We start from the raw sequence: 144,179 nt of genomic DNA, 5'->3' as shown, positions 1-144,179 counted from the left end.
CTACAGAGAAGCTAGACAGGGACTCTTCATCAGAAACTGTAGTGATAAGACAAGAAGTAATGGGAACAAATTGAAAGAGAAGTAATTTAGGCTGGCGTACAGTTTTGGTCACCGCAGTATAAAATATTAAGCTATTAGAGTGTCCAAAGGAGGGCAATGAAGATGGTGAAGGACCTTGAGGGGAAGCTGTGTGAGGAGTGACTGAGGTCCCTTTGTTCAACCTGGAGAAGGGGAGACTGAGGGGAGACCTCATTGCAGTTACAACTTCCTCATGAGGGGAAGAGGAGGGGCAGGCACTGATCTCTTCTCTGTGGTGACCAGTGACAGAACCCGAGGGAATGGCCTGACGTTGTGTCAACTGAGGTTTAGGTTGGATATTAGAAAAAGGTTCTTCATCCAAAGGGTGGTTGGGCACTGGAACTCCAGGAAGTGGTCACAGCACCAAGGCTGACAGAGTTCAAGAAGCATGTGGACAATATTCTCAGGCACATGGTGTGACTCTTGTGGGTGGTCCTGTGCAGGGCTAAGGGTTGGATTCCATGATCCTTGTGGGTCCCTTCCAACTCAGCATATTCTGTGATTCTGGATATTAGGAAGAAGCTCTTTACCAGCAGCATGGTGACATACTAGAACAGGTTGCCCAGGGAGGTTGTGGATGCCCCAACCCTGGCAGCATTCAAAGCCAAGTTGGATAAGGCCTTGAACAACCTGGTCTAGTGGGAGGTGTCCTTCCCCAGAGCAGAGTGGGTTAGGACTAGATGATTTTTAAGATCCTTTCCAACCCCTAACATTCTATGATTCTATGATTGAATTAACAATAATTATTTTATTTTAATAATACAAAAAAGGATAAAGATTCAGAGGATTTTCTTCTTTCTGCAGCTCATTAAAATATAGATGTGCTCTACTTTAAGATGAAAGTCTAGTAACTCACAGTGCACTCTCTGCTCATATAAAGCCATCTGTTGCAAAAATTTTTAAATTTTCTCAATTTGAGGTGGTACCTTGTTGTTTATCATATCAGCTCCTCTAAATGTAAATATTAAAAGAGAACAGATGGGTTTTGTAAGATGTACAAATTATGGATATTATTTTTCCTAGGGATTAGTAATCTCTTCATTCTTTGTAATATTTGTCACAGTAATTTTTACTCAGAGAGGAGGAGGTAAATGCAGTGTAAAAGTTGGTTTATAAATGCTCCCACACAGATGTGGACATTCACCTGTTCTGCCACAAGCATAGGATCGAAGACAAGTATGTTACTATATATTCATATTTTTATATCCGGCAGCTGTTACAACTTTTCTAATCTTCCCAAATTATCTATGGCATTACACAAAAATCATCATCCTAATTTGCAAATGCTCTTCCAGAATTTGCAGTGTTGCTGAATGCAGAAGGGCCAGGAAGTCAAATGGATCAGACTGGATTGTTCCATTATGCTAAATTTCACATTTTATTGCTGCTGGGTAGACTGGTTATAGGACTGTGCATTGGTTACTATATTATGTATTTCTAAATTCATCTTGTCACCTAAATGACTCAGTTAGACTTTCCCTAATGAAAGGTCTTGTAGTGAGTTTCTCTGGCTGGGTTTTAGTAGTGGGGGGAGGGCTACAGGAGTGGCTTCTGTTAGAAGCTGCCAGAAGCTCCCCCTGTCCCGTGGAGCCAATGCCACCCAGCTCCAGGACGTGCTTCCTGCCACTGGCCAAGGCCAAGTCAATCAGGAGTAATAGTAATGTTTCTGTGATAACATATTTAAGAACAGAAGGTTGTGGCACAGAAGGAATTCCAACCAGGGAAGAGCAGAGTGAGAACATGGGAACAACAACGCAGACACCAAGGTCAGTGCAAAAGGAGGGGCAGGAGGTGCTCCAGGTGCTGGAGCTGTGGCCCCTGCAGCCCGTGGTGCAGACCTTGGTGGAGCAGCTGTGCCCCTGCAGCCCATGGAGGACCATCGGGGTGCAGAGACCCACCTGCAGCCCATGGAGGAGCCCTTGCTGGAGCAGGTGGATGCATGAAGGAGGCTGTGACCCCGTGGGAGGCCCAAGACGGAACAGGGTCCTGCTGGAGACCTGCAGCCCGTGGAGACAGAAGCCCAAGCTGGAGCAGGCTTTTCCTGGGTAGGACTTGTGCCCTGTGGAAGACTCACACTGGCTCATTCGTGAAGGACTGCACCCCATGGAGGAGTGACCCATGGGACAGCAGTTTGGGAAAAATTATTGCCTAAGGATGGAGTCATGCCGGAAAGGTCCATCAAGGACTGTCTCCCATGGGAGGGACCCCATGGGACCAGGGGAAGGACTCCTCACCCTGAGCGGTGACAGAAACAACTGGCTGTAACACCAATTCCCCTTCCCCCTGCACCACCGGGGGAGGGGGGGGGGAAGGAGGGAGAACATGGAAGGAAGAAGGGGGGGCAGGGAAGGTGTTTTTAAGATTATTTTATTTCTCACTCTTTGGTTCTTATCCTTACTTAAATAAATTTAAATAATATCCCCACTTTGAGTCTGTTTTGCCTGTGAAGGTAATCAGTAAGTGACCTCTCCCACTGTTAACTCGTGAATCCTTAGCTGTTTTTTTCTCTCTCCTCTGTCCAGTTGCGGAGGGGAGAGTGAGAGACTGGCTTTAGTGGGTACCTTGGCATCTGGCCAAGGTGTTGTGGTTTGATTTAGGCCTTCCCTGGCAACCAAGTCAAAACCAAGGAAATACCTATATCCCGGTATTCCATCCTATTCTTTACATAAGCAGACATATAAATAAGAAGGAGAGAGGAGGTTGAGTCCTTCTTCTCTTCTGGCAGACTTGGAGAAAGCAGTCTGCCCGCAGCTCCTCCAGCTGTAGGGGTGTCGGCCTGTGGCTTGTTGAGAGGCTGCTGCCTTCTTCCCGAGTTCGAGGGGAGCGATATGGTGATTGTGGGCTGAGACTTTTCTGCTTTCTCAAGGAAAGTATTGAGATTTCGTTTGCTAGTTCTTATTGACTGTGTATATCTGGTTTTGGGGTTTTTTCTTCTTTTTTTCTTTTTGGGGGTGTTTGGGATTCTCTTTTTATATGTATATAGTATTGTAACTGTATATAAATGTAATACATTTAAATATATATATATATGTTGCTTTGGTTTTGTCATTTCGGGGTTTTTTTGGTATCTTTTCCCTTCCAATTCTCTCTGCTGTGTTCATAAGAAAAAGAGAGGGGGAAGGGCTTTTGCTGTGGTGTCGGGGACTTGGCAGGGAGCCAGGTCCAAACTGCCACACAAGTTCAACCCACTACAGGTCTTAAGAACTGTGGAACAGTTCTGGTTTTCCAATTCAGTAGGTTTGATAATAGCTCAAAACAGGACCTTAGATTCTAGACCCACTGAGCTTCTTACTCACTTATATACTAGTTGGAGATGGTATTGTATTACTACATAATATATAGTAAAAATATGTATTCTTATTTTAACCTGAGGTATTGTGACTGAGAAGTTCTCCTTAGCGACCAGTAAGAAGCATACTGATACACAGTGCCTACATTCTTTCACAAATGCCAGCAGGATCGCTAATATGACTGTCTCTTTGTATTCTGTCTCTCACAAAACAGTGGGCTACACAGAGGAGTCGTTCAAAATATACTGGTATAAGAACAGTGGCTGACAGCAAGGGAGGATGCCCCCCCATCTTTCTCCCAAGGGCTGCAGGTGGGATGGAGCCAAAAGAGAAACATTGATCTGTTGGCTTCTCATGCAGGGGAAAAGCAGAAAATGAGGCAATAAACAGGTCTGAGTCTTATTCCATTTGTATGTGTCCTTTTATGATAAGTGGATTGTTTATGTTGAGAAGAAGAAATCTTACAATGTTGAGGAAAGTTTAACAATTTTATGAAGGTATAGAAATTTGGGGCAGCTAACTGTGTCTGACTGCGTATTGACTCTGCCCTCCATTAAATCAGTGATTTGCCACAGTGAGCTCAAAATGTTTAAAAAAAACAACTAGGTGAGTAAAAAACCCTGTGTACTTGTTGCACTCCTGTTCACAATACAGAAATCACTGTGGAGTTACTTGTTAGCAAAGGTGTGGGGTGCTGGGAGGGCCTGTGACCGCTAAGTGTGCTGGGCCTGCATGGCACCTAAAGCTGCAGAGAAGCTCTGCCTTGGGTGAAACCTTTCTGCTCCTCAGGGTAAACACAAAACACATGGGACTTGACAGTCTCAAATTAGAAAGAAGGTGATACTGGAGAAGATGGGGAACAGTCAGGTGCCCTAACAGTTGTCATACCAAGGAGCTAGAGAAAACTGTGAATAGTTGCCTAAACTATGGAGAAAGGTCAGTCACGTACTTACTCATTCTCTTTCTTCATTTCAATAAAGGATTATTCTTCAATACAATGATACCTTTGTGATTAAAAGAAGAAAATTAATTCACTAAGCATCAAGCAGCTCAGGTTTATTCTTGTGTACTTTTTGATGAGAGCTTGAGCTGGCCCTTCTTAATGATCCCAAAAATTTAAATTCAGCTAACATGACCATCAACACAGGAGGTTTGCTATGACAGTAGAGCAAAACCTTAAGAGATGAGGGTGAGGGTTTGCATTTTGCCTGTTCAACTCAACTAAATTAACCGGTAAACCAAGAAAATAAACTCTCTAATCAGAGTTTGTTTCTCTCAAGTCCAGGCACATCCACTGTGTCACTGTAAGAAATTTGCCTAAACTTGCCATCATGGATGCTTAACACAGGAGGCTTCCAGAGAAATAAACACATCCATTTTCCAGCTGTTTTATGGTCCTTAACAGCAAGGCTTAGAAGATGGCCAATAATTTTCATACAAATATAACCTGAAAAATAGCACAATTAAGAAGAGGTTTTTTACCACTCCATATTGTAAGGCTGCATATGTACTGCATGGGCACACCACAATTGAGAGTAATTCTACTTTCAGGTGTTGTAGTCTTTCATGAAGGCTCACAGACTTTATAAAGTAATCTCTCAAGAGATGAGGGCTCACAGTATAGGGCTGTGCTAAGGTTCTTCCAAAAATAAATTATCAATAGAGAGCTACCCTACTGAGTGAGAATATTGCAAGGAAACAGCATGTTATGGAAAACCACATCATGATTTTTGTACCTAAGCAACAACAAAAAGAAAGGAAAGATTGTTAAAACTGCAAGATGTGCAGCAAGACTGTCATCAGAGCAGGAACTGGTAAGTAAAACTGAAAAATATTAAATTGCCTTTCTTCAGATACAGAGTTAAAGGGTCTGAAGTACTTCCTTTGCATACTCTCTGAAGGCATTAGGAGTGACACAAAGAATGCTAGATCAGGAGCCTGCAGCAAAACCAGGGCTTAGCTCAGCCATTCAGGGAATTTATGTTCTCTCTGCTAAGATAAATTAGAATAACAAATATTGGGAGAGACTAGACAGGGAGTTCACCTTGTTAAGTGGTTACCATTTGTGCTCCAAATAGAAATATAAACTAACAAGATTATGTCCAATTTACAAACAGGTAATTCTTTACTTGAAAGAAATAATGATGCATTCCTGTCTTCATGTGCACCTTTAAGTCTGTACTCATGTAAGAGTCAGACTTTTTAAGCCAAAGCTTCCATTGTTTAATTTATTATTTATATTAGTTTTAGCATTAATGTTTCATAGCCATTGCCCATCTGTGAGATAAAAGAGAAGCACAAGTTTTAAAGTCAGAGAACCAAATATATAAAACTGTATTTTCAAATTAAAAAATTGTTACATAAAAGAAGTAATACAGGCAAAGTTCATGTTCTCTGCATATAAACATCATTAATAATTTGAAAACTAAGATAACAAATCCAAAAGGTCAAGTCTTCCAAGTGATCTGGCTGACCTTGGAATCAATCTGTGGGCCTCTCAGTGCTCTTATGCAGTGTTCCCTGAGCCTTAGTGGTATTACAACTTTTAAGCCTCGCAGCTCTCATCCTTCTCATTTCTTTCATGAATCATAGAAAGAACTCTGTCGAGATACCCTGGATATATCTACGGCTTCCTTTGCCCATGATGTAAAACCGTAAAAATCTCACACAACTACTGTTATGCAGCAGGTACTTATTCAAATTTATAGTATTTAATTTTTCACAACAAGAATTAGACCATAGCAAATAGAATTAAACTGTAGCAAATACTTTCTGTAATGCAACTTTCTGAACATCAAGACATTTTCACAATGAACAAAGTAGCCACAGAGCACACCAGAGCAGCAAATGTCTGAGGCTGGTTGCTGATGCTGGTGTAGCTCCTCACTCTCGGGTGAGCAGGTCTAGAAGAGATAGCTGCCGCAGCTGGCGGGAGGCAGAGGGCCAGCTGAGGCAGCATCCCAGATGCCAGAATGTCTCATTATGGTCCTGTACAGACATGCTTATTCAGTATCACAACAGATAATTTTCTATTTGCTTTAAATTTTATTATTGATATAGGACTCCAAATTCCCCTTTGCTGTTTTGTTGAGACAATCTTTTGACTTTGCATCTTCTAAATCTAGCTACTAAACTGACTGAGGTGATAAAGTATCATTTTCATTTTTAAACAGTAGAACTATGAATGTGTATTATTTGTACACAATCTCTCAAAAATGAACCCTGCTTTTCAACTAAATCTCTACTAATACTTTCTTAGAACACTCTGCAATGCCAGCTAATGAGAAAAGTAGTGTTATCTGTAAACATGCATGTATCGGACAACTAAATATGACAAAACATTTATGGGTTTAGGCATTGTCTTTAAACACAAAAATCAAAATAAAAACCTTTCAAAAACATGAGTATGTGAATGGATTATTTATTTCTCCTAACATGCAAACTCCTAATGTAAGAGAAGGAGATTTGTCATGAATGATGTGTGCTGTGTTTTGAGGATTTGAGTTCAACTTCTCAGAGCAATATCTCATTTTACTATTAACTGTAAAAGCTTTTATTTTCATTTGGCTTCTAATGGGCTCTGTTTTTACTATTTACAAGCTCTCCTGAAAGAAGCTTACTTTGAAGTAGGACTAACAACTCTACATTTGCTTCAATGACCCATTTTATTTCCTGGGACATTTCTAATTTTACCTCCCCCTCCCAATGACTGTCTTTTTACTTGGAGATATTTAACTCTAACTCAAGATATTTTACCAAAATATGTAGGATTCACCTGATTGGGTATAGATGCCCATCTCTTACTAATAGTTTAAAAAAAAATAGACAATTATAGGACATAATTCATCTCATTCTAATATAGATGCCCAAACTAATGGTGTAAACTTCACTTCCCAGATTACCTTTTTCATTGATAACTGACCATAAAGGGAGTAGGGGATCACTGGTTCATCTACAATTTAGACCACCTGTCCAAATTAAATTTGTAAGATTTCTTACAAATCCAAGTTCTTTGAAGTATTTTGAATGGTGAATGTCAGCAATTAATATGTACTAAATGTATCTGAATAACAATTATTTAGAATTAGAATATACAATACGATGATACCTCAACATTCAGATTATTCTTTCATCTTCAAAACAATATTATTTTATTTTTCACATTTCTTTTTTTTTAACCAGTTCTGAAGCAAAAAAGTAACCTGAAAAAAATTATAGAACAAAATAAATCATATAGCAAATAATAAAAACTTCCTCTGCAAAGAAATATCTGATTGAGTACCCTACATAAATACACATAGGTAGATCTAGATCCAAACGGAGAGCATAAAAAATAAATCTTCTTCTAAATCTTTTCATTCCTCTTGGTGTATTTTTTAAAGGCTTCTGTATTAAGGACATATTTATATTTATTTAAGGTGCCTTAACTGTAAATAATTATTTTTCTCCTCTCTTAATCCTAAATTACAAAAACATGATTTTCACCTAATTTTAAAGTTAACAGATTAATGAGTAGATATTTTAAAAAATCATTGACAGGCTAGAAGCAGTTCTGTGAGTTTTATTGGTTTTGGTTTGTTTTGGTTTGTTTCTAAATCTTTCAACATCTTCAGATATCTTTCCTTAATACATTTCTGTGGCAGAAATAAATAGCAGAAGTAAAATTTGTTTGACATTATGTCAGCTGTCTTTCCACTGAGCTGGTGAGAGAAGACCTAAATTTTCTTTATAACATCTGATAATGCTTGTAAAAGGAGTTATCCCAATCTTTAGATAAGAACACCCTTCAGAAGACCGAAGTACCGATATATCTTGACAGTTAATTGGCTAGCAGCAAAGTAAATGAATGAGTTTGTAGGATGAAATGTGCTTCTCAGCAGAAGGCTCACCTAAGACCAACATTGTCTTTAGATCCCAGGTAAACTTTAGTTTTCGTGCTTATGTGAAATTTAATTATGTACAGTAAAACTCTCAGAAATTAAAAAGTCACTAGAAACTTCAAAAATAAAATCTTCAAAGTTTAAACTGAAAATATGACTCTTAGAAATGAGAGTCATAAACCACTAGGATAGCTTATCAGCAAAAGTGATACATTTTCTATTTCCTGGAATCCTTATGGCCTTGTTTTAACAAAGCACTTGGACTTTCATATTAATAAATTCCACTGTTACAAGTATAGTCACAAACATTTGCGTCCAGGAAGAGGGTTTTTGTGAACTATCCAGTCAAGAATGTAAAACTCTTTTTGTAACGTGCTCGAGGGAGAGCTGCAAAATGCAAGCATGACATTAACCATAACTCTTAATGGAATTGAAGCCCTTTCCTTTGAGCAGTGTCTGGTATAGAAGTGCCAGTGTGTCTCCTGAAATAGGTATAGCAGTGCCTGGCCATCCCATACATTCAAATTGGACTGTGCATATAGCAAATGTAGGCAAACATTTGAGCTACAAGGTGCAAGTAGACATAGAATCAATGAAGAGTGGTATGGTGTGGAATCTCCTTTATGATTTAATTGGATGGATAGAAAGCAAAGCAGTTTGTAGCAAAGCAGAAGTACCATGACTGCATGGTACTTCATTTGTCCCTGTAACTCAGCGTAACCTTTAATAAAATAGAAGCCAGAAATTAACCTTTTTTGGTTTTTTCTAATACGAACCACTACAGAGGCATGGATCTCTATTACGATTCTAAAACTTTATGAGCATGACCATACTTTGTAGTGAAAGTCATTCTTTAGAAAAATAGCATTTTATCATTCTCCAGGTAATTCTGCCGGCAAGCAATCATGGGGGGTCACAAACAGTCAGGATTTTTTGTTAATAATTAGAAAGTAGAAATCGTTTGTCCAAAATTATAGAGATTCAAGGATCAACATAAAATGCAACTCTTTCCTGAATCTCTGTAGAGATACAGTTCTCTACATTCCAGTTGAATCAGTTAAGAAAATGTTAAATCAACATGCAAACTCTGTTCTCCTTTTAGAAATGACAGAATTGCAATTTAAAGCAGGGAGCTATGCTATCTGCAAGTTCTATCAGTACGCTGTTTCTGGAGACAACAACTACTCCTCTCCTGTTTATCCTACTGAATTCTGAATGCCTGTCTAAATCCTTCCCCCTGGGTCTCTTAAAAGTGTCGTACCATAATAAATGCTCTTTTGGATAAATAAACATTGACAGCACAAAAGCCGATAGAGAAATTCATTTGCCTTTACCATCAGGAAGTCTGTGCATAAAATTTTCCGTTATGTGTGAGTTTTACAGTCCCTCAAAGAAGCAAACTTGTGTTCATCTAACAGGCAATTGTGTATCAGGAGTCATAATTCTCAAACTTTTCATTTCCCATAAACAGAAATGGAGTGAGGACCTTAGTTCTGAGTAGTTGAACAGCTCCCTGACCAAAGCATCCACAGTTTTGTCATTCTACTGCTGCTCCACTAAGATGAAGAAAAGCTGTGGCTATATTTGCATTCATAAATAGGTACACCTGATAGAAATCTACACCATACTGCTTTTCTGAGTTAAGAAATTTGGTCACTGCTTAGGGAGCCTATTGGACTTTGAAATGTAGAGTTGGTTTTTCCTGATGTGACATACATCTTCTGCCTGGCTTTAGAGAATTCTCCTGAGCTGTCATTCCAGATTACTAGCTCTGCCAGTAGCAAATCCACTTTAAGCTCCTCTGTCCAGACCCTATTCCATTCCACCTCTTCTCTATCAGAACTTACTTCCATCTCAGTCATGCCAATTCAGCTGTTTATATAACTGTGTTTTACAAAAGTCTTGTGAAAATATGTTTTGCTTTTTCCATGTTGAAAGCTTCAGTTTCAAAATTTGGACAGTTGCACAAACCTGGTTCAGAGACTGGTCACCTGAATAGGGACAACTGGTGCAAGTTTCTGATGGGAGACTGCAACAATGCACAAGAGAAAATACAAGGAGAAAGGGGGAGCTGATCTGCTGCCTGTCAAGTATTAGAGAGCAACTATGGACATATTCTTTTCTCTGGCTCTAAATACCCATCATAAAAGAGAGGTAGCAATGAACCTAACATATTAAAGATTCAATAAGATTGACATATTAGAGTAATTATGCACCCAGTTTACATTCATGAACATACTGAGTTTTAGAACCTGCTTACAACTCACCTTTGCACTGGTACTTGTTCAGGAGCCACCTTTTGGAAAACAGTGCTAAAGTTACATTCTGACATAGTTTTGCATGTGCCATGTATATCCTACGGAATAGGATATACATGTTCCTGAGATCCTTTTTAGATAATGGAGAGTGAAATGTGCTTCTGTGAAAAAAAACCCACCTATGTCATTTCAGGCACCTGAGGTAGACAGAGATGATCATCCTACTGGATGTCTTTAGAGCCACATATCTGAAAGTTGGGCACTTAAATCAGAGAGATTAGATCCCATTTCGGGATATTACACAAATTATGACTATGCAGAACTCTTTTTGTAATGAGAAGATTATGTATTTTAAAATTTTTCATGTTATTACTATGCACTTCACATCCTTGCCATTTCTCACCGTTTTCAGCATATCCTCAGGAGCACAGCAATGCCTATTAGCCTCTAAACCTTCTCAGCAGAAATATTTTTCAGTATTGGTAGTTTCCTTTAAACCGTATTGAAATAGATTGATGCACCTGTACATTAGCAAGGCTGTTTGTTTGGGGTTTTTTTTCTAATATTTGGATTAATGTGTTTTACTTAACAGATATTAGAAATCGTGTAAAAGCTACAAGCTCAGAGCTTGACTTAACAGGGAGTTCAAAGAGTTAAAAGATTAAAATTAATCAAAAAAATAAGTCTCCCACCCGAAATATCCCAGCATTGTTGAACAACTGTTTAGGAGCCAGGTGTTTATCGCACTGGGAGTCTCTCTGCTGCTCCTAGTGCAAGTGCATACCTCTTTTCTCCTTTCAGCCCCCCCATGGTGGAATCTCATGCACACGGAAGAGTAGTATGTCATCGAAGTCAAAAACCCGAGGGGCACCCCTGCAGTTGCAGATGTCACTACCTGTCTGAACAGTCTGCTGGATAGACACTGCTGGAGGCTGAAGCCCCTCTCTTTAGAAGCAGAGCAGGTACACCGCTGGCACCAGCCACACAAGCCTTTACATCAGTGGCTCAGGTCTGAGTTGGATTTCAACCAGTGATCTAAGTCACTGAACCTCTGAAAGGAAGTGCCTTTTATTTACTGTTCCTGACAATAGGTCACGTATAATACATGGTGTTAGGCCTTTCCTTGCAGCTGCTGAACTTCACACTTTGGTGTCTATCTGTAAAAAGACATCTAGTACTTGTTGCCAAAAGCTTCTTTATAACAAAAAAGACAAAGAGGATCATTGTGGAAGACATCCTACCCATTATTAGAAGAATATGTCAAGGGTATGGTATCCTCACAGTCTACTCAGCTCTTTCAGTCCAGCTGATATAATCTACCACTTCAGGCAGCGGTAGTGAAATGAGAGAAATCTACCCCACTGCTTCCCGGTCAAACATAGAGAAGCAGAGAGTCAACTGTCACATGACATAAGTTTTCTGTAATCTGAAGGAAACCAATAGATCTGTGAACAGTATACTGGCCCTTCCAAGGAGCAGCTGGGAAAACACTGTGCCTAATGGCTACATCCTCATTTGCCAAAGGGAAAATGAGCATTGTATTTCTTCCTTGGGAAGCATTATGTTGTTCATTATTTTGCTATTAGAGACAAAGTGCAAAAAAGTTGATTTGCAGCACAGAGATGGAGTACCAGTAAAAAATGCTGATCATCTGAAAAATAATATATCACATTAAATGAGCTGACCAGTGCATACAAATTTTTATGTAATTTTCCACCAGCTAGCAGGCAAAATTATCTCAATTACATAAAAATGCACAATTTTGCAATGTCTGGCTTACTGAACAAAATGACACCACTGCAAAGGCTGTTCAAATTATTAGACTTCGTAAGCATAACAAAATAAAATACCAATTCAATGAAAGGCTATTCTAAACTGTAGCTACAAGAAGCAGAGGGAGAGGGGAAAAACAATGAATCTTCCTCCTTTCTATTTTTTAAACCACTGGAATATATTATCATCTGATCAGCCCAATTTTTGTAAGCAGTAGATAAATGTCTGGGTAAAGTACTATTCTTTGTAGCAGCAAGAATATTTTTTCCCCCTATAAACTTTATTACTATTATTTGTCACATTTTGAACTACGCAGTTATTTATACTGGGAAGGGACTAACCAAGCAATCATCTGACAGGCAAATTCAGATAATACACTCTAACAAATAAAAATGGTGACCACCTGCCAACCTCCAATATCATTTTCTCAGCAGAGGAGCAATTCACAAGTAATTCAATCAGGTATTCAATAGAAAATTATTCCTGTTTTACAGACTGCCATCACTAACAGTGGGGCCTGATTTTGCTGCTTAACCACTTTGGCACACAACCAAGGACCGTGCAGTATTGGATTTTCTCCCGTGCCGTTTCAGTAACAGCAATGTGAAAAGAATGACACAGTATGTAAAAATATGGATAGAGGCCTTTGCATGTTACCATAATACAATCTGCACTTCCATAATAATTTTCAAAAGATTCTTACGTGAGAAAACATTCACAAAAATTAATAGTAGATCCACAGCACACAAGGAGCATGGTGGCGATGTATTTCAGCCGTGACAGGTGCAGCTGCTCTGTGCTTTACAGAGATGTCCAAGAGCACACAGAGTGTGGCAGACATGTTGCCTTTTATAGGAGCATAGCCTGACTGAGTCCTTTCAGGAGCAATCCTGAGGATAGAAAATAAACCTTATCTCCCAAAAATGTAGCCCCAGATCTTCCTTGCTGTAAGGGTAAATGGGCTGCTCAAAGGGCTGCTCCCAGTGTGGGATAATGCTCTGTCACCCTTCTTCCCAAGCAGCCCACGGTTAGGCTGTGGTGGTTCCCATGGTGTTGGTGCATTGCTAGCCTTTCTCCTGTCTGTGGTTTCTTTTTCACATACACGCTGCTTTGCTAACAATTTTCACTCTCTCATTTCTCTACAGCATACATCATAGATGACCTCTTTCTGTTAACTCCTTAAGAAGCCTCTTCTCTTTTCCTTTTTAGAGCAAATATTCTAAATACTTGGAGTATTGTGTGATTTTTGATGTGCTGCCTTTTTCATGGAAATGCCCCCAAGCAAATCTAAGGAACAGTAGCAGATGCCTCCAATCCTTTCCTGATTCCTCCCATCATCCCCTTTTCTCCAGTCTGTGGCCGACAGAAGTCTCTTCTGCTTGCTTCCTCTGCCTAATGAAACTCTCTGACTCACAAATTGGTAGAAGAATAACGTCCCAGCACATATCCTCTGTAATATACGGTGCATCACACAAACCAAATGAGACTTACTCCTTCAGTCTCACAAAAACACAAGACTGCAAAGTAGACCATTTCAGTTACAACTGGAAGCCCCAAAAGGTCCTATGAACATCTGCTCTGTTTAGCACATGCTATAAAGCAACTCCATCTCCTTAGGGTAAAAAAAATGGGAAGTGAAGTTTCACCAGTTTAAATTGTATAGGATGTGCTCACTGATGAATATTTTTAAATATACAACAACTTTCAAGCCCTATTACAGATCAAAATACAGTCCACCTAGCCTAGGAGGCTCTGGACAGGGTCTGCATTATTTAAAGTATTTATACACAGGATCAAATTTTTTTTCCTAATTATAGCAAGAAGCATGGAACTTGATTTTCTCTCATATCCCTGCTTTAGCTTGTTTGAATCCCAATTCAACTACCTCGTGAACGGTCAGTATGTTATTCTCATTAGTATTATGCTGTAGTATCAATGGTTTTGTCCTCTAAGGTACTCTTCACTATGACAACAAGAACCTCATTCCAAATGTTCTTACCTGGTTTTAAGTTCTAGAAAATTTTGAGATAATAGAAGTAATTTTGATCTGAAATGTTCTAGTAGGATTTCACTGTCAGAGGAATGTACTGTCAGAAAGAATCACCCACTGGAAACAATCAGAGAGCAGTCTCTGTCTAATCATGGTCTGTCATTTTTTAAATTCCAAAGCCTACAGATGAATGATACTGACCTCCAGACATTAGCTGCGAAAAGAGGAGTTCAAGAAAACCACCCCAAAGAGATTAGCCTTTCATAGTAACAGACAACAAGAATTCTACTTAACAACTTGTCATTCAGTGAATATATGACATGGCAAATTCATGTGCTATAATAGTACATAGGAAACATATGTAAATCCAGAATAAAAATAATAAAAGGAATAAAGAAATTAGGTTTGGAAAATAGAGAGTAAAAACTTTGAAGAAAGTCTAGTTGCAAAACTACCTTTTGAGACAGGTATTTAATCTAATTGTTTTACATTTTAGGAAAGGTCTTGACTTCTGCAGACTGAAAAAAGTGTGAAGGTCAGGGGCAGATAAATGCAGTTGAGGCACCAATAATGTAAAATACTTTAAGAAAATTGTGCAGGATTTGGCCCCTCTATCTTAATCTGATAGTGGTAAAGTATTTTCTATGGGGAAGAAAAACCCTTATACGTCTTGCATATCTGATCATAAAACTTCTCAGTCCTAAAAGCCTGAGCTAGTCCAGTAGTTTCACATATGTACTCTAATGCCTAAACTAATTAGGGCTATATAATAGGTCTGAAAAGACAACTCTTGAAAGATGTTCTGAGGTAAGAACCATTAAAAAACTTTAGGAACACAGTTAATAAAGAACTGTATTCTATTTTCGATTCTTTTCAGAGATGAAGGATTTTAATTTGCAAATAGCAAATCTATATCAAGCCACCTTAAGCCAGTTCCATGCTGATCTCTAAGGCTGACAGAGTGAGAGGCTGATATCTCACCTGCAGTTCAGGAAATGTGAGGAGAGATTTCAATTCAAACCTCTGCAGGAACAGAGAAGCCTTGTTTGGAAGTTTCTTTCTTGGTGGTCCATACATAAAAGAAAACTCCTTAAAAGAGAAAAAGAGAACAGATTTTGATTTCTCATTGCAGAAGGGGTTCTTTTCGTTGGCTTTACATTGCAGAATGAAGGCTCCATGCAAGCTAACATCTACAAATAAAAAGTAAAGACTTTTCATTCCGTAAAACATCCCTCTCATTAAAATTTACAGCTTGCACATTTTTTTCCAGTACCACTGCTATATTGAGACTGTCTGCTTTGCTCCTACAGAAAACAATCCTTTTGCCTTATATCTATGATGGAGCTTTTTACATTAGAAGTCTTTATTTTATCAGGCAGCACAGAGAGAATTGTTATGGATTCATGGGGGAGGGAGAAGAAACTGATGGTAAATGCATTAAAGCTGATCATCATACACATATAGAGATAGCCTAATTACTCAAAAAATGATGGTTTCCTGCCAGAAACAGAAAATAGTCAGTAATAGGAGCAGAAGAAAAATGCAAAACACACTACAAATCCCAGAGAAGATTTACAGAAGTGGAAATAAACTCCTACAGATTTTACATTACATTGGGGCAAATTTTAAAGCTTTAACATTGTAAAGAGAAGCTTGCAGGAAAAGAAATAAAAAAGCATTCAAATTGCTTTGTGCATGTTGAGATATGCTTCTGATGAAAGCACACTCTCTAATAGACTGTGGAGGGAGATGTGGTAACAGGTCCCTATGTGTTTCTGGAAGAAAAGAGCTCTCGTTTTGTATTTGTAGAATGTTGCTGTGGTGATGTTCCATCAGGTGCCTGGTCCTGTGTGATTTTGAGTACTTCCTAACTTTACAAAGTTTCAATATGTTGAGATGGTTGAAAAACAAAAAACTACTCTGGAAAAATGAACTGAAAAAACTGTCCTCCCTTCAAGAGTTGAAATGAAGCTTTTTTTTGATATTTCAAAATTTTAGCAAGACCATTAACCAAATCATTCTATGACTTGATGATTCTATGATTATCAAATATCTTTTCAAAATCCATAACAAAATGGATTTCTATAGTTAATCCAAATTCATTTGAGGATGAAGAGTTAACTGAACAGTTCACATTTTCAGTATTAAATAGTTACTATTTAAAATAAAATTAATAAATACTGATAAAATTTTCAGACATTTAAAATCAAGACTATTTAAAAACTGTCCATTTCAGAAACAACCATCCAGCCTTAGGTTTCCGAAAAGTAAAAAAGTGGTTTTGCTTGAATCAACCTTCTAGGAAACACTCTGCCCATAATTCCCATTGCAGAACAATTTATGTATTCAAAGTGCTAGTGTGATTAACTTCTAAATAAAATCTACAGTCAATAACCTTCTATTTCTTCCATTGTTAAGTGTTCATCTGATCAAATCTTGAAGTACATTCTGAAGTGGTAGAGTGCTGAGTCCTTTAAAATATACTTATGATCTTATTTTTTTTGGCCCAGAAAATCCAGTCTGTTACATCTTTTTCATATGATTCACCCAACCCGACATCAGATACCATGCAGTTCAGAGGTGCTGATGTTCTCAGGTTTGGAGCCTCATCTTCCTAGCCCTTCCTCAACTCCAGCCATTTAGGACCTGCAGTACTTCTGAAGGTATCACCGTTTTTTTGTTGTTTGTAACTGGAAACATGACGAGGATGAGGTCATCATTTACGTATCTCTGTGTTGTGTCAGGAGTTAGGAGAGATGAATCTTCATCTGAAGTCACACTGCCGAGAAACAGAGAATTTTCAAACAGAAAATTTCAAAAACTGAATTTGGTTCAGCTTTTAGTAAATCTGAGTCTATATGTTGGATTGAAAGTGGAACCTTGAAGACATTAAAAATTAAAGGAAACTACTGTTGATTTCAGGGTTATCTGAATTCCTGCAAGTCTCTTTTCATTCGTAGTTTTCTTTCCTATGTTTAACAATGCTCTTTTTTTTCCTGTAAAGTTTGTCAGAGCTAGATTGGTACATCACAGACTATATTTATGTGCAACAAGTCCAGCTTTACACTTAGTAAGACAAAAAACAACATGGAATATGGGGACATCTAAGTTCTTATTTTTAAAATGTACCAACATACCATAAGAACAGCTAGAATTTAATTTGCTGTTTGCTTGCTGCTGTCTGAGAATGCCTGATTCCTATCAGTTCCCTGATGAGTCTGATGAATGTTATCACATACTGTATCTGTAAGTTGCCAGAAATCTTGTTTTTCTTTATGCTACAGGTAATCCCTGTGTCTTTTTTTGTCATATCATTGGGTAACATCCTTTCCCTGAGTAACCAAGAATACTGAACCTGTCCTGTGCATCTCTCAGTGGGACCTGGATAACAACCTTTTTTTCCACATTCTTCTCTGTAGGATACCTGCTTTGAGAGAAGAAATATTATTAAGGGTTCTAAAAGTAAGCCTTTTATAAATCTCAAGTTTGTAAAAACCTCATAGGATTTGTATAAGAGGATAGTCTTTTTTTTTTTTTTTGCAGTAACTTTCAATTAAAAAACACATCAAACCACTGGAATAGCTGGTGAGTTATTATAACAGAGGGTCTATAAATAAATCATATAGTTCTGTGTTTGTATTATACTGTACTACAGGGTCTATCCAGAGCAATCATTACTCAATGAGAGAATTGCTATTTCAGTTTTTTACTATCCACTGAAGGGTACTTTTGAGAGTATTCATTGACAATACATTGCCAAAAACACTACTTGGCAGCTAGTAACAGAGTGATTGTGATTCTAAAAAAGTCCAGAAACTTTCTGAGGGAGTTAATCATACTATATTAGTGAATTCTTCATTGCAGCAATTTTCTACCTGATAATACCACTAATTACTTTCTCTGGTATAGAGTGAATTGCTATTGAATAATATACTCAACATTTCCCTCTGCATCAAATGAATATTGGCTACCACTGCTATATTTAAATAAGATATTTTAAAAAGGTGATAATTTTACTTTAAGAAAAAGACCTCTCACATGATGAGGCTTCATTCTTGCAGTAAAAGTATATATCAAGAGACTGTCCAACAACAAAATTTCAGATTATAAATGTTAATAATACTTTACATTTGTATAGTATTATGTACAGCTGGCCTGAGAGTGTTACAGGTACTACTGAATAATCCTCATTCATATTAGTAGTCCTGTTCCACAGGTAAATAAAATGAGATACAGTGCTGTCAAATCACTGTGCCTGATTTTATCAAGCTAAGTGCTCACATTTATCCTCCTAAATTAGTGAACTTGATTATCAAAGAAGCTGAGGGAATTTACTCCTCATTGAATTCCTTGCTCTAATATGTTAGTTATATTTAAACATCCAGACTTTAAAATGTTTCCCTAATTGGCTTAAAATGCAGAAAAACTTTATGTCAGAGCTATAACTAACCATATTCTGGCTCCTGAGATTGTTTTCTACACACCAAGAAAAAACATCTCTATTCTATTACATTTTTTCCCAATTTCCAAAAGCCAATGTTAAAATTCAAGTTTTCTTTGGATACATCTTCAATTTTCCCATCTATTTAATTGATTTAATTACACAGCTTTGCAAATCAACACAGAACCATATTTGGCACTAGTAATGAATAGAAGTTTAAACACTGGCTTTGATGTAACCATGCTTTTGCTTCCCACTAACTGGTCATTGATTGCAGAAAATCATTATTCTTTTATATCTCAAGATCTTAAATATTATTCATCCATACAAAAGTATATTATTATTATTTCTATAGTACTATTACACATCCACAGCAAGCAATGTTTTCGATCATCAGTAGTAATGTTTTAACTTTCAATTTCAGTCAATGAACTTGACAGAAACTTTCCGAGCCTTCGGTACCTTGATTTTTTGGTCGTGACTACACTGAGGAATGAATCCATACGCTAAGATGGTGATGGTATGTGGTTTGTCCATGTGCACTGGAGTACCCCAGCACAGCTGGTGCTTTGGGAATGGCTCTGCATTGGGGTCACATGGTAATCCTGTGGCAAGGCTGGCTGGCAACCAAGCTTAGACTTCTCTGTACCTACTCCACAGTGCAGTTGTGTCTTTATTCTCTTGGGTGTATAAAGGCTGAACGGTTCCCAGATCTACAATATGAAGAGCTGTTTGGGCAAGGACCTGTCTTTCTGCAGCTGTGCTGGCAAGCTTCAGTCAATTTTAGTTCTGTCAGTTAACAAAAACCTTCCAGAAGAGCATCTAGAAAGCCAAAAAATTCCTTTCTGTCTCACTCATTTCTTGAAAGGAAATTCCATCAATGTTCTCCCCACCATTTTATTTTTTCATCGACATTTGGGAAAAAAACAAACTTTAATGATGTAGCTTTTTTCACCAAAATTCTACTACTTTCCTTCTAGCTCTGCTAGTGAATGGATGGATTTTTTACATCTCTAGTTACTGTATGTCAGTGAAGGGGGAAATTCTAGCCCAAAATATTTCAGCTGGCCTGGAAGATTCTGGAAATCCGGATAATTTACTCCTGCCCTGAGCACCAATGTTAAAATGAAATGCATGCAAAATTCAATTAGATTTGAAGGGCTCAGCTAGCCATCATTTTAGAACAGTATCAAAGGCATTGGGATCAGCATATCGCATTTCTTTTGACAGCTTATGGAAAAGCAACCAATGAGAGAGTACAAAATGTCATCCTGGCACACCTCATGTGTCAGTGTGCAACAGGGACCCCAGGAAACCTCTTCTATGGAGTTGTTGAAGAGGAACAAAGGATTTTGCAGAAATATTGCGATCCAAAATTGAAAACTCACGTTCCTTTTTCAGAGGAAAGTTAAGAGCAACTACAATTAAAATTATACAGGTTTTTCTGGGAAATGTTTAAATGTTTCACAATCCTGGAAATAAAGCAGAATCCTGACCTGGAAAAAGTTTCAGAGAGGGTTTATGTGGTACAGATGCAAACAAAATGTATGGTATGTAGAACACAGCTAGGTGCAAAATCAAGCCAATTTCCTAAGGATTACTGAAGGAAATAGCAGGGGGATAAGAGATTAGGGATCTGACTGTAACACTTGAGAATGGAGTGGCTGCAGCAATAAAGCAGTTCTTAGTTGAACAAAACAGTAGCTTCTGACTGACTCAGATTTCTAAACAGAAACACAAAAATTCACAGAGAAAAGGGAAAGAAAATCAATCACCAAGGAAATTGGAGCATTCATCAAATCAATTTTTGTTGTAAATGTGAAAATTTCTTGTCAGAAAAAAGGTGTTGTTATGAAAGTTTGATTTGTACCATATATATTCATATTAATTTTTTTTTCCACTTTCTATTTTAGATGGCCTGTAATGACAGCCATTGTGTTGGACTCCGTTGAAAAGATGGGCCAAGTTGAAACGGAAGTCATAGAATCATAGAATATGCTGAGTTGGAAGGGACCCACCAGAATCATCTAGTCCAGCTACTGGCCCTGCTCAGGACACCCCAAAAATCACACCATGAGAACACTGTCCAAATACTTCTTGAATTCTGTCAGGCTTGGTGCTGTGACCACTCCTCTGGCAAGCCCATTCCAGTGCCCAGCCACGCTCTGCATGAAAAACCTGATATCCAGTGTAAGCTTCTCAACTCAGCTTCATGCCCTTTCTTCAAGTCCTGTCACTGGTCACCATAGAGAAGAGATCAGCACCTGCCCCTCCTCTTCTTCTCACGAGGGAGTTGTAGACTGCAGTGAGGTCTCCCCTCAGTCTCCCTTTCTCCAGGATGAGCAGGCCAAGTGACTTCAGCCACTCTTCATATGGCTTCCCCTCAAGGCCCTTCACCATCTTCATTGCCCTCCTTTGGACAGTTTCTAAGAGCTTAATATCTTTCTTATATTGTGGTGCCCAAAACTGCCACAATATACGAGATGAGGCCGCCCCAGAGCAGAGCAGAGCGGGACAATCCCCTCCCTTGACTTGCTGGTGATGCTTTGCCTGTTGCCCCCCAGGACACGGTTGGCCCTCCTGGCTACCAGGGTACTGCTGACTCACATTCCACTTGCCATTAACCAAGACCCCCAGGCCCCTTTCTGTGATACTGCTTTCCAGCCTCTCATTTCCCAGTCTATACATACAACCAGGGTTGCCCCATCCCAGGCACCATTATCCTTGAGATTTCTGGCTGCTGTTCATTCAGAACATGTTATTGTTCAGGACTTTAAAAACTGGAGCTATTTCCCAAACTATGGGCTGCATACATGGCTGATCAGAAATCACGCTAATTGAAGAGGTTTTATTACCTCTTTTCTTGGTGGAGCTTTCAGAAATTGTGTGTACTAGGAACAGTCCAGGAACCTTCAGAAAAGACAGTGAATTCAATTTGGAGCCAGAAAAGAATCTACTATGTCATACTTAAATGGAGAAAAACTTTTGCGGATAAACTTTTAGCTGAGAAAGGGCCTGGGTCATATGGGAAAGAAGGTATATCCCACTGTGTATTGGAAAATGAAAGCTTGCATATATCTTCTGAGCATAAAATAGGTTTTACTTACCTCCATTTAGCCTTTTTTTCTTTCTAGACAGTGAAATCTTCAGATCACACGTACTGGCAAATTACTGAACACCAAAGGAGCATCAGTAACTATAACTAGTAACAAAATATACTATTATCGGCAGCTGATGCATAATCCAAGGGGCATCTGGGGACAGAAGGCCAAATCAAGAATTCATTTAGTTAACTAGTCCATTGTTAAAATTCACCTGTGTGTTGGACTTTGCAAACGCCTGCTTGACCTTATCATTCTCTCAACGAATCTAAAATATGCAAATCCTTCAAATCTAGATTTATTCACAATCTAACAAGACAGAAAAACTTGGATCATGTAGAAGCTTAAAAATACCTTTAAGTAATTTTATTTCCAATAATGTGACCTTAACCACCTTATGTAATTAGTCATTCACTCCTGGTAAAGGTCATCATTAGCAATTCACCAGTCTGTTTACTGTGGCTGACAATACGCTACACTCATGTATTCTTGTATTTCCCTTGGTTATTACTAGACATCAGTAGAATAGACGGCAGAACTGGGCCTCTGTCATAATTCCTTAGAAAATGTTTTCTGACTGGTTGTCCCTTAGCACAAACAGGATCTCACAACTCACATACCCTAAGCCCTCAGGACCAATGCTAGCATCACCCAAACACAGACATTTAAGGGATATGCACTGCAATGCCTAAATTTCTGAAAGAAACAGAGCATTAATCTAGTTCTTAAATGATGTGACTGGATCAGGATACTATGAATAAAACTCATACAATTAGAAGCAATGAATCAACCCAACATATAAAGGGGTTTCTGAAAGAACAGGTTTAAATTGAAGGATGATAGAAAAGTATAGTGTTTGTCCCTGTCTTGTATGTGATGTTCATGTTGGAATTCTAGTCAATATTCATTTTATTCTCTAAGAAGAAACATTGGAACTCAGTCATTTTTAGTTCTGTCCAAGTTATCCTTTTCTACAATGACTATAATTCATGTATTTTAACAATATTTATATTACATCATCAGCTAAATATTCCATTTCTTTTATTAGTGTTTGTTACTGTCAAACTATATGAGAAACCCATTTTGAGAAAAGCATGTGTACTTTTAGGAAGTTAAAATGGTACTGTCAGCACAGTCAAACTTCTTGGTCTGAGTAGTTACATACTGAAATATTTTCATAAAATTGTATCAAGCAAGCATTTGAAAGACTGTAGTAGACACAGTGCTCCAAAAGTGTCCAAAAGTGAAATGTCAAATCTACAAAGGCCACTGGGGAAGATCTCTGTTACATATTCTCAGCCAGATATCTTTTTCTAGAGCCTTTACTTGGAAGTATCACTGCAACTCTTCAGTGTAGTAAATTTTAATCAGATTTATGAAAAAAATGTAACCTGAAGTCTGCTTACCATGAAAATGATGTCCCTTCTACTGATCTTTTTTGTAACCAGAGATAAAATTCCCTGTGCAAATTTGCCTGTGGTGCTGACGAAAAGATTTGCTGTTTGACTCATTTGTTAGGGACTCCATGTTTAACTGTATAATTCTATTACATTAGCACAGAGATTACCCATGTGACAAAGCTCTAACTAGTCACTAAACATTTGAAGTGATGTAGACCAGCTTTTGCTACTAATTCATAATGCAGTAATTACAGATGCAGAGAAAAAGATGACACTATTAAATATAGGATGTGTGTACCCTTAGTTTTCACTGAGATGTATTAATATATCAGCTTCAGGCAAACTGCCTTATTTGCTGCTGCAAACCAACCAATATCTGAAGAACTGCACAAAACCGGATATACCTTAGCCTCATATCTTTTAATTTTGTGACATTGAAAACATTTTAATAATAATAATAATATTTAATAAATATGAAAACATATTTAATAATAAGGAGCTTTTAAATTTTATTTTGTATGAAGAGGTCTTAATTCTGCAGCGAGCAATTTACAGTGAAGGACCTACAAAGTAGATTTTCAAGCTACAAAGTATGCCCACTATATGGCATTCTGCCTGAGTCCAGAATAACCCTGGGATGCTGGATGAAGTGCAGGCATAGCTATGCAGAGGCAGTACCTTCGGACACCTTGCTTGAAGAAATTGAATCTTCATTCAAATATTGAGATTGAATTGAATGATATTTTCTTCTGGTGCAAGTAGACTGCTTTTACCACCCTAAAATACCATTTACTATACCAGAACATTACAAGCTTAAAAAATATCTCCCCTCCACGCTATGGTTTCCAACAGCTGCTGTAAGGAAAATCTTCCCCATTGAGCCAATCCTAAAATGTAATAGTTTTATAGTTTTAGGGGCAGATTATTTCATCTTGCTGTCTGTATGAGAAGATTGTATCATTCCACTTTCCAGTTTCTGAACTAAGCAACCTCTGGTAATATTGGAGAGTACATCTTTTTAAAAACAGACAGGCTTGATGCAAATTCTCCTGGTAATGAAGAACCAATCATAACTTCTCTGTTTTAAAGTCATTTGAGTGGTACCTTCATACATAGACAAATGGGACCTTTTCATAGTTTGAATTAGCCTACCTTCAGCTTCCAACCACTGATGCTTATTACAATGACTTTTTTAATTAAGCACATCTCTACTGTCTAATATTTTAAGGCATCTACCTACTGTCCATTTAAGTCCAAAAGAATCAAGTCATCTTATAACACGCAGGTAAGAACTATGTTCTCTCTTGTCTGCCCTTTCTATGCCCCGTTGAGCTCTGGCTGCAGCCTTACTGAGCTACATATGTTGGCTTCTGTCCCTTTTATGTATATCACATGAACTGTAGAAGGCCAAGCAAATGAAAAATGGAGGGCAAAAGTTTAGTGAAGCCTTATCAACAATTAAGGAAGTATGGACATTGAAAAGAAACCCTAGAAGTTCCTTCTAGCTACGGGTCTTGGACTTCATTATACTTCTTTCAAGTACAATGAAGTTGAGGTACACAGGGTTCTCTGTCTCAAATGTCTCAATTTTCTCTTTAATGAAATTTGAAGAGTAATAATGGAAGCAGAAATGCTTTGTGGCTTTCATCAGAATAGCTTTTTTTAGCAGAATTATCTCCATAAATCCACTCTAAAATCTAATCACATAACCAGACAAAGAAAAGCATCAGATTTAGTTTGAAGCAAAAACATTATAAATAAATAAGTAAATAAAAATTAAAAAAAAAATAAAATAAAATGGTTAGCCTATACCTCTTCAAACTATCTAGAGACATTTTCATTTAGAAGCAAGTATTACTTTATATTTAAAAGCAAGTATTACATTATATTTAGTATCTTTTGAGAACCACAACTACAGAAAAGTCAGGGTGTTAAGTGAACAGCCTTGTTATTGTGGATTCAAGAATGATATAGCATGCAATTATTGAAGTCACCAGTAGCAACTGCATAATTCATTTGCTGAAGGTATTATACTATTAAACTGTACTACCTTCTCTTTTTCTAAAAGAAATCCTCCTGTATTTAAATTTGTCAATCTCAGTGTCAGCTAAAAGTGAATTTATTTTGGAAAATATGACTACCCTTCTCTATAAAATCATTATATCTTTCATTAATTTTTAATGTTATTTCACTGATATAAAAATAATTCTTGTGTACCTAGGTTAGGTGACAATGTCAGTTCATGTATTTCACTAATGAACTTTTACATTAAGAGTCAGAGCTAAATTATTTTGTCTAATTAAAAGAAAAGTTAATTCCTTGACATCCACAGGCAACATTTATCGGTTCTTCATCTTCCTGACAATAACAGGCTGTGCCAGAAATGCTAGGAGAAAGTATGTTTCTTCCAGTAAAATGACAGGATCAGGACTCAAGAGACTTGGCCCTGCTGCAGACTATCTGTATGACCTTTGGCAAGTCACTTGATAGATATATGCTTTACAGCTATATCTGTAATCAGAAAATAATATCTGCCAGGTGTGGTACAGATGTATTCCTCTCATATTTAGGGGTCTAGAAGTAGCTCAGAATGTTGAATCCTTCAAAAAACAATTAATGTGAGAGTATGACCAGAATATGAAAGAAATAAAATAGTTCTGAATTAAAGAAACACTATTAATCTACTGAAAAGACAATATATAAAAATTGCTATTAAAACTAGAATCCATTACATTATATTCTGTAATATTAAGAAAAGAAAATTATAACTACTAACAATTTCAGCAAAAAGCCTCTCCAGGACAAATTAGAGATATGAGTATTGTTCACAGCTCTGTTTTCCTCCAGGCCCCATGTTTAATTACTTGCAATCCTTTTTAAGTCTCCTTTCCTACAGAAAACACTACAGTGAAGAGTCATGCCTGAGAATGTGTTTCTCTCCATTCATCCTATAGGGTAAATTATTCCTAGTGCTTGATTTTAGCTGCAAAGCAATACCTGAAGGGGAAAGGCAGAAAAAGAGGAAGCAGTGTTGTCAAGGAGGAAGCTTAACTGTTAAAGTGGTATTCCCAAGAGAAATTTGGTCTCTTGGCAATCCTGGAGCACTGATGATCATACCAGCATCTGATTTGGCTGACATATATCTGAGGGATTCACTTAGCACCACAAAAACCTTGTACAGAGTTGTCATTCTCTTAAACGTATTTATATTCACTCCTAACATGGTAGAAAAGAGATAGGAAAATCATCTTTATCCCCTGTGTAATATAACTGCAACTAAGTTACACTCTGGAACTATGTCTTTTACAGAGCTCAGATAGGTTTAGGATGCCTACTGAAAAGAGCTTGCAGTCTGTGACCAGTTTGCTCTACATTCAATGCGCAGAATTGGTAGAAACCGCACTAATGGAAAAGTCAGATGAATCATCTGGGATGGATCACCTGGCAACAAAAGACTGTTTTAAGTACAGTGGTGGAGTGGAATTGAATGCACTAAAGACGGTACAGTATACAAGGAGAAAAGGAGAGAGAAAATACAGAGTGGAGAACAACAGCCACAAAGATCTATGCCATGTTGCAAACAAAGAAAAAATAATCATCAATGCACTATAACCCCAATACATTAATGACTCAACCATAAATAGCTGACACTAATAATAATTACAGTGACTGCTGTTGCTATTTCACATTGATGTTCTGTCATTTCAGGATACCTACATCGACTCTATTCAAGTGTTAGAACAAACACTTCAGGCTCTCAGAAAAGACAGCACTGCAAAAGTCTGAAGAGAGTGCAACATCTTGTTTCATAGGGAGAAAGAGATAAAAAAGAGTTCTTGCTTTCGTCACCTTTTCTTAACCAAGTTTTCTTCCTTTCTTCCCTGCCCACCCTGCATTCTGCCCACCTGCCAGGTCTCTCATGTCCTCTTCTTTTGGTCTCACTTTTACTCATCTTGTAGAAAAGTAAGGCAAAGGAATAGTAAAGACAGTAAGCATGTACTTGATAGACAGCTAAGAGAAGATGGAATTCCTTCACAACCGAGAGGAGGTAAACTAAGGAGAAAAACAGAGTGAAAACTCTTCTTTGGAGGTGGTGAATGATGTCTGATAAACCTATGCTAGTAACCATGCACTGTTTACTCATAAAATTCATTTGTATATAAGTACCTGAAGAGGAAAAGATGTTAATTAAAGATCTAAATTTCACGGTTATGCATGGAAATTCTTTTTAAGCTGCAATATCAAATGCTATTTGAATGACTGCAGTATCTTTTTGTTGTTGGTTGGGACCAAAACCAACAGGTTTTGGTTTTGTCTGTCTGGGACATTCTCACAGTAAAAATGTTTAGATCACAACCCTCAACCCCCTTCTTGCTGACACAGACTGTGCTCAGTTATGGAAATATTCACTCTATTAATATTGGCTTAGTCTGAAATCCTGCATGTAGTCACCAAAACTCAATAAAGTTAATTCAAAAGAGATGAGAAAAGGTGAATTAAAATTACATGTGTAATGTAGAACACATTTTTCATTAATTAAAAAAAAAAAACCTAACAAACAAAACAAAACAAAAAACCAAACAACACAAACAAACAAAAAAACCCCCACCAAAACCAAACAAAACACAAAACTTCTTCAGCCTAACAGGGAAAAACTGTGTAACAATAACTTCACCTAGTGGGATGGAAATACTTTAGCATGAACTCTGAAGTGTAAGGATTGTACATATAATTTTTTTAATGTCATAGTAATGCTTAGTGCTTTTTTTAACTCAGATACTACATTGATAACAGCATAGAACAAAAAATACAAATTATTTTGGTTTGGAGAAGACCACAGAGAATGGTTCTGCAGGTGCCCCATCCCAATCAATATTGAGTAAGCAGTAGCTACACAGGTGGAGCTACACAGCATGAACCAATAGTAAGTTATAATTGAACTACTGAGTTCAATCTATCAGTCAATCCATAATTGTGTTACTCCTGTGCCATCAATCAGCATATTACCTTCAGTGAGGTGCTTTTGTTCTTCAGTGAACACATCTCCATGAAAAAGAGGGATGTTAGAAGGTTTATTCATCACTCCAGGTACAGTAGAGCAATAATATTGTAACAGTTTTATAGGTATACTGGTATCACCTTTTTTTCTATTATAGGGTCTTCAAAGAAAGTCTATAATAGCAGGTCTATAATAGTATGCTTTTGCCATTATTGATATACCAGTGAATTTTTATGACCTTTCCTTGACTCTGTTTTGGAATGGGACATCTACAATCCCATTCTCTGCGGCCTCTGGTTCCCTCTCCCTCTCAAAGAGAAGAAGAAAAGAGTGTTGTGCTAATCAATTTGTCTATGTAGACAAGATGAAAAAACCCTCAGGGTTCAGAAAAAGAGGCCATGCTCTGTGGCACTAAGCCAGAGGATAATTGACATTCAACAAATAGTAGTGCCTTTGAGAGACCATGGCAAGCAACTGAGGATATGATGTTTAAATTTGTTTGCATAGCTTTTGCACTGTAAAATAGGTCAACACTGACAGATGCAGACACACCTGAACTTACAGTCTCTTGCCAAACCCAGAAAGGCACATCTAGAAGTGAACTAGCAAGTCTGTGATTGCTGTACCAACCAAACTTTCTATGCTGGGCCTCAGCCAGGTGAAAGGTTTATGTATATTGAATTTTTTATTAATCACAGCATGTCCTGAACATGTGAAAGTCATCTTGATCCTCATATCCCAATATCATCAAAAGGGAAGGACCAAGACCTGAATATCCACAACATATCTACTATAAATTACAGGAGATTAATAGACATTTTAATATAGAAGTGGCCTTCTGAGTCGAGTTCATAGACAGGATCTCTGCAAAATATTTTATCTGCTCTCCTGATGCACAAAAATATATCAGTTATAATTCTCCACAAAATTTGTTTGCCCTGTTCTTAGAAAGTCCTTTAATAGCTACTCCATAACCTTTTCTTAGGCAGAAAAAACATCCAGTTCATAACCTGTTTCTCTTTCTTCCTTATGATCCAGTATATCCTTCTCAATATGAGAAGAAAATAATCCTGTATGCAAAATTTCAAGTCTCTTTAAAAGAATACCACTTGCTTGTACATCTTCAACTTTTGGTTGAACTTGGGCCTATCAGGTACGGAAGAACCTCTGTATTTTGATTGTCTCTGGCACTTCCTCTCCTGTATATGCAAACAGGTATTGATGCAATGTTCATGTACTTTCCATTACATGACAAGAAGCTGTGACATCATGTGAAGAAGACTGTCAGCATTTTGATCTCATGATAGATGTTCATTTACCTGTTCACTGTGTGGCAGCAGCATAAATTCTTTAACTATATCCAAAGAAGTGTCAGGTTTAGCTAAACCTTAGGGATGGCTTCCCTGATTTGAAGCAGCAGCAGCATCCTGTGAAAAGCTGCTAGTCCAGCTGGAGCTTACTGTGCCCCTGTCGTGGCAATCAATATTTTTTTCTGTCACTAAAAAATACATCAATAATGGATAATATTCAGAGTAGAGGGCATGAGGGAGAAAAAGAAGGACTGTGGATCTGATGGCTCTCTGCAGTCCTGCAAGTTCTAATCCACAACCACCTTTGCCTCTTGTCCTTCCTCTCTACAAGATTGCCATTTTGGAAACAAATCCGTCTTGGACATACTGTCCTGAGATGGTATATTTTGTTTCCACAGCAAACTTCCTTTACCGTGCAAGTAAATTCTTATAGCTATGTATCATATGAAATGAGATTTCTTCTGTAAATATCTTTATGTATATATAATGGAATCTGTTGGGGTTTAGTCTCTGGAATGTTTTCTTCTGCTGCTTTGGTAAAGGATAATCAAGAAAGCCTGTCTGATCTTCTCCACGGTAGGAGAAAATATGTGCCGGTTTTGTTGTATCCTCACTTGCATTTATTCTTTCCATAATAATTAGCCCTCACTTCTTTAATCTCTCTTCATATGGAAACTCCCATCAAAGCCTTCCACAGACAACTGGATTTGGTTTTAGAAAAGAAAACTTGTGTTAAACCAATTGAGAACCTATTTGAGGAAAATGGAACAAACGTATCAAGATAAAAGGGGGCAGCATAAAAAATTAAAGTAAGCTTTCTTTTCTTTGCATACTGGAAATACCTCAGGCTAAGAGCTTATTGAACAGGGCACATACATTATTATCTCCTTCTCAAGGGACTTGCTACCAAAGGCTTTTTGTCCTCACTATTAGTTATGTTGGCAGGTGTTCCTCGCAGCTCAGAACTTGGCCATTTGGATACCATGATTTAAGTTATATCAGAATCTCAGTCTCCTGACAGGTGCAATTTGATGTCATTCTGTGCTACACAAAAATATATTTCTTAAATGCAACACATTGGGCTGCTACTTTTTTCCTGGCATAGAGAAGAACTTTAGTGAACACTACCATTTGATCTCAGCACATGGCTTGGAGCTCAACTGATTGATTGTTCATCTTATTCTTCTGAACCTGTCTGTGCTATTATATGACTTTGGTTTAATAACACTAATAAATCCATGCTTTTAATTTTAGCAAGATCACCATTGATCTTACAAAGTCAGATTTTGCATTCCCTGGAACCTGAGTGCTCGGATGAAAAGAAAGTCCTGTTCTGCATACGGAAGCTGATCAGAACACAGACATTGGGCTAGATAGTGTCACATGGAATTTTTGTAAGCACTAACTGGAGCTTTTTCGTTTCACAATATATTTTCCATGAGAATTTCAAATAGCATGTGTTATGACCTTTTGGCCAGGCATGAAAAATGACCAGGATCAACTCCCTGTGCTCCCACCAACTGGAACCTCCCCCAGGAGCCTGGGAAAATATATCCTGTCATTGAACAGGGAAAAGAGCAGGACTTTCCTACCTGAGGTAAAAGGAGCTGAAGAGTCATAGTTTTGGGAAGTGCGGAAGAATGAGAGGACCACATTAAGGCAATTTGGAAAATCGAAATAGTTGAAAGGAACATTGGCACTCCTGAGCTTTGTTCATTATCAGCCTGTCCTCTTCCTACAGCTGTCAGTATATTGGCAGAGTGCCCTTCTCCTTTCTGGGCTATTCACCACTCACAGTTTGTTGCCCAGCCTCAGAGAAATTCGACTGTTTGGCAAGTCATCTGCTGTTGTTTCAAAGTGATGTATAGTTTCCTGGGACTATATTACCAATATGATTTGAAGCCTTGCTGAGCGAAGAGCACCAGACATCCTGTCCAAGGCTGATGTTTTGAGGACCTCAGCCTGAACAGCTGTTGTTTTTGCCCCTTACTCTTGGTTACTGTTCTGAGCCATATGGAGGCATGCTTCCTGTCCTCTCTTGACTCTTCTGGCTACATTTCACAAGAAACTCTGCAGCAAGTCAGCTTTTATTTAGGATTCCCGCCTCAGAGACTTGGTAGATCTCTTATCCTAAAAATCCTGTACATGGCTTTCTTGTCCATCCATCGTGAACCAGGAATACAAATGTGTTCACCTCCACTTTATGGCAAATTCTTCTTTTCCAAGCCATCATGGCCCAAAGTGTTAAGTCATATGCATGCAGATGATGTATGATGCTACAGGGATCTCTGTGTGTGTGCCAATGCGTGCTGGCAGCACACCCCTTCCCTGAGAGGGACGTCTGTCTATCTATAGTTCTCAGAACCTATAGATTGCCCCTCTCTCTGTTTTCCAACAGATGCCAATAATTGGATCTTGCCTTTAGGCTTACACCTGTGGCTCAAACATTTCCAAATTACGTGAACAGGCCACAAACACAGGAAAAATATGAGTGCATTTTAACACAGCCATCCTCTGTGCCTGTGCGTGTATGTCGTGTTTTCAATATGGTAAATGTGTAACGGAAGAAAAAATCCACTTTTAGTTTTTCTTCTTTTAGATATAATTTTAGAGTATTTTCCTGAAAGACAGTCAAGCTAATTTTGAAACAGTCACAGTATTTCATGAAAACAAGCATCTGAGTGGCTTTTTGATGGAAACTAGTATTTTGAAGTCAGAGATTTTCTCACGAGTTAGGACACAATACTACAAAGGGTTGACTGGCTGGAAAATGAGATTTGCCAAATCAATTATTTCATTGATTTATCTACATGGGTAGCTCACCTCCTGCAGAAGCCAGGAAAAGCACTTCCTCAAAGGGTAATACACCAAACGAATCAGCCGTTAGCTATTTGTCTTCTTTTTTTTGACATGTTATCTATCAGAGATAAATATACATATTTCTTACACAACCTCATCAGATGTTAGTCTTTTTCCAGAGGCAAAACGCTGGATGTTTTGCTTTCCCGAAAAAAGAACTTTTTTAGATACCTAACTTGTAGAAATCTGAAAATAGTTTTGAATGGACCTGGGAAAGAAACAGGTCTAAAATTACAGTCTTCCAAAAATTTATGCTGTTTTGCACATTAGGGCAGACTTGTGCCTACATGTCAAATGGAATAAATCTGTTCTTGTATGAGCCTAACATGACCTAAGTAGGATTTGGGTACAGTGTTGACTGCACACTTCTCTCTGCTTGAGAGAAGTGCAGGATGTAGGAACTAAGTAAATCCATGGGCATATCCTCCCTTACTCAGTAGTCATCAGAGTTTAATCTCCTGAGGAGCTAGTGAAGATTGTTCCTGTTCAGTGAAGAAAAGCAGAATAACAGAGAAACTGTGCATTAGAAGAATGTCTTTGGGGGATGCTTGTTACTCTCTTGGGATGATGCACCACTCATGACTCAACTCTGACCTAAGGGTTTGCTGTACCCTAAATGTATGTCAGCAATTAAGAGATATAAAAGAGGTATCCTAGATCATTTGTCTTTTGAAAAAAAGAAATCAAACCCAAGCAAACAGAAAACCCACAGTGATAGTAGGTAAAGTATTCCACTGAAAAAAACTGAGTAAAAACATGGGGGATAAAAGCTAGAAATGGGCAAGGCTGTGAGAGACATTTTCTCTTTGTAAGGTTCCATGTACTATTTTATTCTTTCTTTAGTGATTCGTAGTCCTTTATCACAGCTTGTTAGATTTATGTACTGTTGAGCATGATATTGAAAATTATTCATACTTTTGTGGCTGATTGGATTACTCCTATCTCATAATAAAGTCTATCTTAAGCACAGAGCAGACTATTCAGAAATCTGCAGTTCATAATCTTTTTCCAAGAATTATAAATTCCACATCTGCCATAGAAGCTTACTTCCTATCTTTGATACTTTGAGTGCATTATAATTGGTCTATCAGGGTTTATTTCTCAGTTTACTTCTGCCAAATTCTTACAAAGTTTGTCTCCATGCAGTATTGTATACTAACCATGGCCCTTCACTATTTACAAGTTAGGAGTGACCCTGCTTGGAGTTCAAGTAGGTATTCAAGACAAACACAATAGAGAAATATAGAATTAAGGAATTCTCATAAAGTAATTTACGTTGGAAGAGATCTCCAGAGGCCCTCTAGTCCAACCCCAACCTCAGAGTAGACCAGGTTGCTCAGGACTGTGTCCTGTCCAGTCCAGAACACCTTCATGAATGGAGACTCTACAAACCATCTAGGTAACTTCTTCAAGTATTCAATCACTTTTATGGTTAAAAAACCCATTTGAATATTGAATAGTGTTTCAACTCTTGCCTTTTACCTCTTATCATGCTGCTGTGTACTTTGTAGCATAAGGCCCTGTCTCCTCTGTATCCTCCAGTCCTTCAGGTGTCCCTTCTATTTCTCATCTACAGGCTGATCAAACTCTGAACAAACAAGTCTCAGCCTGTCCTTGTATGATGTGTGCTTTATTGGCCTTGGCTTGAGGTCCTCCACTGGTCTCACTTCAATATGTCAATGGCTTTCTTGGACGTACTCATGACAGAGGAAACACTTTTTTCCAAATAGGGTGGAATTTCTGCTTTCATCTAGAGATGTGGGAGAGGCAACATCAGAAAGAAAGACCTCAGTGTTTACAGCCCTGGTAGAAGTCTTCCTGAGGGAAGTATTCAAGTGTTCAGATTTCAAGATCTATAATTTTATTTACCCTAAGCAGGCAATAACATTGTTGGGGTTTTTTTGCCTTTTTTTGGGGGGGCGGTCTTTTTTTTTTTCCTAATCCAGTCTATCTCCTTTGTCAGAATTTCATTAGTTGATTTCTCAACCATGGAAGAACCAAAGATATAGGCCTCTAAAAGGACCAAATAGTATTCACACACAAATCAATTTCTGTCATAACAAAACAAGAAACAAACTAAACAAAAGAAGTCTTTTATTTAACAGCATGAGAAATAGAGAGAAACAGACAAAATAACATATGCCTCATTTTCCACATTTCTCTAAACATTATATGGATTTAGGGGTGCTTAGGATCTTTGAGATCCCCTGAAACATTTATGATCCTTACCAAATGCTAAGAGTGTCTTATGTGTCATAGAATTTCTCTTTCTCTGTTCTAATGTTAGTCTCATTTTAACCTAAGTATTCTATACACACCCTCTACTCTGCACTTGCACAGTGTTTAAATTTTCCTTAGCAACATCTCACTCACTTTCTTCCAGCTCATGAAATTTCTAATCCACAGACTCTAGTCCTTCATAGAGTATTTTCCAAGTTCATTTTCAGAAAGTCAAACAGAATTTTAAGGCATATAATATTCATCAACCTACACATAGAAGGGCCTCCTCATGCCAGGGTTGGTCCCTGGACATAAGCACTATTAATCAAGTTTGTCTCCCTTTCCCTTACCCTTTTCCTTTCCCTTTACTCAGAGCTCAAAAAAATATTTTATAAATTTGATTTTATAGGGGAAAACAAACAAACAAACACCACCATCTCAAACAAAAACAAACAAATAAACAAACCAAAAACAAACAAGAATTTTTGGTATCATGTTTTTTCTAAATAAAGTGTTATTTTCTGAGCAGACTGGAATCCACTTACCCACACTTGAGATGCAGGTAAAGCTCTTGTTCTAAGAGGGGATACTGAGCAGGATCATCTAAATGTGGCAGGAAGAAAAGAGACAGAAAATAGAATTTACTACCATTCAGAATAAGAAGGCACAGAATCAGATATTTTCTGCCGTAGAAGTGCTGTACCTTAAGCTTACATCCTGCCTATAACAGAAAGTTTCTTGTAAACTGTTATGCAATTCTACTTCAACTTTATCTGAGTCATTCTTAACTTTCACCAGCATTACTATCACTTCACTAACATGTCAAGTTGATATAATTGACCATTATCAGTCCTTGCTATTCAGACAATCTTGAAAATCTGGATGTCTTCCTGTGACCAAGCATTGATCCACATCAGAGTTATAACTGCTTGTGCTTGAGCTAATTGTCTCTAGGGTAAGGAAAGAGAAATATTCTCCTTCTACAAGATCACAATACCATCCTCCATTTAATAGTTAGTTAAAACCTACCATTAAATCTACAATACTAGTAAAATTGTTGACAAAAGTAGAACACACTCAAACTGGTAAGTTCTACTTTTTACATTAATCACAAAAGTTTCATTGCTTTGGGCTTTCTGATATTTGTTGTTGTGTGTGCCTGTTATCCCATTTTTGTTTTACTCTAGCTGTTTAAAGGATGTCTTTACGACACACAAACGCAGCATCTAGCGGAATGTCTCCTGGCTGGGAACTACAAGAAACTACTACAAAGCACTTCATAAAGGCATCACTAACAATGGTAACAACAATCAGAACAAAATAAATGACAACAACAAGTTACTATTTTACAATAGCATTTAGTAATATTAATGGCCATGTTACTGTTGTAATTATTGCCACTACTACCTGTCTGTACTTTGAACAGTTTTTCTCAGATTTCTGGAAGTGAGCAGGGACTTGGAGGCTCAGAGCTGTGCTTTACCTGAATGCCCTCTTCTTCCAGTAAAAACTGAGGATGGGATAGGCAATACAAAAGATCTATTACCGCTGAAAACTCTCAACACTTACTTCCAGGTCAACAAAGTCACTGAAATTACAACCTAACACTTTTTAGATCCCTACCTGAGATATTTTGTGCATTATTTATGATTGGCTGTTGCAACTAAGACTAGCTTCATAAGGGAGAGGGTGAAAATATAGCTAAGGCTACCCATAAGATGCCTTGCAAGTGACTAGAAACTCACCCACAAATTAGGAAGAATTACCCCATAAAAGGGAAAGAACTAAAAAGAAGGAGAGCTGCTTAAGTTCATCTGCAGAAAATGTCATAAAGAAGAGAGGATGTGCAATATTCTTAATTCCAGAAAAGATGGATATGCTTCCCTCTGCTTGAGATCTGCAGGTAGAAACTAACCTACTATTTTTTTTCTTCTAAAATAATAGTGATACTGCTTTTATCTTCAACACATATTCAGTTGTTGTAATACTGTGCAGTGTGAACAGACCAGGTTAAATTGTCCAATCTACAATAACAATTTAAACCTGTGCATGTACAAATGTACAAAGCCCTGGCCTCTATGGGAAGGCCTCTTGCTTTTGCTTAATTCATCCTTGGTGAAGTGCTTCTAAAATGCAAAATAATTACATTTTGGTGGGAACAGCATAGATGAGAACAACCTTCTAGCCTGTATTATGACACTACTTTGGCAGATTCAAGTTCAAACCAGCATCGTAACCTTCACTTAAAATTTTTCAGAAAACTGAACACTCTAAAGTCAGAATTATTTAAATCTATCTTTTCTACAATGCTGCAGTGCATCATCAGTTTCTTGTCACTGTTTTGGGAGGGCCAGGGTCTTTGACCGGAATTTCCAATGAGGTATTCTAAGAAATGTCTCACTTGTGCATTACGTAAGTTTTTCTGATGCACCAGGGTGAGATAGACCTTCAGATGCCCAACAGTGTTCCAGTTTGTTTAGTGATCTACTAAAAGCTACTGAAATCTAAGCACTGGGACCAAGACTCACAGAGGTTTTTAAGTTCCTGAATCTGAAGCAGTGACCATTTCTATTATTTTCAGTTAATTAAAGGCTGGCAGGATAAATCCCTTTGGGGATCAGCTTTCTAGCAGCTACAGACTTTTACAGGCTTAGGCATTGGTTGAGTAAAGTCTTATAAATGCTACTGGCACCTAAATCTCAGAAACCCTTAGGCGTTTGAAGTAAAGAGCTTAATTCAGTCTTGTCAATCTAGCTCCTTCTGTCTATCTTTAAACTCATTTCATCCTGTCAGAACTGAAGTTTCTTCAAGGATAGATTTACCTTTGTGCACAGCCTATATTTACTGGTAATAGTTGTTTGGTGTTTGAGGACATACAGCTGTTACTGAGAATTTTACTGTTCATGTTAACTAAGATTCTTTGAGTGATACACTTTGAAAGATATATTTGGGTTATTAACTATTGTATTATCATAATTCTTTGTTAATATGATTTTATTATTAGACAAATATGACTTTATTGTTTGGTTAAATTATAAATCCAGATAGTGAAAGAACGTTTAGATATAATAAATTTAGTCTTCTGCAAGATAGTTTTTTTAGAACTTTGTGAAATTTCGTTTAAAAAATAAGCACTATACACTGTCATCCAGGTACATGCTGAATGAATTAAGAAGTAGCTTGCTGATGTAATTCAAAAAGTATTTGTGAGTGAACAATCATGGTTAAATAGCGACATTATAGTGGAGGTACAAATGAATTGATATGTGGAACTAACATTTTCACCTGTACACAGTTGTTAAACCACAATTCACAATGTTTGTGGCTGACATACAAACTGCAGATTGGCAAACTATGAGGACAAATTAATTGTACAGAGGAATCACAGCTTCTCAGCAAGCCAACACCCCCCATGTTAAAGGTGAATGCAAAGTACGTACTAAGGAATGAGGAATTCTGGCCATACATACAAGCATAAGACATTGTCACCTGGAAGATAAGACTTCCGAAATACTTTGAGTTACTACAAATTAGTACCTGAACATGAACCTCCACGCAACACAGTGGCAGAAAAAGTTCCTGTTTGAACTGGGATTTGAGAAATTATTTTATCACTATATGACGCATTGCTGAGACTAACTATATATATTGTTCCATTACCACTGTTGAGATTGACTTCATAAAATATAAGCATGGTTCTTTTGTATTCCTTCTGATAAAAAAATATACTGGGAAATCTGAAAGCATACAGCAAAGAGCTGTTGCAATTATTCAATAGCCTAAGGAAAGGCCTTACCAAGAGACTTAGAGGAATCTGTGTAGTTTATAAAAAAAAAGATTGAAAGGTGACTTAATTATAGTTTATAACTATCTTCCTGGGGAGAAAATATTGGCTTTTAATGGATTCTTTAATCTACTGGAGAAAGACATAATAAATCCCCTTAATATTTATGGCAATCACTTCACCCACCAGTGAAACAGAGTTATTTCTGAATAAGATTATGGAAGTTAGCAGTGTTCAAGAGCAATAAAGAATAATTAAGGGCAGAAATAAAGCAGAATGTTATGGGCAATTAAAACTACAGGAGTAATCTTGGTAGGGAGGATATAATTTTTCCGAATGGATTTTCTCAGAACACAAGGCCACAAATTCCTATTCTTTATAAAGTCACTTTAAAAAATATCACAGCTTCTTTAATGACCGCAGTGGTCAGAACTTCCACTTTCTGCACCACTCAAACACTCAAAATATGCTCTTGCAAGTGAGGTGCATTAAGTGTCACGATGACAAAATAGCAGAATCTTTTTCTCACTGGGTTTCCCTCAAGCTGTGCTCAGCTCCCAAGGCACCCCTATTCTGTTCACACAACAGCGTAGTCATATCAGTAATGACTTCTCATGACTGTGACAGGTTTTGCACAGAGGAAACTATTCCCAGTGGTACATTGCTTCTCATTGTGTATGAACACTATGTCATCATATGCTCTTGGGGTGTGAAAAAAATATGACTAGCTGCTCATATCTGTCATTTGCTGGAACAAAGACTAAGCTGACAACTGATATAGCGGCTCGTGTTAATTTGACAATGTTCACTTGAGACTGAGACCAGAGTATTTATCTGTTATCTAAGCCAAATCCTGTCATACAGATGAACAGGTAGGGCATTCATTGTTTTTGTGTCACTTTGTCCCCTAAGCATTGCAAGGGCAAAAGAGCAGGAACTGTTTTATATCCACTTTCTCCCTCAAGCAGTGTTCAGAGTTTGTCTCCAATTGCCTGGGAAACAGAGACTTTGGTTTTTTAATAAATATAATTTGTGACAAATTTAGAAAGTGACAAAAAAATCTTGATGTCTATGCACAGTGATTGCTATCATCAAATTAAAGCACTGTCCTGGGGAGAAGGGAATGTGGAGTAAACAGCTATATAGGCAAAGTCATGAAAGGCAGCAAGCAGAGAAGTAGAGTTTATGAGGAGACAGAATAAAAAAGGAGGCTTGGACATTGTCCAAGAAGATTGATGTGAAAGTGAGGCCCCCATATGCTGAGCTTCCAATTCTAGGAAAAGGATGGTACTACAAACTAATTAATTCTAATCTTCTCCTACAGAGAAAAAAGTTTGACTATGGGATTTCTGGGAAGAGAAGTGTTTTTCATTTTTCTTCAATGTGTACATGATGACCTTATGCTAAGATTTCTCTAAATCATACAAACACGTAAAATCTTTCCATTTTTACTCTGAGTAAAGCAAACCTTTGGTATCTGCAACACTATCTTTTCAAAGTCTTAGTATGAAATTAATAAAATAAAACAATAAGTACCTTGTGAACGTGCCATTTACGTTGTAATTTTTTGAATGCTGAAAGTTCTATCATTTTTTAGGTTTTGTTGTTGTTTTTTCCCCTGCAGTTCTGATGACTAGAACTTGTTTGGAAAATGCACTTTAAGAAAATCTGAGAGTTTGCAGACAGCAAGACTCCTGAGATTGAGGCTTTTGAAAATTCTCAACAGTTACGAAACAGAATAGAATCACAAGTCTTGCCAGTACAGAACGAATAAAGTGAGAAAATAATCTTCCTGCTTGTGTTCCAGATACCTAGGATACATGCAAGCTTTTGCTTGTAGGCTCTGTAGTTACAATCAGAAATTTTACTGACACATTTGAAATAACACATTTCAGGTTTGTTCATCTGAAGATGGATCAAGGATTTTCTCAACAAAGGAGCCTTGACTTGGGAACTCACTTTGGGCAAGAAATAAGCATTAACATTGTATGAGAAAAGCATCTCAGTAAAACTTGATATTCAGAGGAAAAAAGCTATGGTGATGTCGAGAAAAGTCTTTTCTGATCTGTCCAGCTTTCTTTGACTTTCTTTTATTCAAAATTCTTTCTGGTTTTGGCAAAAAAATTTTTGGACTTCTTATTTAATTCAGTTTGTTTATTATCTGCTTGTTGTTAGCATACCCAGATTTCAGCAAACAGTGTTGTATGTTACCAGCCTGTTATGTTTATATACTATCTCTTCTACTCCTTATCAAGAACTAGTCACAACAACAAGCAGTGGTTTTTGGTTTTAAGAAATTTTATGGAATAGTTATGAAGCGTCGTGTCCTAAAGTGCTTATACACGTGGATTTGCATAAATTGATGCAAATTTTGTTTGTTTACCTTGACGTGAGGAAAATGTGCATTCAGATTCTATAAACAGTCTTATTTATAGTTGAGAGGCTCTGAAAATACTGAAACATTTCTTTAGCAGAAACCTTGGTTTACGATGAGCCTTCTCTTCACTGGCTGTTTCATAGTTTTGTGCAATACATCCTTGGTTGTACAATTTGAGTAGTTTGTGGCAGGGTCTTATAAACCTCTGAATGAGACATTCCTGAATGGAGGCCATAAAGACAGCACTGCAAAGCCAAATCAGTGTCATTTTATTGCTTGTTATTGCTTCCTTACCATGCACCTTCTTTCTTGATCATTGCATTCCAGTAGTTTAAGATAAATTATGTCTATCTTGAAGTAATGGAAAACACCATGATTTTTTATTGCTCAGAGCAAACCATTCCCAAGATGGTTAATACTACTCTTTCACTGTGCTGGTCAACTCAAAGAGGAGTCTCTCAAGGATCAACAGGACTCTTCTTCACTATCTTGCAAGGGCCCATTTGGTTTCTAACTGCATCTGACTATTCTTAGGAAAAGCAATCTCTAATTACAAGAATCAGAAGGGGATTATGCCAGATGGTGGCCTGTGCCTCAAGAATGAAATAAAGAGAAACAGCTTGCCTTATCACTTTCAAATTTTTAGATTAGTTTTATCATCCCTCTACTTTGAAAGCCTTGCTTACCATTGTATTTAAATGTACACAGGGTATAGAGTAGTAGGAGACAAATAGTTCTCTAAAATTACCCAAATGCTCTTGTATAATTAAAATCTCATATTTTTAAAGAGTGATGTCATTTTGACAGTGGTAATGAAGCAGATAACAAGGAAGAAAAGTTGAAATGAGAAGCTGATGCTAGTGGGAAAGGAAGTTGGGTGACAGGAGGAAACACTGGGACATAGTGAGAACACCAGGATTGGTGAGCAATGAAGTGGGACTGATGTGAGGTGCTCCAGTAGAGTGTGGAACAGGCCAGGATCAAGGAACTAGGGACAGAAGGGAGTCAACAGCAACTGAAGAGCTAAATTACCAGTATATCCGGTAAATGTCTCTGAGTGCTGAAACTCACTGGTAGAACAGTCTAAGGCATCAGACCACCTGACATATTTCATTAAAGTACTTTTCAGACTGATTGTTGTCTAGGGAGTTGTTAATATGGGACTCTTCTGTAGGCAATTTAATAAAAGTCTGATGTTTAGTAAATTTCTGACTGAAATCAATGAAGGAATCATTGAATCAGAACGGGCTAAGGTTGTCACATATAGATACTAAAAAAAAGGAGTAGCACTTAACTTCTACAAATGCTTACATTTACCTCTAGGTGGGTAAGGCAAATATGACACACTGTGGAGTCACAGCTGTACTCACTGTCATGCCAAAACTACAAATTTCCTGGGGAAACTACTTCAATTTAAAAATTCTCCTGAGATTCTTCCAGTATATATCGAAGAGAACTGCTAGCCATTTTTTTTCTGAGTTTTCTGATACAAGTTCTCTGCACTGTGTATGAAACTTCTCCTGCTGCACTTCCTATTATACATTTAATACCCTGCAGAATATGGCTAGATTGCCTTGAAATAATAGATTCTTAGGTTCATAGTTTTCCACCCTTTGTGAGAGTCTGTCTCTTTTTTTTGTCAAAATACTTTGAAATCATTCTCCAGGTAAACAAGGTTAAATGCAAATAGAAGTTGGTACTTGCAGCATGCAAAGTAAACAGTAGAGTTACAAATATTTCTTAAATACTAATGTGAAAATTAAAAAATAAATGTACTTAATTTGTACTAGTATTAAATAGAAAAGACTACTGGGCTTTTTTTTCAATCATTGTTGCCTTCCCTGACACCTGCCTGTGAGGTGTTACTCTTCAAGCTATGCTCATCACAGAACATTACAGTGCCAAATTATTGAAATCAAAAAAAAAAAAAAATATCAAAAATCAAAAACAAAAACACACATTCCTTCCAAACAAACCTGGGAAGTTTTTTCTTAAAAAAAAAAAAAAAGCTCAGGAAATTCTACACACAATCATACCCTTAAATTGTGGTTGGAGGCATAATCACTCTGAAACTCATAACTGCTGTAATTAAGGTTGAATAAGAAAGAAAGCTATATAGTGCTAGGAAGAGATTTTATTTCTTTGTCAGAATTCCTGCATGATAAGCAAATCACAACAGCCATAGCTGTCAAAGGACATCAGTAAATATTTGATTTCATCTTCCTTAAATTTGGTTCTCTTAAGTGTCTGTAGTTAATAGAGAGAGATAGGCATTTTTAGAGGGTGACTCTGGAAGTTCTTGTCACTCCTAACCACAACAGACTAAATTAGACTGAATATCTGACTTCTAAACCTTTACCTTTGCCCTCTCAAAGACTGAAATTCATCTTACCTAGCCTCAGTCTACAAGTAAGGCAGGTTTTCTCTGCCAGTGCAGAGAGGTACCTACAGAAGTCAGTTCATTCCGTTCTAAAGGTCTTTTCTAACAGATGGAGGAAATGGTTCTCTTGAGCTGCCTGTCACTCCTTTAGCTGGAGAAAGAACCAGCAGTTAGTTCAGGTTAGATGACTTAATGTTAAATAGCAAAATTCAATTTCATTTCAAATCATGTTTGCTTTTTCAGCTTTGGATTTGGATCCTGTTTTGCAGCAGTTTTGAGTACTAATAGCTGCATATTCAGTCAGCAGGACGCACAGCATGGTCTGAGCAGGAAAAAGGCCATAGCACGTTCAAAACTCATGTAAAATGAGAGAAGAAACAACACAAAGTGAATCTGCTAAAATTAGTGGATAATCATTAGGATCAATACCGCCATGCTTCAGTTCAGTACTTATAAATTGGAATAATGGCAGTCTTTCACTATGAAGATATTTTGTGAAAATTAAGAAACTGATGTCTGAACAGTCTAATAACATGTGTGCCACACAGTGACTCCTGACCAAATGAATAACTATTGCTAGAGCAAGAATTCAGTATTATGTAGCAAACAAGCCCTGAGACAAATACAAAATATGAAACAGTCATTCGCTGAGGGTATTGAGCACACCAGATGTTATAGCTCTCTTTTGGGCAAAAAACTAAGCATTGTAACTCTTAAAAGAGTTCACTTTAAGGCAAATCTTCTACCTAAATTTGGATTTTCTTAGTATTTCTTTCTTCATTTAGTAATCTTAGTAAAACTTAAATAATGCTTTATTGTGTATTCTATTACAATTTTTTGCACAAAGATGTGCAAAAAGGATAATGGAGGTGATCCTACCCTTCTACTGAGCCCTAGTGAGGCCATATCTGAAGTACTGTGTCCAGTCCTGGGCTCCCCAGCACAAGAGAGAGGAACTCCTAGAGCAAGTCCAGTGGAGGCCAACAAAGATGATTAAGGGATTGGAGCATCTCTCTTATGAGGAAAGACTGAGGGAGCTGGGCCTGTTCAGCCTCAAGAAGAGAAAACTCAGAGGGGACCTCATCAATGTATAAAAGTATCTGAAGGGTAGGTGCCAAAAGGGTGGAGCCAGGCTCTTCTTGGTGGTGCCAAGCCATAGGACAAGAGGCAATGGGTAGAAACCAGAAGACAGGAAGTTCCACCTGAACATGAGTAAGAGCTTTTGCTGTGAGGGTGACTGAGCACTGGAATAGGTTACCCAGAGGGATTGTGGCGTCTCTCTCACTGGAGATATTCAAAAGCTGTCTGGATACAATCCGGACTTACGTGCTCAAAGGAACACTGTTTGAACAAGGAGGGGTGGAGTAGATGACCTCCAGGGATCCCTTCCAATCTTAACCATTCTGTGATTCTGTGAAAAAGCACATATATATATAAATGCCTATATATATATTTATATATAATTTTTATATTAATATTTTTTATATGTACATATGAATATAAATGTGTATACATATCCATTTGTATTTGCATTTGAAACTGTGCTGAGGTTTGGAAGATTAGCTTAAGTCAGTTGGGATGATTACTGTACAGCTGGAAGGTGACATGGTAAAAGTGAGTGATAAATCATGTCTGGCATTAGCTTTTTCTTCCTGGTAGGTAGAATATCTAAATGAAAATACAGTGTAACCATTATTCAAACTATAGAAAAATTTGCAAACATGCATGATTAAAAATAAGCACAGAACTGACTGCTGTATAAACATTTCAGAAAAGTAACTACAATTCAAGGCCATTTTAGACCTGTAGTACCTGTAGAATTGGGTATTTCTGTTGTTAATTGTTCATGTAGTTTATATCTGTATAGACATTTATATTGTTCTTTCTGCTGTGGTGCCTAAGTATGTACTAAATAAACCACACACAAAGATCCATTTAGTAAAAAGTCGTGGAGAAAAAGAAGCTTCAATGTGTAATATTCACCTAAATGGCAATATTATCTTCAAAAGACAGTTTGTTTTGGAAAACAGTTGCAGAGAAGATAGACATATTCCTGTTTTGGAACTATTTATGACTTCACAACACCTTGTCAAATGGCTAGTTAAAGTCAACTTGTGTTTCTCCCGTGAGGAAAACAGGCTCTTTCCTTTACACCTGTATGAAAGTCTGATATAGGCAAAATAACTGCCTGCATTGGAAAAGAGCAACCAGAAAGTGTACAGCATATATATATCTATATATATAGATAGATATAAATGCACACTAACCAAGTCTAAGTCAATACTCGGATTAACCCTCCCAGCTTCATGAAGGTCTTGTTAAGGGACAACATGTGAATTAAAGCTATTATATCTATTGTAACTGGCTATTATTCCCTGAATAAGGAAGAAAGATGACGTTATGAGATTCCAACAACTAATTTTACTTCCTCTCCAGTCAAATATATTTAAATGACAAAAAAAGTAAGAAATAAAGAAAATAACAGTTGATGTCAGAATATAAACTCATGAAAATTACCATCACCCCACAGTAGTCAAGGGTGTGATATCAACTTATGAAAGTTGAAGAACCAGCCCAGACTGTTCATGTTGTAAAACAGTCAGTGCATCCAACTGTTGTGGTTTAAGCCCAGCCAGCAACACAGCACCACGCATCCAGTCACTCCCTCCCCCACCAGTGGCTTTTTGGGGAGAACTGAAAGGGTAAAAGTGAGAAAACTCATGGATTGGGATAAAGACACTTTATTTAATAAGTAAATCAAAAGTTGCATACACATACAAAGTAAACCAAGGAATTAATTCACTGCTTCTTATGGGTGGGAAGGTTTTCAGCCATCTCCAGGAGAGCAGAGTTTCATCATGTGTTCTGGTGACTTGGGAAGACAAACTCCCTCACTCCAAATGACAGAATCACAGAATATGCCAAGGTGGAAAAAACAGACAAGGCTCATCAAGTCAAACTCCTGAACCTGGACAGAACCATCTCCAAGAGTCACACCATGTGCCTAAAAGTAAAATCCAAATGCTTCTTGAACTCTGTCACCTTGGTACTGTGACCACTTCCCTGGGGAGCCTGTTACAGTGCCCAACCACCCTCTAGGTGAAGAACCTTTTTCTAATACCCAACCTAAACCTCCACTGACACAACTTCAGGCCATTCCCTTGGATTCTGTCACTGGTCACCACAGAGAAGAGATTAGCGTCTGCCCCTCCTCTTCCCCTCAAGAGGAAGTTGTAGACTGCAATGAGGTCTCTCTCCCCTCAGTCTCCTCCAGGATGAACAGACCAAGTGACCTCAGCCACTCCTCATACAGCTTCCCCTCAAGGCCCTTCACCATCTTTATTGCCGTCCTTTGGACAATCTCTAACAGTTTACTATCTTTCTTATATTGTGGTGCCCAAAACCACACACAATATTGAAGGTGAGGTGCCCCAGCGCAGAGCAGAGAGGGACAATCGCCTCCCTCAACCAGTTGGTGATGCTCCCCAGGACATGGTTGCCCCTTCCCTTCCTCCTTTTTTCACCCTCTTTATATACTGAGCATGATGTCCTGTGATATGGAATGTCCCTTAGTCAGTTTGGGTCACCTGTCCTGGCTGTGTTCCCTCCCAACTTCTTGTTCACCCTGTCGTTGGTAGGATGGTACAAGAAGCAAAAAAGGCCTTGGCTCTGTGTAAGAACTGCTTAGCAATTAAAAAAAAATCTCTATATTATCAACATCATTTTCAGTACAAATCTGAAACATAGTCCCATATCAGTTACTTTGAAGCAAATTAACTCTATTCCAGCAAAAGAAAAAGTTTACTCCATTATGGTTTCAGTGCTCTAGTTTCCGGTGCACTCTCACCTTTAAAACATGAGAAACTCAACTGGAGAAAAAATAAAAATTATACTGGTGCAAATGCAGTGGAACACAACAAACAAACCATAAAGTTCCAGTAATTTGACCATACTCTAATTGAAATCAGTTAAAAATAGTTCCAGTGACTTCAGTGCTGCAGAATCAAGCCCTAACCTCTGAGAAGCCAAAGATTTTACTATCTCTGAATGCTGAATGCCTCATTTGGGTTCTATAGAAATATGTGATTAAAATCTAATTTTGTCACAAGATGTACTCAGACTGAAGCTGAGCAAATAATTGATCATGAATAATTTATCCAAGGAAGTTTATCTCTTTTCTTTGCCCCTGAACATTCATGAATAGATCATTATTTCTTCAAATTCACTTTTGTAGTTTTGTTGATTTTGAATCAACTGGGTGCAGGTTTTTTTCACATTTATTACTTGATCTTCACTCTTTCAGCTCTGTTAATTATTTATGATTAGTCAGAAATCTCGTGATGTATCCCTCTAATAGCACTTCTGGCACAGATACTCCTTTAAAACTAAATTTCATTACAAAAAGAGAAAACTGTGCGTAAGAACTTCACAATTTTCTTTCTATTTCTTACTTCAAAATGCAAATATAAAAGGGCACAAACATGAGCAAAGCAAAGTTGTTTTCTTCTGTTCAACTGATTAGTCAGAGACTTTCCCTGTCACTGTCCAACAGAGAGTTTTGGAGATTGTGTTGAAGCAGAGGATTACATGAAACTAAGTTGCCTGTCCCTCTGTATGTCATATAGGTGCAATCTTGCAATATTAAATGCTGTCTTTTCTCTCTCTAAAACTTTGTGAGTGATCACTTCTGTTTACACAGATATATTGGTGTTCACTTTTCAAATTGCATAGATCAACTATTTATTCATTATAACTATTTCCTTGTTGTTAATAATGTTGAATTTGTGTTTGAGACATATTTATTATTTTCTTATTCTCTTTTAAATATCGCTGTAATTTTCATCTGTGCATATTATACAAAAGTAAAATAATATAAATTGGAAAGAAAATTCATAATTAGAAGCTGAAAAATATGGGTTTAATTGTTCAAAATAAAATGACTATGTAAAAAAAAGGTGCAACATTTCTTCCTTAACATCTTGGAACCCACACAGGGGAAACTGTTTGGTGAACACAAAGAAGTTCCTGATGAATATTTAATTGACAAAAAGTAAACCAGTACTGGTAAAGGGAAAACTTTGTAAATAAGAAAAAGTTCCTAAAATAGTATAATTTGTACTGTCCGAAAATATACAAAAGTCAACCAAAGATGAGAATGAGTCATTATGCATTTACAAACTACTCTAAAAACATCCAGAATTGGTCAAGAAAATCTGGCACAGTAACTCTTCAGAAACTGTGAATTTTGAAAAAAAATATTATATTTTACAAATAGTTATTAAATTAAAAACAGTAGGGGTAGTGTGGCAAAATTGTCATATTAGACATTTAATTTTAAAAAATGTTGTCTTCCTGAAGTTCAGCATGAAAGTGTGACAGTGAAGCTAAGAATATATTCTCACATGAAATTAGATAACGTGAATCTAAAGAAGTACTGCAGTTATCATTCTTAAACCCCTATTTGAAAAACAAGTTTATTTTTATTAAAAGTCAATCCACTATTAAAGCAGACACAAAATGCAAAGAAATTGACAAAAGTTCTAATTTTTTAAATAAATAATATTTAATTTAATTTTAAAATTATTCTCCAAGAAAAATTACAAAGAAGGAGCGGAAAGGTTAGAACAGGTCTTGGAAACTATTCAAAGCAACATATTAAATAGAAAAACAGTTAATTAAAAGTAATTTATCTGACTTTTTTAAATCAGGCCCTGAAAGGAACACCAAGACAGCCTCGGTATGCTAGCTGTAAACATCATCTTAACTGTGATCAAAAGTACAAGCTGAAGCATTATACTATACTTTTAGTAAAACAAATGGATCATCAAAAGTTACAGGTTTGTAGACAGGATGTGTTACTTCTGCTGTTCTAATATGATCCTACTACTGCACTGAAAAATGATCCTCCCATGGTAATAAAGGAGGAGCTAAACTCATCGTAATTTGAAAGGGATACATTTACACGATTGAAAAAGATTTAGAAAGAAGAAATAAAACAGTGGTATTTAAAAATACTTCATTTAAGATATGTGGGGGGGAGTAATTTCTCATAGAAATTTATCATTCAAGTGGTGAAGAAACACTGCTATTATAAACATGGAATGCTTATTTTGTTCTCATTTGTAACTGAATTAATAAGTGACATATTTTGCTGGGAATTGTTTGGTGATATTGTTTTTAATACAAATGCTAATTTATCCATTTGGATTCTTTCTGGAGGAAGGTATAAAGAAATATTTAATGAGGGGATATGTCTCAAAATGTAACTGTGTGAAACACAGTGTTAGAAAGACACAGATATCCCCCAAAATAACAGTCAATTAGTAATATCACTTAGATATCAAGTTGTCCTTATTGTTTTGTTGTCTCTAATTTGAACCCATATTTCAGTATCCAGTGGGGATGCCCAATGATCACGCTAAAATCCTCTTTCTCCAGGCCAGAGAACATGTATTCATTTGTGTTTAGTTTAAGCATCAAGAAAAAAGAGCATTCGAAAAAAATTCTGGATGAGCTTATTTATCTTGTGTGTAACTAACAATCAAAGCTCACATTCATTTTAGGAGATGGACTTAACTGTTTATCTAAAGAATGAGGAGGATACTGGAAAAATTGTTTCCCAGTAGCTAGGAGTCCTGAGGGTGCAAAGCAAGAACAAACAAATAGATCCAAAATTTTGGGTCTTACGTAATTCTTCATGTTGTCCTTCATGCACTTTTTCTGGGAAGACTGGGAAAATATTCTGGCATGATGTTATCCTTACGTGTTTTGCCAGGTGTGATTGCTCTAATGTAGCTGGTTAAAAAAATGGACATGTAAACATTTGATGATAGAGTCTGTAGTGTTCAGTAACATCAGATGCTGAACTGATGACATTGGCAACATGTGTTCTGAGACCCTGCTCATCTAAATGCAGAGAGATTAATAAGAAAAATATTTGGTTCTGATGAGAGAAGAGACCTGGGTTCAGAACTCTACCCTGCCAGCCTTCACAAATACCCATAGAAATGTCAGTGTCCTGACTGGTAACATATCTTTTTTTTACTTTTATCTCAGTCTGTTATGAAAATAACCTTCAAAAGTTGCTAAAAAAATTAATGTTTCTCTTTAAATATATGCTAGATTATCCTCAGACATACACATGCCACATACAGTGTTATACTCGCTTGATGACTCACAAGGAGATGATTTCTAATGTGCACCCATTAAATGCAATAGTGATTTTTGTATAGTCTAAAAATTCCTTGATGCTTTATCTTTCTCAGTGCTTGAAACAAATTGGGAACTAGACATTTTTCACTATAGATGTCTATTAAGGAAGGGCATTATCTCTGATACAATTTAAACCAAAATGATGGTGGAGGGGACCAACAACAAACAAATCTACCACAACCAAACCCACATCAGAGCAAGCTGTATAGCTAACCTGTCTGCTTTTGCCAGAGTCTTATCAGGAAGCCTTCACATTAACCACTAAGCTGCAAAATTGTGGGGGCAACAACTTGCAAGAAAACAACAGTAGCAAACACCATAGGGAGCAGCAATTGCTTCATCCAGCGCTGACATCTGAGGAGCAAGGCTGCCTGTTGGTCTTTGTGCCCTCCCAAGTTCTGGCAAGTCTCAGAAGGTACGCCAGCTAAAAGATATTACAAATGAATGAAGTTCTGCTCCTGTTTCCCATAACTTCAATATAAGACAGGAAAGCCATCTTCACTCTGCTATTAGCCTCCACTCTAGTCTAGACTCTATTTTTAACCATTTCAATCTGAGCAGTTTCACTGACTGAACTAATTAAAACCTGTAAGATGAAAGGGTCTTTTGGCAGTTTCCAATCTCTAAAACTCTCAGACACCCTGGTGACAAATGTATTTTTAGAATATGTTACAGAAATATAAAAACCTGAGACATGTTATGTGGTTAAAGTAAATCCGTAAAAATTAACTTCCAGAATTAATCCTTGTGGCCCAGTGGTATTAAGGAGAATACAAATATAGCCTAGTATCTTCTAAAATATTTTAAAAACATACAGTAATGTTGGAGAAATAATAAAAATACATCTCTATACATCTTGATGCATATCCTGTTGTCTGTAATAAAGTCAGGTAATAAAATCTAAGAAGAATAAAGGCAATTTAATTATTTCGGTAGGTCAGTGAGCAGTTAACATTGGTATCCTGACATAAAATTAGATTTAACACAGATGGGATAGGTTAAACATTTGAATATATGTATGACCAAGACCATAAATAACTGTCAGAGGCTTACAATAGATATAATTCTCAAAAGAACCTTTGTAAAACAGGAATGTGAGTCCCATTGAAAATCTCATTTAATTTCAAAGTGTGCTCTCAAGATTTATATTCCATTAAGTATTTACCATATGTGCTTCTCTGAATCAGATGGCTAGAATCCCTATTGAATTACCAATGGGAAATGAACACATTTGTTAACCTGTAAATGTCTCTTGTTGACTTGGAAGTCACGCGTCTTGTGATGTATGGTTTGGAGGCTGCTAGTGGAATGGACATCGATCCATAACATCAAAATGAAGAAGAAAAAAATAACTTTTCTGTCAGTACCTTTGTCATTTCTGCTGTCAGCTGTTTCAGGATTGTCAAGAGAAAAAGAAAAATAAGGTCATTTCCCTAGACTGTAATGCAGAAAGAGAGGTAACTTTTAGTGATTAGAACTGGCAAACAACTTCAAACAGAGCCATTTCCACAGGAGAGTACCATGTAAGTGACTGGAAAGCTCATGGGATTTAATCAGCTTCACTCAAATTTAATAACAAATCAAATTCATGAAATCAGTTTCACGTTTTGTCTCTCATATGATATTGTCTGTATTGTATTCATTGTACATTATATTTAACAATATTCTTTTTTGAAACACCATGAAATAGATTTTCAACATTGTAGGAAAATATTTCAGGGGCATAAAATCCGATTTCAAAATCAAAGTGGTCAGAATTTCCATTCCCCAAAAAAGTGGGCTTTTTACCTGCTTGCAAACAGTCTTGAATTCTGAAATGCCAGAGTACCTCCTCAAATTGAAAATTCTACTTTCTGAACATCTCTAAATTTTAATTTCTCTATAGCATTATTATGGTCTTAATTGTGCTCAGCACACTTTTCCAAATAAGCAATCATGAAACTTGAATGATGCATACAGGCAGCCTATTCAGAGCATACAGAAACACGCAGATTATGATGGCCACATCATGGAACAGCATCAGGGAGGTCTACGCCGAAGGCTAAAGAGTGTGATTTCAAAGTCATAGCATTTTCCCTTTGTACTTTTACCACAATACCTATCATAAATTATGCTTTCTGTGTCACAATGTCTGGATCTTGCCTAATACAAAATCTTTTAACAGAAAAGAATGGGAATTTAAGAGAAGTTTTTATTATATCTGCATATGTCCTATTTGTTCTACCCTCAGAAATGCCTTAGAAATAACAAATTAGAGGATTTTCATGGTCTGAGACTAAATTTACATACCTGTCTAAGCTAATCTATTTATGAAACAGTACCATAAATCCTCACCTAAATTCACTGAGCTTTGATTCGACAATTTATTTCCCTCCACCTGCTTTCTACAGTTCCAAAACTCTTAGGCTGACCTTTTTCTTTTGATTTAAAAACATCTCTTTCCTTCTGTTACTCCAATATTAGCAAGGGGATGTCTTGGGAGCTACCTAGGATATGTTTTTCTCATTGGCCAAGCATGGATCTAAAGTGATGATGGCAGTGCTGAGGGGGGCCTAGCCACAGCTCCAGCACCTGATATTCCTAAACATAGGGTCAGGTTCTTCTGCTAGTATTTTGAATATACTGGACACAGGTGGAATCTTGTTACAGTTCAGTAGTAGATGACCAAAGACTGGCACTTTAACTGAGATGAGTGGGACACCCTTCTGCTGTAAGTTCACAGAAGGTCCAGCAGCATCAGCGGTCTCAGGTAAGCTTCAGATTGCTTTGGTGCTGAGAGTTAGCAGAGGCACATTCCTGGGCTGCAATTCTCAATCCTGAAAAGTTCTTTTCCAGTTACAGAGGAATTCTTTAAGTCACCATCACTTCTGCCCCAAGCAATGGAAAAAAACCCACAAAGCCACTCTGGGGTAAGGTGAAAATTCAGCACAAGCTGCTTCCTTCCCATGTTGAACAGAAGCTCAGATGTTGTAGATAGCCTTGTATGGCTATCAGGTGCCCACCAAGCCTCTCTATCACTCTTCTCAGCAGGATGAGGGAGGAGAAAACAAGATGGGGAGGGGAGGGGAAGCTTGTGAGTGACTCACGAGAAAGGCAGTTTAATAAAAAACAGCAAATGAAAACAAAAGTATTTATTCTCTACTACCCAATAGGAGACGATGTTCAGACACTTCCTGGGAAGTAGGGCCTCACTATGCATAGCCATTTCTTCAGAAGACAAATACCTTAATAACAAATGTCCTCTTCCCTTCTCCTTTCTCTTAGCTTTTATTGCTGAGCAAACATCATATGGTATGGAATAACCCCTTGGTAGCTTGGATCAGCTGTCTTGACTATGCCTCCTCCCAGTTTCTTGCCCATCCACAGCCTACTGGCCTTTTGAAGGGAGATGAATTTGGAGAGACAACCTTGATGCTGTGGGAGCATTGTTCTTCACAGTGTGTTATCAACAACTTTCTGGCTACAAGTATGGTAGTGTGTTCTGGCACAGCACTATGAAAGCTGGTATGGGGAAAATTAACTCCATCCAAGACAGACACGGTACAGCAGGAATAAATATCTGCATGTGCCATTAGTCACTTTGCCTATTCAAATTTGACCTAGTTGGCTTTCTTTAAAGACTGTGAATCCTGTATCTGTACCAGTGGAAACACTGGTGAGCAAGAAATTTGCTAAGACTGTATGCAGAGCTACAAGAGATCCTTGTTTTCCTCTGGGGCACAATTATTCACTTCTATTACCACAGCTAATGTTAACACTGTTAGTAACTTTACCGGGCCTATTAGCAGCACCTCTCAAGCTTTTCTGCTTTAGTTCATGATTGGTAGGGTAGCAACAGATGAGCCCAGAGCATCTTGAGTATTGTGACAAGAAGGAACCTTATTCCAGGCTGTAAGAGCCTACAAGATGGCACAGTAACTGACTAAAGCATGGTCCCCCAGCCCTTTCCCTGCTCGCTGCTCTCCATGCAACGGGCTAAGGTTGAGAAGGTCCAGGGCACCTTACTGTGAAATCAGGTCAGGGAGTATGGAGAGGACATGACTTTACACTGCATAAAGATATGGAATTCTCTCTTATGAGTGCACCACACAGACAAAAAGGAACTTTGCCCAATGGGAAAAAAAGGTTGCATAGGTACATGACTAACTTACCTGTTCACTAAAGGAGTTGTCATCCTTGAATACAGCTACAGCTCTGACATGGGCCCAGCAGTTTGCCATGCAACACCTGTGCTCCATTCCTTTTCTAAGACAGCATCTTTCACCACCATTAAACTCACTTTAGAATATCATATAAAATGAGTTCTCTGAGCTGCAGAATAGAACCTTATGTACCAATACTAAGTTTCATTAGTCACTATAATCTGATTTCCATTTCTTGCAAGAAGTCAGACCGTGACAAATTGTTTGAACCAACACATCTACCATGAGATACAGTATGCATTGTTAGCAATATTCACAGAAGAGGAAAATAGAAAAATAATATATTTTACTGAGACTTCTGTTTTCCATGATATTTGTAATGGAAGAGAAGCACATTTTTCAATAATTGTCTGTGAATACCATAAAAGATCATACGTTTGTATTTCCCTTCATTAGAATATTTTACAGTTTTTCTTTACAACTACTGTACGAGGTAGTTGTAATTCTAGTTGCTAGCTAATCTATGCTTGAGTGCATTATAGACAACCCAATCTCCTCCCAAACCTCACTCAGAGACAGATTATTATTTCAGGAGAATTCCTGATTTATTTAGTATGGTAATTACATATTTAATCTGGTTTATGAATGTCTGTACATTCTGTAGATAGATGTTTTTGCACCATGGTCATAAAATCTAGGGGGGTCTATGATTAAATATTAACCATTTATAAAATGCACCATATGCTCTTCCTGGAGTACAGGGAGGGTTAGGCTGCATTTGGCCCGTACCTGAATTTATTAAATAAATAAGGATCATTTTCACCTTTAGTATATATTCTGATGTAAGCACATGTCTGGGGCCAACAATCAGGGAGAAGGGGCCTGTAGGAGGAAATATGGTCTCACAGAGAATAAAGAAAGAAGTAGCTAGTCATGGTGAATAATGTAAGAATATAATAATTGACTTCTAGAACATATGAAAGGTCACAGAACCAAAATATTCTGAGTTGGAAGGGACCCATAAGGATTATCGAGTCCAGCTCTTGAGGGAATGGCCCATACAGGGATCAAACACACAACCTTGGTATTATTAGCACCAGGCTCTAACCAACTGAGCTAATCACAGGGTCAAGGTACCTTTACTACACATTCTGTCTTAGTGGATAAATTAGTGGAATTATTTGATTGGAAAGCAAAAGATTCAGAGAGATGGGTTCACAAGAATGAATCATCACAAGGTGATGAGACACCTACCTCAAGTGTAAGTACACAAATGGGAAGGAAGAACTGAAGTACCACATATAGTCACAAAACTGTGATGCTGCAGGAATAACCAAGATGTGAATGGGACAGCTCTCAGAGGAGAAGGAGAGTATCCCTCTATGTAAAGCAGCAGCTCAGACGTGGGGATGGGCAATAGGCTGGGCAAGAGTTTGCGGGTGAGAATCAGAGAAGAGTTTGGTGTAAATGCCATCATTGTGGGACTGTGCTGCAAACTGCACGATGTAGTGAGAAATCAGTTGAGAAAGAGGACAACACTTCTAATTTAAAAAAAAAAAAAAACAAACCTTTAAACAACTCAAGAAAGTCTCTAGGTCATGTTCCTTAATAGGGGACTTTAACCTCACTGACACGTGCTAAAGGACGAAACAGATGTATACAAGCAATACAGGTAACCTCTGGAGACTGTCAAGGCTAGCTCCTTGATTCAGGCACTGGATAGACCACCTAGAGTTCTACACAGCTGGATTTCTTATTCAGAAATGAGGAAAAAGTGACTGAAAATATGAATCTCAGTGGCAGACTTGTCTGTAGTGACCTCAAATAATGAAACTGAAGATTCTAAGGGGGAGTGAGGAAGGCAAGTACAAGAGAAAAGAGACTGGCTTTCAGGAGAGTTGACTTTGGATTATTGAAGAGCTGGTCAGTGGGATCCCATTGGAGGCAGCTTGGAAGCACAAAGGTGCTCAGGAATGCTGCCACATCTATGAGGAAAACCTTCTTCAGGTGCAAGACTGAATGGGGTGATACTCAGGAAATTTACCTTAGCCATCATTGATGCCTCCCAGGCCTCTGTGCTTATCAGAAGGGTTTAATAAGTTCAAGGGAAAAAATTGTTATGCTAGAGCAAGTTCAGCTAGGAGGTTCAGCAAGATGGTGGGAGCCAGAGAACTTGCCCTGTGAGAAGATGCTGAGAGAGCCAGGCATTTTCAGTTTGGAGAAGAGATGGAAGAGATGACTTTGAAGGAACTCGACTGCAGCCCCCAATGCTGACAGGGCGGATGTTGACGAGACGAACAGAAATTCTTCACGTTGGTGCATGGTGGAAGGATGAGAGACCAAGGTCACAAATTAAAACAAGAGAGGTTCAGATCAAGTATGAGGAAAAACCTTTTCACCATAAGGGCAGCCCAGTAATAGAGCAAGTTGAGCAGACAGATTATGCTGACTCTACCCTTGGAGGTTTTTCGAAGCACTGAGAAAACCGGTTTGATCCCATAGCTTGCCCTGATTTGAGGAGTGTGAGAGACTCCTGAGGTCCCTTTTGCAGTGAGTGAATCTGTGATTCTATTCACTAGGGATACATGATTTGTTCTCTATGCTTTATTAATAATTTCTAGCTTGCTTATTTGTCTGGTATAGAACACTATGTTGTTGTGATATGTTTTCATAGAATTATCCATAACAATGATTTCTCCTCTGAGTGGTAATATCTAATTTAGAAGCTATCACTGTGTATACATACTCGGGCTTGTTTTTCTGCAGGTGCATTATTTTGCATTCATCAACGCTGGATTTCATCACCCAGACATTCAGTATCGTGAGACTCTTCCTTAACTCTCTTCAGCTGGCTTTGAATTTTAACACCCAGAAAAATGTTAAGGTATCAGAAACTTGTCACCTCATTGTGTGACTTCTTTTCCAATAAAATGAGTAAACTGAATGGCAGAGGTCCCAACTTACTACACCATTTTTTTTCACTGGTAGCTGTCAAGAGTGGCTGCTCCTTTAATCTCCTTTTAACAGGCTCTCTCGAAAGTCTAGCTTCTCTTTGTGAAGCTTGAATTCTTCCAGAAGTTCTAGGAGTATTTTTGCTCCTAGAAAACGGTTATATTTGCAGACATGGTTGTCACTGTCACAGTGGCTCTCAGGAAGGAACTCACAAAGCCAGTTTGTTTAACAGAACTTGTTCAACAGAACTTACTTTTTCCCTTGCATCAGTTTTCCTCCTCCACCATTTACCAATCAATTTTTTCCCTACTGTTAGGATGTTCTCGAGTGTACATTTCCCATCAATTTTTGGATTCTCTTTATTCCCATACCATTTTAACCCCATCTTATTTTTAGACTTTCTAGTATTTATCTAGACATCTTGTATTCTTCTCTTTCCCTATCTTTGTGTGTCCTCTTTACAAAGGCATTTGTCTATTGAGACTGCACTTTGACTATATTTTACCTGAATTTTATTCACAGCTGCCACATCTGTGGCAGGTGAAATGTATGAAGTTATTACAAACCATAGGATTCTGCAAACATGTTTCCAAGTGCAGCTGGGGGTATCACACTTCTTGAAACATAACCCAGCTCCTTCCTTCCTCTACTCCCTGAAAGTGTCTCTGCATTACTAATTCCTTGGGCTTGTCTTACCTGTGTAAATGACTTCACAGTGCAAAAATAAAATATAAATGACACTAACACAAAAAGATTTGTCAAAGATTTTTTAAATTCTAGGGTTATGGAAGACCTCTAGGCAATGGGCCACACTGGGGCTTTTAGACAATTGATCTCCATTTCTGGACTGGAATTGCACAAATTGGAAATTGTCTCATCTGTTAAAATATGTCATTATATTGCCTGATTTTCTATCTCAAGATTACACTAAAATCTTTCTATATATAAAATCACTTTATGTTGTCATTCTCATACTTGGTGAAGTCAAACACTGCAAGTCAAACCAGATTGTTCTGTTTTGCTCTAGGGAAAAGAAGGTATAAGAGAGAAAATGACCCCTAGAGCAAGACAGGAACTATCTTCATCTTCATCAGTGAGGGATCTAATTGACCTTTAGGAGGAGCAAAATTAGGTTATTCTCTACTGAGGAAAAAAATAAACTTTCATTCTATCACAATCCAAACACCCAGCTTGAATCTGCAGCAGATTTTGAATTTTTGTCCCTATGTGGAATTAAATAGAATTCATAAAATAAATCTTTAGGGTGGAAGCCATCATTTTGTAATCTTATTTGGGAATACTCACTTGATTCAAGCTCAGTCTTTTAGGACAAAAAATGACAGTGAAACAGGCAACTCAGTGCTTAATAAAACACCCTTTCCCCAGACTGATACTTCCTTCAGCTGTATTAAAGACAAATTATCTAAAAGATAGTGATAGTGTCTCAGAACACAGAATATTTTACATATTATAAAATCAGGCTAAAACGACATATCAGAAGCATTGCTATTACGTGCAAAAATCCCATGTAACTAAATGAAACAGGGAAAATAATCTTGTTATATTGACTCTCCTGAAAGCTCAAGTTTTTTTCATGAAAATATATTGAAAACTATTCAGGAAAATTTTCAATTTAGAAGAGTTTGCACACAGTAGTTCATAAAATGTACCTGAAGACAAATAAGAAGCCCAACTCTGGAGTCAAAAAGATTTTTTTTTTTTTTAGGAAGAATAATAATAGTTATTATGACAGCGTAATATCTCAAATTAGATTTACGTTTCCAATTTTGATCAGCAATTGTTCCTTTTAAAAAGAAGTACAAAAAAAAAACCAGAAATAAAAATGTAATGAGCAATTTACAGAATATATGCATTTGATGGGAGGATTTGAAATATACATAACAGAAGATAACCTCTCTTTAATAACTAGCATGTAAAAGTCCTCAATTGCTTTCTCAAAAATTACCTATAGAGAAGAAAACTTTTATGTAGGAATTGGTTACAAAAATTTTCTTTCTAAAATCTGTGTGGAAAGAATGTGTTTCCAAATCTTTAGTTATAAAGGACACAAGTTGCCTTCTTATGGTGTGATTGGTAGAAACATACAGATTTGTATGTTTCAGTAACACTGAAGTCCTCAGCTGCTCCTTACAGATCTTGCTTTCCAGCCCTGTCACCAGATTTGTTGCCGTCCTCTGGACACATTCAAAAACCTTCACATCCTTCTAAAAGGCTGGGGCCCAGAACTGTGTACAGTTTGCAAGATACAGCCCCACTAACACTGATTACGGTGGGATAACCATCTCTTTTGACCAGCTGTTTATCCTGTATTTGATGCACCTCAGGGTGGGGTTTGTCCTCTTGGCTGCCAGGGCACACTGCTCAGACTAACTGCTCAGATTTCCACTGAAACCTTTTCATTAGTCTTTTCAGCACTTGGATGCATTCCTTTAGAACTGGCCTGTGCTATAGCTCTCCTGGTAAGAGCTGATGCAAAGGAGGCTCAGGGGGGACCTTACCACTCTCTACAACTACCTGAAAGGAGGTTGTAGTGGGGTTGGGGGGTCAACCTCTTCTCCCAGGCAACCAGCAACAGGACAAGAGGACATTGCCTCAAGTTACACCAAAGGAGGTTCAGGCTGGACATCAGGAAGAAATTATCCACCAAAAGGGTTATCAAGCGCTGGAACAAGCTGCCTAGAGAAGTGGTGAAGTCACCATTCCTGGAAGTGTTCAAGAAACAACTGGATGTAGCACTTGGTATAGTTGCTATGGTGGTGTTTGGTCAAAGTTGGACTCAATGATCTTGGAGGACTCATTTCCAACCTTAATGTTTCTATGATTCTATAGCAATACAGCCGTAGAAAAGGCAGCATTTTTACTATTATCAGGAATCGGTTAAGAGATGATGCTGCTTACTGACAAATATCTAAGTTTTTTTTAACATAGATCCTTTGGTGTCACCCCTGCACTTCTACAGATTCAATACTGAAAGTCTGCCTGATAACATTAAATTATGCAAAATTATATAAATGTTCTCTTAATTTCACTGTAAATGAAGCAGAGACATATCTTATCTTGTCTGCCAGCATAAGTGTTCTTTGAATGTCTTACTTGAAGGGCCACCAATAAACAAGAAGCTAAGATACTTTTAAGTATGCGTTGTGATCCAACCAAAATACCTCTGGGCTGTTTTCCCTGATATTTTGGAGCTTCTAGCAAATGATCAAAGAAACAGCCTATTGGCATAAGAGGCTGTGACTGATAAACATACTGTGAAGTGTGCCAACCTTACAAATCAAAAAATGGTTTGCTTCAAAGAATCAGTAAATAAAATGAACATTTCTAAATGTGCTTAGTGTGGATAAAAATGTTGCTTTTTGTCTCCTCATATTTAGTTCTATTAGGCATATTGAATCATATGTAATAAAAAACATTGCATTGGACAGAGAAAACAAGCATGTGAAAATAAATATAAAATAGCATTTTTGAAAGATCAAGGTTTCAAAAATTTGAGGAAATAACAGTGTGACCTGGTTAAAAAGGAGTGATACCTTAGAATTCTTGAGATTTGTAGCATACGGATTTTTAATATAGCTGTAGAGTTTTAATATAGCTGTATAGTTTCTAACACTTGAGAATAGTTAACTGAAACTCCTTTCTCACACTTCATATCAACTTCCCTAAATTCTTCCAGTTTTGTTTAACATTCTCTTCAAGGAAAATACCTTAGAGAGTACATATTGTTTGGGACATGTACCTAGGGAGATATCATTGTAGACAAAGCAACCTAGAAGGCCCAGAGACCTTGGAGAAGCTCCAAAGAAGGGACAGGACATGAGGATGATGAAGATGAGGAAGAAAGAGGTCCTGAGACCTCCGACTCAATTCCAGGAGGGTGTGCCAAGGGGGGAACCTGTGGGACGTTTTGGAGGGTGGATAATTTTCTGGTTGGACACATCTATTAGATAGGATTACTAATTAGAGCTATAAAATTGTGAAAGCCCAATGTTGTATTGTACACTATAGTACACTCTTTGTGTGTAGTGTGCCTTAAATCACTTTAATTAAAGACTGCTCTCTACTTTATCTCTATTAATATTGTCCAGAAAGTTCTTTTCTTCCATTTTAGGCAACAGGAGAACAAACAACAACATTCATCCCATCAGGGTCTTAGAATATTTATTTATTTTGTTTTCCACATAAGTAATCTCTTAAAACAATGTAAGAAGATAACACAAGAGGCGTGTTCCAAAGAAACTGACATCCTGTTATGTAAAAACAACCTTCAAGCCCTTAACAGATTTAACAACAACCTTTTGTATGATAACAGGTTGTCATAATGACTTCTCTCTCAGAGTTAGATTCTCTGAGTTCTCCTAACCTATGGTGTTATTCTGGGTGGCAACCACTATTCACACTAAGCAATAGTCATCCTGAAATTACTACTTTGTTCTCTTTTTTTTTGTCTTCTATTGCTTAATCATATCAAAAGCAATCCAGAATGTTCAGAGGAGACAAGTCATTTGCTGTGTAGTAATTCCTGAGAGTCAACTCAGAGATCTGTTTTATTTGGTGTCTTGGCTGAAATGACCAACACTGCACTGACATGAACTTCTGCACAGCTATACAAACAGCCTCAAGTCACTTCTACAGTCTGTTTAAGACTCAAGGTTCCCCCTCTACATACCATTTATGGGCAACAAAAAAACAAAAATGTACTGTCCAAAAATAGTGCTTGACAACTACAAGTAATTTAACCAGATTTCCCTTCAGATCACCTGGTTGTTTACCAAGGTGAGTATTCTATGGATGCATTTTAATATCACTAGAATAAAACTGATGGATTGGGTGAACAGCAAGCCAAAATTTTACTTTGTTCATTATTACAAAATATTTCTGAATTTTTTTTGTTAAAATTTGCATTTGGGTGGTGACCATGTCTTTGCTGTGACAGTCTCCTTCACGTAAAGTTTTCTTTTACACAATTTTCATTTTTGCTTATTTGCCTTCTGTTTCTTTTCCCCTTTCCTAAACTGCTCAAAACCCTTCCTTTAACTTGTGGCATTTACTTGCTGTGTCTTTGAAGCATGTTCTTCGTAGCAAGTGAGCTTTGTGCTTTGGGTACCTGTAAAAAGTGAGCTGGGCTTTCAAGGTCAAAACAGGAGTGCAATGTGTTAAGAAGCTGCTAGGTTTTCCATTCCCAAATTGTACAGTGAGCTGCTGACAACACTAGTTACCAAGGATTTTCTATTTGGTCCATAACTACATGGAGTTTGACTGTCTATCCTGTTATGAGGGAGTTTAGTCTACTGTGAGATAGTGGATGGAGCACTTCATCCTGTTCCTTGACCTCCTGATACCACTCCGGGCGCCCAGAACCTGTCTACAGGAGAAAACAAACAGATTGTGTCTCATCCCCACAACTTAGAAGTTGTCTCTATGCTCCCAAACTTGTATGTTGGATCACCAGCACTTCAGTAATCTTTACAAGCCTTGCTTCAGGTACTGTCAAAATGGACTATCCACTTCCTGTGTGGGTCTGAAAATGTGGCTCAACACCACACAGACACTGGAAAGGGGAAGGTGAACGGGGTTGGAGCTTTTGTTCACTTCTAAACAACCTGTCTCTTAAATCTATTTCAAGCTGTGGATATATCTGTATTTTTGTAATTTGGCCGTCAAATAGACCCAGCTAAATGCCCTGAAGGTACAGTAGCAGTAGTTTAAAATTACGTCTTATTTGGACTTCTACCACTACAAGATTTCTGCATTGAAAGTTTTTATATTCTCCTCTACCTGTGTAAGAGAAATTAATGAATTATGCGCTTACAGTGGTTTTCAAACATTAAAAAGTACTGAATATTCCCAAAGACTTACAAGGAAGAACAGTAATTTATATTAAGTAAAGTCCAATTTTATTTGTTGAAGTTATGAAGTTCTGACCTAGCTCTGAATGATCAAAATAAAAATAACTTACTTAAGAGTAAATTAAGAGGTATATCCATATCAACAACTTGTGTAAACAGCTCATCTAATGGAACGGAATTGAATGTGTAATGCAAAATCATTTACAAAGACTGCAAGGGATTAAGGGAAATCACAACTATCAAGAAAACTGGGAGTTTATACCAAGAGCCAGTTCAATTCCTCTAGGAAAAGCTTTATTTCTGTAAACAAAAGGAACTTAAAATGCATCAAATTTAGGTTTTGGGTATCATTTTTATGCACTGAAAATTAACCATTTGGTAATTTTAATTCATCATCTGACGTAGCAAATCCAAACAACACAGTAATAGCCTTTCTATTATGGGCTTCGCTTCTAATCACCAAGATTTATCTGATAAGCCCCAGTCTTAGTTTACTGGAGACGAAATATTTAGAAGTGAAATAGCTTAGCTAAACTGATTTAATACAAGACTGAGGGCAGAGGATTATAAGAATATAATTTACCATGATATGCACAAACCCCAGAAAGGCATAGCACTGTCATGAACATTTGTGAAGGTATATGGGTTTTGATAGCACTGGAAGCACAGGCAATGAGTGACTCAAGGGTGAAGTACATTCTAGTAACTTCAGAAAATTATGGAGTAGTTTTAGAGAACTAGCAATGATTTTCAATATATCTCTCAAAGACAAAGGGAATTTCAATTCTCAAACTCTGTAGATAAATTTTTGTAGCTAATCATTCTTATTTAGAAAACCTTCAGGTTTTTATTAGCTACATGTTTAGCATGGACTGAAAAACAGAATTGAGTATGAGGTTTTTACTCTTTTCTCTTAGAAAAGAATAATTCTTACCTGTTTCTAAAGAATAGAAAAAATATCAGAAGATATTAAACTTGTTATGATTCATATTTCTTCTAATGCAAATCACACACGCAGGCTCCAAATTCCAGGTTTAATCAAGAAGCTGTATTATAAAATATTCACTGAAGGGTGTTAGGGGCAGCCACCACCTCCAGCAGCCCTGACCCAGGACTCCCTCCTGTCCAACTCTCTCAGCACCTGGGGTCTCTGCTTGGGCTGATGGACACAGCTACCCTTTTCCTCCTTGCAGGTCCATCCAGTAGGAAAGCTGAGCATGTGTCCCAGAAAAACACACACAGAAACACACACAGAGGACCCAGACACAGCTAGCTACACAGAGAGGGTGCTGCCTTCAGCCGTACCTACATGTAGGACTGATGTAAGAGGTAAGCACAGAAAGCTCTGTCTTCTACTCCTCTTGGACTGGCAGAGACAGGAGGTCACTCATGTAGGCACACACGGGACACTCTCCTGCACCACGAGTCACCAACTCACTACCTAGTCCAATACAGTGCTTGATGCAGACACACAGAGATACTCATCCCATGGGCACCCCACATACGCAGCTCTTCCCAAACACCCTCCACCCACCTGATACTCTGATCCAGACCTGCTCACCAGTGAGTTCAGCTTGGAGTTTATTAGTGAATGATACATGCACACCTCACACACCACAAGAATTGGGGCAGATAGGGACACTCACTGCCCCTCACAGCTGGGACCAAGCACATCACCTGTGACATACTCCAGCCACCATCGCAGTGCCACTGACTCATTGCAGTCATGCTAGTCCCTCCCAGTAGCTGGTGTTTGTATGTCCATCTTTTCTTTATCATCTGATTTGCCAAGGTCCTTGAAATATGACCATAAAGGATCTACATTATTAGGACAAGTATTGCAGAATCATAGGATGGTTGACACTGGAAGGGATCTCTGGAGGTCATCTAGTCCAATCTCCCATCAAGAATTAGTTACTCAGGAGCATGTCCAGATGGCTTTTGAATACCTCCAAGGACATAGATATTCAAGTAGTATGTAGATACTCAAGTAACCTGTATCTTGTCCATAAAACAATGGGCATGGACAGGAAGGAACACTCACATAAATGTCTTAAACTAGGTGATTTCTTTAAACTTCCTATTTGGTCAAGTGAAAGACATGGTACGTAACCCAGGTGCCCAGAATAGATCAAATTTCCAGGAAGGGTGCAAAACATTCAGTGGAACCTGACCACTTATTCACTGAGTTCCGTTCATCTTCTGTGCCATCTGAATCTTCCCCTTTGTCCTCAGGGCAAGTGGCACAGCACAGCTCATGCTTACGAAGCTAAATCCTTCTCTCCATTCTCCTTGCAAAGCTGGTTATGACTGTATTGCTTATTGGCCTACATTGTCTCCAAGCTGTGCTCTTCTGATTGGTTGGCCCAGGCCAAAACTGGCAGGGAGCATGTTAACAAGCAAACAGCATGGATGATCACATACCTGTCCTCAAACCATGTCTCACGCTGTTTAATTTCCTTTTATCAAGCATAGTCATAGAAACCGTTCCTCATTCCATGCTTCTAGACTTAGTCATTTTGTATGTCATTTGTGCCTATAATTAGGTCACAGATTCACTCATTTTGCAAACTACTGTAGCCCATAAAGATTTTGCAGCTCTCAGTTGTTCTGCCAGAGGTCACTCTTCTCACAGCTCTTCCGTGGGAAGGATCACACAAACCCTCCCTCATACCTTTTGGGCAAAGTCATTAAGGTTAGCTTAATCTGTCAATGAAAACAGTTCAAGCTAAACTGACTAACTTTGCCAAAAGCAGGTTAAGGAGAATTCACATGATCCTTTAAGCAGGAAGGGCATAAGGCCAGGCTTACTAGAGATGAGCCTAGGAGTGGCAGGCCTGTGACGGGGGCAAAACTGTTAGTCCAGCTGAAATGCATCCATATCAATGCACGCAGTATGGACAGCAAGCAGGAGGAGTTGGAAGCCGTTGTATAGCAGGAAAGTTATGATGTAGTCACTGTCAAGGAGACATGGTGGGATGACTCTCACAACTGGAGTGCTGCAGTGGATGGTTATAAGCTCTTTAGAAGAAGCAGGTGAAGCAGGGGAAGTGGTGGGATAGCACTGTACATTAGGGAGTGCTTTGATTGTCTTGAAATGGACAATGATGAATATGACAAGATTGAGTGTCTGTGGGTAAAGATCAGGGGGAAGGTTAGAAGGACAGACGTCATGGTGGGAGTGTGTTATAGATGAACCAGGATAAACAGGCAGATGAGGCATTCTACAAGCAGCTGGCAGAAGTCTCACAGTTGACAGCCCTTGTACTCGTGGGTGACTTCAACTTGTCAGATGTCTGCTGGAAATACAACACAACACAGTCTAGGTGTGTGGAAAGCAACTTCCTAACACAACTGGTAAATGAGTATACTAGAGGAGTCTACTAGACCTGTTGTTTGTGAGCAAAGAAGGACTGGTTGGTGATGTGGTGCTTGGGGCATAGTGATCATGAAATGTTATAGTTTTCTATACTGGGTGAAGTAAGGAGGGGCACCAACAAAACCTCTACCCTGGTCTTCTGGACAGGGTATTCAGACTATTGGAATTTGGCCTATTCAGGACACTGATTCAGACAGCCCCTCGGGAAGCAGCTCTTTAAACAAAGTCACCCAGGAAGGCTGGACTTAGTTTAAGAACAAAATCTTGAAGGTGCAGGAGCAGGCTGTCCCTATGTTCTGAAAGCCGAGCCAGTAGGGTAGACAACCAGCCTGGATGGGTAGGGGATTTTGCAGGAACTCAGGGGGAAAAAAGAGGGTTTATCACCTTTGGAAAAAGGAGGAACTGTTTAAGGATGTTGTTAGGTCATGCAGAAAGGAAATTAGAAAGACAAAAGCTCAATTAGAATTGGTTTTTTATAAATATATCAATAGCAAAAGAAGGGACAAGGAAAAGCTCCATTCTTCATTGGACAGGAAGGGTAATATAGTCACCAAAGATAATGAAAAGGCTGAGATACTTAACACCTTCTTTGCCTCAGTCTTCAACAGTATGACTGGTTATCCTCAGGACAGGTGGCCTCCTGAGCTGGTAAACAGCAAATGGGAGCAGAATGGACTTCCTGGAGTGCATGGAGTGACCTGCTGAGCCACTTAGATGTTCACAGGTCTGTGAGAATGGATGGGATTCATCCTACGGTAATGAGAGAGCTGGCAGAAGAGCTGGCCAAGTCACTATCCATCATTTATCATCAGTCCTGGCTCCCTGAGGAAGGTCCCAGATGACTGGAAGAGAGTGCCCATCCACAAGAAGAACCAAAAGGAGGATTCAGGGAACTACAGGTCTGTCAGCCTGACCTCAGAACCTGGCAAATTTATGGAGTACATCATCTCAGGTGTGATCATATGGCACATGTGGAACAACCAATGGATCAGACCCAGCCAGCACAGGTTAGGAAGGGCAGATCCTGTCTGACCAACCTGATCTCCTTTTATGATCAGGTGACCCGTCTGGTGGATGAGGGGAAGGCTGTGGATGTAGTCTAGCTGGACTTCAGCAAAGCCTTTGACACCGTCTCCCACAGCACACTCCTGAAAAAGCTGGCAGCCCATGGCTTGGACAGGGGCACTCTGTGCTGGGTTAGGAACCGTCTGGATGACCGGGCCCAGAGAGTGGTGGTGAACGGTGCTGCATCCAGTTGGTGGCCGGTCACTAGTGGTGTCCCCCAGGGATCAGTGTTGGGTCCAGTACTGTTTAATATCTTTACTGATGATCTGGAGAAGGGGATTGAGTCTAACATAAGCAAATTTCTGAACAACACCGAGTCAGAGTGTCAATCTACAGGAGGGTAGGAAGCTTCTGCAGAGGGATCTGGACAGGCTGCATAGATAGGCTGAGGCCAGTGGCATAAGGTTCAACAAGAACGAGTGCTGGGTCATACACGTTGACCACAATAATCCCATACAGTGCTACAGGCTTGGGGCAGAGTGGTTGGAAAGCAGTTCAGTGGAAAAGGACCTGGGGGTGCTGGTCGACAGCTGGCTGAACATGAGCCAGCAGTGTGCCCAGGTGGCCAAGAAGGCCAATGGCATCCTGGTCTGTATCAGGAATAGTGTGGTCAGTAAGACTAGGGAAGTGATTATACTTCTGTACTTGGCATTGATGAAGCCACAGCTAGAGTACTGTGCCCGGTTCTGGGCCCCTCAATTCAGAACAACATTGAGATGCTGGAGCAGGTCCAGCGAGAGGCAACAAAGCTGGTGACCTTATCGCTCTCTGTGATTACCTGAAAGGAGGTTGTAGAAAGATGGGGTTTCACCTCTTCTTCCAGGCAACTAGGGACAGGACAAGAAGACATAGTCTTAATCTGTGCTAGCGGAGGTTTAGGTTTGACATTAGGGAGAAATTCTTCACTGAAAGGGTGATTAGATATTGGAATGGGCTGCTCAGGGAGGTGATGGAATCACCATCCCGAGAGATGTTTAAGGAAAGACTGGACATGGCACTAATTAGACTGCCATGGTCTAATTGACAAAGTGATGTTTCATCAAAAGTTGCACTCTATGATCTCAGAGGTCTTTTCCAACCTAATTGATTCTTTGATTCTGTGATCCTTCCTGCTGGCAGGGCTTAGGTGGTCACAGTCTGCCGTAGCCAGCAACAGACCACTAGCAGAGAGGAAACATATGGAGTAGTAAAACCTCCACATGGTCTTGGGAGGTGAGTTTTGGTGATCAGGCAATGAAATGCAAATAAATTAAACCTCATGTGCAGCTGCTTGCCTAATAATCATACAATAATTGGGCCTTTTTCTGAGAAAGCAGCAACAAGCTAATACAAGCCAGAGGTAATTATCTGGTGATTGAAAAGTTCACACTGATGGGTGAACCAATTACAGACTAATGTACATTTAAAGATCTTGTGACACAAGTCCATCAGTGATTTGTTTTAAACAGAGGTTGATGCCATTGTAAATCTTCTGAGCCCCATGCAGCTAAAAGCTTTGCAATAAACAGAGCTCCGCAGTCCTGTAGCTGTCATGTGAATAAGAGCTGCTCTTTTAGGAAAGAAGTCCTTGCCGCTGGAAAGAAGCTTCAAGAATACATGTGTGCTGTGGCTGACAGCAGCTGGTAGCACTAAGCCCTTCTCCTCCTGGTCTCACTGTTGCAATCACAGATAATATTACACACTGATGCCAGTGGTGCTTATCTGGAAATGACCTACAATGGACCTCAGGGGCACTGACACAGAGGAGGAGGTAGATAGCCCCAAATAAGAAAACCTACATCTTCAACAAAGTAAGGGGAAAACGGTTATGTTCTACCCTCTATAAGGAAAAAGGAAAGGAAAGGGGGAAGGTGAAGAGAAAGGGGAAAGGGAAGTAGAAGAAGATGAGGAAAGAGATATTGTCAGCAAGGGTTCGCTCAGGACTCTTTGTTTTACCCATAATGTTACACTGTGATTCTGATTTAAGAAGCCACATCCACCTTCTCTCTCCTGTGCTTTAGCCCCAAATCTATTTAGTTGTACAGCTCTTAATGGGTTTGTGGTTTTAAGCAGCTGAAATTGCCTGGTGTTATAATAGTCATGTCCCACATAACATGTTTCGTCTTCCTCCACCCACTGAATTTGTTGTTTATTTATTTACCTGAGGGAGTCCAGGGAGAATATTTGGAAAGGAGCCAGCAAACCCTTGTGTCAGCACTATGATTAGGGGCTATGAATTGCTGACAAAGGAGAAGCAAGTGGCTTAAATTAGAAAAGGGTTGGAAAAACTGCTGCCTGTGACAAAGCAACAGTGATCAGAAAGATGGTATTTCCTGCTATTCAGATATAAGGCAAACTTAACTACTTTGTATTGACAGCATGTAGTTTAAAGACATTGGTTGAGCCTGAATGCACACATCTGTAAAGACCATGTTTCAAGTTTACCTTAGCTGTTTTAGAAAAACACCAGAAAAGTGCCATTAAAGATGACCCTTAAAAGATCAAGGGACTCTCAGCTTCATGCCTTTGCTTCACCTGGTGTAGGAATAATATTCTCATTCAAAATTCAAACAGTAGGTGTATCACTTATTTCTTCTTTCATATCGTGGTATTCATTGGTATCAAGACTGGTTTTAAATGTTTTTAGTTTGAAGGAGTAAAGAACGACAACATATGTAGTCCTAGGATGTGACATGCTCTTTCAACTACATAAAGAGACAGACTGACTCACAAATATTGCTGGGCAGGTTGTTCCCAATGCCAATATTTGTCCACAGTGGGAGAGGTATCATGTCTGTGACAGAGTTCATGGTCACTTTCAGAAGAAAGAGATTAGTATAAAAAACAGCTTTGGAAAAAAAACATTTCATTGTCAAAAACACCTATATGCTGCTGCCAAGACACTTTACGTCCTAAAGTAATACTCCTGAAAGTGACTTATCTTAACAGATCCCACTTTCACTTTCTTCTGATGCGCACATCATGGTGTGTCCTGCTGATTACTAAGCTGCATAGGGCTATATTTGGATTACTGTGTCTTTTTTAGAACACTGATCTTTCTGTTGCCAGCATCATTAGTACAAATTACAGGACAGTTTTTCTTATCCACTGAGACCCACTAAGGGAATTATATGAGCAAATGAGATCAAAGTTAAAGTTTAAATACAATAAAATACTAATAACACTTCTTGAATAACATTTCTTATGCTGAGAATATGGTAAAGAAAATATACACTCACTCTATTAGAAGTATAATTTTATAATTAATCTTATTAATATTATGCAAAACTCAATTCATTTTATAATGCCCTCTCATTTCCATTAGAAACAGACTTTCAAAACTTGAGTGCTGTAATTAAGGTAAATGTGTTTTTAAGGTAAGTAATCCGCTTTTGTTTATGCCTGCTAGCTACATATTGACTGTTCTCATTTGAATTAGCACACAGGCACTGTATTTTAATTAAGTAAATAGCATTACCAATTAGCAAACCTTTATACCTCACATATTCAGCCTCAGTATTTGAAGTTCTCCAGGAATGTTTTTATCATTCAAGTTAGTTTTGCATACTTTTCATGTGCAACAACAATCAGTGACTTATGTGCAAGTCAACTGAAATACTTATTTACTTTTGCTATTAAAAAAAGAACAAACCATTTACTGAAATCAGGAAATATTCAAAGATCCTACAAGTTATACACTGAAAGGTAGTTGAATTCTATACTTGTTAAATAGTTTGTGATACATATGAAAGTGATTTCTTACTTAGATCCTACTACAAGAAAACATTTCAGTAAGAAGTTTGGGCCCCAGCCCTCTTAACCATAAGGAAACAAAACTGTCATATGTCAGCAGAGATCTGCCTAAGTAAGAATCCTCAAGTGATGAAAGACTTCTCTTAATTATCTATAATGTACTGTGAGTTTGCTGCACTGTTTCCTGAAAACCCGAGGTTTAAATCAGACTCATCTGGGAACGATTTTAAAAATGGTAGCACTCACTTGTCACAATTAAGTTTAACTTTAGCATGTCTGGGATACCCTGGTGGCTGTGGCCTTTTAGAATTTCCCACAGACATTAAATAGGCAGGAGTGCTCCAAAGTGTTCAGAAATGTTCAGGAATGATCAGATGAGCCCATGTTTTCATTCTATGTTTGATTTTCCATACTTCCAACAGGAAAAGTAAAGACGCAAGTAAAAATGCAGAGACTTGAAATAATTCTTTGTTTTCTATTACCATTTTGAAGTTAGACATTTTTCCAGCTCATATGTTTGAAATTAAACTCCTGATAGACACAGCTCATTTATCTATCTATTGAAATTTGGCTTGTATTTATTTATATTTAGGAATGAGAAAGTGGATGTAATCTGCCCTACAATTTCACAATGTTTCCTTTTTGTTTTTTTACAGTAATGTGCAAAGAGCACAGAAGGATTAAGTTATTGAGCAAAGTAGATTGTACTTTCAGTCTTTCAACAGTAAATAAAGGAAATAAAATATTCTCCTTTTATACAGAGACATTGTAGCATGTAGCATGTAGCAGAGATACATTGTAGCATTTCCTATCTGTTTCACTTTTTTCCCACCAATATGACACATGGTCAAATAAGAGACTTATAAACATTTTTAGTATAACAACACAGAATTACAGATTTTGTAACACATTCTTCTTCTCTCTCTAAGGCCGACCCTGCAGCAGTAATCTTCAACTAATGAGATGTGACTTATATTCCTAGCTGCTTATTTTCAATGACTAACAAACCGTCACACATAGATTAAGGTATTATCTGAGACTGCAAAACCTCAGTTCTACGGCTTGGTGAGCAACATATGGAAATGAGTTTTTCACTTCTTACTTTTGAATTAATTCTTCTGTTGTTTGTATGTACACAGATGCTTCTTCAAAAGCTGATAAAAGTGAGTTCATTCAGCACAATGCCAAATATGGTACTCTGATATATAATTTTAAAATTTAGATTATTGTTGAATAATGAAATATTCCCATATATCTGGTGACTGCAGCTTCTTACTACCAAAATTATCATGACCCCAGATTTTCCAAAGCAAAATAAACACCTGACAATAAACTAGGATGAGTGATTGTAAGGAGTTTGAGAAACACTGCTTAAATATACCATCTGAGGTAGAAATCCACAAAACCGAGTGAATATGTGCCTGTGTACATGCAGATAATCACCCCCAAAAATATAGCACAAAGTTGTTATAGGTACCATCTTCTATATTAATCATGACCATAGAACACAATGAGAAATTGATTGGTGGGTCCATTTAATCTAGAAAAATGGACATACTTAAGCTAGTGAGGTCTCCTTCCACATAATTTGCATTTGATTGTTATTTTAGCCTTTTTCAATTTGAAAATGTAAATAAGTATCCATGACAAGTTTGAACCACCTGAATCTAATAGCTGTCATCATTCATTTCAAACACCATCCTGTCCAATAAAAAATATATCCAAAATATACAGTATTTCACATATCAAACAACGGGATTTGTACAAAATTCAATGTTTCAGTGACCTAAATGCAGAGGTAAAAGGATCACCTTCACAACATGAAAAGCCAAGAGAGCAAAGTCCTGGCAAAAAGAGCTAATTTTAAATCCCAGTATCTGTCATGAAGGACATGAGGACAGGAACTTCTGGCCCCACTATCCTCTCAGTAATGAGAATATTAGCTGATATTAACTGTTCAGCACATCATGATGACAGAGAGTAGCACTTGGATCTTAGGCAGGTTGAGCTTTATAGTCAACTTCCATCTAGAAACATATTGGCAGTCACTGGAGATCAATGTTGCAAAACCACAAAATACTACCTACACGGGCAACTGTATTTTCTTGACAGTCTTCTTTCCATTTTAGCCTATAGACCCACACAGGGTATACAAAGAAATTTTATCTCACGGTCACGGAGATATAGATCACTGTGGCAAAGGGTACCTTGCAGTAAAAAGGTTATACTCTACTTGTCAGTCATAGCTATTATTAACTGTGTATCAGACAAATGCAGGTGCTGTTGTGATACACCTTGGATATACCTGCATGGGGATCCCCAGACTGGCTCTGAATGAGTTATGTTCAGAACTGAAAGCAATGCATCTGGACTAATCATTCTTCTCTCTTAGGGCTATTCACAGCCATATTCATTGGGCAGTCAAGACAACTCTGATGCAGGTGTATTGTTTCCATGAGCTATATTGAAGTGCAGATGAACTAGTTCACTTAGAGCTAGATTTATTGCAGGTAAAGTGTTGTGTTGGATGGAGAAAGAGAGACATTTATTACAAAAAATAGCTGTTTGAATAACCCAGTAATGCTGACCTAACCCATCTGGATGTGCCCAATCAAACCAAATAATGACTTTTAAATTACCTGAACCAGAGTGGCAAAACATTCCATACAGCTCGAAAAGCTTTCAAAGAGTAATGATCAATTTATTGTGCTAAATTTTAGACAATTTAATAATAACAAAGAGCCCCACTTACGGTGTACAAGAGATGGGCTTGTTCTCCTGACCTGTTCCCATATCCTGACAAAACCAAAAGCATATAATTACTGTACCTTTGCATAAGGCATAAGGGTAGACTAGTTGTTTAAGCAAGAACAAGAAGAAAGAATGATTTTTTTCTGTAGGCTTTTTTTTGTGAACCTCCTGGTTCACATACGACTTTTAGAAAGTAAATACATGCCTTCAACTGTGGAAGCTGGCTAAGGTCTGAATTATTTCAGTTAAAGGAGTTTTATGCATTTAAGCATATAACATGCATTCATTTATGTATTTGCCAGCCTGTCTGTATGTTTATGCACATGTTGGCTGTGCGGAATCTTAACATTAAAGAAAGCTGGATCTGTTACGTGAAAAAGACATCACGCTCCCAAAGTATCACTTGCTACCTGAATATCACTTGCAGTATGGGCATACTAAGGGCAAAGAGCCTCATCTACTTGTCAAAATAGCCATAACACACTCTTCACATTAAGCAGAATAATCTACTGTCAGTTAAAATAAGTTAGTGAATCATTTTCTTTCCTTGCCATGAATATAACCACTTGGAAAAATTATTCCATGGCAGATCAATAGCTTGCAATGTTTTTTTGATAATGTTTCCCTCCCTGGAATAAGAAACACAGCCCTTTGATTTTGCTTGAATCCTTTGAGTAAGGGAATTCAGCCTGGTGAACAGGTCCTGTTTTGCTTTTGTTTAATATTATACTCAGCATGTCCATTAAGCAAGAAACAGGCATAGTTTGCATTCATGAGAAATACATGAAAAGTAAGTTGACATTCTTTTAAATATACACAGAGTAATTTGATTCTTCTATTGGTAATGTAACTTTCCTTTCAGTTGTATTTTTCGTATCATAAAGATAAACTGAAATAATGTTTTATCTTCCGTACTTTCTCCTTTGACTGCAAGTACAGACTATACATAGCATTTTTAATAAAATGCTACTATTCTATATGGAAAATTTATGACTTTTTCATACTTTAGGATGCTTAGGAATTGGACTATTGATTTTAAAAATACTATTTTTCTTGTGCTAATAATTTTTAAAAAATGCAATAAATAAATAATGTCCAACTCTTCAGCTACTTTAATTTGAAACATAAACAGCACAATCTCTTCCCATCTTTTAAAACGGAACAGAGGCTGATACTTTATTTTCCTCTTTCTAAACACATTAATGGAGAAATACAGATGTAGATAAATAATAAACTAAGCAATGAATTCCATTATAGAGTTTCTGCGCCTCACAAATCAGATCTTGAGTTCTGTGCTGCAAACATGTATGACTACAAGAGACCTAAGTGCAACTGGGAAGACTACTCACAAGTTTTCACATCTTAGAGTGTTTTAAGACTGAATCCTATAGACTACAGTAAAGCATTATCATCTGGGCTTAAAAGTCAGAGTTACTGTCATTCTAGCACACTATCTTTGTGATATATAAATAATCGTGATTCGTGAAACAAATGGGTGATTACATCAAAATAAAACAAATGGATTGTAAAAGTTAATTGCATCCCCATAAAGAAATAAAACAGACCCTCACAAGGTCAAGAGGCCTAAACCCTCCTTACTATCCTAAGAATGAAATATAGTAGAACTTTAAATCTTTAGGTGCCTGTTCGTCCAAGAATACATGAATTATGACTGGTTGTAGAGATAACCCTTTTAGCTTTAGCTGTAAGAAAACCCATATATTATATACTTAGCAAAAACCTGTAGAATGAATATGTATATGATATAATTAATATGTATGAAGTAGCTAAGATAAATACTAAATGTACCCTGTAGTAAGGGTGTGCAGATTTGGGAAACTGGTCCCATTTCTGTCACCCAGCCAGCTGCTTGCTTTTACCATATAATAAACTATTATTCAAAAACTTATAGAAACTCGAGACTTTGTTTATCACATCTTGTACCTCCTATGATTAGCTTTATAGACTTTTGAGGAGATAAAGCTGCTGTTCCACTACAAAGAAAAGTTTCAGAGACACCAGGTGGAATTATTCCAGTTCTAATTAACCTATCTAAATACTAATTTACGTGGGGGGAGTTGTATTTAATCATTCAGGTTTGCAAATTATGGCTGTGAATGAGATCCAGAGAGCCCATTTAGGTGCTCAGAAGAGTGAGCTACGTATTTGCAGAAAGTCTGTTCAGAAGCCAGACATCTCCATCTGTAGGCCAGCCAGTCTTTCAGCTCTATATTATTCATCACCTATGTTTGAATCACAGACATTCCCCTATGCACAGGCTTTCAAAGAAGAAACAGTGTAGATATGCTATACTAATATAGTGGTATCTAAACACTACATGCTTCCCTAAATAATCCACTCTCTGTGCATTTTCAAGCCTCCCTAAACACACACCAAAAGCAATAAGCTCAGCAGTAGACAGTGCCTTACTAGCTAGTGTTCTGGTATTACAGTATTTTTCAGGGTAGGGGAGATCTGTATTCCATTCCGTGTTTCACATTAAGTAGATTCTGGTCACCAGAAAACAACCATGGGCATTAGAACACACCAGTAGGAACCTTCTTTCCTACCTCCATGACAGAGTGACATAGTTTTCTTGTTTTTCTGCGACAACAGTCCCCACAGCATCAATGTGGTGTTGCCCCCCCCCCCCAAGCAATGGTTAGGTAGCTCTTCTGGGAACTGGAAGCTAACATATGTAGGAGTGTTTGGCAATTTTCTGGATAAATGCTCTAACCACTGATACTTTAGCGAGAAAGAGCTTGCTCCCTCAAAGGGCAGGGTCTCTACAGCTTAAACAGATCTATTCAGCTAACAATAGAAAATAGATTTTCTACTCCGAGGAACAGGCCAACTGAAAGATGGGGATAAGTAACACCACTAGTTTCCGTGTCCTTCATGTTCCCTGATAGATTAACATTTTCCAGCCTAGTGCAAGACCGTAGAGGAGACATCTGACCAGTGCCATTTGGAGCACTGAGTTGCTGCAGCATGGAACACACTTGGATTATGCCTCCTGCACTATTCTGCTGGGGCCAGTTGACCACACAGGAGGCTCCCAAGGACAACTCTCTCTTGCTAAATGTCTACATTTCTCATATAGATATCATTATAGCAAGGCTAAACACACCTAAAGTAACAACTGATTTGTTGCCTTTTGTGATCTTTGCTCTCCCCTTCACTATTTTTATTTATCTGTTCTTGCTCTTGATATTTTATTAAACTACAGATTTGCAGCAAATAATTATTATATTTTCAATAACAGGATTCAGTCTTGTAGTATGAGTCTTGGAGAGACAGCATTAAAAATTAATATTTCTGGTTATATGTAGGAAGGTCCATCTGCTTCACCTGACCTTTGAAAAGTGGCTTGAGGTATAGGCTGGTGCATGAGCCACTAGCATTTCTGCATGTTACAGCTTGGAGGAAAGACAGGCTGATCTTGGTCGTAATTTTAAATACTTAGCAAGACACTTACAGTCCATATGTTAGACCTTTTATCTCATTGTGAACCTAAAGAAAAAGTAAAATAAATATTCTTCTTTTTTAATAATATTGCATCACCATAGCAGATCAGATGAACAGTCTATCAAGACTAATATTTTACCTCTATCCATGACGTAAACTTTTGAAAAAATACACACGTGTATATATACGTGCATGTGTTTGGTGGTGTGAGTGTATTTATGTTAGTGAAAACTTAGTCTAAACAAGTTACATCTATCCAACTGTGTTTAATACTCTGCACTTATCTAAGGCTTGCTATCAGTTTTATAGGATTGCAAATCCAGCTGAAGAAGGTAACTGTGTAAAGTAGTAGAATAATCTGAACTTGTTCTATTTTTGTGGGTTTTTTTTTACTTAGCTTAGCACTGTATAGCTGTATAAGATCAATAAAACCCATATTAATGGAGGAAAATCTGGGTAACAAATAGACTTTTCAAAGTAATTGGAAGTCACCTTTCTCATGGGCTCCAATTTAGGCTTAATGGTATTTGGTATCTTTAACAATTATGGGTAATAAAACTACTGCTAATAAAATCTGGTGATGATAAAAAATCATTGACTAGACCATAACAATAAGTCACTTATATGAATCTAAGATGATAATGTATATTTTCATATAAATGTATATTTGCATACATAGGAAGTAAAATTATTATGGCAATTGTGTTATACACAGCTATTTCTCAAAAAAAAATGGCTTTGTTAAGAGAGGATGCATAGAACATACCCTCTCAGCATGACATGTTGACAACAAAAGCTGCACATTCAAAACATGACTAAATGCAGGCTATTTGAACAGGAGTTTGGATCTGGAATAAATCCGAAGAAGAACACTAACAAGTACTAAAAATGAGTCCATGGATTATTCTATTCAGCTCTGACAGTCACACTTCAAAAAAAGAGTGTTGAAAAATGGGATGACCTTCAGCAAAGAACAAGACAGATTTTAAGTTCCTCGCTCCTTCAAGGCAGTGAATCTGCTCTCACACTTGTACCTGCACAGGCTTGCTATGTTAGGGGAGGTACCACCCACAAACATCTCTCTAGTCTTAAAATGAGCCAGATACTTTTCAAATCTAGCTCTGATATTTTATTCTATAACTTCCTGTGGTTATGAATTCCGTACACTGAGAATAGATATGTCCATAAATAACCTTAATAACCACTGTTGAAAATTAGGTGTTTAGGGAGTTTTCAAAATACAATTCTTTTACATGACATATGGTAGGAGCTGTTTTGTGTACAGGGAATTCTGATAAACTTTAAAACTTGCAACAGAAAGTTTTACAAACTATAATAGTCACAGTGCATATACCTAGCTTCTTCTAAAATGCAATGAGCAAAAGTATCTGTCTCCTGTATGAAGAGGTCATTAGATATTTTTTTATGTGGTATCTGATAACAGTATCACAGATACCAATTTGCAATATGTTATAATACTAGTATGGGTAGATCCACACAATTATAAACATATAAGAAGTTACTGTACACAAAAATTAGACAGTTTTCAAGTTATAATAATTTGCCCTTAATTAAAAAAAATGTGCTGATAAAAGCAAATATTGGGAGTATAGCAATTATATTTAAATGAAAATAGTTGTCTAGTTAAAGAAAATGTTGACAACTCATCAAATGTAACTTTAACTACTAAATAGGAATTTTACAAGATATGAGCAGTAAAGGATGCAAAAGTAAAACATAACATGATGAAGGAATAAAGTTCAGCCACAATATCATTTTCTTAGGCCAATAAGCTCTATTAATTTACATGGTAGATACTGTGCAATTTTTACTACTTAATACATTCAATGAGTCCATACCACTAAAAAGGTAATTTCTAGAAGCTTCAAATACAGAACAGCATAGGGGGAAAAAAAGTGGCACTTCTGCCTCAGGGAAGACACAACACACTATAAACTACGAGATATAGAACACATAAAATAAAATTATTAAAAATATTCAAATTTTATTTCACACAAAAGCAAAACTCATTACTTCCTTATGTACCTTCAGGACCTTGAGAGAAGATAAACAACTCTCTAAGTTTTGGCAATCTACTTCATACATTCTAGAGTCAGTCATCAGAAAGTCTTCAGATAATCTCTTTAAAACTAATTCAGCAATGCAAAAACTTTGTTGCAGAGCAACCCTTGCTGTGCCAGTGGTGTCGTGCTGTGCAGCAGTGTCAGTCCTTGCATGTCATCTGCCCAAGTCCTCAGCTGCCCACACAATGCTGAATCTACAATCTCTTAAGCTGGACAGTTAAAAGGTAGCAACACTGACAATAATGTTCCAAAACTAGGGGTCCTGAGTTTGGACCTTTCTGATATTGGCATAAGGAAACATATTCTTCAGCCAATAAATTTAAACAGAAAGGCAGATGTGAAGTATTTACAGAATTTACATGGAGCTCTGTAACACCATACTTTCACTGGTTTTATTTATGCAAAAGTACTTGTCACCAGCTTTCTTGAAGACCAATCTAATTCAAGATTACAGGACTTGATAGTTTAGGACAGGTAAACTATGCATTTCATTTCTTTTTCTCTGTGTCCTGAATAGCGGTTCTCAGTGCTGCTAAGTAAAAAAAGGCATCTTTGGAGAAAGAATAAATATAAAAGATTGTTGTGAAGAGGACAGCTGAATATCTAGAATTGCTACTAACAAGTAGGTTACAAAAATATTGTTTAAAGTAATTTCATTTCATTCAGAAATGAGAGAAAACTCAGAAAACACAGGGCATTTTGATCTGTTCAACACTTGTCATGGAGGAAATGACAGCAGTACCATGTGAGTTAAATGTGCTTATTATCAGAATCATATTTATTTCCTTTGTGTGGGTTTTTTTTCCTTTCTCACTTAGGAAGCATCTAAAAGAACCAAAACTGTTCAAGCTAATACCAGAACACCTGTTTGTTCATAGAAATGCTCACAGACTTCTACCAATTGCAGAGAAGCAGCCACAACTTTGTGAGTATAAAACTTAGCCATGAGTACAAACCCTTCACCATCAGGCTCACTGTTCTCAGCAGAGTTTCTCAATCACACAGCTATGATCAGTTAGAACAAGTTGTCCCATATTCCCATCTCCTGTGGTTTGCAGCACTTCAGGGTGTGATTCTGCCCTTACGGATGGGATGTACTGTGCCCCATACGTATCATGGTGTTTGCATTTGAAAAAAGAACAGAATAGAATATAGTAGAATAGAATATTTCAGTTGGAAGGGACCTATAAAAAACATCTAGTCCAAAGTCCCAATGTCTACTACATTTACCAAATCTGAATATGCTTAGAGCATCTATAAAGCATAATTTATTAATATACTATAAAAGGTAGTATAAAATATGTACACTCATTCAGAAATACACATCAGATGTCCTTTTAATGCATATATATTTCTCTGAAGGGTAATTCACAAGTTCTGGTCCTGTTTTAGCCTTTATTTGCAAACACCATTAATACTCTCACAGGAGGCTTACTATTTTCCTAAAAGCCAATCAAGTCATCTAAGCAGCTTGATCTTGACTACTTTGAAAACTAAGCATCTCTGTGCCTCCACAGTATTTCAAAAAGAAACAAAAAATTTCAGTTTCTGCAACATATAATCCATGGTACGACCTTTAGAAAATACTAGAATATAGATCTGGAATGAGTCAAAAGCCTACACTGATCTCTGTTTTACTCTTACCTACTCAACATCTGAAGTAAGTTCACCACTAATTTCAGACTCTTCAGGACATATGAGCCTTTAATTACCTGTTGTGGCAGAGTTCACCACTGCCCCTACTTAAGCCATAAACACTAGTGGTGGTTGTGATGAAGTAACTGCATCCCACTTACTCTGGAATTTGGGTGACAGATGACAACAGGGTAACCAATGACTGTATGCAACAGTGACCCAGATGTCTTGCTAGTAAGCAAATACAACTATAAGTCAAGTAACTTTGAAATCTTAGCTAAGTGCTCTAAAGGATTGATCATGAGTATATGATCCTACCATCATATGTATATAATACTATAAACCATTGACAAAGTCTGGGACTAGGAGTGGATCCAGCTGCACTTAAACTCCTCTCTGAGATGGGGTTTAGGACAAAAGGGTCCTTTCTAAACCTCTTGACTCTACAGGAGGCTCTCCTTGGCAGTTTCGTTTGACCCTGTCCTCTATGCAGGAAATTATCAAGTGTATTTGCCATCAAATCTTGTCAAACTGCTGTCACATTTACTATCAAACTTTGTTATATCAACAAAATATATTGTTGCTTCTCTCTTACAAGTGAAGTGCCTGGCTCCATCCATGACATCTGTATTAAAGGGGAAGGTTCTTATGTTTAATTATCAGCAAAAGGTTATAAAGCACATGTGTTACAGACAAAGTGCTATACAACAACTTTTTGTACTGCTAAACACTGTCGTGTATTTCTTCAGCTTGTGTCACACGTAGCAACGATATTGGCTTTTACCTCAAATTTAGTGACTACTGTTTTTTGGATTTATTATACTAATTCACTTCAATGAAAGCATCAATGAGCTAATAATTGATTAGTGACTGGTATTAGTCCTTCGTTCTTATTCTGGAATGATTTACTATATTCAAAAGGGAAGTAGATTGATTCATTGAAATGATTACATTTAGTATCTTGCACCAAATGTCTCAGAGAATAATGAATCACAACTAAGGACGGGTATCTTCATTTTGTCTGTGATAATTTGAAAGTCGCTGAGATTGTTTTTGGTTTGGAATTGAGTGCTATGAAGTTTTTCTTTTATGTGTTCCTTGATTTCATCTGTGGGAACAGATAGGATGATGGAAAGTAAAATTTATAATGAAAAATAGGGTGAAATCGGAGCAGAGACTAGGCAGAATGAAAAATAAGCTATAAGAGTCTCTGTACGGAAGCAGAGAAATGAGAGAATGAAAAAAAATAGCAGTAGAGATGTCAACTTAAAGCCTGCAAACAAGAAGGAAAGGAATACTGATATCCAACTGAGTTATACCAAAGACTTTCTAGGAGGAGTAGCTCATTCTCACAAAAAGTTGTAGTTCATGTAGTTCATGTGGTTGCTGCATCCTATTGACATTTACTACAGAACTAAGCCTTTGAAAGTTAAGGTCCCAATCTTCTGACACAGGTTACTGCCAAGCTTTGATCAAAACATTTCATTTTTCTATCTCTTAATTCTTCATTTATGAATAAGAATTAAAACATTTTTCCGGCTTAGTGATGTTGTTAATTTCATATATTACTGCTATAGTGTTGACCATTTTGGGAGATCTTTGGAATGCCTGTTGCTATGTTTTACAAACAGTGTCTTTCAGGAGTTACAATACATTCTCTGCAAGGCCCTGAAAAATGAAACATAAAATTTATAATAGATGGACAGTTTCAGTTTTCCAAATCAACAGTCATCCCTTTGATAAGAAAATGATGACTGATAAATGTATTTGGCTAGGTAGACACAAATTATTGATATGCAACTATGAATAAAATAGTTATGTCTAATATCATTAAGAACATCTCCACAGAAAAATTTAAAAGCCTTGGGACACTTTCATGTTTGATTTCAGACAGAGGAATTCTTATTATTGTTGATATCCAACACTTTTATTGTTTTGTATACCATTACTACGTGATACACGTATAGTGTTCTTATGATTTTGTTGTTTTCTATTGGGGTTAATTATGCATTTCATCCATGAATTTGAAAAAAACTAAGCGTAAATTTAACTTCAAACAGGTGAGCAGTTTCACAAGCTTCCCAAGATCAATGTTTATAATTGAGCCAGGAATATCACCCAGATTTTGTTTACATTTCCCTCCAAATCCAAGGTTTATCCTTCGTAACAGTAAGTACAGACTTTAGAATCTTACACAAGATTTACAGGTATTTCACAAACATCCTAAATAACAATGTAAAGTGAAATACAGAGACCTATTTTTAAAAAAGCCATAGAAGTGATCCTGCAGACTTAAGAATACTGCCTGAGGAGAAAAATTCAGCTACAATATTCTAATAAAAGCAAGTACAAGATGGAAAGCAAATTATATCTGGATAAAAACAGTTACTTGGAGAAGAAGAAATTCTGCAAGCATGTTAAATAATAACAAAGGATTCAAAGGAACCTATTTATAAAATAGGAGGATTGCATTATAACAAAGATTTTGCTGACTTTACATTGGAATATGCTTTGATGATTCAGAAATTACTCTTTCTTTGCCACTTTATCCACCCTATTCTGACCCATATAAAAGGTCATTCAGTAAAAAAAGAGCCAAATTAAAGATGATGATGTGAGCGAGGACTGCAGAAATAATATCTATGAGTAGAAATAATGGACAAAAAGGTCAAAGGAAACCTTACACTGTGGCAGGTCTGCAGAATTATTTGCTATCCTTAATCATACACCTATTAACTTCAAAATGGTGTCTGAAGGAGCCAAGCAGTGTCAACCACAGTAATTCCTGCTTAATGGACTTAGTAAAAGTCAACAAATAGGATTCTGCTTGTAGTTGTGAAAAAAGTAAGTTGCCTGGAGGAAAATTAAAGTAACTCGACTTTCCAATACCTTCTGAACTGTAGCATGCTACTAACAATTTACTAGCACACAGAATTAGTTGCACATCTGTTCCAACTACAATTCCAAAATATTTCTTCAATTAGCCTATAAACCCTGCATACAACTAAGCTTATTTGTAATCTTTATACATATTCTTGAGAAAGTCCTGAAAATGTAAATTCTGAGCAAAAATTAGATATTTTTCTTACATTTACCCCAGTGATGGAGACCAAGATCTACAATAGCACCTGCATCACCAATAGGGGCTGTCTACTCTTACCAGTCTGCAGTCCTCTCCTCTCAGGATTCCTTGCAGGGGGCTCACGTGCATGTTTGAATTTTAAACATGTGAGCTTAGGAAGCTAAAAGAAGACAGAGTATGGTACTTTGACATTCACATGTCATTGCCAGGATAGTCAATGTGTATTGCTGCTTGCTTAATTTTGTTCTGACGACATGTTTTCATTTTGAGATATACTTCTAAGGGGTGATGGGAGGCTGTTTGAGAAGGAAGGAGCGCAGCTCCATTTCACCATTGAGTGGCTTTGCTGCACAGATAGCAAGATCTAATCCTCTTCTTTAACTACTGGAATTACAGGTGCATCTTTACCAGAGTTACTCCTACAAAACCACTGAAGAGTCTTTTGGCCTGAGCAACCAGCTGACCTGAAAGCTCAGAATAGAATAGAATAGATTAGATTTTCACTTGGAAGAGACCTAAAATTATCATAGAGTCCAAGACCCTGACCACTTCAGGGCTGACCGAACTGCAGGATTATTTCCAAGCAGAGAAGCATTGCTTACTCACTCTACATACCTACCTCTTTTCCTCTATGCCTTATGTCCTGGACAGTGTAGAGTAAGCACTGTCATGAGTTTCCTTGTTCTAGGTTCCTGGCCCGACCCTGTTCCTCCCAGGGATTGGGGTACAGGAGATTACCTACTGCTAACCCGGGGTGAGTTCAGGTTTCACCAGTAGATGGTAGTGATACTGGATCATTAACCTTTTCAAAATAGCATTATTGTTTCAGGCAAAGTTTTGAGATCATTAAATCAGATGTCTGAAAAAATCGTATGCAGACTTCCTAATAGTATGTAAATAATTAGTGTGCAAAGAAAGATATGAGAACTGGAGAGGAATCTTGTAGGATATAGAAAGAAGTATAAGGATGAGAGGGAGAATAACAGAAAGATGTAATAGGAAATCAAAAAGGAAAAACATTAGAAAGTCAAGAAAGGAATGTGACTGACTCAAAAATTACTAGAGACTCTAAGAATGCTCAGTTTTGGCTGTTCAAACTTTAAGTGTCTAAATGACCTTGGCTTCATGGGAAAGTGTTTACTTATTCTTGAAAACTGCTTTTAAGTTACCTCTGGTTAAATAAAAAATATAAGGCAGGTAAAATCTCTTGTACCTTTTGAGCTATTCAACCATAAAGTCTTCTCTAAAAGAAGGATCGACCGCATACAGCAAATAATAAGGAAATAGAAAATTATTAGGTATTAAAATATGGAAAAAGTAGAACATAGACAGTTCAACAGGTTTTTAAAAGTTGTCTATTTACCTGGATACAAAACAAAGGTGTGAAAGAAGATCAGTAAACCATTTTTTATAATAAGGAAATTATGTTTTCATTTTACCATAGTTTGCTCTTAGCATCTACAGAACAGCAACTATTCCGTACCATTCTTAAACTACCAGCAACCTAAGTGCTAATCTACCATTTCCAAACAGGGATAACAGACTACATGCAGATCTGTACTTTTGAGCTTATATGGAGTATTAGTTACTTGTAAACAGCAAGTGAATATTTCTATTGATCATCCTTTTAATTTCATTGGCCTTGATTTTTTGTTTTCCAAGACACACATAAGGTGAGCCCAGATGTATTTTCCCTGTGAAGCAGATTGTAGCACTGGTAAGTAATCCTGTCCTTTGGCAGCCAATAACAGCACTTGCTCCTGTATCTAAATGCTCCTATTAGTAGCCAAAGTCAATATTTAGGACACAGACTGGTGATTGGCTTATTCACAGTTCTTTTTCAGGCCTTCCAATCAGCTTTAGAGACACAGGAGCAGTGCAACTAAAAAATCAAATGAATGGAGAAAAAAGGGGGGTGTTCTTATAACAACATTTGCTAGCTGCCTCTTCAGATAAGGAAAGGCACAGCACAATGTGTGTGCTGGCCAACCTCCAAATCACACCATGAATCCCTGGACTAGATCCCAGAATTTGAATTTGATCAGGGGATGCCTGGAAAGGACATGTTGCTGGCCTTCCATGAAGAGCAACTATTCTGTTTTGGGCAAGAGGAGATAATGCTCAACCTGAGGAAATGTGCAGGTGGTGGCTCTGGAAAGGATTTACAGCTTACAGTAGTGAAACATCAATGGATCTTCTTCCTCATCTGTCAGCTCCAGCTTACGCTACAGTATTTCAAAATACATATACAAGGCAATTTGCTTTCCTTGCACAAATCTAGCAAGCCGCAACATGCCGAGGATGAATGTTGGCATGTCTTCACTGCACTTAGGCATCATCTACAAACAAAACTTCAATGTGCCAGTATGCCACTGCTTGTCAATCTGAGAAAGCCACCAATACTTTTGAGCTGCATTAAAGCTCCATCCACTTCTTAAGAAGCCAAATAAACTGAAATGAGATAAAAATTAAGTATTCAGGGATAAAAAAAAAATTTAGCTGGATTTGGTGCTATGTAGTTGTAATAGAGCAGTTAGGGGAAGAGCAAAGCTTCTTAGCATCCGTTGCAGAAATGGAACAGCCAATTAAAATTCCAGCTGCAGAGGGAGAAAAATGTTCAATCTGGTGTAATAGCAATAATCAGGCACAGAGAACTTTACAGGAAACCTATTACTTTTTGGTCCCAAATAAGCTGATGTTCTTAAAGGTAAACTACAGTTGGTATGACTGAGCAATCAGCACTCATATTTGAAATTATAGTCCTCATGTTCTCCTATGTCACTACCTAGCCTAGAGAAAGTTCCTGTGCTGATAACTCTGTGCCAAATGCCACAGGGTTCTCACATTAGAATTACTTGTAATGCTTTTGAATACCTCTGTCAAAAGAAAAACAGAAGAGGATCACTATAAAGCTAAAAAGAATGTTCTACTTTCAACTCAGAAATAAAACAACTCAGTTAAGGCAGAGATGTAAGGATTCTCAGTGTCCATCACTGATGTGATCTTTCAGCTGGAATTAATCTCCTCATTCTCACTGTTACCCACCTTCTCCTCAATACTTCCTTCACTCTGTATTGCAACAGCTGACATAGCTGTCAGGCTCACCTAAACTGTTGGACCAAGATTCAACTCCAGCCCTTCCCCGACTTTATAAAACAGGACAGGGCAGGCAGTAACTTCCCCTTTCCCCATCTCCCAGACTAACTATATTTTCCTTATAAAGAAAATAACATCATTTAACCAGAGATTTGTCACAATGGACCACATCGGCAGGCCTGGATTTTCAGAGAAGACAAACTACAAGAGAGGATTAGCATTCAACTTGGTAGTATTTCAGTCACTGAACCTCCATGAAAGAATTTGTAATACACCTCACAATTTTCATCTCAATCCATCATATCAACATTACCTATTTCAATGGTGATCCTTATCAAGGAATGAAAAAAAATACAGTGTCAGAAAATGGCATGGGACAGTTTATTGCCTTTTCAGGATTAAAGGCCTTTTCAGGATTTAGTATCTGTGCATTATAGAGTACCTCCTCCCTTTTCTGTCAGCAGTCAACAGTATTAAAAGATTTGTCTCCATTATGCTATGCTAAGAATCATGTGTATAAATTGGGACCACACTTTGGCCTACTTTTTTAATATCTTTAAAACCTGAGACTGATCATTGTTGACAAAACCTATTCTAGAATCACACAACAGATAGAGGAACAAGAGAAGTTCATTGTTGCTAGTGAGTATTTCTCACCTTTAGGAATGCATGAGATATTTCAGACTCTGTGAATTATGTCACACTAGTCATCTAGTTAACTACCATAGATGTTGTGGTAAATTTACACTGCTGATGTTTCTGGACTCAAGGGAGAATTTTGCTTTCAGGGGTCTGTGCTTTTGCATACAATATATAAAGCACCCTGTCAACCTTTGCTAAAGAGACCATACCATCATCATTTTGCTGTTCTTTCTTTCCACATCACTTTCCACATCACCTTGTAAGACTGGTGACGCAGCATTCCCTCCAAAATTCCCCAGCACCACTAACCATGTTGGTTCTGTTAATGGATTTATTTTTCCACTGATGTAGACTATGATTTCTATATTTACAGTCCCATAAGAACCCACCATGGTAAAATCCTAAATGATGATCTTGTCTGACAATCTTTCAGCTGTTTAAAGAGCCTTCTTTCCAGCATTTTTATTTTTTTCTCTTCCACCATTCTAATAATAATATTGCTTTCTGCTTCTTTTACTCAGCTAAAAAATCTTAATGGTTTTTTGCATCTCTTTTTATTTTCTTTCTTTCTCTGAGGGCTTCAGAGGTCTTGATGACCTAAATAAACTTTATAGGATTCATTTAAAATAAAAAATTAAGTTGATTCTATTTCACACACTGTTACATTGAGGATTAAGAAATTTAAAAGTCCACACAGTAAATCTACATGCAAAAACATGTACGTAACACTTACCCATGGATTTAACAAAGATATCAGGCTTAAACAATTTGAACATAGATGGAGAGAAGCTCATTGGCAAGGTTCATAACAAAACAGCAGGTCTCTTTCTACTAACTTTAGAGTTAGGAAGCATACCAAAACCAACACAAACAGCCTCTTCCTGTTCAGGTTTGACAGGCAGATGTTGTTATTGCCTCTTTCCAGTTTAAGCTAATGAAATGTTGTCACAATAGACAACTAGTCCACAGTAAAGAGCTTCTTAGATGTGGAGATCATGACTGGATCTTAAAATAAAACTAAACTACATTTACAGATATTTTATTTCCTTTCATAGCTGACTTTCCACCAAAAATTCAACATGAGATATTAAGAAAGAAATTAAAGAAAAATTCAATATGATAGGACTTCAAGAAGAGACTGAATTTAACCCAAAGCCAGGCAATTCCTACCACAGGAAAATGGAGATGTAAACGGGTTGGAGAAGAGACTTAGCATTTCTATTCACAGCAGCATGAGAAAAGGAGCAGTGGCTGCTGTGGGAAAGATTCTCCCTTCCCTAAATCTCCTGGAGTCACCTTGATCCCACCCTGTGTGCACATGACCTCCAAAAGGAAACAAACACATTGTCTACTACCGCCGAGTTACAGATCAGGACAAGAAGATTTCACCTTCATACAGGCTAAGGACTAGATCCCTCCAAAGACTCTGGCATATTCAAGTCAGACAGGGTTGAAATGCCTCTACCGTGTACCTTCTTAGTAGGGCTACAGAGCTTCTGGCTGAGGTTTGGCTGTTAGTTGGGTGTCTCAGAGAGCTGGTAGGTGGAAAATTCCTGTCATCTTGTGAAAGACTTCACACATATAGCCCTGTATGTGTCTGGTTCCTAAAGGAGAATCTAAAAGTTGTTTGCACACAACTTCCAGTTGTCCAGACAATTTCCATCTAAATGGAAATTTAAGTGTCCCAACTACCATATATATGTCCAAATTTAAGTATATGAACCAAGTATCTTCATCCATTTATGAACCAGACTCAGAATCCTTTCTCCAAAGCAAGTAACTCCAGCTATACTTCCATAGACAAGGTGAAGTCTTCTTTTGCTTTTATTTCCAGTCATGTGATAAAGATGTCTCTGTTCATCCTACATCGAAAAGTTTAGATTTTAGATCACTTATGCAAGAACTGAGACAAATAAGGTCCAGATCCTTGTCTTGGGATGTTTTGAAAGCCAGCTTTTCCACATATCTTAGGAGAATACAACAGCAAACAACTTATTGTGTAGCATGGGTAAAGGCATTCTTCAGAACATTTTCAGCAAGTATGTGTGGATTTTCACGTGCTTCTCAATTATATTGCAACTAAGAATGAAGACAAGTGAGGAGGCTGGAGGATGGCTAAACCCCGTTCCAGCTTGAGCATGATTTAGTCTAAGATCTCTAAAATTTTTCTTTAAATGAGAAGGAAGAAGAGTCAAAACCACTATATCCGAGTCTCAGAAACAGAACTAGATGAGCTGAGGATGTAAACTGAGTTGTAAATTAATCAGTTTCCAGGGGCCACATGGTGCCAAGTTGGGTCAGTCAGTTGGTGAGTGTTTTTTGTACGTAAATCACTCTCTTTCTCTATGCTTTTGCTATTAATATTGTTGCTGTTATTCTTTGTTTTTTATCTCTTTGCTGTTTCCAGTAAATTGTTCTTATTTCAACTCAGGATCTTTGCCTTTCATCTCTCTCTCACTGGAGGAGGTGGGGAGAGAAGCAACTTTTTTTTTCATTTTAGTGGGAACACTAATATAATTTCTAAACCACAACACAGTTTTATAAAACAAATGTTTCTGTGCTATTAATAACTTGCTCATAAGCCTGTTAGAAGAAATGTAGGACTCCAGGCATAGATCAAGCATAGAGAATATGCCAAAAAGGTTAATATTTTTAAGATATTAGAGAGATAATATCAAGGATTAACTGATTAACTCCATTCTATTTGTACTACTTCCAGAATTTCAGATAAGTAAAAACATTAACTAAAAGCAATACCAGAATTTTTCAGTCTTTGTATAAAATTATCATAGCACTGTTTAAGATTACTTAGATCACTAACAATATAAAGACAACAAAAGTAGACGTCTCTTAATCAGTGCTATTAGGGGAATTACAGCTTCCACAAACAAAGGAATTGTAGACATACTCATCATGCTTTCTTATTCAATTTTCAAAACTGTTATAAGCCATTTCTGTGCAAAAACCACCTATGTATCTGTGGGAAAATGGAAGCTGAAGTCACATTTGGGATACACAGTTTAGCAGAGATACATTCTCTCCCCCGCATAGATTTTCCACTCTTGCATTTGGCTCTTTCCCATATCAGAAACACACCAAAGAATCCATTTATTTTGCCTTTGAGAAGGACAGTAGAATAGAATATGACCAAAAAGTATATCTGGAGTATTAAACAAAGAAGACATGCAAAAAATGACTGAAACCTTTTATCTTTTAGAAAATTACGTTGAATGGGTAAAAATAATACACTAATGAAAAGGAAAATGTGGGGTAAATATTCAACAGTCACTTTACTTTGTTCATTCATTACCAATTTAGCAGAGTTGACAACATTTTTTCATGTAATCAGATTTTGATTTGTATTGAAACTGAAAATCAATTTGCTTTCTGATGGACATTAGTTTCAGTAGAGCAAATGCAAAAGCTTCACACTTTTCACTGATGCCTGAATTAGGCCAAATTAAAGGACCTGATATGCTTGATTGAGTGGTTAGATTCCACTTGTCAATATTACTAAAACAAGCCATATTGAAAATCACAAATTAGTAACACTGAAAGAACACAGGGAAAATTGCTGAAAGATATTTGGAATAATGGTATTTTGTAATGGTGTGGCAATAGGTATAGCAAATCACAAGAATTGCATGCAATTATACTTCATTTATGTATAGAGCTTTGACCCAAGTTTCTATTAATATCAAAAGGAACACTGGAGGAAAAGTCAAGGTAAAAATAACCCAGTTTCCATATCAAAGTGTTCATATTTGACTAATCAGAACTTCTGCAAATAAACAGCAGCTTCAAATAACTAATCTCCTGACCAAAACTGAAATGCCAGCATAGCATCAGCTAGACCCTAAAACTGGACAACACAGTGAGTGAGGTGGCAACAGCTCTTTTTAGTCCTGTTATTTAATAATTTCTCTCACAAGGAAGTTTTTGGAAATTTACAGTTTCAGAGCTTAAATTATCTCCGCTGAGATTTTTTACTTATTTTATATTTCTGCTAGATCTGTGTGATTTTTCTAAGTATAAGGCCTAGGAAAAATTTTGGGTGGAGTGAGTGCTGCCTTGGACACTTTCTAGTATTTTTATGATCTAGTATTCATTATTAATGTGATTTGCATAAAATTATTTGAATGTAAGCACTATTGATTGCAACTATTTCATACACGAAGTAGGAACGTTCATCATTTGGTTGCTGATTTTGAAGTATTTCTCCAAAATTTTTCCTGTTAATTTGGGAGGCTTTTTTTTCTTTTTCTTTCTTTTCTTTTTCTTTCTTTTTCTTTTTCTTTTTCTTCGTCTTCTTCTTTTTCTTTTTAACTTCTCCATTTTTTCAGAAGCTTTTCATGGCATCCCAAAGTAATAGTAGCAGACCATGGAGGAGTATTTAGTAAGCAAATTATTGTTTCTTTTTTTGAGGATCCATTTCAGCAAACTCTGGAAAGAAACCCAGAATAAAGTGATTGCTATGGTATTAAGATCTATAATAGTCCTATCTGGAAAAAAAAGTTTGACTTAAATTATTCATAATCATATAGAATCAAGGGTTGGAAGGGACCTTAAAAGATCATCTAGTTCCAGCCCCCAGGCATGGCTCAACAAGCTAAACAACCTCTGTTTTCTCAGCTGTTCCTCACAAGACTTGTGCTCCAGATCCTTCCTCACCTCTTTTACCTTTCTCTGGACATGCTCCAGCACCTCAATGTCTTTCTTGTAGTGAAGGGACCAGGACTGGACACAGCATTCAAGGTGTGGCCTCATCGGTGAGGAGTACAGTAATCACTGCCCTGGTCCTGCTGGCCACACTATTTTTGATGCAGGCCAGGATGCCACTGGCCTTCTTGGCCATACTCCTGGCTCAGGTTCAGTCAGCTGTCAACTAGCACATCTGGATGCTTCACTTATGATTTTTGTTTGTGACCTGACACCAGTCTACACATCCTGTGTGAATTCTTTTTAGTTCACAAAATGCAGAGCAGGGCAAAATATTGTTTCATACAGAAATATTTTCTGACAATAAAAACAGTTCCTCTACTAATCCTCAACTTCTTCTTCCATCCTTGGTCCAAACAGTGTTCCATCTGAAACTCTAGATATAAAGATAAGTTTGGGATGCTTGTTTTGGTCTTGTCACCTGAAATATTTTGGTAGAGAAATTCCTAGTGTTAAAATAGATTTTTTTTTTTTAATTTTACATTGAAAATTCATTAAAGATGTTCGATTCAAGAAAGGCCAAAAATGACTCCTCCAATGATTAGATAATGTTTTTACGACTCAGACCCCAAAATTAAACACCTTGAAAAGCCTCTCAATGGTAGTCTGCTTTTGTTTTGCATTCATTACCATTGTTTAAAGAATTAGTGACCAATCACATACACCATACAGTTTTATTCATCCATTTCAAGAGACATTAATTTAGGTTTGAATGTATACAGAGAACTCCTGCTAGAAATGGTCAATGGTATGGAGAGTTTTTGTCTGGAAAGAACACTTCAGAAAAAAATTGGCTCATTTAATTCAGGAAAAAAAATATAAATCATCAGTCTGTAAAATCATCAGGGTGATAGATGAGAGGGAGAGAGAAGAGCTAATTTAAGCTAAAAAAGATGGCAACAGAACAAATTTGTATGACCTAGTCATAAATAAATTTTCTCTGGATTTTACTCAAAATAATGAAAATTGGGAGTTATCTTCCACCTGGATGTTAGAATGAGAAACAGTTGGTTTCAGCTATCTGCCCTGTAACAGGGAGAATTCAGTTTTATAGATCTAAATGTCTTTAATTGTTTCTTTAAGGGTTACTGTTCTTTTCCTAGTAAGGTTGCTTAGCAAAGAATCTAATAAACCCCACAGATCTCTGTAGATCATATCCCTCGCCCTTTATGCCCTGTTCATTAAGAACCAATCAGTATTCAGTAAGTCAGAGTTCCTTCTTCATCAGATATTAGCTAAACTGCCCTCAGGAAAGCTAGTGAAAATACCCCTCAAAAATATCAGTTTGTGGTGTTTTGGTGGGTTTTTTTTTACTTTCTGTCTCCATTCCTCAGAACACATTGTGGAGGGGTTTGACATATAATCAGAGACCCCTAGTGTGTGATCTGCTTGCCAGATAACTCATTTAAACCAGTTCTCTTGATCAGGCGCCAGTTTTTTCTTTCTCCTGTTTGAAGAAATCTTCTGTTCCTGGCTGCATAGGCACACCTCTGTGAATACTAAACTGTCAGGAAGGCAGAAGAACAGAGGAGACTTAGGGAGGCACACCTTAAAGCTGAGAAGACTGCCTTTTATTAAGATAAACAACATCAATTGTGTTATAGAGAATCCAGAAGTCGTTGATAGGTAGATCTTCTGAATTGCCACTAAATGCACTCAGCAGCGCACTTGAGGATTAGGCATTAAACCTGGGAAACAGGCCTTGAAGAAAAAAAAACAACCAAGCTTTGACCATCAAAGCATATTTGCTTATTTTAAAAAGTACCATAATTCACTAACTGGATTTGCTGTCCTGCAATTTTCACCACTCGAGCAGTCCAATCAATACTGAAATACAAAAAAAATCAGTTCATTCTAGGGAGTTTTTCTAGGTAATTTTTCCTCGGCATACCCAAGTTCTTTCTGTTAAATTCTAATCATTTCTTAACACTTTGGGAGCAGAGTATTTAATTGTTTTCTTGTGCAGGTAGATCCTAAGGTCTACCTCCATTGTGCATTAATGTCAGATCAATTTTATTGAAATAGAAATAAGTAGAAGTATCTGAATTACATTATTGTCATAGTTCAGGGTAAACTGTATGTTTTGGTCCATCCCAACATCTCTGTGGACATCCCTTTCAAGCAACAAGCCTGTATGATGCACAATTACATTCCAGTGTACTGTCTCTGGCTAAGATGAGTTAAATTTCCTCATATTACCCCATATGGTGCTGTGCTTTGCTTTTTTAGCTAAAATAGTATTGATAACACACCAGTGTTTTGGCTTCTGCTGAGCAGTGCTTGCACTGCATCAAGGCTTTCCCTTCCCTCCAAAAGCTGGGAGTAGGCAAAAGGTTGAAAGAACACAGCTGGGACAGCTGACCCAAACTGACCAACATATGACATTGTGCTCAGCAATAAAATCTGAGGGCAAGGAGGCAAATGTGGGTACATTTGTGGTTGAGCTGCTTGTCTTCCCAAACAACCACTGGTATGGAGGCCCAGAGAATGGTTGACATCTATCTGCCAATGAGATGTAATGGATATTAAACTGCCTTTATCTTATCTCATGAGCTTTTCCATCTTACTTTTTACCCCTATTCTATTGGAGAGGAAAAAAGAGCAACAGGCTAGGGGTCTGGTAGACAGCCAAGGTAAACACACTACACATGATTGACTCTGTTTTCATTGTAACCCACAGTTTACAATGACAGAATTATGTAGGTTGGAAGCACCCTTAGCAATTTCATCCTTGCTTAAAGCAGGTTCCCTTATAGCTGGCTACTCATGGACTGCTCCAATGGAGTTTTGAATATCTTGAAGGAGGAAGATCCCTCAACCTCTCTGGAAACTTATTGCAGTGTTTGATCACACTCGTGGTGAGGTTTTTTTCCTGATTTTGAACCAGAATTTACCATCATCCGGCTCTTGTCCATTACCTGTCATTCTTCTAGGAATCCAGCTCTTTTTTCCCTGATTTCCTTCTGTTAGAAAGTTGAGGACAGCATTAAGATCCCTCCAGAGCCATCTCTTTCCAGTCTCAACAAGCCCAGCTTCCTCAGCCTCTCCTCACAGGGTGAGTGTTCTAGCCCCCGACCAATCTGGCTCCATTTGTTGATGCTTTTCTCATACTCAACTAACACCCAAGTTACAATACTTCAAGGGAGACTGCACTTTCTCAGTAAGTCTGACTATGTTCAGGTACCTGCAGTTTTTATGACTCAGATACAGATCATACATAGATACATAACAGCCTTCTTAAAATGGAAGTGTTAAGCTGTTTTAACAAAGGGACAGTATTTCCTGACAGAGCAGCTGGCATGCTCATCTGTCTTAAAATCTTTTGATCTCCTGATGATAATGAAGCTAGTTGTAACTTCTTCTGGTCCCACAAGGTCTTGTGTCTCAGCTGGTTGTTCCAAGATAATTACTCTCCATGGAGCAAGTGCTCATTTTTAGACCTGCAGGAGAGTTCTTTTGATCTCCTTCATGGCAGGAACTTTTCTGTCCTGCTTCAGAATAGTTTCTCAGCTCAGTGTTTTCATAGGCAGTGGTATCCAATTCTCTCTTGTTTCCTGCACTCTGACTTAGCTTGGATCATTCTTTTTGTCTTTAAAAAAAGAAGAACCTCCTGATCTACCAAACAAGTGCAATCTTGAGAAAATGTATCAATAATCAGCTGAATATACTGAGCATTTTAAATACATAACTTGAGTCAACTTCTTGCTAACCATGAGCAAGCACAAGGATAGAACAAATGCTTTAAGAAATTTCTCAAATCTCCTTCTGGGTTATAAACTAGGATTAAATATTAGCATTTACTTTTATCTGAATTCCCGCAATATCATGCTCCTGGAGCAGAAGACAGTAAGTTAGCCGATTGGTATTAGGTCTTTCATACATGGGAAACATTTCCTAAGCAGCTGAGCACAACTGTAAAGGTGCTCTCTCTCTGTCAGTCTACCTTCCCCAAGAATGCCGGAAGGTAGCTGGGAGCCCTCTCGAGATCCAAAGTTGCAGAAAGCAAATCACAAAACCTCCCAGTTCTGTCTTTTAATGTGAAAGCTCAAAACCTTCCAATAATCTGACCTGAACACTCAGAAATTATTACAGTACTGCTTCAAACAAGGTTTACAATCACTTGTTCTCATGGGAAATTTCAACTTATCAAATATATTCTGGAAATATAGCACAGCAGAGAGACAACAGTCCAGGAGGTTCCTGAAGTGTGTGGAAGAGCTCTTCCTGACACAACTAGTGAGCGTGTCAGCCAAGAGAGGTGCCCCACTGGAGGTGATGTTAATGAACAGAGAAGGACTGGTGGGTGATATGATGGTTGGAGGCCTCTTGGGCAAAGTAATCACAAAATGATGAAGCCTTTGGTTCTTGGAGAAGTAAGGAGGATGGTCAGCAGAGCCACCTCGGATTTGTGGAGGGCAGACTTTGGTCTGTTGAGAAAACTCTTTGGCAGAGTCCCCTGGGAGGCAGACCTGAAGGGCAAAGTAGTCTAAAAAGGTCGGATATTCTTCAACAGGAAACCTTAAAGACCAGGAGCAGGTCATCTCTGTGAGCCTAAAGATGAGCTGGCAGGGAAGACCAGCCTGGCTGAATGGAGAGCTTTGGCTGGAACTCAGGACAAAAAGGACCTTTATGTTTATGACCTTTGGGAAGAAGGGGAAGGCAACTCAGAAGGGCTCCGAGGATGTTGTGAGGTTGTGCAGGGATAAAATTAGAAGGGCCAAAGTCCAGCTGGAGCTTAATCTGGCCACTGCCAGACAATAGAGAACAACAAAAAATGTTTTTATGAATCCAGAGAGGAAAAGGCAAGTTGCATCAAGGGAGTTTTAGACAGGATATTCCAAAAATTCTTCACAGAAAGGATTGTCAGGGAAGTAGCCAAGTCACCATCCCTGGAGGTATTTAAAAGACATATAGAGGTGGCACTCGGGGACTTGGTTTAATGGTGGACTTGGCAGTAGTGGGTTAACAGTTGAACTCAATGATCTTGAAGGTCTTTTCCACCTTAAACAATTCCATGTTTCTATATCAAGAATCAAAATGAATTAAGGAAAAAAAACCTCAAATAATAAAAAAATCAAATACTAGATCAAACAAGAATTTTCTTCTGATGTTGCTCAATAGGCAGAACTGCTACTTTTATTTAAAAGTTAATGCTTCTTCTGAAAATGACCTATCTCTACAAACACAAAAAATACCAATAACTAAGTACTAAATAGCAAATAGTGAATAACAAATAATGAATATGTTAAAAAAAACAACAATCAAACAAAGAAAAACAACTTTCCTGAGGCTTGAGGACTATTTAAAGAAAAAGCATCATTCACAGGGTTTCAGAGGTGGTGGTGGTGGTGTTGGAACTGTGTTCAGCAAAAGAGTGTCTTCACAGACAGGCTTAAAGCTTCTGGCCTCAAATTAAATAAACACTATTCTATTCAAAAAGAGGTGTTAAAAGTGGCCCTCTGAAATGAATGGAAATTATAGTTCTTATCAGGTCAATAAAATGGATTGATTTATTAAGCCAAAGGCACAAGACATTGTGACAGTGTTTTAAGCACTAACACCATTCCTCCTTGCTGAGGTAAGATGGCTATCACGCAGGAGTGTTTTGAGCAGAATATAAAAATTCAGAAATGAGATATTTTTATTTCAGGAAAGCAATGCAATACAGGCACTGTGGTCTGACCAGCAATGACTGTGTATTCAGAGAGATCTGGATGATATCTTTGATAAGTTAAATATGTTCAATTTCTCTCTGAAGAGCTGAGATTCAAACAGTCTGAAATGACAGACAAGATATCTGCATTTCAGAAAGTTTAGCCTGTGGGAGGACAGGAAATAACAGAAACAATGGCATAATCTTACCTGATCTTTTTGTGGACTTCTCTGAAAATTAACGTCTATGTGGATACCATGAAAACACACACAGTTGAACTCTGCAGATTTAGAAAACAAGCTCAGGAAGGATTCTGAGATGACAATTGACTGTAGAACTTAGTAAGAAGTCTTTTCAATGAAGCAGCTTTTAGTTGTGTTTCTCTGCTCATCAAAGATGCTGATTAAGTTTTATCTTTGCTATACAGTGAAGATAAATCAGAGACACTGTATTAGCTGTAGCACTACAAGAACATTCCAACTGATATGGTTTTCCTGCCGCTTGGATCTACTGTGAACTGTAGCTTTCAGTATATCTGTAATATTAAGCAAACTGAGGCTGCATATCTAATTCTGTGTTCAGTTTTGGGACCCTCACTTCAAGAAAGACATTGAAGTGCTGGAGCATGTCCAGAGAAGGGCAACAAAGCTGGGGAAGGGTTTGGAGGTCATGTCTTATGATAAGCAGCTGATAGAGCTGGGGTTGTTTAGCCTGGAGAAGAGGAGGCTCAGAGGGGATCTCACCACTCTCTACAACTACCTGAAAAGAGGTTGTAGCCAGGTGGAGATCAGCCTCCTCTCCCATGCATCCTGTGGCAGAACAAGAGGAAATGGCCTCAGGCTGTACCAGCAGAGGTTCAGGTTGGACATCAGGAAGAATTTCTTCACTGAAAAGGCGCAATTGGAACAGTCTGCCCGGGGAAGTGGTGGAGTTACTATGCCTGTGTCATAGTTTGAAATTGGCTCCCCTGAGAGGCTGGGGGGGCTCAGAGGTGATTGGGTGCCAGGGCAGTGTTCCCTGGAGAGGCAATCACTGTCCATGTTGTTTGCTTCTGCTCAAAATCATATATCACAGCACCAGAAGCTGGTGGCAGTTCAGTCTTGGTTGTTTTGCTGTTGGTGTCTGCTGCGTGTAGGTGTTGAAGGCCAGGGGGTGGCTGCGGCTCCCCTAACTCTGTCTAGGCCAGAGTTAGCATTGGAATGAGTGCATGTTTGTGAGGGATGCAACTCACAAACAACTGGTAAGTGGGAGAGAGAGATGCAGGCCCTGCGACCAGGCCCTCTTCTTCTTCCCCCCAACCTTTGCAGCCAAGCTGCAGAGGAGGCCTGTTTTTTCCCTCTCGCTGTTTAGTGAGAGTGGGTGCGAGGCTCAGCATTGGAGCAGAGCCAGGTGGACGGGTCAGAGGAGGCTCGATTGCTAGGGAGAAAATATCAGGCAAAAATTGGAGACAGACTCCAGAGAGAGAGAGAGAGAGAGAGAGAGAGAGAGAGAGAGAGAGAGAGAGAGAGAGAGAGAGAGAGAGAGAGAGAGAGAGAGAGAGAGAGAGAGAGAGAGAGAGAGAGAGAGAGAGAGAGAGGGGCCCGGAGGATGTTTCTGCCATGATCTAAAATGCAGAACAACCGAAAACCTGAGGAGAAATCAACATTCCAGGACACGGACGCTTGATGAGCTGAACTACACTGCAGCAGCCTACGAACCAAGGTATGAGAGAGAGAAATCACATAGCAGCAGAGGAGCAAGGACTTAAAGCTTTCTTCTTGGACTTCGTGAGGAGAGAGACTGCAACAAGCAACTGGAACTTGGTGAGGAGGGAGTGTTCAGGAGCCCAGAACACTCCCACGGCAAAGACTGTGTTACGTATCAGCCTTGAAAAGCTGCTCCTGGACTAAAGTAGTTAAAAGGAGGGGCTTGAAAGGACTGACAGACAGAAACGTAATATATATATAGCTGCCTTTAGTTTGGACAGTATATTTATTTGTGTAAATAAATGTATATACTTCCCCCTTCCCCTACAGAAGCCTCTGGTCTGAAAGTTTCTCTCAGGTGTTAGGATAAATTGTGCGAAGGGATGGGGGGAAGCCTGAAAATTGGATTTTGGATTCCTGATGTGGCTCAAACTGCCACAGCCTGGAAGTGTTCAAGTAGCAACCAGATGTGGGACTTAGTGCTATTGTTTCATTGACATGGTGGTGTGCAGTCAAAGGTTGGATTCAATGACCACAGAGGTCTCTTCCAACCTAATTGATTCTACGATCCTATGAAACTTCAGAGGAGATTGTGTCTTACTTACCTAAGGACAGGTTGTTTGCAAAATCACATGGAATAATAGAGATATTACATCATGAAGACTATTTTGTTTTCAACAAGTGTCTCCTGTCTGTTTCCTCCATGAGTAAAAACAAACAAAAAACACCCTAATATATCTCAAGATCACATTTCAAGAGCATTACATCACAGGTTATCTTCTAAGCAACAACTATGAGAAGCAGTGATTTTTGAGAGGTGAGCATTTCATTAACTGTCAGAAAGAGAAATCACATCAATACCAACCTGTCTTAATGGCCTGACATACCCTGACAATTTTCACAGAACTCCAGAGACTGATGCTGCTTTTCTCCTAGAGTTGCTCCATTCAAGTTGGCAACAATGCATCAAGAAAGCTGTGCAGATAATCTCTGATGATCAGGTGAGTAAGCAATGTGGATGAGGAAAACATTAGTGCAGGAAAACCTTGCAGACCAGGCTGCATTTTCCTGTCTGAGTTCCAGTAAGGATGGAGAACGATCTTCTACAGGGTTGCTTGGTTTACAGGACTATACAAAAAGACTTACTCCTTTGAGTGGTGACTCAATAATGATCCAGTGCTTTCTATGGCAACAGTGCATAATATGGCGGGGTTTGTGCTGCGGGACCCTCAGAACCTTATTTTCCCGTGTCCCTTCTCAAACAAAAATGTTTGAGAATCTTTCATAAAAGTCTTCTGTCCTAACAACAGCTGTTGAGCAGAATAACCTCAGAACACGCATCAGAAGTGGTGTTTTCATCAAAACAACTGCAATTCCCTGCTACTTGTATAAGTTTATTACTCCATTATTGATATTGGCCAAGATTCAGGCCCATTTGTACCATTTTGCAAAATGTGCTACAAAGTGGATTTGCTACTGCAATAAAGTGGATCTGTCACCCCAATTATGCAAAGCAAGTGGTTGAGTGCAAAACTACATCAAAAACTGAATTAGGATTTTTCACCCATTTATACAAGTCATGCCAACACAAAATACATGTTTATTTTGTAGTAGAGGTACTATATTACCACTACTACAGGAAATTAGATGCTTGAGTCTGTATCAGAATTCAGGTACCATAATACAAAAGCCATTTTTTTTATTTTGGCCAATACCTGAGTTGCTGTGAACAATGTCACACAGAATGAGACATGACTTATCAAAGCCATATCTAAACATAAGCCGAAAAAAATCTTCTTGCCCTACAAATTTTATCAAAGGGACAGACTATAATCCCCTTTTTCATATTGGATAACAATATGTTCCATGAGTATTCCTCAATGATATCAGTAGAATTCCTTGGAATTTCATAAGTATTAGTTGTGATGGTATTAAAATCTCTCTTTACATAAACCTCTCAGTCAAGTTCTCATCTGCACCACAGACACCAACATTTTGGTGAAGTCAGCTGGTAAGTTGAGGTTTGAGTTCATTCTCAGTGCAAAAATTAAACCAGAGAAAATTTCAGAATCCTTTGGTCTTGTTGGATGTTGGAGGTACTGAATAAGGATGTTGCAGAATATCCATCATTAAAGATATCTAAGCATATGTTTGACAAATCTTTTGGAAATAGGGAAAGATGTTTTATCTGTCCTTGGGACAGACTGATGGACAAGATAAATTCTTGAGATCACTTCTAGCCCCAGTGTTTATGATTTCAGACATGTGACAGAGGGCCATACCTCTATGCCATTCAAATCACTAAAATCAAAATCAAAACCTCAGGTTTCATCCTGAATGACTAGCATGAAGAGAAATGTGACATTTTGTTTTACAATTGTAGGACTGGTTTTGCTGTATACTTTCTGAAGAGAAAGAATAATTTCTTATCTTCACTGGAGTATAATTTATGAAACTCAGTATTTTTTTATACATTCTAGACATATTTTCAGGGGCTTTTTCATAGAACTTCAATAATCTTCCTGTCAAAAATTAGATTTGAATAGTTTTATCTTTCAATATCCATATCAGCTGGAGCCATACCAAGAAGAATGCCATCTAAATGCCTTTTTCCTATGCATAGGAATTACATGGAAAATAAAAGAGAATGAAATAGTTAGCAACATGCAGAGCCTCTGAGGTTCTTAAATATGGGAAGAGCCACTTCAAAATAGCATTTTTTTTTTTTATTACTTGTAGGTGTATATGTCATAAATCTGAATTAAACACCTAAAACCTCCATAAAGCAGATAAGGTGGTACAGGCATGGTTTTACAGCATGTACATTCTGAGTGGAAAAGCCTCAGCTTCTGGAATGAGTGTATCTGAAATGCTGGCTACCAAGGCTATTTCCAGCTCTGGGATTCTCTGACCGGGAACACACGATGGATTTAAGACTGTACACTGGCTGCTGGAGGATTCATACATTTGTAAACGATGATTTGCCCAGCTATACAGGATGTACCTAACAATACTTGAATAGTGGTAGATTATTTGTCAGGAACTGGTACATGTGTTAACTGACATATTAATTACATTTTATGTAAGCTGTGTTCCAAATCACATCTTTTTCTCCCTGCTTTTGTTATAGTGCTAACCCTGAGTCCAACAGTGTCTACATATTTACCTGGAATGCTCCATTTCCCAAGAGGGAATCCACAGCCAAGGTTATAATTCTATGAGGGTGATAGAGGACAGCCCTGGGTACTGGTTTGCATTGCTGGAGCTTTTTATTCATGTGGTTTTAAAATATCCCTTGACATTGTCTTTCAGCAGATAAAAGATGCTTTTACTGGGACAGGATGGAACTCTTTCATTCATTTCACAAATGCAAAATAAATTAAATAGTAAAAGATTGAACTTCTCCACCCTCACAGGTTTTCTTACCAGTGGGCAGCGCTACCCTCTTAACTGTGCTTTTAAAGAAATGCAGCTACATTGCACATTTACTGCTGAATTGAATATGGTCAGTGTTCGTAAGGTTTCTTCTGAGTATTTTTGGTCCCCAGGCAATGAAATGTCTTCTTTTTGAATGGTGAAGGAGCCTAAATGTTAAACAGATGGTAGGACACTGTTGAGCTGAGATGGTTTTGTCACTGCACCACTTGAAGCCCTGGGGTACTTCACCATTTTAATGCTTAGGCATTTGTCTGGGCATAGTTGCTCTGTGGATACAAGTTTTGGACTCATTCCTAAATTCCATCAAAGTTGCACTCTATTTCCCCAAGTACATTTTTCAGATCTGGTCACTTCCCAAGTAAATATGAAATATGAAATACAAAATAAATATAAAAATACTGGGAATGGGAAACCCACTCTGAAAATAAAATAAGGTAATTAAAATGCATCATAAATGTCAGTGAATAGCTAGCTTACTATATTTTAAAATTGAATTTGTACATGACATTGTCAAGCCAAAGATTTTACCAGTCACACATGTCCACTATTATTACAGGCTCATCTATATCCCTGAGTATTTCTGTCTTCCTGGATTTCTGGAACACAGAGTATTAAAACAGAAATGTTCAAAAAGTAGGGCATTTTATTAAAGTTTTGTAAAAATCCTAAACTTTTAGTTCTTGCTTTTTTGATTATGTCCACATGACCCATATAATAAGTTGCAATAAGGCTGATCTTGCATGTTGAGGAAAAATATTGCATACTTCCGAATGTAGTACTTTAGGAATCACCTCTTGAAAGATGTTATTCTCTAGATAAAAAAGAAAATAAGGTTAACTAAAAGTGGAACAGTCATCCAGGCTTATTTTATTAGGCGTTATGCTCAGCTTTGGAAAAAAACCCAATGTTGCAGTTAATAAATAAGCATTTATTTGGTTTGTGGTTTCTACACATTTATAGTAGTACATAGTTCCTTTTCTAAATTAACTTTGCTACAAGGAAGGGACAAAACTGGAAAACAAGACAACTCATAAGCAAACATCCAAATGACCACTTAGATTGAGTAAAATTTGAGGCATGATCAAGCAACAGCAAAGGTCATAAACATTCATGATATTTTAGTGATTGTTAAATCTGGCCACTGGCATAAACCTCTCAATCATCAGTGTAAAACTCCTACTGTGTGCTTCAATATCAGCTCCAGTGCCACAATCTCTGTTTGCAACACTTGGATTTAGCAGTAGTGACAGCTGTAGTCATCTGATCTGACAGACAATATTAAACACAGACGTCCTTTGCATACGGAATTAAATATGTGGAGGAAATACACTACGATACAAACCAAAGACCATTTAATTTGATGTACATGCTTCTTGAAGAAATGCTTTGCTTTATATAGAGATATGGAAACATGGTATACTGAGAGAGACTGCTGAGTGACAACACAGGCAAGTAGTCTTCCAAGTGTTTTCCGTAAAACTAATGCTCACCTGTATGGAAGTCCCTGGGCTACATCATCCCTCCACCATCAAGTCTTTAGGGCAGAAGGATAGAAAGATCTATGAGTTTAGCTTGCATCACCTCAAAAAGTCCCTATTTAAAGTCCTGCAGCTTAGACACTTAAGCCAGAAAGGTTTGAAGTCATAGAGGTTCTAAAAATTTTTAATTCCTTCATTTTTTTGAGTGAAGAGAAAATTGAAGTATCCAAGACAGCTAATAAATCTGGGTTATAATTTTATTGTTTCTTTATCCAGGAACCAATTTTAAATGAAAAAGAAGAAGGAAAAGAACCAAGATAGGTTTTAAAGGTCCTTATATTCTTTCAAGCTATGACTCTTTGTTCCTAAAATATATTTCTACCCTACTATCTTTCTACCGAGTGGGTAAAAGCGGACTATTTTTTAAAAAAAGTAAAAGAATATTTATGCATTTTTCTAGACTTAATTAGGAGGCAAAAGGATACCAAGTAATTTATTTGGCTGTTCAAAGGACAATCAAATAGGGAATTCCAAATAGTCATACCAACAATACAGGACTTTGACAGCCCAAAATCATTCATGTCAAAAATATGAGTAACACAACAAAAAAATCATATTACATCAATATGTGAACAGGACAAGAGCAGTTTTGACAAATATATTATTCATAGCAAACCTTTAATTTAGATCCTGTCTTGAAGTGCCACATTAGCTGTCAGTCAGTTCTGCAACCATATTGGATGTCACATCAAGACTTCTGTGTTTATTTGGCTGAAAAACTTCTTTTTTCTTTTGATTGTTTTCATGCCAAGAAGAACAGAAAATGGCATTACCTGGTAACACAGTAAAATATTCAGAAATAATTTCAAATACAGACAAAAAAGTCTGCTCTTTTCATCAGTAATTTCATGTTTGGATTACAGGACAGATTATTCTCTCATTTATTTCAGAGTATATCCATGATTCTCCTTTCCTACCTTAAAACATTGAAGAAAACGTAAACTCACATTATAATCTGAGTAGGGTCAGAACTCCCTTTTGTTGAAACAGGCTTTCTGAAACACTTGATTGCAGTGTGATACTTACCAGACTATAATTAACAGGGAAGAACATCCTACATAGCACTTTCTAAATGCAGTTTGCTTAGGTAAGAGCATTAATGACAGTATCAGCAGCAAAAGTTCCTGGCTCTGTGCTAGGCTGGGTACATGCACAGAAGGAGTAGCTTGAAAATTACTAGTGGGATGCATACCACAACTTGAGAACTCTGGCCCAGACCCATCTCTATATTTGGATGACACCAGTGTAAGAGTCACCTTGGTTATGTCATGAGATAGTGCAAAGACTGTGTTTGTGACACCTTGTACCTGACTGGGCATACCATGCATACCCTTTTCAAGAGCAAAGCAAAATGTGCTAGCTTAAAACATCTCTGCTGAACTGAATAACTGCATCATTCTGCACCAGGTGTGCACCCCCACGGTTATGGAGCTGGAAAAGGGAAAGCTTGTATTAGTAAGTGTAATATTTGTGGCATAAATATGCAAATATACGCTACTATGGGGAAAAATTAATAGACGTGATAATGATTATCATCTTCTTAGTTGCTCATATTGCTTAAAAAAATCTTGAGTGGGATTGTTATTGCATTTTAATTGCTATTTGCAAGTTTTATTGATTTTATTCTGACATACATAGAAGACAAAGTTGATATACTGTAACTGCTAACATTTAAAATGGAAAATAATGCTTGTTAGCTGCAAACTGGTGTATATTACAGCACATCAGGAGATTTCTTTGTTCTTTATTTCTTGTCTTAGACATACTCAAAAGTCATTCATTGCTTTCTAAATTTGCGAGCTTATTGCAAACTAGTCCAAGGTTATATAACTCTCCAAACATAATAGTTCTGTGTACAATATTAGCTAACAAGTAACTACAACTACTACCTGCTTCCAGTTCATAATATGCTTAGGAAATTCATACATTTGAAGTTGTCAGTTTAGGTCAAATTATTTGAGAAAAGTTAATTTGATAAAATGCTTGACTTAAAAGAGTGCCAAAAGACAGTGATTGAGATACAAATAATTGCATAAGATGTCCTGCCCTTAAAAATGAACCATTAAAAATTTAATATTTTAAAATTTAATTTAAAATTTAAAATTTTAAAATTTACAATTCCTAGGGCAATCTTTCTCAAAATATGGAGTGGAGAAAACACTATATTGACAACATTTTGGAAAAGTACTGAAAGCTGAACTCTGGGAGCACGTGTCAGGTGGCAAAGGAGTTACATGGTTTGCATCTATTTTTAACCAAATTCCTGCTTTGAAGTCAGTAACTGTATAGCCATCTTGGATACCAAAGGCAGCCTTTTCTATTATATAATCATGCTTATTATTCCTTACTTTTCATTGAAGCAGCTCTGCCTTTAAAGATGACTTTCTTCACAATTTTGGATCATGTTGTTTTGGGATTTTTTCCTTGAGTTTTAAAAGTATTAGGACACTACTCTTCTAACTAGTGCATTACAAAGAAAAACTAATCAATAACCAGCTAGGAAGTAAGAAATTAAGGGTCAAATAAAGAAAGATCTTCAAAATGAGGAGAAAAAAAGAGAAAATGGAGCCTGGTAACTTGAACTCCTGATTTTCTGTAGACACTAAGAGATCACTGGAGCAGGAAATTAAGAAATGAGTTATTAAAATTATTACTGTAACATTTCAGCAAAAGATACAGTACTGATTTTAGCCCAGAATACATGGTTGAGAAGAAGTAGAAGATGCCATGACTCTAAGTGATTTAAGAGTCCTTTCAACTTTTGGAGGTTTTAAGGGATCAACTGTCGTTGCAGCAGAACAAGTAGTGCCAGGGAATAATCCACAACAGAGGATTGCCTGTTGGCTCAGAGGCCAACAGGCACCAGATCTCCCCAGGAGTTCCACAGCTATGTACAACTACCTGTATTGTATGTCTCCCTTTATAGCTCAAAGCAAGCCCTTGTATGGGCCCTTTGCCATTCTTCCACTAGCTAATTTCACCAGGATTTTAAAGCATGTTACATTTATTTGTACTCTGTACCAAGGTAAATGGGACTGGACCAATAGGCTAAGAAGCAACCTTAGCATTTTTACCATAAAGTGTTTGTGTGTATGACAGCATCATGCCATGAGGTATCATTTCCCCAGAAGGCAACTTGAGAAGGAGGGAAAGCCAATGAGAATATTAAATTTAAGAACATGTACTCATAATCTTTTTCATTCTTCTATGACATGGTGAGTTGTATTGAGTCTTTTGAAATTATGTAAGTTAATTTTAGAAAGTATGTTTTCTGCACCACAAAAACTCTCTTAGCTAGTGTTTTTTATTGTCCCAAAACATCAACTTTGCTTCAGCAGTTTATCAGCTCCTGCCACGTCAGAAATATTATTTGTTGTACTATAACTCCATGTTTTTTTCAGTCTTTCCAACAAAGAGTTTTGAGTTTTTGAATGCCCTTGTGTCACATAATTCTCCTTCCCATTATATTTCAGAAGAATGAAAAATCTCCTCTGCCATTTAGGGCAGTATCTTGAATAACTATATCCCAACAAAACCTGTCATTTTAGAATAGACATAACTACAGCATCAAAGTATTTTTCTTGCTGAATTTGCTTTCTCTATCTTCAGTCTTCACCTGTACTCGGAAAAAGCACACAGTCAGCTGAACTATAAAACGTTGCAAACCTGGTAGGCAGCCTTTACCCAAAGTGTTCTAGTTGTTACCAAAAAAATAAAAAGCCTTTTTTCTAAAAATTTCCTGTTATTTGTTTGTTTTTCTTCATGAAAATTGCAGAATATGCATTTAGTTCACACTGTGCATACTTTTCTGTAGAAATATATATGCCCCTGTATACCTCATTTGGCATGGTGTTGTAGTAGTTCTGTACCCATTCTTTAAGTGCTTCTTAGTTCTACTGGGTTGAGCTTTCAAGTAGTTTTTCTTTGATGCACACTCTAGTTGCTGGTGCTTGTTAAAAGTGACTTTAAAAGACTGTGCTAGAGCCATCATACCACAGAAAGGCTCTAATATACCAGAGAATACACGCTCACACACTATGTGAGCTACAGATCCGCTCAAGTTCCTAGGTGTCCTCAAATTAATTGCATCCTCTGCTTTACTTCCTTTTTTAAAACATGACCAATGTCAATGTCACATCCATCTGGCTGAAGTTTTGAGCCTTTTTCTAAGGATAGTCATGACTTAATTCTCATCATAGGCACAAAACTATTCTCCTACTGTCTTAGCCATAATTGAACTATGCTGTCACCTACTCCTCTCTTTCAGAAATGATCTCCAAAGGAATATGTGTAAAGAAGAATTGCATCACCACACTTTTATCTGCTTCTGAACCTGAACTGAGACCTCTGTTTTTATTTCATCCTCTTGGTCCTCGAATTCAGCTGGTTGAGCTATATACAGTTAATAAATTATTGTACAGTTTACTGTATGAAAGCAACACCATTATCAGCAGATAAGTAGACCCAGATACTTAGGCCTACATAAAATGTTTAAGTTCCTTATTTACAGCAGATTTTTTTTTGCTTGTGAAATCAATAAAAGGAGAGTTTGTAATGGGATTTTTGTCCTCTTTTAAACTCACTGCTATTCATAAAGTTTGCTGGAGTCAGCCTCTGATAAGGCTAGCCCATAAATAGCTGACAGGAAAGAGGCAATTTCTATCAATACAAAATTTGTAAAGGGCAGCCAGAGTCATCGAAGCCAAGAACAGAAGCAGCTTTTAGCTGCCTGAAAAATTATATATTCTTTGTGAGACTGGTGAATCTAACACTGGTTCACTAATAACGAGGACTGTGATACCTCACTACAGCATCACTGCACAAAGTAATATGTCTTCATGCAAAGTATGTTCTGAATATTAGCAATCTAAGACGTATAAGATGGCCATCTATGTGTGAAAGCGTGGAGCACATTTTGCTGAGAAAACTGACAAGTCCTGGTAGTGTAGTTTGTAAGAACATATTCACAATGATAAACTCCTATTGATCTAACTAATCACACCTATCCCATCAAATTTACTATCAATCTGGCCTTGAATTTGGAACTAATAGGAAAAAAAATCTAAGGTGGTTATAACTCCTAAAGACAAAGCTTATTTTCACCAGCAGAAAGAAACTTTAAATGGATACACTACTCTATTTTGGCAACATGCAGTTTTCCTGACTAAGCACATTTTCACTTAGGCTTGGTTTCACATACTCCGTTTTTAGCTAGGTTTGTAACCTAATCGCATGAGAGAAACACAATTAGATATTTCACTTGAAAGGGGTAGCTGTTAGTTCAATACAAATCTTTCTCAATGAGTGCTAATGTTACTAAGGACAGAATATTTCCTTTAAAAGTTAAGAGCAAGAAAGATACATAACAGAAGGGGAGTTATTTCAATGCTTTTTGAATAATTTATTTGAGGTTTACGTCTCACTGTATCTGGTTCACTCATTTCACATAACAGAGCACATGCCGTGTCCAGTGCTTGCAGGTACCATTTAGATCTTTACTGCAGGATACTATGAATATTTTCTAAAGTTAATAAAGCATTCTTCTCCTTCCACAGCAGAAAACTATTCTGATACTAAGAAAAAGGTAAAAATCAGTAAATATTTAGAGCTTTCAGCTGAATCAATTGTTAAAAAAGCATAATCTGTAATTTTCCCTCTTTGCTGGCTATTCTAGCTTAAAAAACAACTAGCTCATTACAGTGTTTGGAGCAAATACACAGTAGAAAGCCCAGGGGTGGGGCCAGAAGCTGGTTTTATTTCTAAAGTAGATTCAGAATCTACCTTATGGATTTTCAGTACATGTGACAAAAGAGAGTTGGAGACTACAGCAGGTTGGATTCTTTTAGCTACAACTAGAAAGGGAACTGAGTCACTTTGTACTGTTTTGATTTCATGAAACTTGTAACATGCTGTCAGCCTACACAGAAGTCCAGCCTTTCGTCTAAGTAAATCTGGCTACAGGAAACGAGCCAAGTCAAGGTCATGATGTAGAGGAGAAATCTTGGATTCAAGGTCCCATATGGAGCCTCTCTGGGAGCACACAGAAAATTCCTCTTGTACTAAATAGCATATAAAAATCTGAGGTAAAATAATACATGGGGATTACTGTTAATATCTGTAACCATGTTACAATTATGGAATATTTCACACTACCATCAGCAGCCATCTCAGAGCTACAAAACCTTCACTGACTGGTTTTGAACTCTTGACACATCCACCAAAAAGCCCCTTGGTGTATATACATGTATGGGAGCTCCTAGGAAAGGACAGTTGGCATAGGCCTGAGTGTTGAAATCTTCACTTTTAGGAATGGGTCGTGTCACACTGATGGTCTATCAAATGGAGCTGAGGAGTCAGCCAAAAGAAGACACTGATAGAAATAAGCATAATGCAAAAATTACATTAAAATATTTTTTTTTTTTTTACCTTGGAGAAACAAAAGGGAAACTGAATGTGGACCTAGAAGTAGTGATCACAGTCAGGGAGCTGTTGCTGTGCTGTTCTTCAACAGTTTTCATCATAATTTCAGAAACCCATTGCCATATTTGCCCACCAAAATGATGATGACTGAGTCCTACAACCTTAGTGTCAACAGCTGAGTCAGAGCATTGCCACAGAGGGAAGGGATTGGAAATGGTGGGAACACAATGAGAGGCTTGTGGCAACATGCTTAGAAAAGGGAACATGCCGACCAACCCCCCTGAGATTTGTGCTTTTACTAGTTATAGGAGAACAGCAGTTCAGAAATGGAATTTTGATGGTGATGAGGTAAGAGAAAGGCACTGAACTTTTGACAGTAAGGTGAGACAGAACAGAGAGTGTTCGCCTGGCATGAAGGAAGCTGCACCCAACTCAGTTTGTGAGTCAAACATAGACCAGGAGACTGCAGCCATGTTTACTCTTTGGGATACAGCCTGTTCTCTGGGCCCGAAAGCAAGTGGCACAATACAACATCTGTTTGTATGGTCCATGAAATCCCCCAAACCATGGCCAAGCATTGCCTAGAACAGAACAAACTGCCACAGGCCAGAATTGTGGCACGGAGATTACGGATGGTGATGCATCAGTGCTCAATTTGTGCCTTAGTACAGTGATTTTATTTATTACAGAGTAGCTTGTAGAACAGTCTTAGACAGTAGGAGGAAGAACCCTACTATGCTATGCAAGACAACATTATTGCTATGACAGCACTATGCAACATCTGAATACAACTTTGAAATGCACTTGCAAGTAAACCATAGCTGCAGTCCCTATTGATTCACTGAGAGGTAAACAGATTTGATATTTCAGAGCTGAGAAGACATTTTATGCAATATTTATGTGTTTTAGCAATACTGTTTTTTGCTGCTAAATTAATAGGTTTAGTACCATCAGATGGGGTTTAAATGAGACTTTCTCAGACAAAATTTTATAAACACTAGTGTACTGCACTATCCCAAGCTAACTCCATTTGAACAACTTTGTATTTGAGTACTTTGTTGGTTCCTTCATATTTATTGTAGTGTTTCATCTGTTTTTAGCAGGTGAACATGAAGCAGGATTATGAATGTGATAAACTGGGCAGTTGGTCTTAAGACCTTTGTTGTATGCCACAGTTCTGGATAAAAGTAGATCAATGACACTTTACATTACAGGCCTCACTTACAGTGAGCACCTGGAGGTCTGTCTGCATAAGGACTCAAAAAGTTGGGTTTTTAAGCACAAGTGCATTCAGTGCTACTAAAAGGAAGGAAATAATAGAATAAAAATCCTAGGGCAGGAAAAAAAAAAAAAAGGCAACCAAACAAAAAAACACCTAACAGCAACCTGGGAGGAACATTTCATTCCAGTAGTTATCCAGAAAGCTGATTTCCTTTGCTTTGTATCAGGCACTTAGCATTATTGTTGTAGTTAAGGGAACTTTATGAGAGTGATTAAAATAAAACTTCTTGGAGGATAGGTGCCACAAGAGACTGCAGCATCACTCAGGAAGTCATTTATCTACTGTGAAAATGCAGTTCTCTTGCTTTGTTAAACATGTCTGTATAAGCTCCACTTGATGTCTGGGGCCAGATATTCACCTAGCACAGTTCCATTGAAATCAATGGACTCATACTGATTTACACAAGCTGAAAATAAAACCTCTGAGTTTATTACAGCATCACTAAAAGGGCTGATTAATTGTAGCATAGCATCACAATATGATAATAATGCTCAGAAACCTCTCCAGAGTGGAACAAAAATATGTTATGCCTTTCTGCAAAGCTTTTTTTTTATGCAGACTACCCCTTTTTCAGTTGTGGAGGTTTTTTTGGTTTTATTTTTGAAATACAGATGGTAATATTCTTTCCATCTCACGTTTACCCTGCAAAACACATCATGACAAGATTGTAGTATATATTTGTTGAAATCCTCATTGTCGCTGGGCCTCAGGTACACAGTGATCCTCTTGAAGAGTATATATTGTCCATTTGACAACATCCTACAGAAGACATGGTCTTCCTGTCCTGCAGGTCAGTTCAGTCTGTGTCCTGCGTGTAGCTCCAGTCTCAACCTCTGCCCCCACCCAGGGGCTTGCTGCCTGTGCTGCTGGCCAGCCCTGATACAGTGCATGTCTAAGCTGCAATCAGGCTGCTGGGACAAAAGCTGTGCAAGAGAGACATTAAAAACCTTGTCAGGGACTCCCCCTGCTTTACCCACACATTTAAGCTGTAGCTGTTGCCCTTGGTTCTGGCCTGAGCCACGTTGGAGTATGCCTGTTCCAGGCCCTCATCCTGATCTGCATTGTTACAGTCCCTGGTTACCATCACCAGATCTCCCCTGTCCTCCTTGCTCAGGCATTTTGGGACTGTCCCATTGCTGATGAGGACACTGTCATGCCACCTTGCTGTCACTCCAGCTCCTGGCTTGCCTTTCATGGGGAGTAGCCTGCTCTCATTGCTTCCTGAGAAGATGAACCCTTAACTACTGCACATACACTGCTACTGGCAACAGGCATAAGTGACAGAGCATAAGTTGTTGTTTTTCAAAAACAAAGAAATGTCCATTACAGGATTACTCTTATTGAATATTAAATTTAGCAGGAAAGGTGAAAATTGTACCTCTCTTTTCGTTTGTTTTGCTATGTAGAAATATTCTGTTTCCTAAGTATTCATAATCTCATGGCAGAGAGAAAATTGCATCCAGAGCACCACAGTCCAAGCAAAACTTTTACCTGATTTTATTTAAGTTTAATAATATAGGGAGTGGTGGTACATTTCCCATGCTATAGATCTGTCAGCTGTCACGCAGAACTGTGGGACGTACCCAAGGGTCCAGCCCAGCCTATGCTGTCCTGCAGATTCCATGTAGCTCACACAGTTGCGATGAAGTGTCCTAGTCTCTTCCCCACTGAGACATCACATGGGAAGATACAGAGGGCAGAAGAGAGCAGGTCCTGTGCTGTAGGAAAGGTTGGGCCTCTTCATGAACATTCCATGCTGAAGTCACACAGAAGACTTGTTTACTCCATTTCAGCCTCACACCATCCTTCCTGTCCTTCACAAACTCAGCATGGGGAAAGAAGCTGATCTGGTGCAGAGAGGCATGGATACATCCATCACAGGATCCACCCTGCAGAGTCTTGTGGGCTAGGTCAGAGGAAAAGTAGAGGTCTTAATCAAACCATCCAAATTCCCTGTTTCATGGCAGATCTGGGTCAGGAAAGGGAAACAGAAAAAAAAAGGTAGTAAACTTAATGCATGAGGTTCCAGCCCTGGTTGCATAGCATAGTTCTAAAAGAACAAAGCCCAAAACCCACTTATAGGACTCTAGGTAGTCATTAGCAAATGTAAAGTCAAAGTGTTTTTAACAGACAACTCTTAATAGAATTAACCTGTTGAAAGGAAAAATTCTCTTTTCACAGAGGAGTTTAACTACAGTGCTGCATACTCAGCAGCAGCACTAAATGCTAATAACTTGAAGAAATTAGGTATAAGTCTGACGTTCTGGTGTAAAGCTTCTCAGCATGAATAGCTTCCCAAAATGACAGCAGGCATGATGCAGATTCATCCTAATACAGCTGCTGATGTGAAATAGTGCTTAGAAGTGTTTTGGGGAGCCAGGATCGTGGCAATGTTTCCATCAGAGGTACCCAGGTCCCACAGCATGCCAAACATAGGGTACTACAGTTCAGCAGCTCATTAAGCATTTCAGTCATGCCCAGCAGTTCTCTGAATTGTGGTCTTTTCAGTACATCAATTTTTTTCTCTAATTATATTGATTTTAGCAAATTGCAGAGTCCTTCTGTTGATTTTCAACTATGTATAGCAAAAATTAGGAATGTGAGAGGAAAAACAAACTCACTGTACTCCAGCAAGTTGTTCTGTACCATTAGACCCTTCATGGGACAAAACAGAGATGTCAGAGCTAAGAACATACAAAAATATGCATTTATTACAAAAATAAACAGAAGATAAGTTTCTAAATTAATATAGACCTTATATTCATCACCCAGAAAAAAAAGACCACTCAGATGTCTGGAACACCAACTCTGTAATTACACACCCATTTATTTTCAGTGTGTGGAGGATGTAATTGCCTGTGTGCAGCTCTATCTTTGGGTCATCACAGCGGACCAACTATACCATGTGCCAGCACCTGCCATCTGCAGGCTATCCTCCCACACCAGAGACCTGAATTCTAGCCCATACTCCTTTCTAAATCATGTCTTTATAAGACAGAGAGCTACTAAAATCTGCTCCATTAATTAAGAGTTGCCATACAACCTCTAGCAAACCACAACACCACCCCTATCCTGTTTCTTCGCCATATAGGCAAGCTACAATTCTCCCCCACACTTTCATTTTACAAAGCATTTCAGTAATTGCACTGCTGAATCACGCTACAGGCAGGAATTCTCCATTGGTGTAAATGCTCCAAAGTCAGTGCAGCTGATAGTATAGCACCAGCCATCCCATCCATAGTGGGAAGAGTACTTGGGTGTTTAGGGAGTATGTATCTCTTCCTGTTTATTTGATCTTTTTATTCATTTAGTGAATCATTTGCTAATAAAAATACTTAAGCAGGTCAGGGAGCTAAGAACCAAGCCCAGAGTGAGTGTTTTAACTAGGAAGACAGTGCCAAGAGTATTTTAAAGAACAGTGGATCTTGGTCCATTCGTTCAGGAATGTATATGTTACATATAGCCATCTGCTGCATTTGTGGACGTAATTCCTAGACGGTGGGAGATATCTTGTCTCATCACTGCAGATAAATACTTTGGCTTTAGAGGAGGGTGTAACACGAATATGCATCTTTCTGCAGTACTCCCTTCTGATTAAGTCTGAGATGCTCCTTGTTCACTGCTTTTGTTTCAGACTTTATTAGAGTAAACTAGTCCTTTAGTGGATTTAGTTCATATACTTTAGACACAGTTTAGAAATTTTTTGCACCAATCAGGTATGACAAGCTATAAGAAATGTTTAGTTTTCTGTTTCTTTGTTTTGGGAAATTCAATACACGTTCACATAACTAAGGTTAATCTGACCTTTAGCAGGAAATTTACTCTTATATTTTCTCACTTTTTTATTAAGTATAAAAAAAGCAGAAGCATACAGTCTATACTTATATTTAGCTGTTGTCCTAGGTATATTTAGTCCTTATCCCAAGATTTTTAAGTCTATATAAGGGACAAAATAATTTACACAATAGCTAGAAGCTTGAAAATACATGTTTAGGGACATTCCACAGAACTCGCACTTCTTTGTGCTTGGAAGTCCCTTTTCTCTGCAACTCAGTAGACACCTTGGGAGGATCTATTAAAGGGACTTACCAGTTTAGTAAAAAATATGTAGCTTCAAAACTCAATTTAAAATCTGTTCAGGTAGTTGTTAACCTCACTAAAAAATCAATGGACCAAATCTCATACATCTCATACATATCACCAGAATTCCACTTAAATCAAAGAGTTGCCTTAATGTAAGTGAGGAAGACATTTGTCCAGTGGGAATGTTCATTCAAGCAATCACTGCAGGCTTATGCCTATGCTTGTTATCCGTCACTCAGCAATGTCAAGTTAATTAATTCATTTCCTTTCAAGTTTTTTTCCCCAACAGTGAAAGAATTCCATGAAATAAGTAAGAAACTGCAGTAGCCTGCAAATCATTGACACAACTGTTGGGACACCTTGTCATTCCAGAAATACAAATGGGTTATGTCCCTCGATACCTTGGTGACATTAGGGTATACTGTGCACCAGTGTCCACTAGAGCCTTATAGTCCTGTGGGCCTGACGTACCAGGCCATCAAAACCACACAGTCCAGTAAACCCCATTGTCTCCTTCCTCCAGCTGGCTGGAGACAGGTTTGCTCTAGTCCTGGTCATAGTATTTGCTCCTCCCTTCTTGTAGGTTCAGAACAGGATTCCTTTTATTAAGACCAGAAGTAAGATCAGCCCTTCTACTCTGTTTAGGAAAGTGCTCACTTGAAACTGAAGTAGAAATTTTCCCGAAGAACCCCATTTCATTTGGTTTTGTTTGTTTATTTTCCTGCAAATCAGACACTCATGAGGGGATCGAGGTAGATTTTCCATCCTACTTCCTCATGTCCTTTCTCTGGTCACTCAGAAAAAACCACAGGATGGTCTGTGATGTGTAACCACTATGTCCTCTCTCTCGAGCAGAGGAATGCTAACTCCTAAATAGCTGAGATACTGATCCATACAGGTGGGGACTAGGACATATCCTCTCTGAATTCCTGGAGTTCTTGGGACACTTTCTCCACAGGTGAGACACAGACCCATAGGGAGGAAGAGAGACTTTCTTCGTATTGCTGGAGTTGGATAGCCAATTTATCTGCTGTTTGTCCCTCTCCATCTTTCCAGATCATTACTGCCAATGAGTTGGTGTGTAAAAATGGTGAGCTTCATACAAACTTCTGACACATGGGTCATGTGCACTTGACTTCATCTGGATCTTTGGATAATTGCTCATTGTCTATGTCATCATAAATCACCTCCAGCATGGCTAATTCCCTCAGGTACTGGATACCTTTCTCGATGGTGGTCCATTTGCCTGGACAAAGGTATCCCTTTCTTGAAGGGATACCTTCACTTAATGCCTGACAGGAGTCACCCCCAGAAGCTGAGGGCTTGTGTCCCTTTTCCAATCACTTTGTCAATGCCTTCCCTAGAAAGGATTCCCAGCCTCTTGCCTTTCCTACCCTCTAATTACAGATCACTGGGCCTGTTATCCTAACATCAGAGCAACTAGGTGACAATGTGCGCACTGGGATGAAGCTGAAACCTTTTCACATATCTCACAGCTCACTCAGGGATAGGGATCAGGCAGTTACTGCCTTGTTTATGAGTTCTGCCACTTCCTCTTCCTGTTCTCGTGATGGCACTGCTTTGGAGTATCCTGCCTTATCTACTTCTTCCTCCTTCCCCTTCTTATTAGCAGTTTCTCCCCTTATTAAACAAGCTTACTTTTGTATTTGCTTGCCCATACTATCCCACACACCCTACCACTCATAACTATCCAGCCTCGGGACAGATCTCTGGATGGTATTCTTAAATAGATGTTTAACCTTAAACAAGACTTGAAATGCATGCAGGAGATAGCAGTAGGAACAAGCTTGTTTGAATATCCCAAGGATTCAAAATTCTCAAGAGCTATTGTAACTAGCCTGGAGAAGAGAAGAGTGAAGTAGCAGGGGATTGTTCCCTCATCTCCCCCACAGATAGGCTCTCTGAGGAGATAAGGTAAAAATTGTAATTACTAATAGTTTCTGAGAGATGCTTCCCAAAGTACAGAGATCACAGTAATGCTGAGTACAAATACCAGATTAGTCCAACGACCAGTAATTTTATCATATCATAAGCCCGTGTTACACTCCAGCAAAATGATAACCTTAATCCAGCCCCCTGAGATGATAAACAGCACAACAGAGTACACATAAGCAAGTAAGGTCTTACATAATACAACCCTGAGAAAAAAACAACTCCTCTGAGAGCAAATAAATCAACATTGTGGTCAGCGTCTATTAAACTAATATAATGAATGTGTATAACAAAATTTTTTTAACACACTCTGGTCAGATCTGTTGTTATCTCAACCTTTTTTGCCCCGTGTTGGGCACCAAAAAGGACCGTTGTGGTTTAACCCCAGTCAGCAGATAAACACCACACAGCTGTTCTCTCACTCCCATCTAGTGGGATGCGAGACAGAACCAGAAAAAAGATAAATCTTGTGGCCTGAGAAAAAGACAGTTTAAGAGGACAAAAAAGGGAAGGAAAAATAATAATATTGATAAAAGACTATACAAAGCAAGCAATGGGGAATGCAACTGCTCACCACCTGCCAACCAGTGCCCAGCCCATCCCTGAGCAGTGGCTATCCCACCTCACTGACCAATTCCCCTTAGTTTTTTTGTTCCACATGGTGCTGAATATGGTACGGAATACCCCTTGTGTCAGTTGGGGTCAGCGGTACCAGACATGTCGTCTCCCAGCTCTTTATGCACCCCCAGCCTCTTCACAGGCAGGGCAGCAGGAGAGGTTGAAAAGTCCTTGAATCAGAGTAAGTCCTGCTCAGCAACAACTAAAACATCAGTGTGTTATCAACATTATTCTCGTCCTAAATCCAAAACACATCACTGCATCAACTAACTAGGAACAAAATTAACTCTATCCTGGAAAAAAGTAGGGTACTAGTTCTTTCTTTCCGTCTCCATGTCCAGGTTGACAGCTCTGAATTAGCAAGATTATCTCTAAAGTTCAAAACTGTGTCTTAAACTTGATGCCCATGAAGAACTTTGGAGGCCAAGGAGCCTAGCCCCTAGAGAGATGTTGTGGTGAAAAGAAGTAAAGGAAGGCCAGAAGTAGAGGAGTGGGGAGAAGTAATCACAAAAACTAATTTCAGTCCTGGGGATACCTCATCTGCTTCCTTAAGTTTCTTGATAAAGAATGGAGGATAATTAAGGAGCAGACAAGTAAAAGCAGAAACCTGACTTTAGGCTTTCTGAAACTGCACCCGCAGGGGAACTTCACTCCACATTATAGACCTCCAGTGTCCACATTTTAAAAAGGGATTTTTTAAAAGTAGTCTGTGAGCTGAAGGAAAACATAAAAATCATTTAAAGACTAGAGAAAATACCTTTCTTTGAGCTTAGTCAGTTTATCTTATCAGAAAAGAGGACTGAGACGTGACTAGATTAAGGAGTATAAATTCTTTCATGAGAAAAAATACTGGATATGAAAGAGGGCTTTAATCTAGCAGAGAAATATATAACTAGAACCAATTGGCTGGAAGCAGATGCCAGACAATTCAAATTAGAAATTAAGCACACATTTTTAACAGTGAGAGTGAATAGAGTGGATCAGACTACAGAGAAAAATGGTAGATTCTCACCACATTCAGATTTTCAAGTCACGACGAGATACTAGGCTGAAATAAAAGTTTGAGTGAAACTATGGGTCTCAACCTGTGATATAGCCTGTGAATATCATAGCCTGTGATATTCAGGAGACTAGATAGCCCCTCTCAAATATTATGAAGTTAAATTCTATGAATCTGTATAAGTCAGCAGCATGTAATATTTCCACAAAAAAAACCTTCCCAAGTTAAACTCAACAGTTTTGATAACTTCTGGTATCTTCCAAAACTGACTAATCTCTGAAAGATTTCTAGATATAACATCACTTCTGCAGAGAACTGAAGAGCTGAACATAAGCTGAATACAATTGTTATTTGTAGCAATAGCTGTTTATTAATAATGGGACTGTTTTCTATTCTGTTATACTAGTTCTTAAAATCAATAAGGTTACTGTAAATTTATGGCATAAATTACCACATTTATGGTAATACATATGACAGGTGTAATTCACCTAGAAATCAAGCTACATAGAGGGATGTAGAGGATGGGTATATTGATGTGATTTGCAAATATTCATTAATTGAACATCACCATAATGCTGTGAAGTGTATAAGTATTATTACCAAGATTTCACAGATATTTTCCTGTTTAGAAGTGGTTTGTTCAAAGATTGGTAGATAGCTAGATTAGAAAATAAAAATAATTTAAAAAGGCAATGGGAAAAAGAGCATTAAAACCCATAGAAGAAGTCCTGTCCCTCTTCATGTTATTTGCAGATTTGAGGGAACTGAACTTTAAACCAGCTTCATAGCTCATCTTAAAACCAAATCCATCCTAGGTACAGTGAAATGTTTTTCATTCATTTGGTATCTGACCTGAAAACTTGTGCCTAAAGAAGTAATCATTCCAGATATATTTCCTCCTTTTTCTTCACTATGTCTTGTTTGATAATCACATTGAATTACCGAATGAAAAAAATTCTTCACTCTCTGTCCACTTTACAATATTTTTAATATATTTCCCATGAGGGTAAAGTGAACTGAGATTAAATTCTGCTAACAGAAACATTTGAAAATTCATAAGAAAAATGTCCAGGATGTGATGGTTTCACTCTAGGCCTTCCTGGAGACCAGCTTGTAACCAGGAAGGAACTAGGAAGGTGACCACAGAAGTATTCCATGCTATTCCTTTACGTAACTTGAGGTATAAATAAAGCCAGCAGAAGGGACCTCGCTCTCTTCCTTTCCGGCGAGGTTCGAGAACAGTGGGTCCCTGTCTTGGTCTTGCTTATCTGGAGCTGAGGCCTACAGTGACTGCTGTTATCTGCCACGCGTTAGGGGAGAGTGCTGGGCCATGTCCAGCCATCCTGCTTCTCTCAAGGGAAGTGGTGAGATTTTGCCAGTTCTTCAGTTTGCTGGTTACCGGGTTTTTAGATTGTGTAGACTGGTTTTGGTTTTGTCCTTTTTCGTCCTATTTTGTCCTTTTCCCTTCTCCCTTCCCCTCTTCCCTTAGGAAGCTATTTAGGGTTTCTGGGGTCATAGGTATTTATAATATTCTCACAATAAATATCTGTTTTATATGTAAAATATATATATTTTTGCTATAGCTTTGGTTGCTTGGTTTGGTTTTTTTTCTTCCCTCTCTGGGAAGCAGGTCTTTGTTGTCAAGTTTCGGAGACTTGGTGGGAAGCCAGCCCTAAACTTGCACAAGGGAGAATGAAATTGGGCCTTTATTCCTAGTAGTACAGTTTATCTCAGATGTTATCTTCAGCTACGTAATCTGATGCTTAGATTTTCCTTGTATTTGGGGGAAAAAAAAAATTAAGACAAATCTTAGGAATTTAAAATGTTTAATGCTAAATGAGAAGCACTAAATGTTTTTGTGAAAAAAATAAGTTCTATACCTTGTTAAACCTACTAACTCTGTTTTATTGAAACCCCTTAGCCAGGATTGTAGTGCATTCCCCTCAGAGGAAAAATTGCAGTAGCACCAATTGTGAATAGTAGCACTATTCACAATCTTTTTCAGCATGATGCTCCAAAGGGCCATGGCAGACCTCGATGATCAAGATGGTATCTACATTCAATACTGTACTGATGGAAGCCTATTCAACCTAAGGAGACTGAAGGCCCACACTAAGACCTTAAACCATCTTGTCCGGGAGCTGCTTTATGCTGATGCCGCCGTCCTTGTTACCACACAGAAGCAGCTCTGCAGCGTTAAACATTCTGCTTTGCAGACACTGCTGAGCTCTTTGGGCTGGAAGTCAGCATAAAGAAGACTGAAGTTTTCTATCAACCTGCACCTCAGGGAGTCTTCCATCATCCCCATATCACCATTGGCCAAATCAGTCCAGCAGTTTAATTACCTGGGAAGCATCATCTCCTTGGATGTTAAGATTGACAGAGAGATAGACAACCAGTTAGCAAAGGCATATAGTGCTTTTGGAAAGCTTCATAAAAGAGTTTGGTGAAATAAACACTTGAAGAAAAGTACAAAGATCAATGTTTACAGGGCCATTGTGCTGTCTACTCTTTTGTATGGATCTGAATCATGGGTCATCTACCGCCACCACCTGTGACTCCTAGAACACTTCCATCAATGCTGTCTCCATACATCCACTGGTCAGATTATGTGACTAATACATCTGTTCTAGAACAAGCAGCAGTCACAAGTATTGAGGCCATGTTGCTGAGAACACAGCTGCGTTGGGCAGGACACATCTCAAGGATAAAGGACTACCACCTCCCTAAGATCATGCTCTATGGTGAACTTGCCACTGGCTGCTGCATGAGAGGAGCCCTGAAGAGAAGATACAAGGACTCCCTGAAACAACATCTCAGCCTTGACCATATTGACCACCATAACTGATCTACTCTGGCCTCCAGTCAGGAGATCTGGAGACACACTATCTTTAACTCTGCTGATGCTTTTGAGAAAGCACGCAGGATCACGCTTGAGGAGAAAAGACAATGCAGAAAGAATCGCGCCTTGCAGAATATACCACCTAAGGAGTCTTTCTGCTGTGCCTTTTGCAACCGGACGTGTCTATCTTGTATAGGCCTTTTTAGCCACCAGTGCGCTTGTAACAAACATGGGTAGAGCCCTCCCCAAATCTTCATTTGCAAAGCCTAACCATGATGAAACAGGCCACAGAGCTTTCCTCCCTCTAGTCCTGGTCTCTCCAAGCAGGAATTATCATCCCATTTCTAAATGTCTTCTGTGTCTTTTCACTCAAGAACTATGCAGATTTACCAGGGCTCAGCAGTCAGCAGCACTTTCCAGTTCAGCCACTTGCAAGCCATCTGAAGTTTCTCTTTCCAAGGAAATGGTGTTATTCAGAAAAGTGACATATGTCACCTGGAAAGCATAGACTTTGCCTTGATTTCCCAGCAAGGTCATTATAGTATATATTTTTATATTTGTAGTACTTTCCTTATATATAATAGTAATTTTTTGCCAGACCATCTCCTTCTAGGTCTGTTTAATACCTTTATCAATGACCTGGACAACGGATTGAGGGCACCCTCAATCACTTTGCAGATGACACTGAATTGGGAGCAAGTGTTGACCTACTGGAGGGTAGGAAGGGGTTCGGACAGGTTGGATCGGTGGGTTCAGGCCAATTCTGTGAGGTCCAACAAGTCCAGTTACATGTCACAACAACCCCATGCAGTGCTACAGGCTGGGGGAAGAGTGGCTGGAAAACTGCCCGGCAGAAAAGGACTTGGGGGTGTTGGTCGGCAGCTGACTGAACATGACCCAGTAGTGTGCCCAGGTGGACGAGAAGGCCAATGACATCCTGGCTTGTATCAGAAATAGTGTGGCCAGCAGGACCACAGCAATGGTGGTCCCCTTGTACTTGGCACTGATGAGGCCACAGCTTGAGTCCTGTGTCCAGTTCTAGGCCCCTCAATTCAAGAAAGACGTTGAGGTGCTGCACCATGTCCAGAGAAGGGCAATGTGCGCTATAGTCAAGACAGCCTCTGATCATCACATCACCCTCCAGTCCTTCTCTGTTCACAAACAGAAGGTTCAGCAGGACACCTTCCCTGGTTGGCTTGCTCACCAGATGTGTCAGGAAGTTCTCTTCCACATACTCCAGGAACCTCCTGGACTGTTTTCTCTCTACTGTGTTGTATTTTCAGAAGATATTTGGTAAGTTGAAGTCTCCCACAAGAACAAGGGCCAGGAACCGTGAGACTTCTCCCAGCTACTTAAAGATTATTACAGAATATTTCATCTGCCAATAGAGTGGAAAGTACATGTGATAACTACACATACACAGTGTTAAACATCTTCACATTGCTCTCTATTATGAGTCATACTAAAGCACTCTCCTCAAAGCATGTTTTCCTAAAACGAACATCAGTGTTGGCTCTGAAGAATAGACTAGTGATTTCTATCAGCATGAACCTTGTTAGGTTACAGGTCATTTAAACAAATTGCTTTTGATTTTTAAAATGTGCAAGCTGCCTTTGCTGAAGGACCTGCTGGCATGAGAATGCATATTTAAGGTGCATTAAACATGCTAGTTATACAACTATGTAATTGTTACGTTCGTACATGAAGGCACAGAGGTGAATATGAAGTTAATTCTCCAGAGTGATCAGCTAGGATTTTTCACACAAAATTTCACCCAGAACATTAAGATTAATTTATTTTCCATTTCAAAACAGAAAGCTTTATTAATCTATCATCAAGAATCCAAATACATTGTAAATAGTATCCTTGAAAACAATTTGAACTTTTCTTGTGAATCTTATAGGATGGGTTAGATAAACTAAAATTTTTAAATTCCTTTTGCTTTCCAGTGTCAAGCGCTCTTCTCAAACAGCAATAAGTAACACATGCAATTTCATCCAGCAGTAATCCCTGGTAGATCTGATGACATATTGCCTGTCAATAATTAACTTTCCGTCAAAATGTTTTGGCAAGCATCAACTTTATGAAACCGTCAAGAAGGGAGCCTTGGTGCTTCAGACCCTGTTGGAAACACAGCTTTGGGCTATGTCATTTGGTGGGACAATGACCAATCCACAATGAAGCTAAAGAAGATCCATGAAGCAAAAGAGGAAAGTCATTGAAACACTTTTCTCCAGTTAAAACTAACTGCATTTTCACTTAACATTCCAGCCAATCTATTTTCATGTAACCAAAAACACAGTGCCTGAAATACAAGTTTCAAAGCTATGAGTCTGAAGACCTTAGTAGCAGAACTAATAACAAAACAGATGCCTCTTCATCACACACCAGCCAATTATGCTGAGCAATGGGATGTTTCATCACTCATGCCCATTCTGCATTTCAAATAACTTTATCAAATGATGTTGATCAGTACGTGGCTATGTTCCTTCAGAAACTGTTTCAACTTGAGCATATTTGCCCTTGTATCTGCATGTCATTAAAGATGTTCTCCCAGAATAAGTCAGTATGCCTATTGCTCCTCCACATGCTACTTCTACATTCACTTCTGGTGAGTGTCTTGGAGAAATCGGGAAACTACCTGTTGAGGGTTTCCTGAAGTTTCCTTAACACTACTAAAGGTTAGGTTATGCAGCAATTAAGAGAAACAGATGTTATTTGTTTATTAAAACAAATTTCCAGATGGTTCAAGATCACTACACTGTGCAAACAGCCAGGTTAAAAAACTGCTCATTTTTACTGTAATTACCCTCAAGTTTCCTTCTGCCATCACCTTCTACTGTGTGCTCTATTTCATTGCTTCAGCTTGTGCCCCAGTATTATACGTTGTTTGAGACATGAACTTTGTCTGCATATAAAGTTTCTAGAAATGTTGGGAGCAAAAAATGATAAAACAAAAATGGTAACAATGGATGAGAATAAAACTGTCCCTATGGCCAGAAATACAAAAGTTCAACCAACCTGGTAGTATAACACCTACGAATTTTGAAATTGCTTAGGAACAAAATAGTTATGGTTTAAAAAAAAAAATGTAATTTCTCATAAATATCTTACCCCAATAGCAGGAAAATGTCAAGTTAATGTGTTAGTCACAGCCTGTTGTTCACACAGCATGTTTCCACACAGCAACAGCTTCTGAGTCTCCAGAAGGAATTTTCTTCTGCTTCCAGCTGATAATGAAACACTACACACAACACATTATTCTCCCTCACAGAACAGCACAAAACCTTACCTACAACCTCAGCAAAATAACAAGTGCTCAGCCCTGAGATATTTGCCAAGATTAGTTGTGCACTGTTATACTGTAACACTTGGTACAGTATAAGACCCTGGCAGACGCTTTTCATTGTAGTGTGAAGAAGACCTGCATGCAGTTAGTGTTCACGGAAGATATAAAGCCTCCGCACCTAGTCAAGGGCAGATCCAAGAGGAAACTAAGTGTAGCAGTTTCCCCATCAGATATAAAACACCCATAACTCAGTCAGGTTCCCACTCTCCCAGGAAGAGCCTGGACTTGGGCATCCCACATACCTCAGTGACCCTTCTGGCATGCAATGTTGGGAACTCCTTAGAAGGTCTGATTTCTTCAACAGTAACTGCATGAATTAACTGACTTAAGGACTGATCTTACTATCTCTGGTAAGGTAGTAATTTTCCACAGCATATTCAAAAATTTTCATACTGCCTATACCTCCATTTGATCACCAATGCAATATGAATTCAGAACTGAATGTGACCAGGGCTCATGCTTAAAATTTTTTATTGATCTACCTAATCCTATCCATTGTTCTATTACAGCTATGGGACATTGCTGCTCTTCAGAGTAGTGCCATTACACTGTGTCTCGGTGCATTTGGGTACTATTACTATTAACTATGTCCATTGAAAACTGCTTCTGGTATTTCTATGCTCTGGTGAGGTATACACTGTCAAAGCACACAACAGTGAATAGTTGCAACCCTGTTAATATTTGAACAGGGTAAAAATTATCCTGAAGATATTTTTTCAGTGTTGAAATTTTTAACCTATTATTCAAGACAACGATACAGAGCACATATATTGCTTATTTTCCTACCACTGCTTTAAGTGGTGAGAGACAAGCTTGTCATTCAGAGGAGCTACTCCTCTGAAACTGTGAGACAACAACTAATTATAGATGGTTCAGACAGATGGTATTCTGCCCCTACGAGGCAAGATCCCAATTATGTCACATGCACGCTGCCATGACGAACAAATGAAGAACTGGGAAGAATAAGTACTTTGTTTAACAGATGCATTTGTGTAAGTCATTCTGAGCTTACTCCTGAGTAATGGTGGCCTGGTTGTTCTAAAACAAGAATAAGCCAGCTCATCAGTGTTATTGGAGTACTCAGTCACTAAAACACAATCACATCTACATATGATGCCAAAAATATGTGAAAATGTTATTATTACCCTCAGTGGGAGCAAAATGTTAACTTACCCCCACATAACTGGGTAGCCTAGAGATGTCAAGTGTGAAAAACAGTAATTATGCTTTCCAGGCAATGCATGGCCAATTCAGTATATTCATCATTCACATCATTGTGAACAGAAATGTAAGAGACTTTTGCTAGTACTTCCCATCTTTATCTCTGGAGTATACTACTTCATACAAAGACTTTAAATTTCTTATTTTCACCTATTAATCATAGTCTTGCCTGAGGGCTCAAAAAGAAACACTGATGAACATGAAAGAGCTCTCTCAGACCTTGTCAGACAAGAGACCAAAAGGGGTCTCACCTGTTACATGCTGGAGACACTCAGAATTCCTTCATTTTCTTCCTCCATGTCCCACTTTGAGCTCTTGGAAAATACACCTGATAAAAAGTAGTTCCCTTTTGATATATGGGCTTTGCATACTCAGAACATTTTGTGTATAAGTATTTGAGCTAGCTGAATCACTCCCAGCCTACACTGTACAGTTTCAAAGGGTCTATAACCAGAGAGAAAGAATATTACAACTTTAGCTTTATTGGAAGTGCTGTACCTGGCTCTAGTTAGTTAGCTAAGTGAATAAATGAATGAGTGTACAAACAACTGGATCACAGCTATTTTTGCTAGCTTGGAAGCTGTTAATCTTGAGAGTTGAAATTCTATTACAGTATTTCTGTCAATGAAATATTTCAACAATAGCTCTGGGTCTGGAATTCAGACAGGTAAAAAACATCTTGATCATTTTCTCTCCAGCCAAGGAGATTCCAGCTCAGTGGATCAGTGTGCCCCCAAGCACCCATCACAAGTAATTACCCTGCAGAGGGAACACAGCCAGAGAAATGTTACAGCATGACTATTATTACTTTTTTTTTGATTAAGTAATAAATATTTAAGAGAGAAAAGCTAGCCCATATGAAATGACAAATGAGCACACACTAAAACTCCACCTATTCGACTGTGCACCTTAAGGTCTCTTCTACCTGAAATAAACAGCTAAAATAATTCCCTTCCACACCATGAGCTCTTATTTTTATTAACAAACTGAACTCTCCTTCAGAGTACAACTCTATTGTGATGTTAGTTGCTTTTATAAAAGTTTCTAGTACCTTTCCAGAGTGAGGTCAAAACAACGTCAGACAGTACAACACAAGATAGTTTCCTTTGTAGAGCTAAGGGTGTTTCTCAGTCTTTCTCAGTTTGCAGATCCCCAGCTCCATCTGAGAGAGGTGCACATCTTTGTACAACAGAGTTAACCTTTCTGACCACAGGAGCACATTTTTATATGCTTTTGCACAGCATTCAAAGGTAATTCAGAGTCTCAAAGATTCACAGACCCTGGACTGAAAATCAACAAACTGTCCTTTTTCCATTGCCATGTCATGCTTAGTCACTCACTCACTGCTCACTCAGCTGGTAATAATTTTCATACTAATACATACAAGTTTTGTACCAGAAAATTTGCAAAAATAGATAAGAAAAAAAATAATGAGTTGGGAAACATTTATAAAAATTTCATTTTATATCAAAGAAATTAATTTCAAAATGACCCCATTATTTGATCTTTCACAACACTTCTCTTAAATGCAAATAAACATTATCAAGTTTAAATTGACAGATATGATACAGATTGGGAAATATTTAGACTTCTTAGAAGTTATTTATAGTCATTCTAATATTTCTCTGGTTTTGATAAATTATCAAAATTGTGCAAACAAATAATGGTGCTTTGGACAATTAGATGGATATAAAGTGTATTCTCAACTCCAGCATTACGTACATTTCTAAACAAATTTTGTTTTGCATGTAGTAATAATACAAAAGATCTTCAAAATACCAAACATTTTTCACAGATTTATTTAGATCAAATCCCTCTTTTATTAGCAGTTTTTAAAATACTGACAGAATTATTGGTCCCTTGAAAAAATAACCTAAGGAAGGCATGAATTCCACAGATTTTAAAGGTCTTATTTATTTGTCTATTCACTATGTATCAAGGGAAATCTATATATTTGGTGTATCTGAACTTCTTCAGGTCATGGACACAGGAATGAAAAAAACAGTGTTATATTGCTAATATTTATAAAATGCCAAGACCTGAGGCAATTCCCTGAATGCAGTTTAGCCCCATTTGAACCATGAAAAATTAAACCCTTTGTGAACCAGAGGTGCATGTGCCATTCCTCCAAACATCTACTTTTCATTTTGTGTCTTCTGCTTCTTTAAAATCACCTGCCATATAATCTGCTCCAGCTTTAAATCACAATTATTCCCTTTTTTTATTATGCATCTACAACCAAACAAAACTTTTACAGACAAAAAATCTTCTAATGTTATGGAAAAAATAATAACTAAGAAATAAGACATTGAAAAAATGTCTTCTTGTCTGTTTACTACCACAACTGTTTTGGTCTAAAAGATTCTGGGGAAGTTCTTATTTCAAGTATGTATTTCTATAAGCAAACAGAACATGGCTTTCACATAGACTGATATCTCTGACTAAACATTATGAGGAAAGTCAGGAGCAGTAAATCCAGGAATGCAATCATATAATTTATTTTTAACTAAATTTAAAGTGTGGCATAGCAAAGGTGCTGATAAGGATAAGCAGTATAATTGTAAAGTTCTGGAAAGCCAGAGATTTGCTTTACTTTAACCTAGAAAGGCAAATGCACATCTCTTGAGAGATCCATCTGAAGCCCACAAGGCTCTTGAGTGCTTAGAGGCAGCCTCTACTCAGTTTTATAAAAAAGGGTATCTTAGAGGCTCTTGCTCTCAGAGGCGTTGTTTTAAAAGACACAGTAAGCACAGAACTTGCTTATTTCTTGAAAAATACAACCTTACAACATCAGACTTAAGGATCTTCCCATCTCTTTAATCTGTTAGATGTGGGCTGGATTCTGGGGGGGTGAGGTTAATAAATCAGGTTGTAATCGTTACTATTAGGTTATTTTTGAACATAGAAGAACGCTGGGACATTGATCAGATTCTTTTTTTCTCAGAGCAAACTCCTATCTCCTCATAAAACAAAAAACAAAGTGCCAGATATATTTCCCAGTTTCAGGCTTCTTAGCTGGACGCAAGGCTCTGGGACCACCCTCGTTGTGGTTTCACCCTAGCTGGCAGCCACTTGCCCACTCCCCTATCAGGAAGATCAGGAGGAGAACTGGAAAACACGGCCCCATACTAACCACTGTGAAGAAAATTAACTCTACCCCAGCTAAAACTAGCACATCCCTGTGGCATTATCTGTGTATATAAGGCCAGAGGTGCTCAACACGGCTTACCTTCTCCCAGAGCACCTGTCATGGCCAGGGCTGTCTCCCTGAACTATCCTACATGGTTACCATTCCTTTGTCCTAATTGCACCTCAGGGCTCTCTGCAGCAACTTGCAGCTCCCCTCCCCCCTCCTAAAAAAAGCAGGTGTTTGGTTTTAGCAAGTAAAATTTTTATACGTAGATATGAGATTTTAGATATAGCTTTCAACTTCTTTTTGTATTTCTGATTTTTTTTTTTTTTTTTGGTGGGGGGAGGCGGTGGGTCTGGTCCTCCTGGGTTTGTTCAGCCTGGAAAAAAGAAGGCTTCAGGATGACCTAATTACCTCTTTCCAGTACCTGAAGGGAGCCTTCAAGAAAGATGGAGAGAGACTATTTACAAGGGCGTGTAGTGACAGGACAAGGGGATTGGCTTCAAACTGAAAGAGAGTAAGTTTAGATTAGATAGTAGGAAGAAAGCCTTTACTTTCTTCCATGGTGTGCCCCATACCTGGGGCAATGCCAGGTTGGATGAGGCTCTGAGCAACCTGGTCTAGTGAAAGGTGTTCCTGCCCATGGCAGGGAATTGGAACTACATTATCTTTAAGGTCCCTTCCAACCCAGACCATTCTATGGGTCTTATTGGCAAGGGCTAAGTTTTGCCATAAGAGAGCATCCAGGTCCTGAAAAGAGCTCAAGATAGTTGGGTGCTACAATAACATAAATATTAGACAATAGTTTGTATCTCCTTGTGCCCACAGGAGTGAATCTCAGCCCAGACATTTCCCTTGTAGGAAAGTTCTATAAAATGTATTGCAACTACAATCTATATTTACTTAGTTCCCCCACTCCAATATCATATGGCCTTTAGAATCGAATAGAGCTTGAGATTTTCTCCATGTTCTTAATATTATACTGTGTAAACCTAAAGCTGGTGCATGCTGCCAACAGTCTAAAATTCTGTTTAGTGTGAATCTGAGAAACTGTGGGAAAAACGTATCATTTCAGGCTAATCCTGTGAAACTTTTCTTCCAAACTGACAAAAAACCACCAGAAATAACATTTAAAAATACATCAAGGAACTGATACAGTAATTTTTTTTCCAGGCAATCAACACAACTGGTGAGGTCTAATACAGATGTTAAAATGAAGTTTTTTCTTATAAACAATAGTCATAGCTCTTTAATTAAAGCTAGTTAGAAAACTAATTTATGTAATCTGATTGAAACTTCTAGTGGGTTTCAATCACTGCAGTGAACTGCAGTGGTTCAGACAGTATATACTTTTACTTGTAAATTTACAAATTCAACTAAACCAACTTAATCTCACTTAATTTAAATGTGGACTCCACTGAGCACTTGCACCAAGCCACTCATTTCAGACGAAATATGGTATGGTTTTGTGATACCTAAGATGCCTAGAATTTTAGTCAGTACTTTGACCCACAGACTCCTAAGAATTAATTTATTCTCTATATGCCAGAAGATTTTGCTGTAAGACCTCTCTATGATAGAGAAGCCAGAAGGAAAGGTACCCCACTGGTTTTGTTCTACTGCTTATGGCTTGTGCTTTTACCTCCTTCTGTAGAGACCCATGATAGTAAGTCTGAGCCAGAGTTTAGCATAGTTCTCATCTGTAAAACTCAGATCTAAAACTTTATTCAGGTCTTGAGGCATTTTTTTTTTATAACTTCAAATATTTAGGTAATTTTAAAGACTTAATACTGGGACTAAAAGAAGTTAATAAGCAATAGCAAAGATTTCAACTCAAGCAGAGATGAAAGCTCTTAGCTTGGATTGACAAAAGCTGGTGCAGCCTTATTATTGGTGTCATTAACTGTATTGACCAGCCTCTAAATCCAGGAATATTAATACATCCAGAAATAGAAAGAACATGAGCTGAAATTCAAATTACTTCTGACATTCATGAAAAGTCTAGTCATAATACCTTGTGAGGAAAGGAAGAGTTTGCATTCTGTGGAGCATAGAAGCAAAATGTTTGTCCTTACAGAGGATCTCCTTTATTGCCTTTTATTATTATTTTAAACTTGTTTATTGCTTAAAATTCAAAGTACTTTTCACTATATACTTTTTTTAAATTGTATGTTTATAGTTTCAGATTCAATAAACAAACTCAAAAAAACCATAGCTCAATACACGAAAAGTATTTGTCATACTTCTATTGTAAAAGAAAACTTCTGGGGAAAAAAGATTATTATGCCATGGAAAAAAGTATTTTCTTACCTACAAAAACTTTTATTTGAATATGATACCTTGTGAACACTGAGGCACTGAACAAATGTTGTATGTTGCTCCAGTGTTACCATAGCATTAATACATGTCCAGAACATTCTAAATTGAGTTCTATATGCATAAAACTACTAGACATTTTTAGTAACACTTTGTTCAGAGAGCATCCCAGTATCATCTGGGAAATTTCACAGCCTAATGTTTAATATTGCACTAAATTTTAGGATAAATGAGATGGGAGAACGGCTTTGGAAACTCCCAATTTATAGAAAGCATAATATGTCAAGTCTGCTCCCGATAGCAACCTTGTGCTTTTTCCCTTCCCTCTCAAAACACAATTACTCCATGAGTTGATAGAATTTTTTCTCCAAGGTGTCTCTACTTTTCTCAAGGAAGGGTGATAAGGACAAAAAGACATGAAGAAAGATAGATTTTTATTTCTTTCATTTTAATTAATCCCTAAAGTTTCTGTCCAGTAATATAGAAACTGGGAGATCTGACCTTTCTCAAGTGGTCCCAAAGGAGAGGTAGATAAGGGGTAGGTTTCAACAGCTCTAATTGTGGTACTCCTGGGCTTACCTCTCTCTTTGCTGAAAAGGCCAACTTGGGATGGAAAAAAAAAATAAAAAATAAAAAATTTAAAAAAAAAAAAAAAAAAAGAAAGAAGGAAAAATCAAAACCAGGTACACAGCATATTAAAGTTAGTTGCCTAGTTAGCTAGTCACTCATGTTGTTTTTTAGCCACTGGAATGACACGTACACTTCCCAAGATGATAGTTTCCATTGCACGAATAAACCCAAACAGGCGCTCAGGACATGCAAGATGAATCACCTGGAGCAACTCCAGAACAGCAACTCTACCATGATGGGCCATAAAGATCCCCCAGGGTCTCAGTGACCATCAGAACTCTCCATCTCTCCCCAGGGAATCTAGAAATTGTATACTAGACATTCTACTCTTTAGCCAGCTAATAGATTAAATGAAGCCGGCTCTTTATCTGATACTCAGGGAATAGCTACATCTTTAATGCAGTGATTTCTGTAAGAGACACAAAAAATACCCTCAAATGCAAGAGTCCTCTCAGAGGGACAGTCAGTCCTATTCTCCAAGTTTCCAAATTATATCCCTAGTGCCTGCCCTGTACGCACAAAAAGACAGGCAGGCATTGCTAAGGGGCAGAGGCAGAGGTCACTATGATGGCCCTGCATGCCAGTAATATCCAAAGGGACCAGATCACAACTGAGGGCCCTACAGGAACCTGTCTCACTACTGAATGCTTTACAGCTATGAGGCATCAGGACATAGCTTCCTCTCTATTTCTATTCCAAACCATGCAACAGCACATAACAGGCTTAGCATTGACATGAAGGAAATGAGTTCAGATTGTCACCAGCAGCTCTTCTGTTCCTTTGCCATTCCTGTTTTCATGTCACCTCTAGCACTCTGGTCAAGGATGAATGCTTATAGTTTGTTTCAACCACTGCCTCTACAATCCCAGCTTGATCAGCTGTCATGATAGTGAGTAGATGGTAGGAACAAGTTACAGAAAGAAATTCATGTTCCCAACACTGAGCACTGCTGTTACTAGTAATAATTAAAACTGCTTTGGAACCTAATCTCTCTGTCCAGCTGAGAGCTCTTGCCCAGAACGTCTGCCAGTTGTGTCCGGCTTGGCTTCCTCTGAGTCTTTTAAGAACTTACATGCTCAGACTAAGCTCCATCGATTAAAATTCCTGCATTAGAATATCAAGTGTCTATTCCATCTATTCTGGAAATATGTGGGAATTTTAAGCATATAGCTCAGTTTCCACAGTGTAAACACACATGGAAAGCCCCGAAAAATTTGTAAGGTAAATCTAACAGGGTTAAGGAAAGGTGACAAGCAAGCAGGATAAGCACAGGGAAGCAATGAAATATTAGGGTTCAGCAAGATAATGCCATAACAAGAGGCACAGCACAAGCAGACACATTTTGAAGGGAGGAAGTTTAAAGAGCTGCATAAAGACCTGCAAATATCTAAGCAGCAAGGATCACCTAAGAAGAAGTCACTGAGTTCAAGAAGAGCATATCTTTGTTTAGGTCTTTATTTTAAGCAACATTTCACTATGGGATAAATTTGCATTTTCTGTGAAGAAAAAGAAGAAAATGGAGGCAAGGAGGAACTAACTATCACAACTGACTACAATAAGCACTAAGTGAGTAAATGGTCACCTTACTTAGGCAGTGTGGAAAGTACTAATAGAGACCAATAGCATGTTTGCCTGGCTTGATACATGAAAAATAGCTTCAGCAGTTCACTGAATCATAACATAATGTAATGACTGCAGAGAAAAGCTATCTGACCTAAAGGACTATTTTATCTATGTGGGATATTTTTTTATCCTGAAATCTGTTAGAATCACCATCCACCTGAATCCCAACCTACTCATTTGAGTTGAAAAATGAAGAATCATATGTCATGCCTATCCTTCCTGTTCCACATGAAAAGTTTCTTGCCCCAAAAAAAGAGTGTCAGTCTTGCAAATCAACCTGAGCTTGACTTAATTTAAGGGCTTTTACTAGATTTTTGATCGGGTGCAGTTTTAACTTCAAACACTTTTCACAGGCACTTGTAGGACAGAAGTAATAAATTAACTGTATTCTTTTCACACATATCTAGATCAATCCCTGTATTAGGATGGAAAGAGTAGATCCTCTTCTTCTGTGCAAAGGGCAGGAGCATGTCAATATAAGAAAAGGAATCCCTCGGCACAACTCTGACATACGTCTATCCAATGGTGTGCAAGGACAACCTAGCTTCACAGTGGGCAAATTCTTGTGTCAAGGCAATTCTGGCCATTGACAGCACACAGCGTGGTGGAAAACAGTCTTTGTAAAAATTCTTTAAGTGAAATATATAAATAAGTTAAAGGAAGATACATTGTTTAAAGGGTACTCAGGAGTTTCTCTCAGTTTTTCTGTCTTGGAAAATTAGTCTTTAGTTGTCTTTCAATGAATCCAAGCCACTGGTTTTCCTTTAACAGCAGTTCTACAGTTACAGTGAACCGAATCAGTATATAAAGTTACACTATTGCCCTGGGAAGACAGCTCTGAAATCACGTGCCAATTAAAATTTTCAATGTGTTCACCTAATAGAAAATATTACACAGTCCAGTACCGTTCCATATATAAAAATAGTTTTCCAGAAATAGCAGCTCTGCTGTATTGGAATTTCCCAGAGGACCAGTTACTGTTGTTTTATGTGTTAACACGCTTGTGTAGAGTGAAAGTGAAACATTAGCAGTAGTTTTCTTATTGCCTACAAATGGCACTTAAGCAAGAGTAATACTGCTTTAGATTTGAAAAGATTTTGCTTTCAGAATTTTGGCAAGTTGTTGGTATAATTCTGTGTTCCACTCCCAGTGCATAAATCTCAACACAGTGGGTATATTCTCAGTCAAATTACTATGAGAGGAGGAAGCCTTGCAGTTGTCTGAATGCAATGAGTTTGGCAAGATAGCTCTATTATTGTACTTTCTAATCTGACATTTTTTCACTGCTCAGCAAGAGCAAGTAATCAGAACAGAAAATTATTCCAGAATGTAAATTAGTGTGTCTGATGTAGGAATCCAGTGCATACAAAAAGTCTTGTATTGAAAACATTTCCTTTTCCAGTTCACTGCCTGATATCCAACCTTTGAAATTAAAGAACTGCTTTTCTAATCCTGGTGTTATGTGTTTCTTTTAACCATGCAGCACATGGGCACATATAAATCATGTATCTTTGTTTAGAGGTTGAAGTTTGTATTAAATCTAATTACTTCTTTCTGTGACTAGAGTAGCTTGAAAGCAAGGGCAGTTTCTATTAAATACTATAATCTTCCACAGAAACATACATGTTAAAGACATCTGGCAGAGATGTGGCTACAAAAGGAAGTCTTTTATCAAGGCACAACACTACTAAATGCAAATACATGGAGTACAGTTGAGGCATCTCAATGCTAACAGCTTAGACTTTGGGACTAGTGAAGAACATATTCAAAATAGTTAAGGCCACAGATCCTTCAATCACTGCATCTTGAAAATTTCATTACAATTATTCTAATGAGGATGTTAAGAGTTCAGAATCTGCAGGGCCAAATCTTTAAGTAACATTGACGGGCATTTCTTGAAATTTTGTTTTCCCACTGTATGAATTTCAGGTTATATTATTTAAATAAAATGGAAATAAGAATAGGAGTTAAGCATATACTGTTAAAAGTTCACAATACATTATTTAGAAGATGTCTTCCAATGTTGCTTAATAATTAATTTATAGGAAAGAGAGTAGATAATGTGCATGTAACATCACTGAAGCATAGAGACTACAAAGGATAAAAGTATTTCACTCAATAAATATGGAAGAGTGTATCAGCAGGCTCACAGAGATTCACTGAACTCTGTAAAGATTCAAATACAGATCTGATTGTGGAAGTTGAACTCCAGTTCCTGCTTTGACACAGTGCCATGTGATACAGGGAAAAGATCTGACCCTGACCCAATATATTATTAGAATCCCTATATATCCAGGAACATTTATTGCTTCACTGGCTTTGCTGTAGCTATGTACAGACACTATTATTATTTATTATTTGCATTATGGTAGCTGCCATCAACAACCAGGGCTTCAGTGAGCTAGTCATTACAGAGACATTTACAGAGCTCACAGTTTTCATGAGAGGCAGTATATCAAAAGAGACAAGCATGATTGGGAAGGTTGACATTACAAATGAGCAAACCGAGCACGGAAGTCTCATTGTTTCTGTGTGTAAAATTACAGTCATCCTAAAGTATATTTCAAAAGAACACTCTATATTAGAAAGGAAGGAGACATCACTGCACAATAGAAGACTGTAAGTATTCTTGTTTAAGCAAAGTGCATAACATTTCTAAGATTTTTTTCCACCTTTCTGCACACCTTTCATGCTTGTATGGAGGGTTTCTTTCTAAATTCGTTTCATTTATAACAGATTGTGATATGTATTCGGGTCATGGACAGAATGAATCAATCATAGTCATCTAAATTAATTTTTCTATGTGACACCATCATTTTCCTTGATTTATTATCATTATGGACAGAACAGTTTTAATAAGTAAGTAATATTATATTATTGAGAGAAATAAATGCCAAACAGCATATATGAAACAGGCTTCTACTTCCTGTTTGAGTTGCATAAGAAAGTAGATACTGAATAAAAAGACTTTTAGCCTGGAACCAAACAATGCTTCTGGGAACAGCCAATCATTACTGTTTGATGTGATCTTGAAAGTTAGGCATTTGCCCTGAATACAGGGCAAAGCAAAAAAGATGTCTTTCAAGTGCATCAACAGCATGCCTCTGTAACAAAACTGTCAGCAATCAGGACTAGAAGCATGGAAAGAGTGGAGCTCTGCATTTGGCATTATGTCAGCATACAGAAAAAATAATTAAATTTAAGAATTTTATTTATTAGAACTAGCAATGCTCTTTGACTATATTTTCAGCTATGCTTCAGCAGACCTTAGGCTAAGTCCCAGATCTAAATTCTCTCAAGTATTAAGCATGTTTGAAAATAAAATTTCAATCCAGAACATAATTTCTGAAGTTAGCACCTTAAATCAAGAGAGTAAGCTTATATCTTCAAACTAGGCATACCAGTGCAACCCTGAACTCATTTGAATTTTGCAGGTTTTGCACAAACACTGACTTCTATGAACAGTTTCAAGTATGATCCTCAGAACCCACTACCATCTTTGCTATGAAAAATAAAAATCAAGATTCAAAAGTTATTTAAAATTGTCTTTACTGCAAGTATTCACTATGCAAATGTAGCTTAAGTTACCCAAACAACCAAAAATGCTATGTGTAGATTCGGTCTTTTACCTTCCTTTTCAGGTGTCACAATTGTGCTTCATACAATTTGGAAACTTCAACAATAGACTTCCTTTAATGTCTCCATAGCTTGAGAAATTTTTTTAACCCTGCTAGTTAATGACCGCATCAAAGACTTCTATAGTAGACAGAAAAATAAGCAATATGAAGGAGAAAAGAAAGTTAAACAACAGTACTTGGTAACGTTTCTGATTTTACGGTGAAACTCATTATGTTAGATAACAGCTTTAACCACAACTGTTTGGTATGAAAATCCTAATTTTCCTATTTTCCTTTTAATAAAAAAAGAAGAAACATTAGTGTTGTGGACTTCCTAATTGTGTAAAAATGACTGAAAATATATGCTTAAAAGATTCAATCCTGCACATCCTTCAAAATAACTCCAAGTATTTTTACAATCCCCTTGCTTTAAAGCTATAGTCATTTTGGAGAGAAAACTAAGGCTGATTTCAGTAGTTCAGTGATATCCCAAGACTTGGGTGTTTGGAAACAGAAGATTACTGAGTGGGAAGATCCACTCTTTCTAGCAAATGCTCTATTTTTTGCTTCATTGCTATGTCTTTGTTGAAGATAAAATCTACCAGAAATTTACTGATAAAAAGTTCTTACAAATATTCCTGCTGGAGTTTCTGCAGCAAAGCCGACATGTTTCTCAAAAACTGCTTATACATATGAAACAATACAGGAAAGTGTTTTAGAGCTCCAGTCCAACCTTGCCCATGTATCCAAAACACCTGTCCCTTCTCCAGATGTCTGAAAATTAATAATATGAATGTAAGTACACCTGCATTTCAAGGTAAAAGGCAGAAAACAGATGTTGAAAGTGGTTAACTAACACTGCTTTACTCAACAAACAACATAGTAAAGGCTGTATCTGCAGGTAGCAGGGGATTTCTGATAAAGAAACATTTTGCCACGGGCTTACATAACACATGAGGGAGAAATTCAAATATCAGCCTTCCTGACACTGATAATAGTACTGTTTTTAAAATAACATAAGCAGCCGCTAATTCAAATACTGAAGACAAAAGCCATCTGATTTTAAAACAATACTTCCTCTTACTTTAGATTTTTTTCTTAGAATGATTTCTACAGGTAGCTGAACCACAATCTATCTACGAATCTTCCAGTGCAAAGCTGAGCAGCTTTGAGGAGGAAGACCAGATTACGTGTTTTCCACTCAATAAAACTGTGCAAATATTTCCATAATGGACAGTTTTGAAATCTGAAATGCTGCTAAAGATTCTCTATGCTAAATAAATGGTAAATTTCTATTTCTAGAAATTTATATATTGAATGGTCTTAGCACAGTTACTTAGAGATTTATCAGGGAAACATTTCAGTAGTAAACTAAATCAAAGAAAACTTCCAAATTGAGTTTTCTAGAAGAGATCTTGGGTGCTTTTCATTTTTACAATGAGAACAGATGATCCTTTTGGAAAGTCCCTCTGAGGCTGAATCTCCAGTTCAATTACCAATGAGCTGAATTGAAGAACTTCTTATGAATAAAGAAAAGGCAAAACATATCAGAGGAGCAGTCAGACTTCCTGTGTATCTACAGTCACATTGGTCACTAGTTCATTTCTAAATATTTCCAGGAACAATTACCAGGACTGACCTGAAACTTGAGGGAAGTAGACCAGGTAAATGATTATTTGTGATTCTGTGATCGTTGTTATACAGGATCATAGCTAAAGGAAGTATTTAATTTCTATTCATTTCTGGTGCATGCTTGTGCAGGCTTCCCTATGAATTTGAATGGGGAATATCTATTTGCTGAAATGTAACAAGGACCTCAAAATCTTTGATAACATCAAACCATTGGTTTTTTATGACCTTACAAACTGATATCTAAATCAATTATATTTGGGCAGATGAGACTGGAATAAGCATCTTCAGCATTGTCTAAACCTCTACCTCATTTTCAGCCACATTCATCTCTGCTATAACTTAATTGATATGAACTTTTCTACAATGGGAATGCATGTTGCTCTTAGAAAAGCACCTAAATTTAAATGCACATAGTTTAACATTTTGTGCTGGTTTTAATCCAGTACTAGACAAAGAATGAAATGCCAAGAAGAATTATTCTCAAATTTCCCAGGTTTTTGATGGCAAAATTGCTGGCTGGAGAAAGAAATATTTTCAAATGCGATGAAGGGTAGAGAGTGCTACTGAAAAGTCAGTTTCTAGCTTTTTGTAATTGAGGGACTTTGCTTTAAATGGGCAAAATACTCATTCTATTATCATGTATTCCAAATCCCCCAAATACAAATTCTTATGCGGGATCTGAAAAAACTAATTTAAACTCAAGTACCAGGTTCCAGCCTAGTTAGGATCACAAATTATTTTATCTTTGTGGTTATTAACCATATGAATCTAAATACCCTTGTACTGAATCTACATACAAGGGGCATTGCTGCTGCATTTCCACTTTCCTCTTGTCTCACAGGTCTCACAGAATACTTTTAATTACTAAACAACTCACACATCAAGACTATTAGTGATAATCCTGCACCCTCTCTGCTCTTGAAAATGTGTATTGCTGTCGTGGTTTAAGCCTATGACATTAAGCAACAGGCAGATGCTTGCTCAACACCCTCCCTCGATCCCCCCCCCCAGGTAGAATGGGGAGGAGAATCAAAGTAAAATTGTATGCTGAGGTAACAACAACTTAATAATTGAAAATAAGATAAAATAAAGTAAAAATGGTAGATGATAATAATAATTATAATAAAAAGTGGAAAACAAGTGATGCACCCTCAATAAGACAATCTGTAAGACAAGAAAATTGTTCACCGCCCTCTGACCAATGCCAGATCCCCCTTCCTGAGCCCAGATTGGTCCCCCTTCCAGGCAACTCCCTCCCAGATTATATACTGGGCTTGACATTCTGTGGGGTGTAATACCCCTTTTGTCAGTTTGGGTCACCTGTCCCAGCTATGCTCCCTCTTTACTGGCAGACCATGAGAAAAGAAAAAAAGTCCTTGACTTAGGGCTTAGCAAAAAACCAAAACATCAGTGTGTTAACACTGTTCTCATTCCGAATCCAAAACACAGCACTGTCATGGATACTGAGAAATTAACCCTACCCTAGAAGAAACCAGGACAGTGGCCTATCCAGAAACTTTTCCAGGAGTGTCATTACCTTTGCCAACCTCTGCATTGGCTTTACTAAGAGCACTGGAGTCAGGTGTAAACAAAAAAAGTTTTTAAGCAAATAATTTTCTCCATTTTTTTCCCCTCTGGGTTTGTTCTCAGACTGTTGTATGAATTACTGGGTGTATTCTGCTGCTATGTTCTATGGAAGAATTGTCATTTACTTCCCTGAAACCTACAAGTTATATAACTGAAAGTTTCTGCGGGGTGGGAATATTTTATTGTTAGCAAACAAAACTTCCTCACAAGTGTTGACCATTTGCCTCTAGAAAATGCCATAAAACATGAGTTCCCACTTTGGAGAGGAAAACTAAAAGTTAGCCTGTCCTGCTTTTTGTCTCTAAAATTATTAAATCCTAAATTTTGTCAGGGAAAGAATTAATAGCAAATAGCATGACTTGTTTCCAGGTTCCTCTAGATTGCCATACTATTGGGTGGTTGGCCAGACATCACAGCATTTTGTTACAATTTTACTATTTACTCATTCTATGCAGCATAGGAGTTGCCTCCTCCAGTAAAATATTTTCCTCAGTGGACTTCTGCCACCAGCAAGTTGGAGATACACAAGTGCTGTAATGGAAAACATCTGGTTCATTTGATAGGAAAAAAGAGGGAACTGAATTTATATGAAAATCCTCTTGAAACATTGAACTCTAAAGTAGTACTTGTGTTTGTTGAGAATTTCAGCAACCTTCTATTCTTTGTATTCATTTGAGATCTTAAAAACTTCTATGATAAATAAAGCATTTACATAAAATTCCTGTTGATATGATATTTCTTTTACTAGGAAGAGATATTTGACAAGAAAGAGGATTATGACATTTTTCATTTCACTTCTTTGTTTGACAGATAAAACTGGTGCAAGAACTATTTCAAAGGGAAGAGGGGAAGGAGACTTACCAAAAATGTAAGTGAGCTCCGGGAGGAAAAAACAAATACCAATAAACAAAGGAAACATTTAAATGGTGCTAGATTAAGACAACTGACACTGTATGAAAGCAGGCAAAAGTCACAGGCTAGAATATGAGAAAATTGAACCCAACTGGAAACACAGAGGAATTTCCACAAGGATTCAACAACGAAGGTAACGAGGGACAGATAAGACAATTTTATGGCAGCATTTCAGAGACTGGATTCTAAAAGGCAAGTGCTTTAATGTGGTACTACAATAAGTCCATGTAGTAAGGATAATGAAGAATGTAGGGATAGTTTAATGAGTAATCAAGCGTAACACATAATTCAAATGCTTTGGTAGAGTTCACTTTGCAGTTAAAGTGAAATCCTCATACATGTTAGGGAAGTTTGAGTATTGTATTGCCTTCAGGCAAGTATAAAAGCATACATTTTACTTGTGAATCTTAAACACTAGGATTTTATTTAACACTGAACTTTAACTTTTTCATTATTCAGAGAAAAAAATATTACTTTCCAATTTACTGTTAAAAAATATGGGTTCACAACTAATAAGAACATGTATATGGCATGAGAAACTTCTGAAAAGCATTTGAGAATCAAGCAACCATGTAACTGAAGGCTTATAAGAGGCAAGCAGATTACAGGAAGATAGGCAACACTACACTCTGAGTAAATTACTCATAAGTAGTTCATAAGCAATATTACAAAAAACCAGTA

Source organism: Chiroxiphia lanceolata, chromosome 3 (genome assembly GCF_009829145.1).
Source record: "Chiroxiphia lanceolata isolate bChiLan1 chromosome 3, bChiLan1.pri, whole genome shotgun sequence".
Taxonomy (NCBI): Eukaryota; Metazoa; Chordata; class Aves; order Passeriformes; family Pipridae; genus Chiroxiphia; species Chiroxiphia lanceolata.
Note: the sequence above shows the minus strand (reverse complement) of the source record.